General features: G+C 36.3%; 9 protein-coding genes and 1 long non-coding RNA gene across 11 annotated transcripts; 8 read left to right on the top strand and 2 right to left on the bottom strand.

Annotated features, from left to right (window-relative positions):
* The first annotated feature begins 7,424 nt into the window (after positions 1-7,424).
* LOC144432818 (cytochrome P450 1A1-like) lies at positions 7,425-18,908 on the top strand. Its single transcript, XM_078121105.1, has 5 exons — positions 7,425-7,845; positions 9,990-10,265; positions 13,204-13,386; positions 15,614-15,874; positions 16,871-18,908. Exons 1-5 carry the CDS (start codon positions 7,662-7,664, stop codon positions 17,467-17,469), a joined length of 1,503 nt encoding a protein of 500 aa, XP_077977231.1. The 5' UTR covers positions 7,425-7,661; the 3' UTR covers positions 17,470-18,908.
* Positions 18,909-25,774: 6,866 nt separating this feature from the next.
* On the top strand, positions 25,775-37,761 carry LOC144432830 (cytochrome P450 1A1-like). The gene is made up of 5 exons (XM_078121124.1): positions 25,775-26,149; positions 30,420-30,695; positions 31,183-31,365; positions 35,061-35,321; positions 36,358-37,761. Exons 1-5 carry the CDS (start codon positions 25,966-25,968, stop codon positions 36,954-36,956), a joined length of 1,503 nt encoding a protein of 500 aa, XP_077977250.1. The 5' UTR covers positions 25,775-25,965; the 3' UTR covers positions 36,957-37,761.
* A 2,327-nt stretch (positions 37,762-40,088) lies between these two features.
* Positions 40,089-52,320, top strand: LOC144433107 (steroid 17-alpha-hydroxylase/17,20 lyase-like). Its single transcript, XM_078121417.1, has 5 exons — positions 40,089-40,265; positions 42,704-42,979; positions 50,369-50,551; positions 50,736-50,996; positions 51,728-52,320. The coding sequence occupies exons 1-5, from the start codon at positions 40,139-40,141 to the stop codon at positions 52,318-52,320; spliced, it is 1,440 nt and encodes a 479-aa protein (XP_077977543.1). The 5' UTR covers positions 40,089-40,138.
* Positions 52,321-54,814: 2,494 nt separating this feature from the next.
* On the top strand, positions 54,815-60,819 carry LOC144433108 (steroid 17-alpha-hydroxylase/17,20 lyase-like). Its single transcript, XM_078121418.1, has 5 exons — positions 54,815-54,998; positions 56,797-57,072; positions 58,154-58,336; positions 59,496-59,753; positions 60,224-60,819. Exons 1-5 carry the CDS (start codon positions 54,815-54,817, stop codon positions 60,817-60,819), a joined length of 1,497 nt encoding a protein of 498 aa, XP_077977544.1.
* Positions 60,820-63,273: 2,454 nt separating this feature from the next.
* LOC144433109 (steroid 17-alpha-hydroxylase/17,20 lyase-like) lies at positions 63,274-73,359 on the top strand. Its single transcript, XM_078121419.1, has 5 exons — positions 63,274-63,457; positions 69,734-70,009; positions 71,014-71,196; positions 71,890-72,150; positions 72,776-73,359. The coding sequence occupies exons 1-5, from the start codon at positions 63,274-63,276 to the stop codon at positions 73,357-73,359; spliced, it is 1,488 nt and encodes a 495-aa protein (XP_077977545.1).
* Positions 71,812-81,840, bottom strand: LOC144432539 (uncharacterized). Its single transcript, XM_078120768.1, has 5 exons — positions 81,654-81,840; positions 80,144-80,304; positions 78,337-78,430; positions 77,562-77,656; positions 71,812-76,553 (listed from the first exon to the last, which is right to left on the bottom strand). The coding sequence occupies exons 1-5, from the start codon at positions 81,782-81,784 to the stop codon at positions 76,261-76,263; spliced, it is 774 nt and encodes a 257-aa protein (XP_077976894.1). The 5' UTR covers positions 81,785-81,840; the 3' UTR covers positions 71,812-76,260.
* Positions 81,841-86,407: 4,567 nt separating this feature from the next.
* On the top strand, positions 86,408-89,307 carry LOC144432583 (uncharacterized). The gene is made up of 3 exons (XR_013480732.1): positions 86,408-86,422; positions 87,326-87,476; positions 88,112-89,307. It is a non-coding gene; the product is annotated as an uncharacterized LOC144432583 (long non-coding RNA).
* Positions 89,308-89,984: 677 nt separating this feature from the next.
* LOC144454030 (cytochrome P450 20A1-like) lies at positions 89,985-103,078 on the bottom strand. Of its 2 annotated transcripts, XM_078145437.1 has the most exons (11): positions 102,898-103,078; positions 99,540-99,613; positions 98,433-98,602; positions 97,164-97,309; positions 96,189-96,356; positions 95,650-95,713; positions 94,503-94,679; positions 94,077-94,200; positions 93,554-93,668; positions 92,840-92,904; positions 89,986-92,076 (listed from the first exon to the last, which is right to left on the bottom strand). In XM_078145437.1, exons 1-11 carry the CDS (start codon positions 102,982-102,984, stop codon positions 91,827-91,829), a joined length of 1,440 nt encoding a protein of 479 aa, XP_078001563.1. In that variant the 5' UTR covers positions 102,985-103,078; the 3' UTR covers positions 89,986-91,826. The 2 variants fall into 2 exon arrangements, with proteins under 2 accessions (XP_078001564.1, XP_078001563.1); XM_078145438.1 differs by lacking the exon at positions 99,540-99,613 and having other exon boundaries at positions 89,985-92,076; positions 102,898-103,032.
* Positions 103,079-120,494: 17,416 nt separating this feature from the next.
* On the top strand, positions 120,495-122,714 carry LOC144433110 (tripartite motif-containing protein 2-like). Its single transcript, XM_078121420.1, has one exon. It carries the CDS (start codon positions 120,495-120,497, stop codon positions 122,712-122,714), a length of 2,220 nt encoding a protein of 739 aa, XP_077977546.1.
* A 3,333-nt stretch (positions 122,715-126,047) lies between these two features.
* On the top strand, positions 126,048-128,270 carry LOC144433111 (tripartite motif-containing protein 2-like). The gene has a single exon (XM_078121421.1). The coding sequence runs from the start codon at positions 126,048-126,050 to the stop codon at positions 128,268-128,270; it is 2,223 nt and encodes a 740-aa protein (XP_077977547.1).
* Positions 128,271-144,179: the final 15,909 nt, after the last annotated feature.

The following is a 144,179-nucleotide window of genomic DNA, read 5'->3' on the forward strand; positions in this document are numbered from 1 at the left end:
TTTTGAAAGAGCAAGATATTTAGGTAATCAGCAGTTGCAGTTTTGTGTTGTTCAGGCAAGTTGGAGGCACGATGTTGCAAGTTGGTTTTTGCTGATGTGTTCATGGTCACTTTTTGCATAAGATTCGCAAATGTACTTCAGTGTTTTGGTTCCTTGCCATAGTCATTTAAGTCATTCAGCTCATAGAACTTGTTCTCGGATTTCACTATGGCAGTGAAGTGTCCCGGTTTAGCCCTGATGGCTCCTGCAATATTGTATTGTCCTCCGTAGACATACATATTGTCCTGAATGACAATATCTGTGATGTTGTCATCATTCACAAATGGTAACTCGACGAATAGGAATTCGGGAACATCAATATTATTCATTTCAGATGAGACCGAGTTACTGTCACAACGAGGACATGTTGAACTATCTGAACGACTGGTCATTTCATCAACTCTGTCTCTGATAAAGTGACTGATAGTCTTTCCTTTGAATGGCTGTTTGGTGTGGCCAAGGACGACGGGTAATAAATTGATATCTCGCTTTCTTTGATATCCGCATGAATTGCAATTCATGATGGCTGAGTTTTCTGGATGTCGGCATGAAGTCTGTAAATATGTGATAATCCTTCCTCGTACGCTTTGTTCATTAAAGATGCAATTTGCGTCAGGTGTTTCTCTATTATCAGTAACTGTTTGGAAAATGTTTGAATTGTATCAAGGTGTTGAGTTGCACTTACTGTCATTGTAATTGCGTGGTGTGCTCCAGATCGACAAGCCGCACGTAAAAGTCGTCGGCTAGACTTTTCTAAAGTAGCAATGAGCTCTTTTCTTGTGTTCTTCTCGTCTTCAAATTTTATGTTGGATTTGTCTAATACACTTTCTGAGAATTTTGTCGTTGACATGTCGATTTGTGACGAACGAAAGTAGGGCTGGGTTTGTCATGGCAAATAGCTGTCGTGCAAGATTGAAGTCAGTACTCTTCTTTGAAAATAAAGCTGTTGTTTTAGTGCAGAACTTCAGGCTGTCATAAAAATCAATCCTCGCAACCAGTTTTGTATGTAGAGTAGTATCTCGTATCATAATACTTTCGCCCTTGGTGAAGTTGACTTCGTGTATTTCCTTTCGGAATGTAGCCGTCCCTCCAGAATGACTTTGCATACAGCAAGGAATATTGAATTCTAAAAAAAGATACTTCTATTAATTATATGGACAAAGGGTCGATTTCAAACAAATCAAGTGAAGATTATCATTTCAAAGAAAATGAATATTACACAAGTCCAAAACAACATGAAATAGTCTTTACACTTTATAAAAGAATGAAATTTGTTTTTAAAAACTCATAAATTGTTTTAGTGAACTGACTCAGAGATAAAATAGTAATTACAAATCATTGTCAACTACAAGAATTACTATCAGTTTTCCTATATGCGAAATGGCCACAATCGCACATATCCCACAGAAATATATAAGTGTAGTCTAGATGCCAAACTGTGGTTTCTAACCTTTGTGTGAGTGATGGTATAAATAGTAACGATAGGAACTAGACTAGTATAATCATGACTATTTCGCATACAGTAATTATTGTAGATGATAACGATTGGTAATTACTCTATAGTTTGCTGGTTTATTTATTTATTTTGTTTGTTATTTGTTTTCGTAAACATAACTAAGTAAGCCTGAGTGTCCCGTGATACTCGTACGAGTATCACGACGCCACACCGTCAATGAGTCAGGGAAAGGTTAATTTTTTATTATGCGTCTTCAAAGAGACATGGCACTAACAGCGCAGCAATGTCTAGTACATGAGCCCAAATATGGCTTCAAATCAGAACGTAACCCATATGGATAAGAGCTGAAAATAGTCTCCTCCCCATTGAGGATTAATTAACGACGACACTTTCATTATGGGTTATCGGTATGCATGGCAAACTAAACTAGCAAAAATTCATTCAAAGTTTAAAACATTTTATTATCTCTTCAAAACATTCTTTCAACTGGAAATTGTATTTACCAGTCCTCGTGCTTTTTATTGAATCTTCACGTTGTTTCTGTGGTTTTATTCGCCTGTTTCCACATATCGACACTCAGGCACAGCACAAATGACGGCGATGAGCATTGACCTTGACGGCTTTCACGTGTTTTTAGTATCACGTGAAAAAATGTACAAATCTCTCCAAAATAACTAAAACCATTGCTGAATAATTATTTTTGACGACCGGTCTTTTTATTTTCACCTCAATAAACGGATCTAATCATGCTGAACCAGGCTGTCTTCGAGACTTGAGAGTTGACCTAAAATGCGCGACATTGCATCGGTAATTTCCGGATTGTCATTCGTGTAAGTTTCACGATCTAGGGCCTTTCCGAATGTGACATGCAGCGCGGCCTAGCTTTGAACCTGTTTGACAACATCTTTTCCACATAAATTCTGTTAAAATCAATTAGGATGACGACCTTATAAAATGTGGCCGGTATGATCGAACGATCGGCTCTTCCCGTTAACTTTCGTTAACAAGAGTGATCACATGACATGTCGTACAAACAGTGTTGTTTATCTCTCTGTTGTTCGATGTGTCCCAAGAGCGAACGCATCTTGACTTTGGATTCAAATGATCCTAAAAACTGTATCAGATGTCATAAACCCGAGAAATTATAGGTACATGTACCTAATTTAGCAATGTAACAAGTAGAAAGTCGTGCCCGGGCAGTGGGGGTTAAACTTTATCGATGCCCCGCACCAGTTCGTCAAATACTACACGATCATTTCTGGTTGTGACAACTACCGCCAAATGGGAAAGAAGTCTATATCAATTTGAAAAATTTTGCGATCGGCAAAAAGACTTCTTTTTTAGGTGTTGATGAATCCATAATAAAATAAGGTTTTTATGGCAATGAAGTGGTTCTTTTTGTCACTCATTTACTGCTGAACATCCCATACTCAGGCGATGGCATCTTGTGCTGGATAATACTTTACATGCTCCAGTTGTGTTCCAAAGTGAAGGTGCCGCGAGTCCACGTACAGAGCATGTAACTTGCAAAATTTAACCTGGAGGTCATAATTCAAATGGGCAGCTGTGGATAATGGACATTGAACCGATTCAAGATAAATCGGTTCTAAGTCGGTTTTTCCTGTCCTAACTACGACAATAACCGAATCGACCCCCCCCCCCAAGGTAGTTTCGAACCGGTTCAACGAAATCGACCGGTTTAAGGGCATGTGGGGAAAGGAGAACTGAATTAGATTCGAATCGAAACAGGTTCAGAATTTACGTGGGGACAGGGTTATAGTGAAAACTACTGGACCTTATAATTCATAACAATACATCTAATAAAGACTTTGACAAAAAATAACACGTGTGGTGATGGGGGTGGGTTCTTTTTATTTCCCGTTATTCGTACATAAAGTGAAATTACTAGTATTTTCCGTTATTCGTGACTGAAGTATTCCCCATGAACAGTGATTGACTACTTGCTTTCTCATTTCTGACTAGTTGTAATTATATGTAGATAATATAAATGGATGATAATAAGGGTTACATTACCTTCTTTCCATGATCGATCCAATATGGTATTTGCTCCGACGAAAAAACACAGGGAAATGTACACAAAAAACAGTGTCTTCATCTTCATCTTGAAGGATTACCAGAAATACGAGCGTGTAATGCTTGAACAACCGACAGTTCGTGAGATGTGATATGCATGCCAATGAAATCCGTTTTTGTTTAGAATATTCTAACACTTTTGTTGGCGTTTTGGCACATGATAAGTTTGCATTTCCGTTATTTTCTCGTCCCTCTCAATTTTGGCGACGAAGGTATATGATATTCTATAGACCGTCTTTTGTTTTACCAATTACAAACAATAGCATGTGAAGGGCGATATAATGTTGCCTTGTCCGAGAAACGGGGGAAGTACACTAGCTGATTTCACTTTCACTGTGCATACTTACATTGAAGAGCTATGTCGCCAGTAATCTTGGCTAGTGTATATTGTCAAAGAGAATTTTCCCTCAAAATCAACATCACTGTCAGAATATGTGCGAGAAAGGTTTGACACTTTATTCATCCATAGTGACATTAAGTGTACATTCTTTGATCACGGATTTGCGAGTGCAAACCATTATAATAGCACGGGACTGCAATTTTGTGTTCCTTGTCTGTGTAACATGGTCTGAGACTGTGCATATTCACTGTATGCTTAATTTTGTAAACCATATATGCAAGTTTGTAATATTTGTATATTATAAATCTATGATTAATCGATGTATGGGATGTCATTGAAGACAGGTTCTGTCGTCTGTCAGCTTTATATAAGACTTCATACAATCAGAGAGACAGTGCAGTATCCCAGTGTATATGAAAGGAGGCCGTAGTCAGGGCCAATCATTCATTGGAACACATCTCTGTTTATAGTGCTAGTTGTGTGCATTCACTATTAGCCTTTTCAATATAATAATCATATGGACGTTTCATTTTTAAACATCACATTAAACCATTGGCCTCTTTTCATGGTAGCGATTTGACTAACGCCAACTGTTGTGACCTGACGAGGAGGGGGCAAAAAAACACAGTCTGACTTGTGAGAAGGATTTTCAACAAATAACTGTCTATGCAGAGATATTGAGCCTGTACTCCACTGCAAACTTGTGCAAGTGTGTTTGTTTCAAGAACTTTGTTGTGAAAAATCCTCCTCCACCGATAAATAAATAAATAAATAAATAAACAAATAAATATATAACCACGATGACTAGGTAGCAAACTGAAGCATGACCTACAAAACACTCGAGTGTAAGGTCGCGGAGGACAGCGCGACATTGTACATATATGCGTTACCAGATAACATTTCGTCTAATGTCTTATATTATATTAGACTATAACTTAGATGTCACTCATTGCCCGGACCACAATATGTAGTGGTGCTTATTACCAGATAATAACTTAGGCGTCGGTCACGGTCCCGATAAAAGTACCTCTGGGGGTCCGGGCCATGACCAATTCAACGTCTAAGTAGTCTATTATTCTTTAACTTAGATTTATCCGATATTATCCGATAAAATGTATCTCTGGGAGTTCAGGCCATGAGTGATGTCTAATATTAGATAATATCCTCTAAAATATAATATCAGACTCTAATAGTAGACGTCGCTCATGGCCTGAATCCCCAGAAGTACTTTTTTATCGGATGTTATTGGATAAAATCCAAGTTATAGTCTAAAATCGAATTTTAGACTCTAATATTACACTTCGCACGTACAGAGTACTTTTTGTAGGATAATATCATAAAAAGTAAATCAGAGCAAGCATCTAACCTAGAGTCTAACATTAGATTTTATCCGATAATGGATATTTATGTAAAGTCGTGTCTTCATGAGGTCAGGTGTAAAAAAAGACGGGTCAAAGTTCTGGAAATGTGCCCGCAGAGAACTGCGACACAACTGCTGACAGAGTTCTCAAAGCATATTTCAGAGCTAAGGTGGCTATTGTCCTGTGTGTTCGAACATTAACAGTCATTATAAAGCGGCCAAGTTCGCGTCACAATTTGTAAAATAACGGTACGACATTATACTAAACAATAAGGAATACATAAGCCTTTGACGGTTTCTGTGCTCCTACTATAAATACTTGCTATGAATCTGGCCACAGCTACTCATGTCCTAGTCTAGCTGCTAGACCTCGGGTATTATTCCGAATTTACAATACGACAAGGATGGGCGATCGCCATCACAGCGAACTTCGTCGGGAGAAAGCCCGAACGTCTAGCAGCAAGACAACTTTCTATAGTGCATGGAGTGTCCATGCATACAATGAAAAGATGGGCAAAAAGATTATGCAAATACCCGACACTTCTTTATTTCTGTTGATATAAATGATGAGGCAAATTAATTTCTATCAGCTTAGCATATTAACTAACCTCGAAATTTCGAAGTTGGGAAGTTCTCAATGGGTCACACTTTAGCATCGGGAGAATTGTAATAGTAAGCATCCCTGCCATACTCAAGATTGCCAAAATGTGGAAATGTGCACGCAGAGAACTGCGACACAACAGCTGACAGAGTTCTCAAAGCATATTTCAGAGCTAAGGTGGCTATGTTATCGATAATTTATCAAAATAAACCGAGGCTGTAATAATGACTAATAATGTGGTAACTATTGCGAACCGATAGTGTATTAAATACAGATAATCCTGGGGAGGGGGTAGTCCAAATATGTTCATACTTTTCATACACCGAAGTTGAAAACATCTACCCGTGTACGATCCAAAAATATGCTAGGGATTTCCAGTCACAAACAGACCCACAGTTAAGGACTAGATATGCTCCACCCCCACCCCCCCCCCACCCCCACTTTGCATCGTGTCATGCTGTCATGAGAGAAAACTTTGGGAAATCTTCCTGACATTTACCTTTATTCTGTTACTGTGAAGGTTTTTTAAATTATCGGGATTACACGATCGGGTCTACAAATGAGTCTGCTGTTGATACCGTGTACGTACCTGACCTAATGAAACGTTGGTTACCGGCTATCCGTGCAGTTATCGATATATCTGTCACTTGTGACACCTGTGACCTCTCTGGAATAGCAAAACATGACCCGACCCGTACTTCTGTCTCATTAATCAATTTGACCTTACATGTTGTTTTATCCAGATTTAGGATTTGTTTACATAAAACTAAACGTTCACAACTTAACTTGTGACTCGTGACAGTACAGTACCGTACCGTCCTAGACGACTCCGTACGTTGGTGTTATTACATGATCAATCTCCCCCTCCTTGTTCTTTCTAAGATGGGCTAAAATCTCAACTTAAATGCACTGAAAAGTTTACTACATAATCTCTGTTTTTAGAGTTTGACATATTTTTAAGTCTGATGAAATGCATCACCCGACGTTCAATATCCAATCACCTTGTCTAAATTAATACAAAATCATATCTCAAAGTCCATAATATATATATATATATATCTGTGCAATATTTATTCTTTTACAGTATGAATTCATACGATCGAGTTCTAAAATTAACACCACGTCTCGTCACGTCATTTTAAACCTTTGTTCAACACTCCAATCGTACCTGGTACAAACTGTTACCGTACCCATCATCAGCTGTCGTTATGTTTGCCACATTACATTATAGTAAGCATCCCTGCCATACTCAAGATTGCCAAAATATATCAGAATTTAGACCCAATTCCGAAACTACGTGATGTTGAGATGTCAAAGACTTACATATCTATGTTGTTACGTAGCCAGAATATCACTACATTGTATAAAGTGCCAAAACAGACTTCATTTTTAGAGTTCATAACGGAAATTACTACCCAAGTAAACAGAATGGAATGAATTTAGAATCGTAAAGCTAGAATTTGATTCTGATTCTGTTTCTGGTGCTAACGTGCATATTTTGAAAGGCATACGTGTTGATCATCCTTCAAACTATCCTGTAGGCTGACTTGGAATACAGTACATGACGCGGTTTGCGTTTGTACCAGTGGTTTTACCATAAGTTCTGTGCAGGTTTATTGTTTAGCCGTACTTTTGACGTTGGCTTTTTTAGTAGTACGTCATCAAGTGACTGAGTTAACCAAAATCTTTAGTTTCGTGCTATTCTTGACCGTATACTATACATTTGTATCGTCGATGAAACGTACACTCTGGACATTGTCAAAAGAAAAACATGCTAACCGAGGTCGCACTGGTAGCTTGCTCGATCGCTCTCATACTGTTTACTTGGATGTCAAACAGACCTAAATTACCTAAAACCTACCCTAAAGGTCCAGCTGGTTGGCCAGTGATCGGTAACTTACTACAATTCGGACCACAACCACACTTGAAGCTGACTGAATGGAGTCGACAATACGGTAAGGATAATTAACAGTTCAAACATATCATATATACGGCGACATAAACCAAATCACTCGTGAAAATAACTTCTGTATGACCTACCATCCATTGCGAGGCCGTGGGGTTCTGTTATTACTACATATGTAGTCCAAACTGCTCCAAACGTAATAATTTAGAAAAGGACAAATATCGCTGCGTATTTGATTTAGGTCACCCAACATCAGCTGTACATGTAACCCTTTGTTCCTATTGTTATGCACATTTCCGTTTATATATATATTGTAAAAGTAGTCAGTTCGTCGATATTTGTAAGAGAAAAACGGGCATATTTAAGAATTAACTCTCCAAATCCTTTGAAAACCGACTGGAAGTTACTCTTAATAGTCTAGTAAAACCAATACTTTCATTATTTATATAGTTTATTTTCTCAATATATAGCGGTGGCGTTCGCGACCGGTTCGGAGGCAGCTAACATCGACCCAAATGTGTGTTAACTGTGTAAGCTGCAGACGCGTGATGACAGTTGACGATTCTTCGTGGTCGATGTTAGTTTAAAATGACAAACAGTAATGAATTTGCTTTAAAACTGTTTCATAGAAGTGTACAGTTATCCAGTGGAAACATTTAGTATACCTGATACCTTCGATACATTACTAAACATCAAGATCGATAATGTTTACATACGGAAAGTAGTTGAAGTGTTGTTTTCTTGTTTGCAGTGAAAATACCCAACTAATTTGCATAGTTATTTGGTAGGTAAGCGACTAATTTGCATAGTTATTTGATACCTCAGAACTTGCGATGGATGGTCGAGAGAAATAGTGAAATGCTTTATGAACCGACACAAAATTGTTCAAAAAGTGTGTAACAATGGGAAAGACACCTATGTGCATTAAAACAAATGCATTTATTTGCTTATTTTCATCAGGAATTGGTTTCACTTTAGGATCTTCTTTACCTCAATTTATCTCATTTGCATAGCCAGCATTGAAAATACTGGTTTTATTTCTGACTGTAGGTCAACATACACAGTGGTACATATGTAATAATAGTTGTTTACTAATATGTAATATGTTGTGAACTACTTACTTGCCGATGTCTGAGGAGCGAGTTCACAACATATGGATAAAATTAATCTATGGCAACTCGGGTCATGTTGCAGAAATGGCACAAATGTTGACTTTGTTTCAAAGAGATGATATTGGGTAATTTATCATATACTTATGCCAAGGACTTTTAAGAGTAAACACGAAAAATAAAATGAGAGCAGTCTGATATGCACTTCGTGCACTGGCCGTGTCAGCCAAATTTGATGAAATATTTAAATGATCGTCAATTTTAATCAGATTTTTGAGTACATTTTTAATAATTATTTTGAGACACGAACTTGGTAGCAATGTAGATTCTGTAGAAGTTTCCGAAAATGCTTTCATATCTTAATAAAAGAGATGTTTGAGCGCAATTCTAAAATTCTGGAGTAGTAGTAGTAGTAGTAGTAGTATGTTAGTGTGATACAGTGTAGCACATACACACAGTCATGTGGATTACAGTCGCATTAGAGATACCACTGTAAATTGCACGAACCAGTACAGAGAAATGTAATTTGTAATTTAATATAAAATAGTATCATTCGGATACAGATATTTTCCTATTGTGATTGATGCATGAATTTGTGGCCATATGCAATGACATCGATGGAGAAGATCGGCCACCATTTGGCTTGTTTATGTTTGGAATCACCAAGTTTTGTCCAATCAAAAAGGCGTTTTCTCAGAACATATGAACGAATATCATGATGTTTAATGTCTAATATCAGAAGTGATATTTCCCATTAAACGTGCTCAAGGACATTTGACCTCGGCATAGGTATATGATGAAGTTCTTTTTACACTCATCACATAAAGATGCTTGTACACATCATATAAAGATGTGTACACAGTCATCATGCAATTAACGAAGTGGTCAATGTGTTGTTTAGTCATGGACTATTAAAACCAACTATGGCTTTCCATAGATATGGCAAGAGATACGGATAACTATTTATGCACATGAGAATATAACTTAAGTTATATAGTTAGTTAAAAGGTAGGCACCTAGCTTGGAACATGGTAGATGCGGTCATGCTAAAGGGCTCATCTTTCGTATCATTTATTGACTTCAGGGGCCGTGTACAGTTTGAACCTCTTCAAAACACGTGTCGTGGTCTTGAATTCTTACAAGGTGTTATCTGAAGCTATGGTTGAAGAAAAGGCGGACTTTGCTGGTCGTCCACGTGATTTCCAAACCTGGAAGATTTGGACTGAGTGTAAAGAAGTCATCTTTATGGATCACACTGAACTTTGGAATGTTTTGAGGAAGAGTACACACACTGCTTTGCGTGTTGGTGGTAAAGCGAAGTGGAGTGAAGTAATTGCAATGGAAGTAGACAAGCTTATAGGTAAGATATATTTCCTACATAGGGGCTGGAAGGTGTACAGAGCGTGAACGGTGGTAACTTCGATCGTGATCGTGTGGTACGTTGACTATGGTGGCTGCTTAGTATTCACAATCGTAGTTTGGGGTATTTTCAACTCGCTGTAACTTTCACAAATGTTCATCATTTAGATACTATAAAAGCGAAATGTCGACGGATATTTCTTCCTCCGTGCTACTACGTACAATCAATTATTGATAGGAATACTGATTTTTCGGCGAATTCGTGGAGTCACACTTGACCGTCAGGTCATAAATTTCGGCCGGGTTTTTCGCCCATTTGTTGTTCGCCCAAAATTTACAAATTTTACAAAATATATGGATTCTTGTGTACTTTAAAAGGCTTTAGTTAGAAAAAGACAAAGTCCGTTCATGATTTTCGGTAGAAAGTGGGTGATTTGACCCAAGTGGAAGGTGCCCGCGTTAGACAAGCGATGAGACAAGGCAAACTGGCGAGCTTTTCACAACTTGCTCAACTATTAAATCACCGTCCACACCCACTTTCACACCTGTCAGGTTTGAGATATTTTCAAGTAACTTGTAACTTGTAAATTCGATATTACCCTGCAATTGTGTGTAATAGTGACACCAGAATGAAGGCAACTCGCGTAAGCAGGTCGTATTTTGAGTGCATCTTAAGCTAAAATGGTAGATGTTTAAATACGTCTACCTTCGAAAATACAAACATTTGCTCAAATAAAAGTAAATACAACTACAACTAGACTTCGGCTTTTGTATTATCAAGTTATCTATAGCCTCACATTGTGCGAGTCTCTCAGTTTCGCATATTTTAATCCGACATGGTTTTGCTCTTGTCTAGCCACATAACAAAATTTGCTCAGGCTACGTAAATTGAAGTAACGTATGATGGGTGTATTTTGGTTCATATAATGTATTATTGCGAAATATTACAATGTGCGACCTCACTAGGGCATTACTATTTAAGAAATATATTAACAGGGCCAATGTCTTCTGCTACTAAACTAGCCAGAGCTAGAAGTAGATATAATATATGTAAATTCGAGCTGGAATGGTGAGATTTGTAGCTGCCCTCCTATATCATTTTGATATTTCATGTGGCATGTGAAGGGGGAAATATTCACTACATCAATCCGTAATATGAAAATCCCAAAATATAAAGTAGTATCGAGTGTGTTTTCTGAATATCTAAAGCTTATACATAAAATAGGCCCTGGAGGTCTAAATTTTCTTTCATACAAGTTTTGTAGTACACAACTATTGTACGTCAGTACGATCAACAAGATCACAACTCCAAGTCAATTTCATTAACTAGGGATGTAATTCGGACCCATAATTATGATTTGTGAAGTCCTAGTAAAGGTCATGATCAGTTGTTGAACAAAATTATTCAAATGCCTTTTAATATTTCACAAAAGATGAAAACAATCGACAGGAAAACCTCGGAAGTTCTGATTTCGATATTGAGTTGTCGAGTACCAATGTCTATTTTCGTTTTACACTCCCTATAACAACTGGAAGCATATATCATATTGCATGATCATCGTAATGGCCATAACAACAAAAACCGAACATCTAAACGAAATTAATGTCGCAAATGGTAAGAAAACAGAAAAAAAACATGAGTTACTCACCGAAAGGTCATTGAGGCATGCTCTATAGTGGTCGACGGTCACAGAGGTGTCACGTGAGACCCTTACAGCTTCCTCTGTTAGCCAGTTCATTTCTTTAGTATTTGATATACATTTTGATAATTATATTTAATATTTAAAATAATAAATATTTCATATTATTTTTTTGTATTTTAAAACATGTGAAATGTACCATGACCACGAATATTCGTCGAACACATATTTCCTATTGTATTTACGTATAATGAGTAATTTGCATAATTAATCATACTTGGTAATTAGGCTGTAGGTTAAGAATGCAAGCTTCAAATTTCATATAATTTGGCACGTAAATCAACCACAAGAAAGGACATCTTTCCTTTAAAGCTTTTTGGCATAGTTTTTAACTATTACGATGCCCAGATGTCGTAAAAAGCTTATTGACATGGCCTTTAGTTTTAATGAATCATTTGCGTAAATTAAAGATTCGTGGCAATTAGACTATATCTTATGTGTTTTCATAGAATTGATGATAACAAATTACTTGCAATAGTTTTGATAGTAATAAGTATTTTGCGTAATTAATGACTTTTCATATTTACCAATATCCTAGAATGCAACCTTCAAATTTCATATATGGTGGTACATTATACATCAAACATAATAAAGCACACGTGTATTATAACGCTTGTTGATGTAGGTTTTAGTTTCAAGGAGTAATTTCAATCATTAATTTTTCCAGTTATTGCATTTTGAATTTTAGATCAGTGTCTCTCCAAAAATATTCTAATAAAAACACCCATTACCTTCCACATTCATGAATTTTTTTTGAACGTTTACTTCATGTGTTATGGTAAAACAACACCTCTCAGTTATGTGACCTTGAATACGATGGTCAAGGCCAACGGTCAAGTTCGCGTTTGGAACTTCAACATTGATATATACAAAATATAGTCGTCGTTTTGCCATAAACGTCAAGGAAACGAAATTATGTACGTGTATACATACCGTTTAGTGTTTGACATGCGTTCAGGTTTGGTTGAAATTGAGTGATGTTGTCTTGAGGTATTTCTGTCCACTGACGGACGCAGGTATGAAAGAGCGCATAATGGGACATAAGTCATTTCTATATCCACCATTCATCAGGCGTTGCCACTTGGGGCTAATGACTAACAGCCGATATACAAATTCATCAGGAGATTTTCAAAAATTTCAAATTATGTAATTTTAGCTATATGCATACTGTACTACCAGAATTTGCATGATTAGTTGGTGTCATATCTCTGATATTTTTCTGGTACCTTTGACTCACAGAAAAGCTCGTTGAGAGAGGAAGCTCTGCTTTTGATCCCCATTTGCCATTGAGTTTGATTGCATTCAATACGATATCTCAACTAGTTCAAGGGCAGACCTATAACGAAGACGATCACGAATTTCTTGACTTTATAGAGTCAAACGCAGAGTCGATTCGTTATTTTGCAGAAGCCTCGCCCGTAGGTAAGTTATATGTGGTTCTTCCTTTATATGCTACCTAGTTAATAGCAAGTAGTTGATGAAACTGTCACTTAAGGGAAACAAAGACCCTGCTGGTTTTTTTTCTATTTATTTATCTTATTCAAAGATGGTGGTCCTTTCATTCGTATATGGTTGCTCGACAAAAGGAGCCCGCAAAAAGTAAAATACACCAAACAGTACAAAAATAAATACCATTACATATATTAAAAGCATTGAACAAAATTCCCAAAAGCACAGACGAATCTAAAACCTACACACTTAAAGATACAATTACATACCATTACCAGTATATCGATAAATCTTCAACACCAAAACCAAGTTGAAAGGCACGTGGTGTACCGGATATGCATGCACACACTGCTTAATATGTTCTTAATTGTCAAATACCGTTTCATATCTTGCTGGGAGAGGTCATTATACCAGTTAAACCGGGAATAGTTATCAAAATACTATACGTTTATACTGTAGCGCCTAATATCACACGGCCATCTCTCTGATGACTGCTATGCAGTTGTTGACAATTCAGCCGTAACTTTATCATCCAATCTATGGTGCACATTAGTAATCACTTTACGTTTACTATTTGCGTATTACTCAATTTCATCTTTAAATAAATATTGAGTCTGCGTCCTTCTATTGCATACTGTATTTTATTTAATGTACACATACTAGTTATTAATAAGCACCAATGGTAATTTTTGATATCTTATTTACACGGAAATGTAAAAAAGTGACTTCTTTTAAGACCAGTCTCACAACTTACCTTTTTAAACAGGCCCACGACATATAAATAGGTTGGTATTGACTTGTTCATTATTTATCGGACCTTCTTTTGTTTTTAATATGCATTTCTTGCTATTTTAACTTACGAGTTGTTGTTTTTTCCCTAGATAATCAACATGTTTTTACATGTTTTTTTGAAGTGTTTTTTACTTCATTTTAATAGTTCCTGTTACAATTTCTGGATATATGGCGTTCTATAAGTGCCTTTATTATATCTTCACCGAGCGTATGAATTGATGTTTATGACCGCATGCGTCCGTCGTTTCCGCATGTTTTGCCGTTCGAGGATGGAAATCTTTAAAACGTTCTTACAAAGTATACAGCGATGATATTTAGCACGGTCACTGTGATAATACATTTTACATTCAAAATGCTGTGTATTACTGGGTTTTTAGTTGCCTGTGAGATTTATTTACAAGGGGATTGCAATGGCGACATGATACAACAAATGGAAGATATGGCTGTTGTGGAAAATAGCTTTGCATATATGCAAGACTCTCTACCAATCAGAATGCTAGGTTAATGAGTGACTTTGCGTAATGAATGATTTTCAAGATTTAGGCGATATGTTAACATTATACACTTCAAATTCCATGTAATTCAGTGTATTCATCAACCATAACAGCGTGCACGTCTAACAAAGCTTGTTGCTGTAGGTATTAGTTATAGTGTGTCATTTGCATAATTAATGAGTTTCGATAAGTAAGCTATATCTTTAAGAATTTAAGCTTCATATTTAATATACTAGTAATTTGGTATATCAATTAATAATGATAACGTGCAAGTGTGTGATACAGTTTACTGATTTTGCATTTATGTATTGCTTGTAATAATTAGGCTACTCTTTCAGAATGCACACTACAATGTCGTTAAACTTTGGTTCATTCATTTGTGATAATAGTGCACCTGTTTGATATAAATAATTTGCTGATTCAGTTTTGATTTGTAAGCAATTATGTGCATAATAAATTGTTTTATTAATTAGGCAATATCTAAAAAGATTGCAGGTGTACAAAATTCCATATGGTTCATATACAGATAATGACAAAGTAAATGTGTCCTTTGAAGATTGCTGGTGTAGCTGATTTGTAATGAGTAGGCGATGTTTTAAGTTCGCACGCTTCAAATTTCATATAGTTAAATTGGTAAAATTAATTTCCCAATTAAATAATACATTTAGGAACAAAATCCAAATGCTGTGCCCTTACAGAAGGCATCCAATTTATATCTGGTTAGAAAAGTCGAGTGATGCAGGGTGGGAAAAGTGACCTTTCATGACATCAACTAAAGCAGACAGGACACAATAATCCTCACCTTTGCTCACATTTACATGTTATTGTTATTTCCACTCATTCATAGAATGAAGCTGATGGTGTGCTATTATCATTTTTTTCTCTAAATATACACCCCTTCGTTCTTAATTCAGACTATGCCGGATGGCTGAAGCCATTCTTTAAAGTACAACTTGATAGATTGCAGAAAGCAGCATCCCATCGAATCAAGTACATGGAAAGCAGACTGAGGGCACGTAAAGAACAGTTTAACAGTGCGAACCCCCCACGTGATGTGATTGATGTGATGTTACTGACACAAGAAAAGTATCAAAAGAATCCTACAGCTGGTATTTCAGCAAAGGACTTTGATGACAGAGTTGTTTTACAAAATGTGATGGACTTTTTTTCTGCAGGTGAGTTGTATCTTTTTGTGATTACAGGAATGATATGGGATAACACTTTACAAGTATACAAGATTTCGGTCTACTATTTGTATGATTCATATATCTTGTAAGTTCATATGCTCATCAACATTAATTTGGAGTATTTTACCTTACATTATGCGACTACTGAATGAATGGTGAACATGTTAAATAAACTAAAATGCTATACATTACAAAGTTTGGATGAGAATATGTTTCCCATAAATCATGAGAAATACATTTTGCCGTATAAATTATGCCGTCTTGATTTACACATTTTACGGGAACACATTAATCATTTTAATAATCAAACATGACTTTAGGTCAAAGAATAACTTTATCGTCCGTTTTGAAAGATTAATATACACCTAACTCATACCTTAATGTTCCAGCGTCATAGGTTACTACTGAACAGTAGTAGAATTTCGATAAAGAAAGATCCTCAACACGCATGAACGCAGAAAGAATCTACTGTTCTTGATATTCTTTATGTCAGAATCACAGTTCAGAAAGTGGCACACAATATAAATGAAACGAGTGAAAAGGATACATATATTTAATTCACATATTGTTCAAATATTGTCTTCATCCCCTAAGGAGGCCATTATTTGTGTGGACAATATGAAAAATTGTATCTCCACGGTACTACCCATTCATAAACCCACTGATCCACTTAATTCCCCTTTTGTGCTGAATTATTTTGTCATTTTCTTTTGACAAATAACTTCTCTAGAAATAAGTAACTTTACGACCATTCTCTTATGCCTTTTAATACATTTCCACTGAAAGCATTGGTGTCATCCGATTTACAGACATGCGTACCTGAGTCCCACTCTACACTAACCGAATAACTATACCAAGTAGGGATATTTTCATCCAGACAGGCATATCAAAAAACAACTGAACTTCAATAGAATTTATTCTTCTTTGAATAGGCCATGTGACACTATAATATTTCCCTTTTTGAAATTTCTGGAATTTTCACAGGCACTGAAACTATCGAATCAACCTTAAAATGGTTCTTGGTAGATATGATGTTACATCCTGAAATACAGAAGAAAATCCACCAAGAAATCGATGACGTCGTTGGTGTTGATCGTCGTCCAGTGTATGCTGATCACGACAACTTACCTTATCTAAAGGCTGCCATGTATGAAACCATGCGTTTGCACACAATAGCGCCTCTTAGTTTATTACATCGCACTCTGTGCACCACGTCTATCAATGGATGTCAAATTCCTGATGACACCATCATCATCCCAAATCATTGGGCCATAGATCACGACCCAGATGTTTTCAAAGATCCGTATGTTTATAGACCAGAGCGATTTATTGATCCCAACACGGGTAGATGTGTCTCTTTTAATGAGATGAATTTTACACCGTTTGGTATGGGTAGACGTGCATGTCTTGGAGAAATGCTTGCAAGAATGGAGTATTTCCTGATTGCTGCTCGTTTGCTGCATCAATTTGAAGTAAAGGTTTCTCCAAGTCATGGTAAACCTTCCACAGAGGGAATATGTAATGCAACGTACAGCCCCAAACCATTCAAAATGCTAGTAGGAAACAGACATGTTAATATCTAGCATTCATACGATTCTTACACCATATGTTAAGACACCATGATTACTTGAGAATACACTTAATAAATCAAACGTCACAGGATTGTGTTTTGCTTGTTGATTCAGATTGGGTACAACTCTCATCTCGAGCTTGTTGCTAATTTTAAATTGGCAAGCATTGTTTTTTCTACATTCGAAATCATAGTCTTCAATATTATTTTTTAAAACCTAGCCATTTCTAGACATGAGTAAAATGTATGATCAATAATCTATAGGATTCGAAGTACAACCACACTTAATACAGTCAAGCTGTAATATATTGTTGCGGAAAGCTTGTGGGTGCCACGCCCCCGTGCCTGTATTGGGCTCGTCTCAGTACCTTACTGGAGAAAGTCGGGTTTTTCCCTGTATTTCAGGTCTAGATATCCCGTTTTTAAGTTGAAGCACACTTTTCATATGCCAGTCAGTTGCTGAGGGGCGGAGTCTTGGTCACATGGTCAGGTAGCTATAGCAACACTTTTCTCCCATGCTCTCCCTCTCTCTTGCTGGACACTGTGTAGTCAACATCGTGTCAAATACGCTCTTGACAGAATCTCATGGTTTACAGTCACTTTCATTTCTTGTTAAAACCTACTTCTTCCTTTAGGGAAACGTTTTCTTGTATGCCTCTGTGAGGTTGAGGCGTTGGTTTTTCACGAGTTGGTCGTGATATTTCAAATTTCTTGGGTTGTGCCGCGGTCTAGAGACGCTGGCATTTGCGAATGTGTCTGTACTCAATTTTATTGTGTATGTTCTGCTATGCACAATGTCAGTTTTTCGTGTACTTTCCACGGGTTCGTCACAATATTATTAGATCAGCAATGCTGTGTTTATTAAATTTCTTCTTCTCCGATTTGAAGCCATTTCTGAATCATGGAAATTCAAACTTTCCTTGTAAGGTTAAACTCTCTTAGAGTAACTTATATATCATACAATATAAACAATTTCCATTTACTTGACATCCATTTGGTATAATACAATAGTAGATAGATATAAATATGTATAAACGACTCTCTCTGAAATGTTAAGATTCAGAATGATATTTAAAACCTGCAGAGTTGATTAAACTATGTGTTCTTTGAATCATCTATCTAATGTCCTCATTGAATTATTACAAAGAAACACATGTCGACAAAACGATATATAGTAAAGGGTCGAATGTAGAGAACTTCCTTTTCAGTAATTTCAAAAGCTGACTGAGAATTTTTAGAATATTGCTCATGTTTGTCTACTTACACTACCTAATCACAATATGATCTTAATACATTTTAGAGTAAGCCACGACTTTATCATTTACTCCTCAGTTGTACTTACTTCGTGATTATAGTGGATTAAGGTTGAAATGGTTGGAATTTTAACGTGTATTAAAATGAGGAACTCATGTAAGAGGATAATATTTTCTTTGTCAAGAGGAGCAAAAATCAACCAGCATGTGTTTAACTGTATGTATGTATGTATGTATGTATGTATGTATGTATGTATGTATGTATGTATGTATGTATGTATGTATGTATGTATGTATGTATGTGTGCATGCATGCATAAAATCATAAAGACCATGAAACGTACATGAATGTGATTTTATTATGGATTATATTTTCTCATTATTGAAATTGTTTGGTTGATTGTGATTAAACTTTCTTATAGTAGTGTGTGTCACATGGTTTAACAATATATCATTTCATAATATTCCATCATACTTTGGAAATAATTAATACTTTAAGTGATAACTGTATTGGCGGCCAGATTTTGCCTGTAAAGTATCAGTAGGTCTATTAAAAACAACCAAGCGCATTTAACTCAGTGTTTGTTGAACCAGATATTACTTGACTATATGTAGACTCCTGAACCATTTCACATACACTCAACCTATGATGTGATACTTATAGTTGATTGAGGAAATAGTCGTCGGTCAAGGTGTGATTATTTGGTTTATTAAGTCTTGGTTATTACAATCTTCAAATTATGTACACTCACTTGGTAATAATAAAGAACACACTTTATCCATTAATTTCTTGTTGAATTAATGTAGATTTTATTATTATTGATTCGTTTGCATGTTTAATCAACCTATAATGGGCTATGTCATGTATGATAGATCACAATTGTGCATCCCATCAATATATCGTGGGAACAACAGTCTGGAGGGTTGATTTTTTGTCCTTACATTCAATTTATTTTCAGTTTTTAATGCTTCAAATGTCATACATGAAGTTGTGCTATATATTATCAATGATGTTTCAGGTTTCATATAATTTTACACATATGCTGATGACAAATTATATAGCGATCCGTACAGAAGACATTCAATTTTCAGGTGTAATTTAGAATAATTGATACATCATCGGTAAAGTTTTTCATACGTTATTGTTTTGAAAATGTTGCCATATTATCAGCGAGGAGTTAGTACATGTACTCCCATAGGGAGGTTTTCGGGTATGTGCCGTCGAAATGGGCTACTTAATCTCGAAAACAGTCAAGTGTTATACTAAAAGCCATAAAAAGGCACTCTAAAGCAGCTGGAAATGTAAAAGTCCCGAGCCCCCCCCCCCTCCCTCCTACAATGCACAGCGCTCGATAGCTGTGACCGCCTAATTCACTGTAGTAACCATCTATTCCAAATACTATCAACATTCACTGTAACATGGGAAACGTCTCCATGAATTTGAAACACCTTCACAGTAAAAGAAAAAAAGGTAAATGATTTCCCAAAGGTTTTTCTCTTTATGACAATCCGTTATATTATGCATGATGCGATGCAGGGGGGGGGGGCGACGCCATATTTAGTCCTTAGGGACCGGACAGAATTTACGGCAGGGGGGGGGCCTGGGGAGAAATTGGGGGGGCCATGAAAAAAATGGGAGGCTTGAAGGGGGGGCCATGAAAATTCTCATGGTTTGAAAGGGGGGGCCGCAAAATATTTTGTCATTGAAAAAAATTATATGTTAGAAAATTTAGCATTGCATGAGATAGCATTTGATATCGCCTTTAATATTGAATGTCTACACTTTCATTTATGTATTACTATTAACATGGAAGTGTGTACGTTTGTATGTACCTATTTAGTGAAGCATAAAAACACTACTCAAGATTAATTTGATACACCCTGAATCACTCTTATATACTCCAAGCTGTTCACACACACACACACACACACACACACACACACACACACTTACACACACACATATGTATACATACATACATACATACATACATACATACATACATACATACATACATACATACATACATACATACATACATACATACATACATTTTAGCACTGTGGAAACAGGTTCAGTGTATAATTACCATCAAGGATACATATGTATATATATATATATATATATATATATATATATATATATATATATATATATATATATATATATATATATATCACATAAATTACAGGTCCTATGCTATATATATATATATATATATATATATATATATATATATATATATATATATATATATATATATATATATATATATATATATATATATATATATAACTCGGTGAGTATCAATCTGCTATAAGACAGTGCTCTATACCGCAGTGGCAGAGCGTAATAGTTTTGGTAGTACTGGAACTCTTTCTTGGGTGTAACTCGGAGTTTCACGCATATTGCGATCATCAGACACATTAAGTGTCTGATGATCGCAATTAAGTGTCTGATGATCGCAATATGCGTGAAACTCCGAGTTACACCCAAGAAAGAGTTCCAGTACTACCAAAACTATATATATATATATATATATATATATATATATATATATATATATATATATATATATATGGTAATATACTAGCATAGGACCTGTAATTTATGTGATTAAACTACACTACATGGTAGGTATACATCAAGTACTAGTGACAGTGACAGTGACAGTGACAGCGAATCAAATGAGTCTAGCCATCAAAAAGACCAGGATGGCTCCCTTATTGTTCAAACTAGATCAGGTAGACTGGCTGGATCATGGAAACTTGCCTTTATATAAATTCAAGATTATGAATAAAGGGATTGTATTGCAAAGGCTATTCATCATTGACACTGCAGTACCGTAGCCTGCGGGGGGGGGGGGGGGGGCAAGGGGGGCAGCTGCCCCTCCTGAGATTTTGGGGGAAAAAGAAAGAAAAAAAGCTACTTTTTGAATAGAGCTATTAAAATCGTTATTTACGTCGTGGCGATTCCTAGCATGCGCGATTTCAATGGATAGTTCACTAAAGTGACTGTACACTGACTCATGGCTAAAAGGATATTTCTTTATATTTTCTGACTAGTACATGTAACAATATACATTTGAGTCTATTCCAAATTATATAATATCTTATACAGTGGTCTACTTGGCTCTGATGTTGCATACAAGCATGAATTGAGATTAAATATCCAAGGTGCACTAAAAAGAATTGAACAAAAGTTTACGACCATCAAAAGTCTGAAAGTCTTGAAATTCTTTTTCGGGATTTTTTGGAAGGAAATTAAACTTCAGGAGAAGTCATTTACCATGTGCACATCCGCATAATATCTTTCAGCTTTGCCACAACAAAATACACTTCCAGATAATATGTAATACATAGCATAATTGTTTCAATTCTGGTATTTTATTATGTCTATGGTTTGATATTTTATGCCTTTAAATGGCCTCCTACACTGTCTTATTTTCAATTTTTTTTCACCTTTGGAGTTGTCTTCTTCCAATGCATCATTGTACCATATGATTTCATATCTCCACTGTAGTCACGGTGTAGTTGACAGAAGCCTGAGAAGGGGTGGCTAAAATAATGCTTGAGTTTCAATTGGTGGGGCTTAACATTTTTTGAGAAGAGAGGGTGAGAGGAACTACACCATTTGTTTAACCGTAAATTGTGTACATTTCCTAAATGTAGCTATGCAGACAAATTGCATGAGATAGTATCAAGATGACTGAATAAGTTCTATCTAAACTCGACCTGAATTATTTTGCTGTCATTATATATGGTTTGTTTTATCCTTGTCAAGCATTGTGAAAAAATGAAACCGACCTACTTACTCAATGTGATGGGTTAGGTTACCCGTTGACCAGCATTTTTTTCTGACCTTACATATATATAATTGCGTATGCTAAAATATGTATTATGTAAATTACAAGCAAATTTATGTAAATTAGCATTTTTCTAAATTTTAAATGCATGATTGCACCAACACAAAGTTTTGTTCCCCTCGGCAATTTGGTCAGGCTACGGCCCTGCACTGCACTTCAAGCTTAATGTGAAGGTTTAGAAAACTGTGAGTAATACTCATCTGATCACTGTACAGTGTATTGAATACAATTCTGAATTTGCTGTCCCCATCATGAAGTCACAAATGCCTGACACTATAGGTTTAAATATGTATGGTTTTGGAACTGAAAGCATATTGATTACATCTAAGCATTCCACAACATTCTGAATTTCTTTGCACTTTCATGAAGTCACAAATGTCTTACATTTACATGTGTATTGGTAATGCATTTGGTGTAGGAAAGTGAAAGCTATATTTTTCAGACCTAAGTGTGCATAAAATCCTTAGTTTGCTAGCACTTCATGACTACCACAAATGTCTGACATTAGATAGTTATTGTGTTATGAGTATAAATAGATATTTGAATACACTATGTAGGTGATGTGATGTCCTTAGATACTCCCAACAAATGTCCCCACTACAGTTTTTCACAAATCACGCATGTGAATGTGTGTTTACTCTGTGTCTGTGTTTCTGTGTATGTATCAGTGAATGACAGTTAAAACCACCACATCAAATGCCTTGGTATTAAGTGATGACTACTTATGGTGTCTAGTTGGGAAATAAACAAGATTATACCACATGTGTATGATTACATGTATAGTCAAAATGTTTTATTTTGTTTTGTTTTCTAAAAAACTTCCTCTACAACTACTAAGTTGTTTGGGCTGAAATAGTAACATAATAGTAGTACCAAAAGAAATATTACAGTTGTGCTACAGTAACAAAAAAATTTGTACTCTTTTTAGTTATTGTAGGGGGCAGGATATTGTGCACTTTTTTTTTTTTTTTTTTTTTTTGGGGGGGGGGGCCATGAAATTTTTATACTTTTGAAAGGGGGGGGCTGTGAAATTTTGGTCACAGTGGATGGGGGGGCCAGGAAAAAAAACAAGTCAGAGATAATTTCTCCCCAGGCCCCCCCCCCCCTGCCGTAAATTCTGTCCGGTCCCTTAACTATAGCTCTGTTTGTGACTGGAAATCCCTAACAATTGGTCTATATTTGGATTGTATTTGGATAGAACTTCGGCGTATGAAAAGTGTGAAAATATTTTTAACCCCCCCCCCTCCAACCCCCACCGGGATTATCGGTATTTATATACATTGTCGGTTATCAAAAGTTACCACATTTTATTACTCGTTAGTACAGTCTTGGTTTATTTTGATTAATTATCGGCAACTTTTTACGACAATATTAGGCTGATAAATCATCATCATTTGGTTTTTATATGATCATCTGTAACAGACCCTATTTAAAGTTTAAAAACCTGACATACTTTCTCTTGTCATTGTAATATCACTGGAACTAGAACAAATGAGTCTGCTGTTGGCACTGTACCATGTACGTACCTGACCTAGTGAAACGTTCGTGACCGGCTATCCGTGCAGTTATCGATATATATCTGACTGTGTTTACTTAAATGGGAAAGTACTCGCATTGCTGTTCAAATCATCAATTTATTCCATTGAAGAATATAACGTTGAATTAGCCGGCCAGTCCGTTTCTTCTCAACCAGCTCTTCTACGGGGTACTGTTACTCAGCTCTGAACTTGGTACTTGTTGATATTGTCCAGGAATAAGCGTTTTTCTAAGCTGTTGTGTCATCAGACAGTACCGGAATCTTATCTAGGACTCGATCTAAGGGTAAACGGGACTTAAAACAGATACAGGAATTACGTTTTGGTTGGATAAGTTATACGGTTTCCAGCAATAGGAGCGATGCAATCGAAATCCCAAATTTAGTTGCAACCGGGAATTAAAGTTCCTTGGGACGTGTTTGTCTCCGTTAAGTTCTGCTCACGGAGTGCATTCAAGTTAGTGTTCCTCCGTCAAGGCCTCCTAGCAATCTGAAAAGTATTTCTGAAACAAATTCCACTCTGCTTCAACCATATACGTCACCAACATTTTATTTAAACTAATGTTCCTTCCGTAATACAAATACATGTTTAACAAACACACTTTTCTTTTCTTTACCTTATTTAAAAATGTTCATTAATATAGTTAATTCGATTCAGAAACAAACAGTTGAAAATAACTCTGTAGAATATTCTCTAAACAGCTGTCGAAATCATTCGGGGCACAATTTATAACTTGTTGTGACACCTGTGATCTCTATGAAATAGCAAAACGTGACCCGACCCGTAGTCTGTCTTATTAACAATTTGATTTATGATCTGTTTGCATAAAACTAAACTTTCACAACTTGTGACTCGTGACAGCACCGTACCGTCTTGAACGACTTCATTGGTTTTATTACATGATCAATCACCCCTCCATGTTCTCTCTAAGATGGGCTAAATTTCGACTTAAAGTTAAATGCACTGAAAGGTTTACTACATAAATCTCTATTTTTAGAGTTTGACATATTCTTAAGTCTTATGAAAACCATCACCCGACGTTCAATATCTAATCACCTTGTCTTGAGTAGTAATACAAATTTATATCTCAAAGACCATAAAATATATATATTTGTGCAATATTTATACTTTTACAGAACAATAAGATCAACTTCTAAAATTAACACGTCACGTCACGTCACGTCACGTCACGTCACGTCACGTCACGTCATATTAAACTTTTACTCAACACTTCAATCGTACCTGGTATCAACTGTTACCCATCATATATATCTGTTGTTACGTTTGCCCAATTACATTATCGTAAGCATCCATGCCATACTCCAATACCTTTAGCCAAGATTGCCAAAATAGTAGAATTTAGACCCAATTCCGAAAATACGTGATCTTGAGATGTCAAAGACTTATCTATGGTGTTACGTAGTCACAATATCACTACATTGTACAAAGTGCAAAAGCAGACTTCATTTTTATAACGAAAATTAATACCCAAGTATCCAGAATGGAATGAATTTAGAAATCGTAAAGCTTGTTTCGCGTGAATTTGATTCTGATTCTGGTTCTGGTGCTAACGTGCATATTTCGGAAAGGCATAGTGTTGATCATCCGGGTCCTTCAACTATTCTGTAGGCGGACTCGGAATACACTGAAAAAGTATGACGCAATTGTACCAGTGGTTTTAGCATTAGTTCTGTGCAGGTTTTTGTTTAGCCGTGCTCTTGACGTTGCCTTTTTAGTAGTACGTCATCAAGTGACTGAGTTAACCAAAATCATTAGTTTCGTGCTATTCTTGACCGTATACTATACATTTGTATCGTCGATGAAACGTACACTCTGGACATTGTCAAAAGAAAAACATGTTAACCGAGGTCGCACTGGTAGCTTGCTCGATCGCTTTCATACTATTTGCATGGATGTCAAACAGCCGTAAATTACCTAAAACCTACCCTAAAGGTCCAGCTGGTTGGCCAGTGATCGGTAACTTACTACAACTTGGATCACAACCACACTTGAAGCTGACTGAATGGAGTCGACAGTATGGTAAGGACCGAAACAGTTCAAACATATCATAAATTACTGTCCTTCACAGCTACCTCACAGTTCACATGTGTATACACTGTATCTTTTTATTTTAAATTATTATCATATTGTAGACATTCTCCGGATATCAAAATGGATAAACCGTCCGGTACACCACATCACAACTTTAATTTACCTAGACAGAAATCCAGGGTAATGTAATATGACGGCCTCGTGACTCGTGTTTCGTGATTCGGTTTATTCTGATGTATTTTCACGAGCAAAATACGGCGGCAGAATAAACCAAATCACTCGTGAAAATAACTTCTGTATGACCTACCATCCATTGCGAGCGAGGCCGTGGGGTTCTGTTTTTATATTATTATATATGTACTCCAAACGTAATAATATAGAAAATGACAAACATCACTGCGTAATGATTTGGGGTCACCACCCAACATCAGCTGTAACCTTTTGACACTGTTCCTATTGTTGTGCAAATTACGTGTACATTGTAAAGTAGTCAGTTCGTCGATATTTGTAAGAGAATAACGGGGATTTTTATGAATTAACTCTCCAAATCCTTTGAAAACCGACTGGAAAGTGCACTTAATAGTCTAGTACAACTAATAGTTTCATTATGTAGATAATTTATTTTCTAATAACTATCATCATAGCGGTAGCGTTCGCGTCCGGTTCGGAGCGGAGGCAGACAAATCTGTGTAATCTATGTAAAATTGACACAAATCCGTGTAACTGTGTGTACGTGTAAGCTGCAGACGCGTGACGACAGTTGACGATTCTTGGTTTTCGTGGTCGATGTCAGTTTAAAATGACATACAGTAATGAATTTGCTTTAAAACTGTTTCATAGAAGAGTACAGTTATCCAGTGGAAACGTTTAGTATACCTGATACCTTCGATACATTACTAAACATCAAGATCGATAATGTTTACATACGGAAAGTAGTTGAAGTGTTGTTTTCTTGTTTGCAGTGAAAATACCCAACTAATTTGCATAGTTATTTGATAGGTAAGCGACTAATTTGCATAGTTATTTGATACTTCAGAACTTGGCGATGGTCGAGAGAAATAGTGGAATACTTTATGAACCGACAAAAAATTGTTCAAAAAGTGTGTAACAACAGGGAAGACGCGTATGTGCATTAAAACAAATGCATTAATTTGCTTTTTTCATCAGGAATTGGTTTTGCTTTAAGATCTATTTTGTCTCAATTTATCTCATTTGCATAGCCAGCATTGAAAATACCGGTTTTATTTCTGACTGTACATTACTTGAACATACACAGTGGTACATATGTAATAATTATGTAATATGTTGTGAACTACTTACTTGCCTATATGTCTGATGAGCGAGTTCACAACATATGGATAAAATGGATCCAGACCAAATGAACCCAAAGCAAGCAACACCAGGTTAAAATCAAGTAAATCAGAATTAGACTTTATGTTAGAGTGGAAAACTGTCATGAAATTAAATATTGATAGTTCTAATCAGTTTAACGAAAAATGCACACGTCTGGTTTTTGATATAGATACATGGGGTTTATTACTATAAATAGTAATCCTATCATTGTTCACTCATGATACACGATTTTCGGTTTTGGGGCGATATATTAAGTTGGTTCGTATATTGATGATTTCAAAGTGTAAGTGCTAGACAAACCTCTTTGCTTTGTAATTTCAAATTTCATTTGCATAATGAAATTTATGACTAGGCATTATCTTATACAGATAATTAGGTATTCACATCACATAAACCAGATGTATGCTAAACGTCTGCCACAAGCCAATCAGAGTATAGATATTTTGCACATTACCTGATTGAGACATTCTTAGTGATCATACATGTGTGTATCACTTAGTTTGTAAATTTCATTTTTTATAGAATGTTTAATTACCCTAACCAGATATAATTATAAAGGGCATACATACATACATCAGTGTGTGTATACCAGATTAATATAAAATTTTAAACTCATACTTTTCCGTGCCTAATGGTTGAAAATTAATAATAATAAATGTAAATGACTCATTGAAATGAACAGAATGAGGAAGAAACTTTATAAGACACTGTATTTTGTTATCATCAACAAATATTTCAAATTATTTGAAATTTGAAGCTTGTGTTATTAAAATAATGCACATTTACATAAATCATTAATTACACAAAAGTGAATCATTAAATTACAGACAAGTTAGGTTTGTTGTTAATGTTGATTCCAAATCTTTAAATTACGGAGCTTTTATTCTATTGTAGTTATTGTCTAATTAATGACAATTATTAATTCTGCACATTGCTAAGTAGATTAAAAAGCTACATAGAGAAATATTATCAGATACTTTGGCTTTGTTATCATCAATGTATGTACCAAATTATGTAAAAAAAATGTTGGGGCTCGTATAATTACCGAAAATAATTAATAATGCAAATTACCCATGATTAAAAGCTCATCAAAAGGATTTATACATCACATGCACTCTTTTTCTATCAATGTAGGTATGACATTATATGAAATTTGAGGCATGTCCTATTAAGATATTGCCTAATTAGCAAAACATTTCTTTATTCAAAAACAGCATAGTCATGCATGTTTCCTAAAACCTAATATTGTCTATCAAGTACCCTAAAGAAGATGTGCATCAAAATAATTTGAATTGAGCAACCCAATTTTTTAGAAAATGATGACATAGATAGACACATACAGACAGACAGACAGACAGACAGACAGACAGACACTTGCACACAAAGACATCACCATACTCTACCCTTCCCTTACAAAAGGTAAAATGTACACACATCATATCAAGACTTATGCGCTTTATATAGTATGAATATCATACAATGAAGTATATATAAAACACCATCTGCTATATACTACAGTGTTCACATCAAATAAAGCTATATGCACACATCATATAAAGATATCTACACATCACACTAGGTTATTACCCGATATGACCTCTACATGTAACATTCCTTGTATCAATGTGAGTGTTGTTTCTGCACCATGGCGACTCGTGACATGTTGCATAAATGGCACAAATGGTGACATGGTAAACAAAGGGGTGATATCGGATAATAACAAATTTATCATATAGGTATGCCCAGGAATTCTAAGACGGGAAATAAAATGTGAACAGTCTGATATGCACTTCGTGCATTGTGTAACTGTGCTGACTGTGTCACCCTGCTTTGGTGAAATGCTTAAATGATCGTCAATTTTTAACAGATTTTGGAGTAAATTTTCATAATTATTTTGAAATACGACTTTGTTAGCAGTGTAGATTCGCTAAAATTTTCAGAATTTCAAAATGCCTTCATATGTTAATAAAACTAGATGGTCGAGCAATCGTAACTCTCTGTAGTAGTAGTAGTAGTAGTAGTAGTAGTAGTAGTAGTATAGTAGTAGTAGTGGTAGTAGTAGTAGTAGTAGTAGTAGTAGTAGTAGTAGTAGTGGTAGTAGTAGTAGTAGTGGTAGTAGTAGTAGTAGTGGTAGTAGTAGTAGTAGTGGTAGTAGTGGTAGTAGTAGTAGTAGTAGTGGTAGTAGTGGTAGTAGTAGTAGTAGTAGTAGTGGTAGTAGTGGTAGTAGTAGTAGTAGTAGTAGTAGTGGTAGTAGTAGTAGTAGTAGTAGTAGTAGTAGTAGTTCGTTATTGTGGTACAGTGTAGCACACACATGGTCATGGTAGTGGGTGGATTACAGTCGCATTAGAGTACCATTGCAAATTGCACGAACCTGTACAATGCAATATAATTTGTAGTTTAATCTAAAATAACATCATTTGGGTATAGATATTTCATTTATTTTGAATGATGTGTGAATGTGTCACTATAGCCATATGCAATGACATCGACGGAGAAGATCGGCCACCATTTTTCTTGTTTATGTTTATGTTTGTTTATGTTTGGAATCGCCATGTTTTGTCTAATATCAGAAGTGATATTTCACGTTAAACGTCAACAAGGACATTGACCTCGGCATAGGTATATGATAAAGTTCTGTACACACTCGTCACATAAAGTTGCATGTACATATTATATAAAGATGTGTACACATCATACAATTGAACGAAGTGGTCAATGTGTAGTTTAGTCATGGACTATTAAAATCAACTGTGGTGTTCCATAGATATGGTAAGAGATAAGGATAACTATTTCTGGGCATGACAATATAAAGTATATTTAGTTAAAAGGTAAGCACTTAGCTTGGAACATGGTAGATGTGGTCATGCTAAAAGTGATCATTTTTCGCATTATTTATTGATTTTAGGGGCTGTGTACAGTTTGAACCTCTTCAAAACGCGTGTCGTGGTCTTGAATTCTTACAAGGTGTTATCTGAAGCTATGGTTGATGAAAAGTCGGACTTTGCTGGTCGTCCACGTAATTTCCTAACCTGGAAGATGTGGACTGAGTGTAAAGAGGTCACCTTTATGGATCACTGTGAACTTTGGAAAGTTTTGCGGAAGGTTACATACACTGCTTTGCGTGCAGGCGGTAAAGAGAGGTGGAGTGAGGTCATTACAACGGAAGTAGACAAGCTTATAGGTAAGATATATTTCCTACAGAGGGGGCTGGAAGGGGTACAGAGCGTGATCGGTAAAAAAGAAACAACTGTGATAATTACCTTACCTCCATTGTGTACACGTCGATCGTGTGGCTGTTCATATTTTCAACTCGCCGTAACTTTCACAAAAATTCATCATTTTAGATACTATGAAAGCGAAAATCTCGATTGATATTACTTCCTCCTTGCTACAAGAATCAATTGTTGAATTATTGATAGGATTTCTGATTTTTCGGCGATTTTGTGAATAACACTTTACCCTCAGGTCGTAAATATCGGTCATGTTGTTCGCCCATTTCTTTTGTCGCCACTTGGGGCTAATAACTAACAGCCGATATGCAAATTAGTTAGTATATTTTCAAAAGTTTCAAATTATGTAATTTTAGCTATATGCATACTATACTACTAGAAATTGCATGATTAGTTAGTGTCAATCTCTGATATTTGTCTGGTACCCTTGACTCACAGAAAAGCTCGTAGAGAGAGGAAGCTCTGATTTCGATCCCCATTTGCCATTGAGTTTGATTGCATTCAATACGATATCTCAACTAGTTCAAGGGCATACCTATGACGAAGACGATCAAGAATTTCTTGACTTTATAGAGTCGAATGTAGAAACATTTCGTTATTTTGCAGAAGCCTCTCCCGTAGGTAAGTCACCTGTGGTTCTTCCTTTATATGCTACCTTGTTAATAGCAAGTAGTTGATAAAACTTTCACTAAAGTGAAACAAAGAACCTGCTGTTTTTTCTTTGTAGTTAACTTATTCAAAGTTGGTGGTCATTTCAAGCGTATATGGTTGCTCGCCAAAAAGTAAAATACACCAAAACTTCAGTACAGAAATAAATATCATTACATACATTAAAAGCACTGAACAAAATTCCCGAAAACACAGACGAATCTAAAACCTATACACTTAAATATACAATTATATACCATTACCAGTACACTGATAAATCTTCAAAGCCAAAACCAAGTTGAACTGGTGAAAGGCACATGGTTTTAATACTAGATATGCATGCACACAACGATTAATATGTTGTTATTTGTCAAACACCGTTTCATATCTTGCTGGGAGAGGTCATTTTTTCGGTTAAAACGGCGAATCGTTATCAAAATAGTTCATTTGAAAATAAAATCGCATACTATACGCATATACTGTTGAGCCTAATATCACACGGCCATCTCCCTGATGACTGCTATGCAGTTGTTTACAGTTCAGCCTTAACTTTATCATCCAACCAATGGATTTTGATATTTGATATCCGAGTTTAGGAATTGATGTTTACGATCGCATGCGTCCGTCGTCTCCACAATTGTTGCCGTTCCTGGATTGAAATCTTGGTTTAAAACGTTGTTACAAAGTATACAGCGATGGTATTTAGCACGGTGACAGTGACAATAAATTTTAAATTCAGAATGCTGTGTATTGCTGAATTTTTAGTTGCCTGTGAGATTTATTTACAAGGAGATTGCCATGACCACGTGATACAACAAGTGAAATATATGGCCGTTGGTGAAACATAGGTTTGCATATCTGCAAGACTCTCTACCAATCAGAATACGACATTAATTAGTGACTTTGATCAATGATTTTCAAGATTTAGGCGACATGTTAAGATTGTATACTTAAAATTCCATGTAATTCAGTGCATACATAACAAAGCTTGTTGGTGCAGGTATTAGTTGTAGTGTGTAATTTGCATAATTAATGAATTTCAATAATTAGGCTATATCTTAAGAACTTAAGTTTCAAATTTTAGAAAATTTGGTATATCCATTAATAATGATAAAGTGCAAGTGTTTAATGCAGTTTACTGATTTTGTATTCATGAATTTCTCGTATTAAGGGACCAGTCAGTTTCTTTGGCCTGGGGGGGGGGGGCGGTGGATTGGTAGGGGGGTCACCCTGTTTTTGAAATTGGCAGTGGGGGGGATCATGCTGTTTTGAAAATTGTGGATAGGGGGGTCATTGTGTTTTAGATTGTGATGGAAGAAAAAAATCCTTTCTACAATGGCATATAGCCTTGTCTGAAATGTGGTACATGTCAATATTTGTTCTTGTCCCTGTTTCTTACATGAATTCTTTAACATTACTTATTAGTTCAAACCTAACTATACATATTCATATACATGTACCGGTATTACCTACCTAACACACTAGTTACAGAACATGTCATGCAAATGCTTGGCTGTTTCACAATCAATGCTTCGCTTATATTGCAGTTTGGGGCAAAAGTGAACTTGAAAGTTTCGTAATGGTAATTTTCATAGATAGTTTATAAATGAAGTTAATCTAAATTGCTCTACTCGTCATGCTATTGACACTACAAATCACCACATCTCACCAGATTCCAGTTTCTATTACACACTAGGTATTACCACCTAAAGTTCTCTAACATACTGGTGACTTTATCATACATGCAATATTAATGCCCCTATACACTAATATTACGTGTCCATTTTATGTGATATGAGAAACTCATTTAAAAACGTTTTACATTAGCTTTTCGAAGCTTGGAAATATTACCTCAAAGGTTATGAATAACCTTAACATTGCGTTAGTATCTCAAGCAAAAAACTCCAGATCTGCCAGGGGGAAACCCCAAGGACTCCCTCACCCCCAGAGGTCACTCATACATTCAACCAACAATCAGATGCATCAACAACCTTTTTACTGTCATAATGGTATTAAATATTTTCACCCTATTCTAATTTGATATGATATTGTCTTTTCAAGATCTGAAACGTTTGCCAAGATAGTCTAAAATTGCCTTAAACTCAAAATCTCCCCTACCAATGATACTACCATTATAGATGTGCTGACCTTTACTACATGTATATAATGATGCCATTTAAACTTTTTAAGAACATATTTCAACCCTTAGTGTAAGTTATAAAGAATAGTTTCTGATATTTGCTGTCTTGTAAAGCATGGATTAAGTTATTGCTTGAAATGGTCTAAATAGCCTAAATATTGGCTTTAAGAGTAAAAATCCTCCAGGGTTTCTAGAGGGAGACCCCCTCAGACCCCCCCCCCCACATGAGGTGGACATATCCCAGTCTCAAGCTCTTCCCCTCTTACTGTCAAGATGCTATCAAAGTATATTTCAAAAGTATGTAGTTGCTTTTAACATGTTGGTGTTGTCTTGTAAGGCTTTGAAATTATTGTCTGAAAGGGTCTGAATAGTCTCAAAATTGACTTTTCAGAGTTAAAAACCTCCAGGGCTTCTAGGGGAAGACCCCCTAGGACCCCCCCCCCCCCACATGAAGTGTACACATCCTAGTCTCAAGATCTTCCCCCTACCTCTTACTGTCAAGATCCTATCAAACTATATTTCAAAAATATTTCAACCTTATGTAGTTGCAATTTACATGTTGGTGCTGTCTTGTAAAGCTTGGAAATTATTTTCTGAAAATGTCTGAATAGTCTCAAAATTGACTTTTCAGAGTTAAAAACCTCCTGGGCTTCTAGGGGGAGACCTAATACCCTTCTCACGCTTTCCTACCTTTCACTGCCAAGATGCTATTAAACTCCTTTTCGAATATATTTACCCTGTGTAGTCAATAATTATAAATATGATAGTGCTAACCGGGATCTTATAAAGTAGATGCAAGACAGTCAAGCAGTCCACACTGAGTCACGATAAAAAATACCTGTCATGCGAATATTATATATGGGGGGGGGGTCATCATGTTTTAGAATTAAGTGATAGGGGGGGGGGTCAGCCTGTTTTTGGTTTTACAGATAGGGGGGGGGTCAGTGACTTTTTGTCGGCCCGATTTAAGAATCCACCGCCCCCCCCCCCCGGCTGGCGAAACTGACCGGTCCCTAATTAGGCTACATTACAATGTCGTTAAACTTAGGTTCATTCATTGGTGATAACAGTACACCTGTTGATATAATTTACTGCTTAAGTTTTTCTTTGTAATCAATAATTTTCATAATTGTTATTAATTAGGCAATATGTAAAAAGAATGCAAGTGTACAATTGCGTATGGTTCATATACATATAGTAACAAAGTAAACGTGTCCTTTGAAGATTGCTGGTGTAGCTATTTTAATGCTTCATTTACATAATTAATTATATTTAATGATTTTGAGATGTCTTAAGTTCGCACGCTTCAAATTTCATAAAGTTTGGTAAAATTTGCAGGGTATACCATATAATAGCTATGATATGTAGCTCAGGATCGTACACTCCAATTAATATATTTGGAACAAAATCAAAGCTTTGCTCCTATTTATATGTTATCGTTATTTCCACTCATTCAGAGAACCAAGCTGATGAAGTGCTATTATCGTTCTTTTCTCTCTTAATATATACCCATGTGTTCTTAATTCAGACTATGCCGGATGGCTGAAACCATTCTTTAAAGTACAACTTGATAGATTGCAGAAAGCAGCATCCCATCGTATCAAGTATATGGAAAACAGACTGAGGGCACGTAAAGAACAGTTTAACAGTGCGAACCCCCCACGTGATGGAATTGATGTGATGTTACTGACACAAGAAAAGTATCAGAATAATCCTACAGCTGGTATTTCAGCAGACGACTTTGATGACAGAGTTGTTTTACAAAATGTGATGGACCTATTTTCTGGAGGTGAGTTGTATATATTTGAGGATTTCAGGAGTGATATGAGAATTAAAACAGTTTACAATTATGCAAGATTTTGGTCTACTATCCATACGTTTCATTTTTTCTTTTAAGTTCATATACTCATGAACACTTATTTAGAGTATTTTACCTTACAATATACGACTACTGATGAATGGTGAACATGTTAAATAAACTAAAATGCTATACCTTACAAAGTTTGAATAGGAATATGTTTTCCCAAAAATCATGGGAAATAAATGTGTTGGCATATAAATCATACCATTTCGATTTACCCTTTTTACAGGACTACTTTATTTTAATAATGGGAGTTCAGTTCAAACAATAACTTTATCGTCCGTTTTGAAAGATAAATATAAAAGTACCTCATACCTACAAACTCTTCATGAAGGAAACGCTCAAAATTGTTGCAAATCGCGTGTGGTAAAATTACCTTAGGTGGCAACATTAATGTTCTAGAGTCATAGCTTACCGTCACAGTTACTGTAGTAGAATTTCGGTAAAGACTGATGCTGAACACGCAGAAACGCGGAAACAACCTACTGTTCCTGGTATTGTTTATGTAAGAATCACAGTTCAGAAAGTGGCACACAATATAATTCAAACGAATGCAAGAGATACGTATATTTAATTCACAGATTGTGCAAATATTATCTTTGCCCCTAGGAGGGCATTATATTTGTTGTCAATGTGTAAAATTGTATCTCCAGGATACTACCCATTCATAAACACGCAAATGTCCTTAATCCCCTTTGTGCCGAGTTATTTTGTCATTATTCTTTTGACAAATAACTTCTCTAGAAATAAGTAACTTTACGACCATTCTCTTATGCCTTTTAATACATTTCCACTGAAAGCATTGGTGTCATCCGATTTACAGACATGCGTACCTGAGTCCCACTCTACATTAACCGAATAACTATACAAAGTAGGGATATTTTCATCCAGTCAGGCCTATCAAAGGACAACTATAACTGACATTATAATATTTCCCTTTTTTAAATTTCTGGAATTTTCACAGGCACTGAAACTATCGAATCAACCTTAAAATGGTTTTTGATAGATATGATGCTGAATCCTGAAATACAGAAGAAAATCCACCAAGAAATCGATGACGTCGTTGGTGTTGATCGTCGTCCAGTGTATGCTGATCACGACAATTTACCTTATCTAAAGGCTGCCATGTATGAAACGCAGCGGTTACACACAGTATCGCCTCTAAGTGTATTACATCGCACTCTGTGCACAACATCTGTCAATGGATGTCAAATTCCTGATGACACCATCATCATCCCAAATCATTGGGCCATAGATCACGATCCAGATGTTTTCAAAGATCCGTATATTTACAGACCAGAGCGATTTATTGATCCTAACACGGGTAGATGTGTCTCTTTTAGTGAAATGAATTTTACACCATTTGGTATGGGTAGACGAGTATGTCTTGGAGAAATGCTTGCAAGAATGGAGTATTTCCTGATTGCTGCTCGTTTGCTGCATCAATTTGAAGTAAAGGTGTCCCCTAGTCATGGTGAACCTTCCACAGAGGGCATATTCACTGCAGCTTACGGGCCCAAACCATTCAAAATGCTTGTAGAAAATAGAAATGTCAGTATCTAGACTTACTAAACTGAATTTCGTAAGGTATTGAACTAGGACAATATATGATTATTCTCTGTATAATATTGCTACAGAGGCAAGCTGTTTTACAGGCTGTGGATCCCTACATATAGCTTGTAACACATGTACAAAACTGACATTTCAAGTGAGCTTTCAATTAGGATAATTACCCAACATTCATACGATTTTTACACCATATGCTAAGGCACCATAATTACTCGAGAATACACTTAATAACTCAAACGTCACAGGGTTGTGTTTTGCCAACATGCTTCGTTGATTCAGATAGGGTTCATCTCTCATCTCGAGCTTGTTGCTAATTTTATATTGACAAGCATTGTTTGTCTACATTTACAATCATAGTCTTCAATGTTATTTTTAAAAACGTAGCCATTTCTAGACATGTGTAAAATGTATGAACAGTTAATAGACTATAGAATTCGAAGTACGGCCATACTTAATGCAGTCAAGCTTTAATATAGTGTTAGATCAGAAATACCGTGTGTATATTAAATTTCTCCTCGGATTTGAAGATATTACTGAATCATTGAAATTCAAACTCTCCTTGTAAGGTTAATCTCTCATAAAGTAGCGTATATATCATATGGTATATACCATTTCCATTTACTTGAACATCCGCAATTTGGTAATACAACGTTAGGTAGATATACATATGTATAAACGGCTCTCTCTGAAATGTTAAGATTCTGTACGATTTTTAAAGCTGACTGAGAATTAATAGAAAGCTGCTCATGTTGGTCTACTTTCACTATTCACAAACTAATCACAATATGATATGATTACATTGGTGTAAACAATAACTTTTATCATTTATCAAGTTTTACTTCGTGACCTTAGTGGTGTAACGTTCAAATGATTGAAATGTTAAGGTATATTTAAAAATATAAGAGGATAGTCTTTTCTTTGTCAAGAGGAATAAAAAGGAATCAACTAGCACGTGTTTAACTATGTATGTATGTATGTATGTATGTATGTATGTATGTATGTATGTATGTATGTATGTATATATGTATGTATGTATGTATGTATGTGTGTGTATGTATGTATGTATGTATGTATGTATGTATGTATGTATGTATGTATGTATATGTGTATGTATGTATGTATGTATGTATGTATGTATGTATGTATGTATGTGCGTATGTATGTATGTATGTATGTATGTATGTATGTATACATGTATGTATGTATGTATGTATGTATGTATGTATATATGTATATTTGCATGCATGTATTCATATTCATATTCATATTCATATTCATTGTATTGACGAATTCTTCCTTAGAAATTGAGGGAAATATTTACGAAATTCGTCAGTGTATGGATAACAACATGCTTGCACTTAATGATGGCAAGACAGAGGTAATAAAATTCTCCTCGAAGTTTGGAAATGGGGACGGGCCACGGGAGTGCGACATACAAGTTGGGAGTGCCATAGTTCATTCTTCTTCGATTGTTCGAGACCTTGGTGTCACACTTGATGCATCAATGACAATGACATCTCACATTGCTAGTATATGTAAGTCAGCGTCCTTTGCTCTTTGGAAAATAGGAAAAATCCGTAATCTTTTAGATCAACAGTCCACAGAAAAATTAGTGCATGCGTTCGTTACATCTCGACTTGACTACTGTAATTCTCTACTTTATGGCCTGCCAGATTATCAAATCCATAAGCTCCAGTCAATTCAGAATGCTGCTGCACGCCTAGTCATGAAAACACCCAGAAAACACCCATTACACCACACCAGTACTTCGTAATTTACATTGGCTGCCCATACAAAAACGGATAAAGTTCAAAATTCTATGTTTAACATACAAGGTTTTAAGTAACATGTCCCCTAGCCTGTTTATCTCAGAGAACTGTTAGAAATCCGTTCTTCTGGTCGTACCCTTCGTTCCTCTACCGAAGGTGCTCATACACTTCACCAGCCAATTGCCAACACTGTTTTTTTTATGGAGACAGGGCTTTTTCGATGTGTGCTCCGCGTCTCTGGAATCGGCTACCAGTTTCACTCCGTCTTAGCGTAAATATTGATGTTTTTAAATCAAATCTTAAGACACACCTTTTTATTGAATGAATGTATCTTATTGATGGTTTTTTAATTCTTTTTACAAAGTTGTGTGAAGCGCTTTGAGATGTTTTGTTTGTAAAGCGTTTTTAAAGAAATAAATATTATTATTATTATTATTATTATTATTATTATTATTATTATTAAAAGAACATTGCCAAAACAAAGAAACAGAAGTACAGTTAAATAAATACATGATTACACTTCACATGTTACAAACAACCAACAGAAAGTCACATTACTTAAAGCTGAAAGTAATAAAATAAAATACAAAAACAAGGTTTTACAAAAGTTTGGAGACATCTTCTTATACATGTGAAATCCACATCCTTTGTACTCTCGTTTGGGAGACTGTTATTGTACTATATAGTTGGTTATTACTGTAATGTTAATACACCATTGTACCATATAATTCTATATCTCCACTGTAGTGTACGTGACAGAAGGGGTGGCTAAAATAATTCTGGAGTTTCATTTGGCGGGTCGTAACATTTTTTTTGTGAGGAGAGGGTCAGAGAAGGTACACAATTTGTTTAACTGTAAATTGTGTACATTTTCTAACTGTAGAACTGATGGAAATCGATTGCCATACAGACAAATTGCAGGATGAAATCCAAATGACTGAATAAGTTCTATATAAACTCAATATGAAATGTTTTGCCATCAGCTTATCTTTCAATCCTTGTCCAACATTGTAAAGAAAATTTTTTAAAAATCGAGCTACCTATCCAATATGTGATGGGCTGGGTTGCCCGTTGAACAGCTTTTTTATTTTGTATGGCCTAATACTAAAATGTTGAACTATCCCCTTCGTTGTCGTTCATGGTTAGTTGATCTAAGCCATGGGGAAAATGTGCAGTCTACGGCACTAAAGGAACAGGCAGGGAGACACATAGTACATCATAATTTGTGAAATTCACACATGATTTATTCCTGTCCTAGATTTTAGAGGTCACATTGGAAACACGAAACACAACAGTCATCAATGCTGCGCATGCTCCATGGAATGTGCGTGTATGTTTTTGCAGTCCACCATGTTGACCGAAATCTTGGTGGTAGTTATCTCGATCATTGTCATCTTGATTGCCAGGATGTCAAACAGACCTAAATTACCTAAAACCTACCCTAAAGGTCCACCTGGTTGGCCAGTGATCGGTAACTTACTACAACTTGGATCGCAACCACACTTGAAACTCACAGACTGGAGTCGACAATACGGTAAAACACTCTATACATGTATAATGTTTCGGAGTGTCTAGTACCACCCCGGTGTCAGTAGCCCACCCTCACTGGAACGGCTAGTGCCACCACCCGAGATATTTCTCGTCCCTGGACATTTACATATATGTATTGTTGTCATGTACTGTTTTCCTAAATGTAAAATCATTTCTTTAATTTTTAAAAGATGAAACCCAAAAATTTGATAATGAAAACTTGAGGTCTAGTTACCTATATATTCTGGAAGAGTAATAATAGTCAGGTCCATGTCAACTCCAGACATAACCAATCAGGAAAAGACGCATTGACCCTGGATAACCTTTGACCGATGTGTATGACACGTATTCGGATAACTGTAGCATGAATATTGAAGCGTCTAGATTGACAGTTCCGTATGCTAATAAAATCGAAGCCATGTTCGGACGCAAGGACTATACTGCGAGCTACATCATAGACACGTAGTACGAATACACGCCTGCGGTACCGGTACACGCACATTAACAATACACTAACTCAAGTAGTGACGGATCGCCGCTATGGAGGCTTTTTTGACGGTTTGTGCGCAGCTCGAGAAATGAAATAATACGTTGCTATTTGGTGTTTTAAGGTAGAATGGAAGCATTTGTGGAGTTCCGTGTGATTTATTTGTTGGTAAATGTCCAGGGACGAGAAATATCTCGGGTGGTGGCACTAGCCGTTCCTCACTGGAACGGCTACTGCCACCGCGGTTGGCAGTAGCCGTTCCAGTGAGGGCGGGCTACTGACACCGGGGTGGCACTAGACTCGGCCATAATGTTTATATCCATAGTCCAGACTGGCCGTATTACGTACTCAATGTACTCCATTACTATCTCCAGTCTAGCTCAGTTCCCAAGGATCGCACAGATTTTTGTGCTACCTCCTGCAGTGTTCATATAAACATCATGATGTCGTGGAGTCATCCAGACTGGGGAAGGAGTCGTTCTACAAACATGAGAAAGGGCGAAGACGTTTTGTGACCACAGCCTGTCAATTTGTGATGAATTACTTGATATGCGCCATTTGTTCTTCGCTAACCATGGGGGTTCAAACACATTTGACACCTTTTGTTGGGAACTGAGCAAGACTGGAGATAGTAATGGAGTGCATTGAGTACATAATACGGCCAATCTGGACCTAGACTACAATGTAATGTATCCAATGCTGAGTATCTTTACTGATTATTCGGTAATTATATTCAAATACGTTTATTACCCACCCATCCCCAACCCCTGTGAAGCTATTAAAAAGTAGTAAGCCTTTTGTCTTAGTCTAGCAATACGTTATTTATCTTGCATGTATTAATCCAATGTCCAATGTCCAAAGTCAGTCAAACATAGTACATAGCCTAAGGAGACATTTCATATGGGTCATATGCGTGTCACTTTGTTTTGTGGCATATGTAAATTTGACCAACGTGCGGTCGTATGTGTTCCTGAAATAGACTATTTGCTGCATAGTAGTAAGTGCTACTACTACTACTACTACTACTACTACTACTACTACTACTACTACAACTACTACAACTACTACTACTACTACTACTACTACTACTACTACTACAACTACTGCATAACTCAAAAACTTTACATTGAGTCTTCATTTAAGCATCTGCCCTATATTATCAGTGAGATTGACCTCGGATCCTCTCTGGATGCCAACGTGGGCTCCAACGAAACCACGTCTGGCCAAAGTCCGTCAATCAGCACGTGAACCCCAGCTGTTATATAGTGCCGTAAACAGTGCATAAGTAGCATCCTTAGCTACATACTAGTAACTGCCCCAATAAACACTAACTTTGAGGGATTGTGTTATTGGTTAGAATTTTGTGATTGATTAACAAAGACATGATGTTAATGACCGTGTGGGTGGCTATGGATGAATTTTTAATTACATCTAATGCATCTCCGGATTTCTAGAGTAACAACTGTGAGTAGAGGTGAAAATCGTACCTATATCTTATATGAACTAGACTACCTTTGATCTTAACCTTGACCTCCAAGGTCAATTACTTAAGCCAAACCATTTCCGGCACAGTTTTGAATGAAATTGGGTATTGCAAATCAGAGAAACGACGTATTATGCACGGACGGACAAATATACAGTCAACCGAACGGATAACAGATACAGATAAACAGATAGACGTACGGGCACGTCCAATTGTCATTGTCTCGACCCACTTTGAGCGACTAAAAAATAACTTTTTTACAGCATAACTAAAATAAAACTGTAATGCATACATAATGCATTCAAGTATCTACTCCTATATTGTTCCCTAATAAGAGATTATAAAATAAGATCCTGTCATTTAAATTAGTTGACTGACTACATGAGTACATAGGCCAAAGTCTTTGTCATGAAGTGGTATTCGTATATCGTACTTCTTGATATAATGTGTCTTACTTTCATCCCAAATTTAGGCGCCGTCTACAGTTTGAAACTAAGCCAGAAAAACGCGGTGGTATTGAATTCCTACCAAGCACTAACTGAAGCAATGGTTGACCGCAAGTCAGACTTTCTAGGTCGTCCTCGAGACTTTATAACATGGAAGATATGCTCCGAATGTCAAAATATCGGCTTTTTGGACTACAGCGAAGTTTGGACATCGCTGCGTAAAAGTGCACACGCTGCTTTACGAATGCATGGTACAGCGAGATGGAATAAGATTATAACGAGACAGGTAGACAAGCTTATTGGTAAGTACTTATATGTTGTTTCACCACTTGGCATCTCTCAGCTGTTAGATACCTTTCCGAAATTTATTCCCCAGCTGATCTAAGTTTGCAGTCAAAATATGCACAGTGTATACGTACTCTATCGAAATATTCCTACAAAAGTGTAACTGTAGTATGATAGTTACTCTCAATCTTTATTATCTCAACATCAAATTTAGGTTTTAGGCAGAAAATAAGTCACCCTAAAAAGGGGAAGATTCTCTAAAAATCGAGTTATTGTACTTTTTCTACATTTCTACATTCCCACATTTAGAATATATCGAGTATATGGCTTCCAATGGGGAGCGGACGCATCGAGCCCGTGCAATAATTTTCCGATCAACAAGCCCTGACACACTATACCCAAATATGATAACTGGCAAAGGGTGTGAAGTTGGCTCCCGTTTCCTGTTTCCTTATTCATCTCCTTATTCGGATTTTCCTGTCTCCTTATTGGGTTTCCTGTCTCCTTATTGGGTTTTCTGTCTCCTTATTCGGATTTTCCTGTCTCCTTATTGGGTTTTCTGTCTCCTTATTGGGTTTCCTGTCTCCTTATTCGCTACCTGTCTCCTTATTGGGTTTCCTATCTCCTTATTCGCTACCTGTCTCCTTATTGGATTTCCTGTCTCCTTATTCACTACCTGTCTCCTTATTCGCTACCTGTCTCCTTATTCGCCACCTGTCTCCTTATTCGCTACCTGTCTCCTTATTGGATTTCCTGTCTCCTTATTCGCTACCTGTCTCCTTATTCGCTACCTGTCTCCTTATTCGCTACCCGTCTCCTTATTCGCTACCTGTCTCCTTATTCGCTACCTGTCTCCTTATTGGATTTCCTGTCTCCTTATTCGCTACCTGTCTCCTTATTGGGTTTCCTGTCTCCTTATTCGCTACCTGTCTGCTTATTCGCTACCTGTCTCCTTATTGGATTTCCTGTCTCCTTATTCGCTACCTGTCTCCTTATTCGCTACCTGTCTCCTTATTGGATTTCCTGTCTCCTTATTCGCTACCCGTCTCCTTATTCGCTACCTGTCTCCTTATTGGATTTCCTGTCTCCTTATTCGCTACCTATCTCCTTATTGGATTTCCTGTCTCCTTATTCGCTACCTGTCTCCTTATAGGGTTTCCTGTCTCCTTATTTGCTACCTGTCTCCTTTTTGGATTTCCTGTCTCCTTATTCGCTACCTGTCTCCTTATTCGCCACCTGTCTCCTTATTCGCCACCTGTCTCCTTATTCGCTACCTGTCTCCTTATTCGCTACCTGTCTCATTATTGGATTTCCTGTCTCCTTATTCAATACCTGTCTCCTTATTCGCTACCTGTCTCCTTATTCGCTACCAGTCTCCTTATTGGATTTCCTGTCTCCTTATTCTCTACCTGTCTCCTTATTTGCTACCTGTCTCCTTATTGGGTTTCTTGTCTCCTTATTCGCTACCTGTCTCCTTATTGGGTTTCCTGTCTCCTTATTCGCTACCTGTCTCCTTATTGGGTTTCCTGTCTCCTTATTCGCTACCTGTCTCCTTATTGGATTTCCCGTCTCCTTATTCGCTACCTGTCTCCTTATTCGCTACCTGTCTCCTTATTGGATTTCCTGTCTTCTTATTCGCTACCTGTCTCCTTATTGGATTTCCTGTCTCCTTATTCGCTACCTGTCTCCTTATTCGCTACATGTCTCCTTATTGGATATCCTGTCTCCTTATTGGGTTTCCTGTCTCCTTATTCGCCACCTGTCTCCTTATTCGCCACTTGTCTCCTTATTCGCTACCTGTCTCCTTATTCGCTACCTGTCTCCTTATTCGCTACCTGTCTCCTTATTCGCTACCTGTCACCTGTCTCCTTATTGGATTTCTTTTCTCCTTATTCGCTACCTGTCTCCTTATTGGGTTTCCTGTCTCCTTATTCGCTACCTGTCTCCTTATTGGGTTTCTTGTCTCCTTATTCGCTATCTGTCTCCTTATTGGGTTTCCTGTCTCCTTAAGGGCTTATTCGCTACCTGTCTCCTTATTGGGTTTCCTGTCTCCTTATTCGCTACCTGTCTCCTTATTGGATTTCCTGTCTCCCTATTCACTACCTGTCTCCTTATTCGCCACCTGTCTCCTTATTCGCTACCTGTCTCCTTATTCGCTACCAGTCTCCTTATTGGATTTCCTGTCTCCTTTTTCATTTCCTTATTCGATTTCATAGGAAACTACATATTTTCTGTGGATTTATCACATTCTCATATCAAATCTACCTATAATTACCCCCCAATCAATTTATTATAATGATCTATGTACCATTTCCTTCTTCGGTCCCTGTCTCCATATTCATTTCCCTATACGGTTTCATTGAGAAATACATATTTTACAACATTTTGTATTGACCTTGACAGTCAAGGTCAATATGTATTAAAAAAATATAATCTTTCAAAATCATATGGGTATCCATATTCACATTACAATGAACATTAATGTGTCAAAATTTTACATGCCCTGTGGCACTTCGACCATCATGGTTGAATAATAAGTTGGAACACTGATTAAATTTAAAGAAACGTTATCATTTATTGTAAAATTATAACATTATGCAATAAATATGCTTGACCTTACATCATACATGCTTCGGGAATGGCTCTTGGGAGATGGGGAATATATTTCAAAACTATGATGGCCGAAACGGCACTTCAACATTCTAAATTTGGTAATAGTACGTACATACATACATACATACATACATACATACATACACACACACACACACACACACACACACACACACACACACACACACACACACGTACGTACGTACGTACGTACATACATACATGCATGCATGCATACATACACACACACACACACACACATACATACATACATACATACATACATACATACATACATACATACATACATACATACATACATACATACATACATACATACATGTACATATATAACCTTCCGTCCTTTTTTGGGTAAATAAAACGTCAATAGTTCACTTGAGATAAACCTGTAAAGACTTAGATGCTCCCAGAAGCATTTAGAGCATATTATAATATAATGACCCTGACCCGCACACAACCTCACGATACACACAACATTTTTTGAGAACATACTTCTGACGAAAAAGTGACAAGTTTGACTAATGACTATAATAAAATCAGCTATCAATGGTGCTGAATGGGTCATCATTATATTATGTACCCCACAAAAAACAAAACAAGCGACCTATCTGTCAGAATAGCTCCGCTGTTGCTTTTAATTTAATTTTTTTTATTTTGGTAACATGTAGAAGTGGTTCAGTTCTTTAGCTATTCTCTATGCAGTTTTGTTTTAACGATGTAATAAAGTGGTTAGTGGTTTCATATGATGTCACTATAAAACACATTTTACACAGAAGTTGGTAATGCATTGTACTTTTATACCATAGTCACCATTTTATTAAAACAAGCGACCTATCGGTCAGAATAGCTCCGCTGTTTTTTATTTGTTTTATTTTTTATTTTGGTGACATGTAGAAGTGGTTCAGTTCTTCACTATGCAGTTTTGTTTTAGCGATGTAATAAAGTGGTTACTGGTTTCATATGATGTCTCCTATATATAATATAAAATATGTAGTTTCCTATGAAATCGAATAAGGAAATGAAAAAGGAGACAGGAAATCCAATAAGGAGACAGGTAGCGAATAACGAGACAGGTAGCGAATAAGGAGACAGGTGGCGAATAAGGAGACAGGTGGCGAATAAGGAGACAGGTAGCGAATAAGGAGACAGGAAATCCAACAAGGAGACAGGTAGCGAATAAGGAGACAGGAAACCCAATAAGGAGACAGGAAACCCAATAAGGAGACAGGTAGCGAATAAGGAGACAGGTAGCGAATAAGGAGACAGGTGGCGAATAAGAAGACAGGTGGCGAATAAGGAGACAGGTGGCGAATATGGAGACAGGTAGCGATTAAGGAGACAGGAAACCCAATAAGGAGACAGGAAATCCAATAAGGAGACAGGAAACCCAATAAGGAGACAGGTAGCGAATAAGGAGACAGGAAAACCAATAAGGAGACAGGTAGCGAATAAGGAGACAGGAAAACCAATAAGGAGACAGGTAGCGAATAAGGAGACAGGAAATCCAATAAGGAGACAGGTAGCGAATAAGGAGACAGGTGGCGATTAAGGAGACAGGTGGCGAATAAGGAGACAGGTGGCGAATAAGGAGACAGGTAGAGAATAAGGAGACAGGAAATCCAATAAGGAGACAGGTAGCGAATAAGGAGACAGGTAGCGAATAAGGAGACAGGAAACCCAATAAGGAGACAGGAAATCCAATAAGGAGACAGGTAGCGAATAAGGAGACAGGTAGCGAATAAGGAGACAGGAAATCCAATAAGGAGACAGGTAGCGAATAAGGAGACAGGAAATCCAATAAGGAGACAGGTAGCGGATAAGGAGACGGGTAGCGAATAAGGAGACAGGAAATCCAATAATTAAGGAGACAGGTAGCGAATAAAGAGACAGGAAACCCAATAAGGAGACAGGTAGCGAATAAGGAGACAGGAAACCCAATAAGGAGACAGGAAATCCAATAAGGAGACAGAAAACCCAATAAGGAGACAGGAAACCCAATAAGGAGACAGAAAACCCAATAAGGAGACAGGAAACCCAATAAGGAGACAGGAAAAACCGAATAAGGAGATGAATAAGGAAACAGGAAACGGGAGCCAACTTCACACACCCAAGTGGCACGCCACACAGAAGTGTTTCCTGGTGTCGCGTCGCGCATATGGTTTCTGGAGTTTATTTGAGTGTCCTCTTATGGAGTGATATTTTGCAGTCTGAAAGTGTAGCTTGCATTGGTCAATATTGTTAATAATTTTGTACACTTGAATCATGTCACCTATACATCTTCTCTTCATACCGACCACCATTTTTGAAGCTCCTCGTTGTACTTTCTCTAATTGTGAAATGTCTCTCTGTATGTAGCCATGGGGACCATGCCTGAATGGAAAATTCCAGTTGAGGTCTTACAAACTCTTTATATAGCCGTACTATGACTTCCTTTGACCTCACTGTGAAGGACCTTTTAATCATTCCAAGTGTTCGGTTTGCCTTTTTTGCTTTTTAGCACATTGAATGGATGGTTTCAGAGACTCGTGTACAATGACTCCTATGTCCTTTTAATTTGCTACTGTTGTGAGTATAGATCCTCCCATTGTATATTCCATTTTTGTGTTTCTAGTGCCTACATGCATGACCTTGCATTTTGCTATATTAAAACTCATTTGCCATTTATTAGCCCATTAACATAGGTGATTTAAATTAGTCTGAGACTGTAATACTTCATGGTCTTGACTTGTGGCTACTGGTGTGTACACTTTCGTATCGTAGCGAGATAGATAAATGTCCACTACCTGTCCACTAGACGTTTTCACATTCAATATAGTGCCAGAAATTACAAACTCCACGTACGTGTACCAATGCTGGAACATCATCCTTCACAATTTTCCTACAAGTACCACACTCTTGCACTGTTCCATCTACTGACTTTTTTGTCTTTAACTTGCCATGAGTTGAACTTGCCACTTCCACGTCGCGTGCTCGTCCTGGTTGCCGCCATCTTGGTTTCCGTTCCGACTCTACTTTTGTCAGTCGGTAATGATCGTCCACGGACTATACATTTCTCAGAAATGACTTCAGGCACAACATTTGTGAATAATAATAATATTATTATTTATTTCTTATAGAGCGCATTACATTAAATGCGCTGAACAAAAGTATAAAAGTATTTTAAAATGTACATATACACAAGTATAAACATAATATGCAACAGGATAAAATACAAAGACACGGAATGACATTTAAAAGACTGAAATGTAAACAAGTTAAAAGTTCATAATAATGAGATCTAAAAAGATGACATTTCAAGGCAGATTTAAAACTGATCAAAGTATGTGAAGAACGAAGACATGATGGCAGGGCATTCCAAAGGCGTGGGCCGCAATTAGAGAAGGCCCGATCACCATATAGTATGCAGTGTTCCCTATCGGTTTGTGCAAATTCACCACGCTACCGGATTGCGACCGAAGGGAACGACGGGTGGATCTAATCATTAATAAATCGCCTAGAAATGAAGGCCCGCACACATTAAGAACTTTAAAAACAATACAGAGTACTTTGAATTCAATGCGCTTCTGAATAGGTAGCCAGTGTAATGAATGAAGAACTGGGGTAATATGCTCAACTTTTTTCTTTCTAACGACAAGTCTTGCTGCTGAATTCTGAATAATTTGGAGCTTACGAATTTGTTGAAGTGGGAGACCATATAATAAACTGTTGCAATAATCTAAACGTGGTGTAATAAAAGCATGAACTAGTTTTTCAGTACAACTTTGATCAAGAAGAGTGCGAATATAGTGACGGTACTTCGTCAAAAACCTCAAAACCGTTAATTTAGACTGCTACATTTAGCACAACTGACTTCTTTTACGGGAGCTCCTAGAAAGCACGTCCACCCTCTACGAAGCGCTCTCCTGCATCTACATGAGTACATGAGTATATTGGACTGGTATTGGTTTTGCGAACCTCGGTAGGACAGCTTACAGACCCTCCTAAAGTCGAACCCTTCTGCCCTATAACCTCTGGAAGGATTATTACATTCACTGTCTTAGAAATACGATTGGAACTAGTTAGGGATAATCGAATCATGATAAATTAGTAACAATTGCATCAGAAAACTTAATATGTACAGGTAGTCCTGGGGTAAAAACTATACTCTAAGACTAGCTCTTACTCTGGATATGTTGTACATGTTCAATATGCATATGAAGTATATATGAATGACTGTATTTTGGGTGTATGCTAATTTTAATATTAATGGCTGAAATAAAGTTCCAAAAAAAAATAAGCGTGAAACTGGAATTAGGTTCCGAAAAACCACAGGTAATAAAAACAGATTAAAAGTGTACTAAAATGCAACTGAAACAATTTTTATAATTAATATAGTGATTTATTCGCAATATCGTACACCCTGTACAGCATTGAATCACTCAAGGATAAAAGTATTTGTGTAACTGTACACATAATAAAGTACAGTAATTTCATTAATGTCAATTTTTTGCATCCGCACCCTAACATCAGCGCAATCAAAATGTTAACCTGTTTACTTTATCTTTTATATATACGATCGACCGCTAATTATTAAACATTACAGTGTCTAATCTGACATAGACACGATCGCTAGTTGCGACGTAGCTCGACCAGGGTATAAAATCCCACGTTTTTGTTCGGGCCTGGCTTGTGTGTGGCATATTGTTCGTTAGACCTCAAGTTTACAATAGCTGGTATGTAATATGGGTGTGATCGAATGTTCTCAGTTTCGTTTGTTCTGTTATTATTTGCAGAAAAGTTCTCGGCCAAAGAAAGTACACCCTTTGATCCCAACCTACCGTTAAAAATGGTGTCTTTCAACACAATATCTGAACTTACTCAGAGTCGAACCTTCGAAGAGAGTGACCCGGAATTTATCAACTTTGCCAAGATGTCTGAAACGTTCTTTATGTACCTCGGGGAAGCATCGGCCGTGGGTAAGAATGATATAATTACCATCAATACACAATTAGTAGAGGCCTAAATATCAAAGTTTAGAGAAAAAAATCCTTGGCCTTGGAAAGCACAGCTAATCAAAATTATAATACCCGAGGCGGCTGCATCATATAGGCTAAACCACAGGCTGCGGCTAAACTGAAAATTTTGATTCACTTCTTGCAGATTTTGCAGCATGGTTGAAACCGTTGTTCAAATCCAAACTAAATGGACTGCAAGAGGTATCGACAAAAAGATACAAATACATGGAAGATAAGCTGAAAGAACGGATGGAAACACTTGACAGAGCAAAGCCAAATGATGTCGTTGATATGTTGTTACTTGCAAAAGAAGACTTCCACAAGAACATTACTCCCGAACTTGCTACGAAAGAGGTATATGGTGATGCAGTCGTGATTCACACTTTGATGGACTTTCTGTGTGCAGGTAATTATATCTTGGTTAGAGTCATCCCAACATTCACATAATTAAAAAAGACAATGTAATGTGAATAATGCAAGAACAAATATATGATGGGGATGGGGATTGGCACGAAAAAATGTCGGAGTGCGAAGGGGGAGGGCTTCGAAAGTTCTGATGGTCTGAAAGGGGAGTCGATGGTCTAGAAATATTTTGCTCATACATTTGCAAAACGTTGGCCGAAATACTTTCTTCCTAAACTGCCATAAATTATGCTCTTTGCTTTATATGCATACCAGTATATTGACTTGTTTTCACGTTCCCTTTTTACAATAATCAACAATATTACGTGTATATATGTGGCATCTTATCCATCTTTGTGGCAACTGACAATGTATTGGCATATTTGATGATCCCATACTTTTGATTGAATAAGGACTGGCTGCGAGCGTATGTCGTATTACAATCTGAGCATTTGTCTAACAGCATGATATCACATTACTTTTGATATGCCCATAACAACTGTATATCTATATACAATATTTCACTTCTTAAACTCACTCCTTCTGGTGGAACAATCCTACACCCACCCCACCCCACCCTCGCCAAACACACATCCTTCTGATTATGTAGCGTTATATCATAAACAGTGTTCTCCATTGTCTAAAGTTATATTTGAAACTAATTTCACGTCGTGTAACATATACAAAAATGTAGATCCACTGGTAAAATGACTTGATCAATTCCATCTGTTACAGGGTCTGAAACTGTCGTATCTTCCATGAAGTGGTTCTTGGTAGATATGATGTTACATCCTGAAATTCAGAAGAAAATCCACCAAGAAATCGATGACGTCGTTGGTGTTGATTGTCGTCCTGTGTATACTGATCACGACAATTTACCTTATCTAAAGGCTGCAATTTATGAAACGATGCGTTTGCACACAATATTACCTCTTAGTGTGTTCCACCGTACACTGTGCACCACGTCTGTCAATGGATGTCAAATTCCTGCTGACACCATCATCATCCCAAATCATTGGGCCATAGATCACGACCCAGATGTTTTCAAAGATCCGTATGTTTACAGACCAGAGCGATTTATTGATCCAAACACGGGTAGATGTGTCTCTTTTAATGAGATGAATTTTACACCGTTTGGAATGGGTAGACGCGTGTGTCTGGGTGAAATGTTGGCAAAAATGGAGTATTTCCTGATCGCTGCTAACTTACTTCATCAGTTTGAAGTATCAGTGCCTGTAAATCATGGAAAACCTTCCACAGAGGGAATACTGGGTTTGACTTACGACCCAAAACATTTCGAAATTCTTGTGAAAAGAAGAGGTTTCTAAAAGCATTAATTTACGATCATATTAAGCACATTGTGAATACACCTATTTTTAGAAAAAATTGTCACAATACAACCACGGTTTTCTGTATGATTTGAACAAATTTTCATACACTGTCAGACTTTGCTAAATGAGTATGCCAACAAACATTTTGCGACACATAATACCGTCTGGCTGTCCCCTGAGTGGTCAGCAACAACAGGGTTAGAAGTGGATACCACATAGCCAGCTTCCCTTGACTCTCTCGAAACTCACGTTTCTCCTTCCGTTTTTACCCCATGATTGCAGAAGTATTCATTAGATCCAATCTCTACATCATTGTTGAGGCAATATTAACCACATGTGGACCAATTTGTATTCCACGTTCAATTCCTCTCTAGACTGACACAAGGTATAATTCTAGAATTAGTTCGGGCGTTACCAAATCACTCTGGAATTTTGGACAAAGTGTGCATATGTTACGAAAATTGGCTAATACCATACTTGGGGAAATGACGGGTGACATTCGTTCTCTTTCTAGTTTTTCTGCCGTTCACCAAATTATTGGTAGTAGACTATAACATTCTCAACTGAGTTTTCACCTATAGTATTAAAGACAGTCGGCGTCACAGGCTAGGAATCCCATTAGAATGGTTGCAGTCATGCCTGAAGGACAGACACCATCTATATCGGGTAGTATCGCCAAACATCTATAATTCGTCCCCCCCCCCCCCAAACTTAGGCGTACAAAAATTGTGTGGTTCCGATTACATTCAATTTTAAAATAGGTGGGGTAGGTAGATTTTTTATTTTATTTTTTTTTTTTCATATGTGAGTGTCTAGTTCCGGTTTTCCATTGTTTTCCAAGTGGTCTCTGTGTTCTTTATATCTTCATATCAGATGTACAGCCATTACAGTTTGGAAGAATAGTTTTATATTGTCTGTTTAAGTTGATGTCAGTTTCCGCACCCACTATTTCTTGCGAGACTTCACGATTTTCGCGATTTTATTATTATTTTTCTCGAATGCGTAAAAATAAGTTTAGGGTCGACGTGAAAAACTAGATGGGGTCGGGTAACCGGAACCAAACAACTGTTTTTATTTGGCCTTATCTGGCATTATAATCAAAGCTTTCACCGAATGCAGATGACAATCAGTTATGCTAATACTTCTCTGTGCCCGACATCCCCACTGCTATCACAAAGGTAGAAACCTATGGTTAGATTATCAAATCATGGATGACACAAAATCCTCGACTAAGTGGTGGGAAAACTGAAGTACTATTATATTCATCATGCTTGAGTTTATTATAATGGTGCCTTACTTTGGAATTCCCTACCAACAGATCGTAAAACAGTAGTTCCAAAGTTCTTTTTCAAAAAGAATTTGCTACTGTAACAATACATGCATGTTTGCCTAATACACTGATAATGTACTTTTGATTTTTTTAATCAAGTATGCAAGTATTAATTTTCTGATGATTATATTTTGATTGTTATGCAAATAATATTCAGATGTGTAAGTTTATTGATACGTACGTTCTTGCTAAGTGCAGTGTTGTTCACTTAAAACTGTATTGAGGTAATGTATAATCAGATGGTTGGACAAGATAGCTATTTGTCATGTCCTTCGCTATTGTACTTTTAGTGTCTAACTTACGTTTACTTTTCATATATTAGTAAAAGAAAAAGCAATACAATACATTACAATAGATTTATGCAAATAATATTGATGTGTTGGGTTTTTTCGATGCGTTCGTGCTGAGTGTAATTTTGTTCACTTTAAGCTTTATTGAGGTAATAAAAATAGCAAAATGATGTAGTAGCACAAATGTTTCTATGGGTGTGGCCTTGTTGCTATGCATATTTGCATACATTCTTTGAAAATATACACCACCATTTGGCTGTTGCTGTGGGCGTGGTCTTGTTGCTAAGGATATTTCCATACATTTTTTAATGCAAATCACACACAAGATCATTTTGATTTGAACAATTTCCCAACTAGACACCCATGGTAATATACGCACCAAGTATCATGGCAATCGGTTCAGAGGTATTGTCTGTAAGTTGTTTACACACACATACACACACACACACACACACACACACACACACACACTTGTCCATGCCTAAAAACAAGTGGTGTTGCAAGATGTCAGGTTAATAGCAACCCCACCTTGTGTATCAAAAACTCCTACGTTTGTTTTCTTCCCACCGTGCACTGCCCAAGTATACAACTTGGGTAAATATATGTCTGCCAACGTAGGTTTGTCGATTTTTATAACTCAGAAGTTGTTAGATGAATGATTTGTGAATTTCATATGCAATCTCATTGTCTCCTAAGCAGTAGAAATGCACAGGAGCTGGCACTGTTTCTACGTTCAACACTAGAGGGCGACCCGAAATGTAGCAAATCAGGTTTAACTTCAAGTTCCTAACCTTGAAACGACACTTCCCAAGCATGCTCTATACGTACGTGCATACAGCTTACGCCGCCATAGACCATTGGTGAAGTCATCATGTTGACCGAAGTCTTGGTTGTTGCTATCTCAGTCTTTCTCATTTTGGTTTCGTGGATGCGAAATAGACCTAACTTGCCGAAAACTTACCCGAGAGGTCCAACAGGATGGCCGTTATTTGGTAACCTTTTACAACTTGGGCTCCGACCCCATTTGAAACTGACAGCATGGAGTCGACAATATGGTAAGGGTATATTTGTAATCTGACAACATGCATAACTTTGTAAGCTTGTCGTAGACTCATGATAATTTGAAATTACATTATTCTGTAGCCATTTTCTACGGTGTATGTGACTCAGTACCGTTTGTATTGTTTGGAGTCAAGGTAGACGTAGACTGTGGCGTAAAGTTAAATAAAGGTGTGGTAAATATTTCTTAGTTATTATTATTTATGTATGTATTGTTCGGCACATACAGTGCGTATTGGGTTGTCGGTGGCCGAGCGGTTAGCTCGTACGCCTCTTACCTCTGCAGTCTGGGTTCGAAACCGCCTGGTGTCGGCTGGGTTTGATTTAAAAGTTAAACCTGATTTGCTACATTTCGGGTCGCCCTCTAGTGTTGAACGTAGAAACAGTGCCAGCTCCTGTGCATTTCTACTGCTTAGGAGACAATGAGATTTAAAATTTAACCAGGTCTGTATGTATGATGCTCAGTTTGACCCTGCAAACAACGCAGGTTTTCGCCGGGCACTCCGGTTTCCTCGTGCTTTTTCAACACTAGGGCGCTATTGCGGTGACCATTCAACAAATTTCCGAATTTCTTTGGACGAATACAGATTATTATTAGTATTATTATATTGAATAAACGTTATGACAGGAAATTTGCAAGTTGTCAACTTAACGTATATACGGTCCTTGCCAGTGAAAATGGCTAGGTCAAATCAACTAAAAGGTATATTCTACATTCAAGTGACCTTTGCACAGTCCCGTTCAAGGTTTTAAATAATACACTTGTTTATAGTTGAAGGTTATTCCCTGATCTGTACTTGGTGGTAATTAGGCATTATAATCGCTTACCTTAGAGCCACGTTCTTGCGTATGCGTGTGATTGAGGCCATGTCAACATCGTGTGACGATTACACGAAAGTTTCCATGGCGTACAAACCCGCAAATCATGCTCTGTCTAAATTTCCAAGTAAATATTACTTAGTATGTATTGTTCGGCACATACAGTGCGTATTTAATAAACGTTATAACAGGAAATTTACAAGTTGTCAACTTAACGTATATACGGTCACTCGCAAGGTCAAAACAAATAAAAGGTGTATTCTACATTCAAGTGAACTTTGCACAGTCCCATTCAAGGTTTTAAAAAATACACTTGTTTATAGTTGAAGGTTATTCCCCGATCTGCACTATAAAAGATGTGTGGGTGTATTAGAAAACTTACCAATGTTATTCTTGTGCCATCGATCGAGTGCATGAATGAATGAATGAATGAATGAATGAATGAATGAAAACACGTCATATATTGCCTAACTGTGTTAAAGAGAGAACATCCCATATATATTATGTTGTCAACCATTTGACTGTACACGGGTCATTAACTGTCCTACTCTTATCTTTGTAAAATATATAAATATGTACCTTGCAGAATATGTTCGCTTCGTGGCTGGGCTTTGAATAAAGTGATAAATGTATCCACAAATAAACATATTTACCAATACTCTTAAACACAATTTAGACATCCGCCTACCACACTACTTATCAAAGTGTGACTGAACCCTTATAGCCATTTGTACATCAGGTATTTCGCACCTTATCATGCTAGCACCGACACGACGTAGTGAATATCTGTCCCCCTATATCTCAGCACAACTCACACAGTATTATAATATATATGGGATGTTCTCTCTTTAAGCATCACTGAAATAAGAATAGGAAAAATACAGTAATATAAGAACTACATTTGTGTTAGTAAGACTGATTGCATGGTTGCAACAAAGAATCAAATGATCTCTTTTTTCCTGTATTGTATTCTAGGAGCGGTTTACAATTTAAAGTTAGGCCAGAGGCGTGTCGTAGTCTTGAACTCCTACAAGGCATTATTTGAAGCTATGGTTGAACGGAAGTCGGACTTTGCAGGTCGTCCACTAGATTTTGTATCATTCAAAACAGCTACAGGGTGCAAAAACATTGGTTTCATGGATTACACTGAACTGTGTCAACATTTACGTAAAACAGTTCATGCTGGATTGCGAATTCATGGTACAGAAAGATGGGATGAAATAATAACGAAGCACGTTGATATTTTAATGGGTAAGTAATAAATATAAAATATGATTTATTATTTTATTTCATAATTAAGGGAGCCTTGTACAACCGACATTTGTAATAAGTTCTCGGGGGAGGGCCACATTTTAGAATATGGGACAAGGGGAAGATCACATTTTCCTTTAACCCATTATATTGCCATATTTTGCAGAATGTATAGCTCGTCGGTTATAATTAGAGATAGGGGTAGGGTTAGTTAATTAGGTACAGTGATATCCGACCATATAAATCAAATCACTTCTGTAGGGACTTAATTGTTAGATATGATTTGAAAATGGGAACAGTTGAGTATATTATATATATAATATTTTACATATATAGAAGGGAATGTTTTTACTGCTTAAATATTGACCTCGGTCTCGAAAATATCGGATCAGATTCTATTGTTGGGGAAGTTATTGTCCTGGCCTTCAACTCAGACAATGAGATCCAAACACAGAACCTGGTATTGATTAATACAGTGTCGAATTCACAGAAATTCAGTACGCAGGTAGCAGTTGAGAAATAACCGATAAAATTGAAAATTTCAACACGATTGCAGCTGTGGGATGAAGTCCTTTAAACCACTGATTCTTGGACTAGTGTCCTTTCCCATGTCTGACAACATTTAAGTCGTGTTTTGAAAATGTTGTATCTGGCTGAAGTTGAGGGGGAAATTGAGGGAGAGTCATTTTCTAGCACGATGGAATCTGGGGAGGGTCATCATGCGAAGCAACATCCACCCCACCCCCTGGCCCTCTCCCCTTATAACTACTGAAGAGTCAGTGTTTCTACTGTTATAATGCAATGATAAATTTTCATCATGAACACAAATTCTCAAAACCCTCGTGTTAATGATAAGAACATGTCAGACGTATGCAAGAATTTGCTTATATAATATTCAGTTCTATGCAGGTGTCTGGAATAATACAACATTCTGCTTTGGGCATTGGTTTAAATTCGTTTCCACGAATTCCTAACTCTGGGCGTAATGGCTTGTGTATAGACACAGGCTGTTACAACTGCTTACAAACGTCCTCAAAAAAAGAATGGTTGATTAACAGCGCTCTTTTACGTTTTGTTACAGATGCTTTCTCAGAAAGAGAAAATTCAGCTTTTAACCCACATCTACCACTGACAATGGCAGCCTTCAACATGATATCTGAGCTCACTTACAGTCAATGTTACGAAGAAAATGATCCAGAATTCACACGTTTTGCTGAGATGAGTAACAAAACAGTCCGTTATATAGGTGAAACATCTCCTCTTGGTAAGAATGTGTAATTTTTGGGGTCTCATATTTGTCTGGTTCATAAGCCATACACATTTTGCTTATCCACCAACATTTAATACATACATACATCATTCAATTGTCTACCCCACATCATAAATGGTGTATTTTCTAATGAGACCTACACCTTAACCATGACCAGCGAGTTTACCGTTACAAAAACAAAAACATCTCTCTTGCTATGCTCCAAAATGTGTCTTCCTACTCAAAACGTTGAATACTCAGAGAAACCAATCAAGTGCCTACATCAACGTGCACAGAGGTAAGCATTCAAGTCAAACATTAAGCTTTGATCATGCATGACCTTCATCTTCAAGGTCAAATAATAAATTGTTCAATAGCGTCGGAAGTTGTGTGCCTTCGGAAGTTGTGAGATATTGTTCCATGACTGTGTTAATCCCACATTCAATTTGTTATAGATAAGCATTCTATTTCAACAGTAATCTTAGAACGCGACCCTTAATATCTTCAAGGTCAACTTCAAATTTGCTGTATTTCTTTGGAAATTTAGCTCATAGGGTCAATATTCAATTGCCTACACCAGTGCTATCTGGGTTATTCTTTCTGATAAGGTACAAACCTATGACTTTGAACGTTTATATAGATATATATAAATAATATGAATAATATATAATATTTGAGGTCAATTAGCAATTTACTCTACTATGTATTTTAAGTTTTCCATGTACAAAACTGTAAACCTCCATGTTAACAGAAAAAGCTTGTTTCGTCAGATTGACCGTCTCATATTAGACTTCTGTATTAATATCTTGGCCTATAAAGAGAACTTTCTCCTTTGCGAATTGGGGGCAATTCACATCATTTTATATAATACGTATTTAGACATCTCAATATGCTTTTTGTGAACTGATTTAGACACCCTAATATCAGCACATTTGCGTCTGGGTTTCCTCAAATGTAGAAGACATGTTTTCTTCGAAGACAGTCTTTATTTCTAAAAGACAAATGTATTCTATTAAGTTCTCCCTCTATGAATTATTACACATTCAGCTCGTGTCTGCCGTCTTCGTTTGTACCTTGATGTCAAGTTGATATTGCATTTAAATAGACTGCAAAAACTTCCTTTTGAAGATTTTAAAAGAAAACTTAATCTGATGATTTCATATTTTGTTGTCAGATTTTGTCGGATGGTTGAAGCCTTTATTTAAAGCTAAACTTCGTGAATTCAAGAAATTGGCCTTGGAGATATCCAACTTCTTGACAGGAAAGTTGAGAAACCGGATGGACACATTTGATAGAGAGAATCCATTGGATATTCTGGACATGTTAATACTAGCAAAGGAAAATTACAAACCTGCCCAAGGTCATGCCAACATGGTGGATGAATTTGATGACGACGTTGTTGCTCAAACCATGAATGATGTAGTGGCTGCAGGCAAGTTGATGTTTCGTTATGTTATTGTGTTAGTTTGGAACTCAGAATCAAAACTATCATGATACTGAAAGCGACCTATTGGTCAAAATATCTTCTCTGTAAATTGTAGACGTGGTGGGAGAATTGTGAACATTTAATTTGTCCATATAAATTGTAGCTGCCAAATTCCAAACACTATATATCGATCATCAAAGAGAACTATGCTTGGGAAATTCAGATGTGAATTCTTTATGACAACTTTGTGGCGAAATCGCTGGTATTATTACTTTTAAATAAAAATTGTTAAGATATGAAATTGCTTTGTCATAGACTATGCATAAGTCTGAGTTTGATATTTTTGCATCTTCTGAGTATTAAGGTCAGCTTTAATAATAAATTACTCTTTCATTACTAACCAACATTTGAGAGTGTATATAAACAATTCTAAGCCTTCTAAATAGTCCGTGTAACAACATAATTCTTGTTTCCAGGGTCTGAGACAGTGGTGTCTGCTTCAAAATGGCTTTTGATAAATCTGATGTTCAATCCTGGAATACAAAAGAAGATCCACAAAGAAATTGATGAAGTCGTTGGTCGTCATCGTCGACCAGTGTATGCTGATCACGACAAATTACATTATCTAAAAGCTGCTATGTACGAAGCTTTGCGTTTACACACAGTTCTACCTCTCAGTGTATTCCATCGTACTATACGTACAACGTCCGTCAGTGAATGTCAAATTCCTGACGACACCATCATTATTCCGAATATGTGGGGAATAGATCACGACCCAGATATTTTTAAAGACCCGTATGTTTTCAGGCCAGAGCGATTTATTGATCCTGAAACGGGAAAGTTTATCCCTCTCAGTGACATGAATGTCTCACCGTTTAGTATGGGTAAACGTGTATGTCTTGGTGAAACGCTTGCAAAAAGGGAGTATTTCTTGATAGCTGCTAATTTGATGCATAAGTTTGAAGTCAAAATGCCATCAGAAAATGAAAAACCTTCAACAGAAGGTATATTGGGATTGACCTACCACCCAAAACCTTTCAAGGTTTTGGTGAGAAAAAGAGATAGTGATTAGCATTAAGGGTAGAGAGAGCGTTCAAACAAAAAATATTAGCTTCATAACCTAGTTCATTATATTAATAAGCGCATACGAATATAAGTAAGAACTTCCAGTATATATATACATATACATATACACACACACATATATATATATTATATATATATATATATATATATATATATATATATATATATATATATATATATATATATATATATATATATATATGAACAGTTAAAAATTAACAATATATCTTTTGTTAGATTGATCTTATTTAAACTTATTAACCGGAAGGTTGTCGTAACCTACAGGGTTACAGCATGTCTTAGCATAATATTTTATGGGATGAATATTATAATGTTAACATCAAGGAAGGAGTGTTATTTCTCAAACTACCAAAGAGATAGAATGACAATTGGAATGTACTTACGTTTGAAATTTATTGTAGTACAATCTTATATCCAAGTGGTTTTATTGTATTTTGCTATTGTTTGGTTCCGGCTATCCGACTCCACCTATCTTTTCATTCCCGGCCCTAAACTCTTTTTACTTATCTGAGAAAAGAATAATAAAATCGTAAAAATTGTGTGAAGTCTCACGAGAAATAATGGATGCGGAAACTACCATCAACTTAAAAAGACACACTAAAACTGTTCTTCCAATCAGTAATGGCTGGGCATCTAATAGGAAGACATAAACAACACGTACAGAGACCATTGCATTACGAAAACAATGGAAACCTGAACTAGACACTCACATAGAAAAAAATAAAATAAAATAAAATAACAAATCTACCAAGCCCACCTATTCTAATGAGCGTAACTGGAACCAAGCAATTTCTTTTTATCAGGCCTTACCACATATACATAATGTTTTTATTTTTTGACACAGTTGCTGTTTAGTAGATTGATTGCAGCAGTATTGTTGTTGTTGTTGTTGTTGTTGTTGTTGTTGTTGTTGTTGTTGCTGTTGTTGTTGTTGTTGTTGTTGTTGTTGTTGTTGTTGTTGTTGCTGTTGTTGTTGTTGTTGTTGTTGTTTTTGTTTTTGTTGTTGTTGTTTGAACACAGTTGTAATGTAATTGATTTTGGATTATTGTTTATGTTGACTACATACATACGCACGGCCGTTTATTATTTTTGAAAATTATATTTCTTTCCAGTATGACGACGTCGCCATCGTTATTCCATTTGGGTTATAGACCAGTCATATCAAGCTATTGTTATCAGTTACCAAACCAGTTATCAAACAACACTTGTTTGGTGTTATAGGCGTACTTTGTATTTCGAAATTGTACACAACTGCATCGAATAAAACGTGGGGTTGCTGTTTTGTAGTCATTATGGAGTTCATGTGACGTATGTATTTCGGAAAACTTGAAGGCTCGTGGCGCCATGGTTGTCGAATGGATACGAGAGTCTGCGAGTTGCCGGTTCGAGGGTCACTGCTGACTTATTTTCGTTTCTTCGCTGGGCAAGATTTTCATTTCATCCATTTTAAAAGTTTAAGTGTCTGTAATTGGGGCAACCTGTAGGCATCTCAACTAAGTGAATAATTAAAATAAAACTTTGAACCACAATTGGAAGGGAAGTGGAGGATTCAATGCCATGCAGAACCCCCCCCCCCCCCCCGTGTAATGAGATACCACTGACCTAAATATTACAATGCAGGTTTTGTGCTTCCACTGAAGGAGTTCTATTCATGATCCAAGTTACAGACTAGTCTGCCATTCCAGCGAAGGTTGTAAACAACTTGTCAGTCAGAAGCGTCTGCAACAATAATGATTTCAAGCATTAAATCTCCCTTTCGACCTTGTCACAATAGCATGACCTAAAGGTGAGCGGTACGAACATGCAGCTCGTCTTGCCTATCATAAATTACTTTTATAGATTACTGTTAAACTAGCATAGTAGGGTTCTATCACCAGCAGCAGTACACGGAGCCAACAAACCCAGGTAGTTACAGACACACAAACAAAAAACAAACAAACAAACAAACAAACAAACAAATAAATAAATAAATAAATATATAAATGAATAAAAGCAAACACAAACAAACCAACAGACAGACAGACAGACAGACAGACACACACACACACACACACACACACTTACACACACACACACACACACACACACACACACACACACACACACACACACACACACACACACACACACACACACACACACACACATGAATATACCATAAACATATGAATAGCTTTACAGAGTCAGTGCAAAGGTTAAGGTTTCAAGTCAAATGTCACATCGCCACCACTGGCAAAATGGTGATTACTTTCATTTGCAGTTTACATTGCAAAGTGTGATATCAGGTGATATCATTTGGTTACACTTTAGGAGCCAAAGGTAAACTCGATAAAGGCGTCGAAGGTCATTGAACAATCCAACCCCAGCATGCTCTATTCTTGTGGGTGAAATGTCAATGATATTTTAGCACAACTCAACCATGTTGACGGAAATCTTACTCTTAGCTGTTCCCGTCTTCTTCATCCTGTTTGCGTGGTTGAGGAACAAACCAACTCTACCTAAAACCTACCCTAAAGGTCCACCTGGTTGGCCAGTGCTTGGTAACTTACTACAACTTGGGCCTAAACCACACTTGAAGCTGACTGAATGGAGTCGACAATATGGTAAGGTTAACCGATGCCGGCATATACACAAGTCAGTTATATGCAGAAATCGAACAAGCGTGGTCTAGGACAATCCATTATAGACAATAACGTTGTGGTTCATTACTGTACAGAACTACGTCTCAATGTGTTCTTATTGTTATATATAAGTTGTATTATAGTGCCTTATTTAAGGTTACGTACGTACGTATGTAGTTCATTCGCCTGATGACGTTATGATTATTTCAATCTGTTTGCCGTCGTATCGTGATTATGCCTGCAACACTGATCACAACAGATATAGTGTTGGGGTTTTAGTATATACGCTAAAGGAGCACAGGCTGAGTTCAAAAGCTTTATATTCGAGTACACATACTACATAAGGCTGGGGTTAGAATTTACGGCAGGGGACTGGGGAGAAATTGGAGGGTGCATGACAAAATTGAGAGTACTGTGGGAGTGGGAACACCCTCTCCCACCTAGCTATCATGGGGGATGCTGTTTCTGCCAAGCATCAATATTGAAAGAGAAAACCCTGCTCTCTAAGTATTTCCAAGTATATCTTAAAGCCCAATGTGAGACCTTTTTTGCAAAGGCCAAAACAGTTTGTAAAGAAATCTCATTATTATGTATGAACGCTGGAATTAATATCCACCTCTGAAGTTGAGCGGGCGGGGGTTCTATATCATTACACATTTAAATATGTTTGGCCGGGAGGGGGGGGGGGCTACGAAAATTGTTGGGATCATTTCGTGGGGGGGGGGGCATTACATGTTTGAGAGTGCGAGGGGGAGGGGGGTTGCAAAAAATATTTTGACCAAAATAATTTCTCCCCTGCCGTAAATTCTGATCCCAGCCTAATACCTTCATTAAACTATTTTTTTTATAATGTTGATGTTGATGCATGCCTTTTAAGCCAACACAATTATCTGGCATTGTTCGAACAGTTGATTGCATAGTTAGAGATTTCATCATCAGTTTTATACGTACGATAAATTACGTCATCGGATACTTTATTAAGTTACATATCTTAGCACCAGGTTGATTTCATTTTCACTCAATTGTATAAGTGATGGTCAGTATCCTGGTGGGTGGAGGGTCTATGAGTAAGTGGACTACGATATACCACGTGACTAAGTCTGAGTGATGTTATATACATTGCAACAATATGAATAGCCAATCATTGCGATCTGCGAAATAAGCCCCGCCCACGCACTTCACGACTCTTGATAGTAGAAAGAACGAGGGTAAGGCAACAAGCCCCAAGGGAATTACTTCGCAATTGCATACATTATGCAAACTAAAGGAAAGTTAGTCTACCTAGGACCCTTCCCAGACAACCAAATCCCTTAGAGTCTGGTGTTACCTACACTTCTTTTGGAGTCTTTACAGTTGGTTCATTGTATCTTCTCCCTCCACGGTGAACTATTGTTACAGTAACATGTTATTTGACATTGTAGTGCGGGGGCATATGCTTTATATGGTAGATTTTTGGGTTTCGTGTGAAATTCATGTTAATTTTTGCCAACATATATCATTATGTTCCCCATCATCTGAGCATTTAAAAATATATGTTGGCAATTTTTATTTCAATATTAAGGGTAATTTTTGCAGCAATTTCATAAATGATGTAAAATCATGGTTTTTCTGTATATTGATGGCAAATTAAAATATGTGAACTGTACGATTGCTTTATATCTGTATAAATGTACTTATGGGCATCCTGTAGACTATAAACTTGTAGACTGTTGTATAATTTTGCATTTTAAGCACAATATTATAAATTCTGGCTTATTTATTTGCATATCATTTGCATATTATGTATGATGCTTCAGGTTTATTTGATTTCCTGTATTGTTTGATGTTGCTGATTGCTATTCTTTCAAAAATGTACGCCAACCATGAATTATTTCAGTTACTATGAATACTCTGGTTGGTTTAGGGAGCCTTCAGTATTTACAGGGGGCGGAGGAAATCACACATGGTCTGTTAAGAAAAACATGACCCTCCCCCCCCCCCCATTCTCCATTCGTAAAAAGTGACCCTCCCCTTTGTCCCATTTTGTAAAACATGACCCTCCCCATGACAACTGCATATACTGAACGTTAATCAATATTCCCATTATATGTATACATACACATTAAATCATTTTGACGCTGTATATTTGTACATATACTACCATTGCAGGAGTTATATAGAAACGCCTGTGATCAGAACGAAAAAAAGTCTACTTCTTATCACTATCAAACTGACAAGTATTGGTACAAAAACAACACCGGGCGCGCCCCTCTGTTGTAGGTTAATGCACATACGTGTACTTGTCTGGTTCACGCGACTCTTTTATCGGTTTGTCTGTGCCTGTGATCGTTTGATCTGGATCGTTTGTCATGTTGTTACATAACATTTGAGTGTAAGCTTATATAATGCAACGTAATAGTCTGTCTGGTCCTAAAAATAAACTTACAGTGTATAGATTATATGTTGAGTTTTGGGCGAAAAATCGCCAACACACATGACAATATATACAACAAAACATATACTAGTACACGACATTCAAATCTGCAATGAATACTTACAACAGATGTGATCGTGGAGTTTGTAGTTTAGCAACTCCGCTCGTGTACGGTCCTTTTCGAAATCTCTTGAACTGATTTTGAAATCTAAACGACAGAAGTCGCTTGTTATCAAGTGTACATACACACATTAAAAATATTCCTTTACAGATCTGGCATCTGGTTTTAATACGTATCTACACATGTAGTATTGAATCCTGGACACGTACATTCTACACAGGCTATAGAGTCCAAGTTTAGGTCTACACAAAATTGAAATTTTACCTCTCAATATTAGCATACAAGTTACATAAATTGGACCTACTGCAAATATTAGATAGAAAAGAAACATCACTCAGTAAAACACCTTTAGAAACCTTCAGAATGTTTCACCCCCACTTTTGACCAATTGAGATACTTTCTAGAGCAATGGAAAAAGTCAATATGGCAGCTACTTTAGAACGTTTTTGTTATTTGCTCTGTATTCAGTTCTCCCTCTATGTTCTGTAGAAATATCATGTTAAAAAGTAAATGAATCGTTGTTAAAGGCATTTCATGAGTGCTCATTAATTTCCCACTTTGCAATGGTGTCACAATGAGATAGACTTAGTCATCAAGTTGGCATGTGACTACTTATTCCCAGCAATAAAGGTTATTTGTGTATGAGAATTACCAAAAGATGTAGAAGGGTACATTCCATGTTGTTTATGTTGAGGATTATTTGAGTAATAAAACACTGATAGCTAACAATGCAATAAAATTTGATTTAAGATACTATTTTCTGGTGGGTTGGTGGTTGGGGTTGGGTGGTACATTAGAATGTGTCTCTGCTGTTACTTTCAACCTTTATTCATGACTGACCAAGAGGAAGTTCGTTGCGTAAGCGAATGTAAGAGTGCCTTCATGCTGAATAACTAAACTAAATATGTATATATTCATATTGTTCCTTTGAAATATTATCAGATACTGAATTTATCATCTTTATTTTATGCTACATTGTCCTTTATCCTGTTTTATTTTAGAATTTCGATGAAATAACGTAATCAAATGTAACAGCGGAGAACACATCTATTCATGTTGTTACCTTGAATTGACATGTAACTCCAACCAAATAGCTACACTAGTAGAAACGTAGACAATGCATACGACATAATGGCGTGAGTGGGAGACTAGACAGTAGTTTTGAATACAAATAATTGGGTCTATTCACTCGAATACATAACTTTGTATAGTAACGATTCAATTGATGCTATGCTATTGATCAAAACTATGTTTATATCAGATGTAAACTGAATGCCTTCAATAAAGGCAAAACTTTAGATTGCTGTTCCTTCACACCTTGTCGAAAGAAAGATTCTGCGCTACCAGACATGATATTGCATATCCATTAGTTACTACATCAATAAATAAAACGTAGCTTTGGAACTTATTGTTCATATCCTCTTCTGTAAAAATTGAGTTTGGTGTATTTTTAACCCGCTGTAACTTTCACTAGAGTCCACCATTCACTATAAGAAAAGTCATATTTGACCATGTCTTTCCACCGGGATAAATCTTTAGCAGAGGGTGTGTAAATGTGGTGAGTATGAGACGAAGTGACACCTTTGACTTAATTCACCCCCGGTGACCTCTCCCCTGGGGGCTGTGAACAGTCAAAAGTGTCACTTTGTCTCGTACTACCCCTTGACAGAGATGGTAGTTAGGTGGGTCACAGGTATGGTAAAGGTTGGGTAAAGGTGGGTAAATTTGACTTTTCGTATAGTAAACCTCAACTGAATATCTTCTTTCGTGCCAGTAAAATCAATGTAATACTAGACAATAATTTTGAAAACAAAATAATCAGGTCTAACACTCAAGTAGTTGTTTTGACAACTATCTTTGTCCTTGTTACCACGTCTACTCAAATAAAACCTACCTAAGAGTACCCATTCATTCTCATTCAGGCTACCAGCCTACCATCCACAGACACCACCACACGATCTAGGTTAGTGTAATCTGTTCACCTTAAGCTTATGAGATTCGCCAAGTTTTATTACAAAAGGGCGATTGATATATTCACTTGTTTCAAAGATGGTAGACTGTAATTTGCTAGTTAAATTTCAGTAATTGTACGTGTATTAATGGCTTACAGCTCGATGTAGTTTTAGTGGAGATTCGACTAACCCTGGGCTTCGCATCACCGTTTCATAGCTGACCCCCCCCCCCCCCGGCTACCTGTTCCGAATATATGCATGAACCGTTTATTGTTTCGATACTGAGAGGTATGACATGTAAATATATACATGTACAAGTATACAATGATATTTTCTCTATTTTATCGATTAAGTATTATATCTATTGAGATTTGACATTTAGGGTCGTTTGGGTCATGAGAAACAGAATTAAGACTGCCCTTATATATACCTACCAATTACTGTTGTTATCTTTACAATATACATAATGTTCTGACTGTTGCTATGGACATGGTCTTGTTGATAAGCATATTTCATACATGTTTTGATATTTTTTTTGGCCTGACTAACCCAAAATGTTGCTATCTTTGCAAAATATACTGGCATTGTTGGCTGTTGCTAAATCCATATCAATGGAAGTTGACTATAATCACATGGATTCATGGGTTTTCATTGCCTAACCAATGGTTAAGAATAGGGTCTTGGGGCCAAATTTTAGTTTTAGCCCCCTAAGACTAATTTTGAAGAAGAAAATTGCCAACATGTATTTTTTTATATGTGGTCCTATAATGAATGTAAGCATATATGTTTCATAAAATTAACATGCATTTCACACGAAAACCCATATGCCCCTTCACTATTGGTTTTTGTTCGCTTTTTTCCTTAAATTATCCTATCTCGTGATCACACCAAGTTCCACCATCGCCCGTGTTTACAACTATTGAGGCATTCAAATATGCTTGACATTTGGGTGCATATAAATCACTTGTCGCCCCTAGCATTCATCCGACTAATGCACCCATAAATTTACATATACGTGTCTGTCACCTTACTGTTTATCCTTAGGCTAGTGTAATGGTAGTCAGTGATGGTATATGTTTATAAACACGCGAGCACACAATTGCGCTGGACAATTTACAGTTACAATCAGAAGGGGATCCGAATTTTATTTAGAGTTTTGTGCCAACAATCAATGTGGCCATGGGTTTCATTTCAATTCTATGACTAATAATAATTCAAGAAAATCTTATATATGACGGCGACTCCTGATACTAACACTGGTACTGTTCCGTTTCAACCCTGCCGTCTTGCATAATTGTGCGACGAACTCTTACCAACATTGCCGTATTGTTGCTGCTTGAGTTATCAATAATATCTCAATAAATTGGCACAAAATAAATGAACAGAACCCTGGATAAGTGTGTATCTTGTTACACTTTATCTTTGGCAACTTTCTGCTTTTAATAGCGACTTGACTCCGGATCCTCTCCCATTCTCATCGCTAGGGCGTCGCAGATAGGGAGGGGAGTATATAGCCTAGTGCACAATCTGCTAAGATAACTGTACCGCACTCAGTGGAAATGTAGCAATATTTAACATTTTTGTCTTGCCAGGCGATGAAATATAACAATGAGAAAATTGTGTCAGGCCAGACCGTCAGACGATACAATATAGCAATGTTTGTATTAAGATTATGTCACATTCTATGTCAAGTTATCTGGTTGTGCTTGTTGTACAAGTTGTGGTCTTTCAGATATCTTACTTGTATATTATCATTATTTTTATACCCCAAGGAGCGGTCTATAGTCTAAGACTATGTCAGAAAAACGTGGTTGTCTTGAATTCCTACAAAGCACTCTCCGAAGCCATGGTTGACAGACAGGCTGACTTTGCAGGACGGCCTCGGGATTTCACAACATGGAATGTAATTGGAAAGTCCAAAAATATCGGCTTCCAAGATTATAACGAACTTTGGAAACTGCTACGTAAAGTTACACAGACTGCCCTACGCATGCACGGTACTGGAAGGTGGAGTGAGATTATAAACGAACAGATGGACGATCTAATTGGTAGGTAACAGAATTACAAAATTGATCACAGGAGACTCAAACTTTGTTAGTTAAGTTTACAACAAAACAAACAGACAGACAGACAGACAGACAGACAGACAGACAGACAGACAGACAACAACAACAACAACAACAACAACAACAACAACAACAACATATACACCCTGACAAACATTATAAACATGAACGACAGAGAAATTAAATATCAATACCAAGAATGTTTCCGTCCAACAAGAAGTACAAAATGTTTCCCTAGTATATGAAATGGTCAGCAGTGCACAGTGGTATTACCCGTATAACAATATGTTATTATGTTGTTCATGTCTTTCACTGTTTACATGATTTAGTTTGTGTTGTTGTTTGTTTGTCTTATTTATTTATTTATTTATTTATTTATTTATTTATTTATTTATTTATTTATTTATTTATTTATTTATTTATGTGTTTATTTATTTATTTATTTATTTATTTATTAATAAGTTTATGTGCTTCTTTGTTAATTTCTTTTGAAATGATCATAAAAACAGTTACATAGACGTGGTTAGACGAAAAAAGGACAAAAAAGTAACTTTTTAAACATGTTTGTCTGAGTTCAGTGTCGTTAGTTGCAAAGGTTAGACTAAATTATGGTGCAAGCAATCGTTTTACGGATGATTTTTGCTCCCCAAAATAGGGCACTCAATTTTATAAAAACTTTATACATTTTATGCATTAAACATCAGTTAAAAGAGGTTAGCCCAGTTGACAGAAGCCACTGTTCCCTAGTGCCCTCTGAATAAAACTTTACAAACACAAGATATATTATGCAAAGAACTATACTATAAACGCCCGGTATAAACGCAAACAATGAGCAGTAAGAGTGCCTAAATATTCGCCCCAAAAGCGTTGGTGATAGTTTCTACCGAAAATACACACCTAAGGTCTTATTGTCAGTTGAGGTGGTAAGGTATTGCACGTAGAACAAGTTCTTTAATAGCAATCATGACTTTATTTTCTGTTTTCAGACAACTTCACTAAGAAAGGAAGCTTGGCCTTCGATCCACATTTACCCCTGACATTGGTAGGTTTCAACACTGTTTCGGAAATAACACAAAGTGAGACATACGAAGAAAGTGATCCCAAATTCACAGACTACATTGAAAGAAGTAGAGAAATATTTGAATTACTTAGCGAGGCGTCTGCTGTTGGTAAGCATATAACGTTATGTCTTCTCGTGCGTTGTCGGGTCCATCTCGAGTGGATAAACCACTCGTCTCTTATGACTGCAGTCAGGACTCAAACCCTCGACCTGGTTTGATTAAATGTAGCTCGCTGTAAGTAAGGAGAGTGTGATTCAGTTTCATTTGACCGAACAATTGGCCATCTCTTCTCAGAGACAAGCACTAGTATGCTCAACGAACTGTTCAGTTTATATAAACCATTGTCATTATCATTATTACTATAATGAAATTATATTTTATGTAATTCATCAATACTGTTATATCATTCAATATCAAATATGAAACGAGATGAAACTAGACTAAGGATGAACAGATGGGCAGACAGACGGACACACACACACACACACGCACGCACACATACATACATACATACATACATACATACATACATACATACATACATACATACACACACACACACACACACACATACATACATACATACATACATACATACATACATACATACATACATACATACATACATGCATTCATGCACGCGTATATACACACAATGAATAAACATGTAAATGTTTTAATGGAAATATATATATTTCTGCCAGTATCCTTATGTACCTCCTTTTTAATAACTACGTCCACATGTCATAAAACTCAGGGTTATCAAACGCTGAACACATAAATTTGTATGTTGATTTACAGACTATGCCAGCTATCTTAAACCCTTGTTTCAACCACGACTTAACAGAGCGCAAGTATTGATCTCCAAACACATCAGCTTAGCTAAGGGAAAGGTCGAAGAACGAGGGAAGACAACTAATAGACAGAATCCACGTGACATGGTTGACATGCTCCTCTTAGCAAAGGAGGATTTCGAAAAGGACCATAAACCTGGTATTGCAAAGGATTTTGTATTCGATAAGGACGTCATAACTCATACGATGGTTGACTATCTCCTTGCAGGTAAAAGGATTATTTGGTTTTAAACAGTCGTATCCTTTTAACAGATTGATATGTCAAAAATATCTGCTTCTAATATGCTATGATACGTTTCATTTAAACTTGCTACAAAGGTTAAGAAAACAACACTTTACATATGCACCTCAGTTGTGCGACTTTTTAACTTTTAAATGGGTGCAGACTGTTTTGTGATGAAAGTCTGACATCCACTATCTGACTACATTTAGTTGTCTTTCCACGCACATTTTAAGCCTTGGTCAAATTTTAGCAAATTGCATATTTCGTAGCATGCATTGTTTTTTTAAACAAAATTAACCATCACAAATAATTATATCAAACTTAATTCTGAAAGGATATCTAAAAAAAATCACCAAACCCTAAGAAATTTTCCTCATGTTGAATGTGATTTACCTAGATCCTCACAACGGTACTTGTTCCCACTACAGTCATTTTTGTGATGAATATTATTTAACCTATTCACATATATGATATAAAATAACATCTTTGCGGAAGCGCTGACGAGTTTGCAATTATAATTTGCATTTACAGGATAAACCCGCATTAAATGTTCATCTGTAACATTAATAAAACACAATTTAATGATATCAATTTAACTATTGCATTGCAGGTTCTGAAACTGTGATATCCTCCATGAAGTGGCTTCTAGTAGATCTAATGACGTATCCCGAAAAACAGAAGAAAATCCACCAAGAAATCGATGCAGTCGTTGGTCGTGATCGTCGCCCAGTATATGCTGATCACGACAAATTACATTATCTTAAGGCTGCAATGTATGAATCCATTCGTTTGCACACTATTGGTCCTTTCAGCATATTCCATCGCACCATATGCAATTCTTCAATTGACGGATGTGAAATTCCTGAGGACACCATCATAATTCCAAATCACTGGGCTATAGCTCACGACCCTGACAGTTACAAAGATCCATACATTTTTAGACCAGAGCGATTTCTTGATTCCGAAACCGGTGAATGCGTGTCTGCATTTGATCATTTCATGCCATTTGGTATGGGTCGACGTGTGTGCCCCGGCGAAATGCTTGCCAAAATGGAGTATTTCTTGGTCGCTTCTATTTTGCTGCAGCATTTTGAAGTAGCGATACCAATAGGCCATGACAAACCATCAACGGATGGTCTGTTTGGTTTGACGTATGTACCGAGACCTTTCAAGATGACAGTAAAACGGAGATAGATGTGTATATCATATTTCAATATAGATTTAATTATAATAATTACAATAATTATTACAGTTTTGGTGAATCGTACACTTACACAAAGCTATACAAACAATTATTACAATTGATCAAAATACTGTATGTGTGAACCACAAAAATTAAACCATGCCATGGGTTCATGTTGCATTTCAAATCAATTGTAGTCGGCTAAAAGTAGTTCAAACCAGTTCAGCTCAACTCAATTCTATTCAACAAAATTGTTTTAATAGATTGACTTGCATTCAAACCAACAATAATAAATTCCTAGTGCATGGATGTCTTACTTGACTACCCCTATTTATTAAACAGTACACTAACACATCTATACAGACCTGTTGTGTAGACAACAGCTAAATATTATTTTTGGATACTACTAAATAGACAAATCACAAACATATAACACGAGAGCAAAGTCTAAATTAGTTTACTCTAATAAGGCCTATAAAAATTGATTGTTTGGTTCCGGTTACCCGACCCCCACCTAGTTTTCCACTGCCGCCCCTAAACGTTTTTTTTACGTATTCCAGAAACAAATAAAATCGCAAAAAGTGTGAAGTTTCACGAGAAATGGTGGATGTAGAAACTGACATCAAATTAAAAAGACAATATAAAACTGTAATGACTGTATATCTGATAGAAAGAAATAAATAACACAGAGACCTTTTGGAAAACAACGGAAAACCTGAACCAGACACTCACACAGAAAAAAAATACACAATAAATTAAAATAATAAATCTACCAAGCCAACCTATTCTAAAATTGAGCGTAATCAGAACCACACTTTCTTTTTTTATTAGGCCTAAGTAAACAAAAAAATCACACAAGTTCAAAAATCTCATTTAAATATATTTACAGGTTGTTAAAGCTTGCACTAGTTGTAACCGGGGTAATAATTTTTCGATCTGGCAACCAACATTGTATTCACTGGAAATTATTTGAATACAAATAATCACATTGTACATGTTAGTTAGACATGTTACGTGTACTGGTTTGTTTTATCCATAATTAGTATAGTAATAAGTTGAAATCATGAGTGACTAGGGCGGAGATTTTTGGACCCAAAAACCAATTTCATTGCATATATTATACCATTATATAGCATATTAATATGTTTTACCAACAGGTGATTCAATACCACGCAGGTTGTAAAATATATTGATTAAGTCAAAATATCGAACATGTTCAAAAATCATCCCAGTTGCAGCTAGTGCAGCTTTAAGGTCAGGTAATGTCCTTTGTCTTTGATGGCATTGTTGTACATAGTTATCCCTGTTGGTTGAATTAAGACTATATATATCACCAATGCTATGAATATATTATATCTAGTATATCTGAATTTTAATACCACCAGGTTGTAGTCAACTATCTGATCATTTTGAGAAGATACTGAGAAGGTGATTCAATCAACTCGAGTTCGTTGTTGAATTGATGTGGTTGCTAAGAGTAATAAAGAGTAATCAAGCATGAGAAAGTAATCGAAACGAACATCTAAGTGTACTCGGGTTAGGTGTATAGTATTATTTCCTTGAATTGAAATCATATTATTAATTAAAACTTATAGGGCGAAACGACGCATTTTCTTAACCCCCTTTCAATCTGCCTGTCCGTCTGTCTGTCAGACTCTCTCTCTCTGTCTCCCAGTTTGTCTCTCACCTTGTACGTTGTGCTGTGTGTTATTTTACTATCTTATGATATGGATGTCAAAGTGTTGCATATTGTCGTTTGCTTTGTGATGTTTTCATAATATCGAGACTGATTCTATGTTCAATAAAGTTCAAACTAGTCTGTATATTTAGTAAGCGATATTAAGTTTAGGATGCTGTCAATAATATCGAACATGAAAATGTCTTTTTAATTTACCCAAACGTTTATAATTATCATGCATTACAAACTGAGGCTTGTCACAGCATTTGGACACTTGTTTTCGAAACGATTACCATAACATCATTTTTTTTTGTCATTCTCATAGACAGTATTGGGGTTAATGTTTGCTATGAATCGAAATCCTTCTTACATTTCTGATTGGAAAGATTTCTGAGTGGAATATAAAAGGATATTCAATAAGTTATCCATATTTCTTTTTGATGTAAATTGATTAATAAAGCAGAAATATCTCAAATTTAGTACATCGCCCGTATTAAATTTGATTAGAAGTACACAGTACACAATCTATAGATTACATCATGGGCTTGTAAAATTTACTTACTGTTTCTCTGGTCTAGTAAGAAAACATGCCAAATATACATTTAACAAAAGGAGACAGCTGATATATATTTATAACTTGACTTGTTTAAACAGTTTGAAGTTGCTTCACTTGAGTATTTGTGTATCTAAGTGTTCTCAATTATTTCCGTTCTGTTTATACTGAATTAGTGACAGTCACTAAATTCTAAATTCATTGAACTGGGCAATTCTTGATTTGTAAGTCACGATAATAAATAATATCGGTTTGTTTTTCTCGATTACATTAGCATTTACCTAATTGTGGCTTAACAGGTATCCTTGTGATATACATTTAGTTTTAGTACAGCCCGTTTTATGCTACCATTCACTGGATCTGTTTTTGATACAACCACGCAAAAACCGATAAGCTGCACATGCTACACTTTAAGATAGCAAGATTGAACGAAAATAGCTTCTTGCAAAATTTTAATGCAGACGTCAAAACACTGGTGCCCACGTGTCTGCGTTTAGTTGTAGTACGTTTAAATAGTTTATGTCGCAGAAAAAAGCTATCTTGCTATCTTAGTGTATAATAAGCAGTTTATTATTTGTTTCTGTGTGTGCTTTTATCAAACGCATTCTTTGAACGGTAGCAGGAAACGGGTTGAAGTCATATGCCAAGTTCGATAACATAAACGTTCTTAGTCCTCAAAATCTAACTTCCGACTGGCGTCAAATTCCTTTCATTTTCTCGAACTTCCGTGAATGAGGTGACTTCGTTCTTATCGCCCTGTCCTTCGATGGCAGTAGATTTGCCATCTACAGGGTTGACTTGTAACTTGGTCTCAAAATCCGGATTTTCATTTTCTTTAACTTCGTTACCAGTGTCGTTTGTATGTACCTGTACATTGGTTTCTCCTCCAAGTTCCCCTGGGTTGTCAATTGAGTGATTACCTGCATTCTCTCCGTGTGATGTTGAGGCACGTGATGTGTTGTCCGATGAATCTACTGCAAATCAAATTTAATGAGATTACTCTATGGAGCCATTACTCTATTACACTCCATAAACTATTTTAAACTGTCACAAACGATTTAAAACGTTAATATAAACCAGCCCTGGTAATAAGACAATATGTTCACACAAAATTATACCATGCACATGTTGAAAAAAAATATTGAATGTATACCCTGATCGTCTTACGTCACGATAACGCGTGTCTACGTCACTGGTTAGAAATGTGAGTCAAAACGTGCAAAATTGTCATTATTTCCCCCGATATTTTTTTAAATATTATTCACTCTGGTATAATTATGTTATTCTTCATGTATTATATATTTTTCTTCATTCAGCCGGAAAATACTCGTGAACTAATATAAGCGATTTGTCACTACTCATCTAGCGACTCAGAGTGACAAAACCCGACCCCTTAGATCACTTGGCTGAATTAGCATCTAAATATCCACTTAATGTGAATGTTATATAACACTGATCCATAGATTCCTGTCAAAATATTTTCCTTGACGTTTAGTGATCGATAGCATACGATAGCATGGCTTCTATTTGTTTAAAAAATCTGAAGACAAATATTTCACTCATACGAATCGTGACTGCTGTAAAAGGGAACTTGCAAACCCACCATGTTGAATGTTGCATCATGGGAAATGTGATAATAAATACTAATGAATCGGTATTGTAAACAATACTGTTACATTGTTTGCAACCATGAATGATCAATTCATAGTTACCCTGACAATTGTGGGAGGTTTTTTTATTGGTAGCTCCAGATTAGGTATTACGATAACCACAGATAATCCCATAGTCCTTTGCGTCTGAGCATGCTCAGTCTGGATTGCAAGTTCCCTTCCTTGATACCACGTTTCAGCCAGTTAAACGCTCTATCTAGAATTCGAACATCACCCCAATGGATATGGTGTATGGGCTTGATTTCCCTCCCCCCCCCCCCCCCCCACTGTAATTTCTGAAGACTCTCTAAGGTTTGAATATTTGAAGCTTACCGGCAGTTCGTGATTTCTTGATTAATGTGAAATATGGGAATTTTGATTTTTTCGATATATTTATTCTGTATTTTCCGGTTTTTGCGTTCCACAGCCTGTAAGACAGACAATCGGGAAAACCATATCAAACATGGAACTTCACGTATATTGCATAAATACGCATTATACATGGACAAGAACACCAATAGAGATGGACACACGTACGTACGTACGTACATACATACATACATACATACATACATACATACATACATACATACATACGTACATACGTACATACATACGTACATACGCACATACATACATACATACATACATACATACATACATACATACATACGCACATACATACGTACATACGCACATACATACATACATACATACATACATACATACATACATACATACATACATGCATGCATACACACATACATACATACATACATACATACATACATACATACATACATACATACTTTCATACTTTCATACATACATATGTATGCATGCATGCATATGCACGCACGCACACACACACACATACGCACACACATACATACACAAATACACACACACACACATACATACATACATACATACACACATACACACACACATACATACATACATACATACATACATACATACATACATACATACACACACACGCATACATACATACATACATACATACATACATACATACATACATACATACATACATACATACATACATATACATTACTTTACATCTGAAATAATGCAATTTACTTACCAGAGATGTTTATGTCGCATGTATGAAATGCCAACACCAGCAGCACCGCAGCACGCTATGATGACAATAATTGACAACCACCATAAATTTTCACCTTAGGAAAAAGATGATTGTAAATTAATTTGATTACTCCCTCGGATCGATGTTCTTTTGTCAAGTAGTAATGTTTAATACCGTTCCAAAACCTTGTTATCCATATCGCAGTGTTAATTATACAAACAGTTCGAAAAATGTTTTGGGCGAGCTTTTTTCTAAAATATATGTGAACTTCAAACCATTTCTGAACGTCCTCGATATTAAAAATGTTAGAAGCAGTAATGTTCTTTTGCGTGTCTCATATATATATATATGTGTGTGTGTGTGTGTGTGTGTGTGTGTGTGTGTGTGTGTGTGTGTGTGTGTGTGTGTGTGTGTGTAAATGTCATTGTTCAAGTACAAATTCATCCTAAACTATCACAGATTTTGCCATGGGGATTTTATCTCACCATAGAGGGCCTGCTCTCAGTCATGTCACAGTTGCTGAATTCCAGTCGCTGTTTACAACAAAAATGATATCACCAAAACTAAGACATTTTGAATATGTATAGTTACATGCACAATCAAACGTCATGTCTAGTTTCTAACTAATCCCAGGGTTAAAATGTACTTGTAATATATCACCAAACCAGAGTTCCTATAGAGTTTCAATTAGGCCCAAATAAAAAAAAATAGTGTGTTTTCGATAACACCAGGCCGACCCTAGTTTAAGCCGTCGACCGAACCTAGTTTGAGGCGCCAACCATATCGATTAACCTACCTGAAGTCATGTTATCGAAAACAATTTTGTGACAGGCGCCGGCTACGAGCACGACGTATATATATTTTGACTTTCAATTATATATATTCCCTTTAAAAAATTCTGGCTAGACGAAAAATAAAACAATATTCTCAAATAAATGAAAACTTATTTCAATTAAAATAATGTGAACATGGAATAAAAGTACATAAACTGTTAAAAATTAGTTTGTAAGTACGAAAAATATAACATACTACAGCTAAAATAAAAAAATACTTTTGGCCTGAACGGCTTTCCATACCTAAGCGGAATCGTAGGGTCTTTCTGGTTTGATAGTAATAAGTATATAAAAAGTTTAAATAGATTTTTAGTAGCACAATATGGACTTAAAGTGGTCATATGGATGAGGATTGGGTATTTAATTTGGATTTTTAATTTATGAAACAATTTTATCATGGCTTTCTACTTGGAAAATCAATGTGAAACAACACTGACCGAGTCCTTGCTTGTTAACACTGAATAAATTGCAAAAGATTAATAAAAGTGTAAACTGTTTGTTATTGTACATACAATAACAAACTTTTTACATATTGTGTAGCTTTTTCGCAACGTACTGAGTTTCAAACACATACTTTGTCAATGTTGTTTCACTTTGATTTTTCAAGCAGGAAGCCATGGTAAAGTTGTTTTATAATTAAAAATCCAAAATATATACCAAATCCTCATCCAAAATGGCCACTTTAAAAGAAGCGTTCATATAATATTGTTCCAAATGCTTTGGATTAAATGTTTCTTTCCCTGTGTAACTCATAGCTGACTTTAGTACGTTCTCGCTGTTGTTTTTTTCTACTCACTCTGATCAACGGAAATGCCCAAACCAATATCTTTTTGCCACACTTCCACAGTGAGAGAGCATACATGAGTTTATATATGTTATGGCGTTTTTTTAATTATTCTCATCTTTCTTAAAATTGCAAATAGTGATTGACCTGAAGATGTGGAGGGAATTCGAAAATAAAAAGGAATGTTTACCAATATTCCAGGGAATGGCTGGAGGTGGTATCAGATCAAACTTCAAACATGGTTCGTTGAATTGACACTGGAGTATCTTTACTGTTGGTGATGTACATCCAGAGTTCCATTGAAAGTGGTAGTACTCCATTTCCTGTTTCCTGTAGCTGTTCGTGGAATATCTGAATGGAAGTGAATAACATAGTTGCATTGGTTAGATGAATTTGTAAAGAAACATGTTTAATTTTTTTTACCCAAAGTATGCTCGGGATGTTCAGCAAACTGCGTACATATCATGTACACTACATCATTGCATTCATGTTTTGATGGCATAGAAAGGATGGGTGATTGAATTTTTAAAATCCTGAAGTAAATATTTTGGGTATTACGTATTTCGCATGCATAGCATTTTGAGAATAGCGTACACAGTCTGAATAACAGCGAATCGAGGTAACAAATTAACATGAAACTTTTATGGGTGAATACACACATACAGTACATGATAATAGGATTTTGAATAAATCATGAGGCAAATATAATTACGATCGCATTAAGGCCCTAAGGGTGGTGACAGTATTACAGAGGTCACACAATGATGAATAAAGCACTCAGAGTTCACCAGTGTGTATGGCTAATTAGCTATAAGTGTTGCTGAATTTCCTGCAACCATGTCGCATCATGTTACAATGAAATTTACATGACCAGTGTGAAAGGAATAGACACAACCCCTGATTTTCACGATAAACGTAATTAATAAGACCCTTGTATATAAACAATTACACTTTTTGGAAAAGTTCAATTCGAACACTGAATCAACGCCAAGTGTGGTATCTGATAAGGTATATCGGTCAGAAAATAGATGTCTTGTGTTCAGTTTCAATCTAAGATATTGCAGCATTGTCTATAAGAACAGTGTGCTTAGTAACTGTCAGGCTAGATATTGGCATCTTGTATTTTACGACCTCCTGTTACCAGAACACAACACTTGGCCTTGATTATTTGAATCAAACATTCCAAAGAGTGTAATTATTTATATACAGGGGTCTTATCAGTTGTGTTTATCTTGAAAATCACAATTGTGTCTATTGCTTTCACGTTGGTCATGTGAATTTCACTGCATGATATCGACGTCAATGTACAGCATACTTTTAATTTCTGGACAACATGGCGAAACCCATCAAAACAATCGAATTACAAAACGGCGACGGTTTAACATCCGGGTCTTTTATGTGTCTGTCGCCTCTTAGTTAAAACTGGAAACTCATTTTAATCCAACAATTCTCACCGAGTTTAAATCATCTCACTGTGAAATATTAGCAACATGATATTGTTTCCATCACGGTTCGTGTCACTTGACACCTTCATATGACAATGGCGACATACAAGAGTGCTTTTCTTTCCATTGCAATTGTGTTTGTATTCTTTTTAGACACTGTACAAAAATGATATTCTCTTCGTTAGTAAAAAATCTCTTCCAATTTTGCCATAGCGAACAGTGCTACTTTGAGACTGTTCCGTTGGAAATACTCACCTTACTATATAGGAATAAAGGCCAGACGGATCAAATTTCCAAGTCTCGGTGATTACATACACATACAATACAGCTTCCAGTACTAGGATGTCACTCCTATTACGTGCTCGACGCCCAAGAGGCCATTTCATAAGTCAAATATGTTTACAGGATTGTCGAAAACTGAAAACTGTTATTATTTGTCATTCTATTTCCCGGTATGACGTCATAATAATAGTGAAAGTGTCATGCGCAATAAGGTTGATGCTGTCAGCTGGCAAACAGGTCATAGCGAGACATGCATTGTTATCAATACTCAATAGTAATGTGTCACTGACCGATATATACACGCAGTCACATGATCGTTCCAATCCGGTGGCCATGTATTCTAACACTTATACATGTTATATCAGCGACAGCCACCTGCAGAACCAGTAACTAAATATGTAGGTTACGTTGGAACAAGTGTTACAAATAATGTCGGCCAACCATTCGAAAGAGGAGAGAGAAATGAACTAGTTACACTGTATTAAGGTGACCTATTTTTTCTGTTTTTCATTATTCTGATATTCAACCGACCCAAATTCTCAGCAATTGAAATTTAAGAAAAAAGTATTTTCGCCCCCCCCCCCCTAACATTCTCTGGCAAGAAGAAAGCAAGTGTCATTAATGTCTGTCATCTATAGTCATGGCGGCGGCGACGACACTTGTTAATGAACATAGCGTTCATTTCATGACGGAAAAATAGGGTTACCCTTAGTTGCAATTGTAACATTGATTTGAAACTGTGTTGTTAATTAAATATATTGTCTTACTTATAATACCGTACACCAAACTGAACAGTATTAAATCACATGTGAGTAAATATATTTGTATAACTGTACACATATTATGCTACAATAAATCCTATCAAATGGGTGTTGGGTTGACACCTAAAAAACAGCGCCCCCATTTTAATCACGATTTCGACCTGTTACTGTACTAGTGACTGCTCATCTAATTCAACCGCCCAAGGAGTGTGAATTATCTTATTATTTTTTCAAACCTTTCCAATCTGACCTCAACAAACACACTTTGTTTAATTTCCTTGTAGTATTTCGACCATGCTTATCGATCTGTCAAGGAAATATCCATATACATATTATGTACATTTTGTGTGTTGATATCATATGTTTGCCATATCCCTTTTAAGATCTTTAATAACTTTGACTAGTAAGTTGACCACAATCAAAATAGTATCTTAAGTTTCAAGCTTTACCCTATGCTGTATCTTTTCTATATTTTCAGCAATGATACATTTTTTTATCCTTGATTAAAGATTTGCGACCCCACCCCTACCCCCTCACGTCTCTATGCAGCCCATCCTTCCATTATCGTCACAATATGGAATTTGCAGTCAAGAATGCGCATGCTCAGACGCAAAGGACGATGGGATTATTGTAGTTATCGCAATACCTAATCTGTAGCTCTCGATAAAACAAACCTCCTACTAACGATGTTCAGGGTAACCATGACTAATTTATTTGTGGTTATGCAATACTGATTGATTCATATTTATCATCATATTTCCCATGATGCATCATTCAGTATATTCAAGGTGGTGGGTTTGCAAGTTCAACTTTCTTGAAGAATTCCCCATTCAGAAACCCCTAGAAATACCCATGCCAAACGTTAGACTAAGACGTAATAAAAACAATGGTGTGGTTCCGATTACATTCAATTTATAGGTGGGGTAGGTAGGTTTTTTATTTTATTTTATAATATTTTTTTCATGTGTGAGTGCCTAGTTCAGGTTTTCCATTGTTTTCCAAATCATGGGTCTCTGTGTTGTTTATTTCTTCCTATGTACAGCCATTACAGAATGGAAGAACAGTTTTAAACTGTCTTATTAAGTTGATGCCAGTTTCCGCACCCACTATTTCTTGCGAGACTTCACGATTTTCGTTAAAAATATTTTAGGGTCGGCGTGAAAAACTAGGTGGGGTCGGGTAACCGGAACCAACCAGTTTTTTAACTTGGCCTAAGAATCCGGTACTTCTAAATTTACCTCGACAAATATATACATGTATCATGTCTTTTTTAAACTTGATTTTCATAGTGGCGATGAATTTATCCCATCTTGAAGATATCTTCATCTGGACAACACTACAAAATCCTGCACACAAATCAAGATTTTTTTTTGATTTTTTTTTTTAGAATTTCAACCATCAAATATTTTCAAATTGAGAGAAATAAAGTTGTCACAAAAAGTGGAATCGTTCGAGTCTCCTCGAAAGTTAGAAAAAAAGTTTTAATGCAAAACTACTGTAGATGCCGCCTTCTTTTACTTTACATTTTAACCAGTCTCGTTCTCTGGCTACAACCTTGCTATAATGCCATTGGGACCGGTGCTATTTGCAGTGGTTTCCAATTCCGATGGTCTACTCTATTTCTTTTTTAGTGTTCTTTGAACTGGACGTTGAGGGGGCGTTTGGACTCCTCCTATAAGTATACTACTGTTCTGATTACAAGTAATGTGACTATAAGCCCCGTCTACACGGCACTAAAAATCCTACCTGAGGTAGGATTCAGGATAGTTTGAAGCGCGTGTAGACGCAAACGCGTCCTGAACCTGTCCTGAAACCGGCCTGACTTAGGACACCTTTGAGAGGTTTCCTGAAACCCTCCTGACTTCGTCCTATAGTACTGTCAGGACGGAACGCGCGATATCTACGCTGTAACCTTCCTACGTGTAGACACAAATCTACCCTACCTCAGGTAGGACTTGGGACTGCCTCAGGTAGGACGACCTACGTGTAGGTGGGGCTAGTGATACATAATGCCACAGAGATCTTCTGTCTGTGTTCTGACCTTTGGGTGCACTTACAATGTGCGCAGAGTGTTGTTTGGCTGGTGGTACAAGTTGCCGCCAGGTGACGGGAAAAATCTGAATAGTTGGCAAATTTCGAATTCTGACATTAACAGGAGTCCAACGAGATTGAAATACTCGACGTTGAGGGTGTACTTTAAATCGACCCCGATTTACGCCTTTGTACAGTGCGTGTACTAGTATCAATAGACCCAACTAAAACTACTTAGTAACTCACTGAATAAAATGAACATTACCAGAAATAATGAATGTATGAAATCCCAGCACTACAATGGTTTATGAGAATACCACTTTGTATCGACATATTACTGTAACAATTTGTTCTGGTGGTGTATTACGAATCACTGCAAGGACATGTTACTGAACTGTAACACTGTACATGTATGTGCATGGCTTATTAGGTTCTAGAGATCAACGCCAAACATTGAGAACACTTGCAAAATTGTGTCATGACAGGTTCATTCACACAAGGGAAAGTGTATCAGCAGTGCAGTGATATTTCGTCACCATGCGTTTACGAGAAAGGATTTGGAGACAAAATGTTGTTTACAGCTTATGAATAAAATGGGTTCTTTGTATCATCAGACAAGGTGACCCGTACCGGTGACCAGACACGTACATAAAAGTATTTATAACCACAACAAGGCAATTTGAAGTCGGCTTCTAAGTTTTACTTTAGGATACATCCTTGAAAGCTAAATTAACCGCCATTAGCTAGCCAACGAAGATACTTCATATACTGTCGTAAACAACTTTTTCGGTTAATAATTGATAATGACGCCAGTCACTATATCGTGTTACATCGACAGGCACCTTCATTTCAAAAAGTTCAGTATCTGATTATGGTTCACATAATTAAATTTACTGTGGAAGCTTGAACTTGCACTACCTGCAACTGGGACATTTTTTTCACCAATAACCAAATACATATTCACTAACAATTATTCGTCAATTACATTGTATCTGTTATGCAGTGGTCAATATTATATATAGGTAGTGTAGTGGCAAGTTTAAACCGTGAGCTAAAGCTAGGCTTTGAATATGTCACCATGTTAAAACTGTACTAGTTATAACTTGAGTATCATTTCCCGATCATTACAACCAGAATATATTCACTGAAAACTGTTGATATGAGCTATTGAATGGATGTTGGTGTAACTGTATTCAAAGCAGGACGGCGTTTCAGATGACTTCCATGATCTTGCAAGGTACACTTTGGGGACTTCCAGAGTTTAAAACAACCCTTATTACAAGTTGATTATAGAGGCGCCATTATCAGCGACTTTTGTAATCTACCACATAGAAAAACAGAAGTTTTAGATTGTAGTCTAGATCTACATTTTTGTATCTCAGTAAGCTAAATGCCCGGTTTCTAATTCTTCGGTTGTTTATGTAGTGCCTGTCTTTCATTTTTAATGGTCACAATTTCTTAAGATCTCTTTCATGTGTTTGTCAACTAGAAACATGCTGTAAAGTTCATTTTTTTTGGGTGGTGCTCGGTGTCAATAACTGGCTAAGACTCGAACGATTTTGTTGACAGTTTGAATGTTTTATGAGCAACTGCAAAACTGGGCCGACGCTCGATATCTATTACAAACATTTTATTTGCAATAAAGAAGGTGACGGGTCATATATTATGAGTACATTGCATCATACGAAGGATCAGGTGAAGGATATATATTTGCTGCCCTGGTAGGTACGTATACGTATCATGGCAAAGCTAAAATAACGTTCCATGACCCTAGTTTGCCATTTAATGTTCCCTGTATGCATACCTACCGTGTACACAACATACCCCCCCCCCCCCCCCCACTGCATTCACCTCTGACCAACCTTTGAGAGACTGATTATCTAGAACATGTTGTATTTATTTAGGGCAGCTACAGACGAGACATACCAAGGCCGCTACACAACATTGACGGTGAGTTATTCAGGTAGAGATTTATTATTTATTAATTTATCGTATTTAAGTAGTGTAAATACAAACGTACGTTGATTGTCATTGGCGTCGCTTGGCAGATGACATCGGAGTATATGTAAACCATCGCCCGGTCAAAGTAGAAAACTTTACCAGCAACTATTTGATACTTGTGCAGTAACCATAAACTACGCTATGGAATGCTACCACGACCCAACTATGTACTGTGGGATTAAAATGTCACTCACAAATCCAAATTATTTATAAAAGCGTCAATTATTGCATGACTGCAGCTTCTTAGACGGAACGGATCGGATCGGACCTGTGATAAACTTGCTCCTTGTGTGCTTCGCTCCAGCGATAAGGACTACCGCACACCCCTTGATGTACACTAATAATATGGAACAGTCCACTATCTGAACGACGTCACTCTCCCACTCCCGAAAGACATTAAGACTAAATTATAATTTTGTTGCAATGTAATTTTTGAAAACCCCGACAGAGTTACTTGTTAAGCGTCTTTGACGGCTTTTTTGAGTGTTTTGACTGACTGACTGACTGACTGACCGACCGACCGACCGACCGACCGACCGAGTGGTTGGTTGGTTGGTTGGTTGGTTGGTTGGTTGGTTGGACTAATTAGAAGCTATCAGTCAACAATTCACGCTTTGGTACACAACTTACAACAGAAACATGAAATCGTTTATAAAACTAATTATATGGTTTCGACATACATAAGCAGACCTGGTTCTTATAAACATGTAATCGAATCTCACTTTGATTTATATTCAAATGATTCCACCCAGGCAGAGTGTTTAGATTACCACTCCTGACGTGGACTTGTTTTGCTGCATGGTTCAAAGAAAAAATAGTATTTTCTCTCTTCTTCTCGGAAATTGTAACTAGACGAAGAAGGTGTTTCCTGTAAACAAGAGGAGGATATAAAGAAGTACAGAATTAACAGTTTGTTAGTTGCTGTCAAGCAAGTACGCTACAGAGCAGGACTGGCTGTGGACCTCTTCAATTCCCTGTGACAGCTCTCTGATAACCTCGATCGGTAAGTGAGTACTTAACCATTTAAGCTTGAGTCCATTTATTTGACAAAGTTGATACAACCTGCTTTTGACGATGTGACCGATGATGACGAGACCATTAGGAAAAGAAATGTCGGGTGGTTTTATTAACTAAATATGTTACGTGAAGAAACTCTATGGTCTTTCAGCAATTGGTGTGTCTAGCTCTGTTATGTAAAATGTGTGTATCCCTGACATCATGAACCCATATACAGTAAATTCGTATTTGTCGCTGGGTTTAATACGAACTGGTGTATTCTGTAACATTTAAAGGCTAGAGTGTCCGCCAAACGTTCTCGTATTATTAATGTAAGTGGAGCCACCTATATTCAATGGAATCATTTTTTTGTTCTTGACTAATTTTTCATAGCCCTGCCAGACAACATAATTCGGGCGACGTAACGTGCATGGTAGTTCTGGTATGTCTGGTATTGGTAGCATGTAGTCTGAAAGTTCGACCTGTCGTACCCCCCCCCCCCCCCCATCAGTCAGCACTCATTTGTTATGTGAGAAGCCCGATTTAATGGGGCTGAACAACACGACGTAGTATATCTTGCAGTCCAATGTTGGTTATAACGGCTCTTTAGTGTGTGACTCTATTTGTTTTGTTGAATTACAGTGAACACAATGCGGATTTTATTCTTTACCCTTGCGGTGATCTTTCTGGTCTCGAGCGGAGTGTGTCAACATACGAGTTTAGAAACTGGATGTGTACAATGCTGTACGGGTCAATCAACCACAACGGCAAGAAAAGTTGCTTTCTCTGCGGCCAAGACAAGTTCCACGTCGTCAAATCCGAGCGAGAATATCATTGTATATGATCACGTGTTCACCAATGTTGGTAATGGATACAATCCTCTGACGGGCATTTTCACCTGTCCAGTATCAGGCTACTATTTTTTCACCTTTAACGCTCTGAAATATTACAACAAAAACCTACACATTCAACTGACCAAGAACAATGTACAAATCCTCGCAGCTCATTCTGGAATGGGAAGTGGTGCCTCAGGCCCAGCAGAACTCCAACAAACAGGAAATGACGTCATCATTCCTTGTGACGAAGGTGATCAAGTATGGATGAAGCTACCATACTCTGCTAGTTATCCTTATCAGTTCCACAGCCACCCAAGTCACAAGTATACATCGTTTTCTGGATATATGCTTTTTGCAGCTGACTAGACTGGTATAGAATATAATTTCATCACGTGATTGAGTGTGTTATTCAGTGAAAATTGTTATCCAGTGCATTGCCTTATAAGTACCACCTAAAAGCTGTAATTAATACTGTTTGTGATAAACGATAACAGAGTATTGCTTTTCACTATTCCTATGTCGTAATTTGCTGATGGGGCTTTCATGTATACAGAAATGTGTTTATCCCCATATATTAAACCATTGCGTAAATATGAAACTTCTCAATGCGCCTTATGACAGTATCACGAGTTCAAAAGACACTCGCATTAAAATTCCTTTTTAAATGCAAAATTTTCCAGACCAGAGTATACTGAAAATGACATCACTGAGGGATATTCGATAACGATGGAAAACTTTTTAAAAGTTGAAGATTAAAAGGGTGGCTAGTAATTTTGTTATTATAGATCTATGGGGAAGAGATTTATTTTGCCATTGAAAGCTTTTCCAAAGTAGAATGTTTGATGACAACTTGTACTAAGAAAAAATGGGTTATCATAGAAAAACCCAATTATATTACAATATCAAAATTGTCCTAACATGTTAAATGACATATAGGCAATCTTTTTTAATTTTGAATATTAATATAATAAACTAACGGTTCTAAATTTCATTATCTCTATTGTCTATCCTTTCTTCGTCAAATTATGGGAAGAGAGACAGAGACAGAGTGAGACACAGACAGACAGACAGACAGACAGACAGACAGACAGACAGACAGACAGACAGACAGATAGACAGAGAAGAGAGAGGCACAGACAGACAGACAGACAGACAGACAGACAGACAGACAGACAGACAGACAAAGACAGAGAGAGACAGAGAGAGAAAGAGAGATAGATAGAGACATACATACATACATACATACATACATACATACATACAGACAGACAGACAGACAGACAGACAGACAGAGGGAGAGACATACAGACGGACGGACAGACAGACAGACAGACAGACAGACAGACAGACAGATAGATAGACAGAAACAGACAGACAGACAGACAGACAGACAGACAGACAGACAGACAGACAGACAACGTCAGACAGCTGCACTTATGGATTAAAGGGTGGATGTTGATGAAAAAGGAATACACATGCTATAAACTTGTATGATGAGACATGAGAGCAAGACAAGTTTGTTTATGATTTGTTACACGACAATTTACCGCATTCTATTTCTTATTACTGAACGGTGTTAGATTATGACTACAATAAACGACAAAAAGCCCAAGGTAATTTATGTGTACCCTCTGTTAAAACACATTATGGAAAACAATCGATGACTTACACTGGTGCGACCATATGGAATGCAATAAAACACGACACCAAAAAAGAAACTACGAGACGCCATTTTATTACATCACTGCGGAAAGACTTATTTAAAGAGTATGTTGTATAGCATTGGTTATATATATTTTTTTTCTTATGCGTTGCTTTCTTTCTGCAAAGATAGTGTATTTGAGAGAGGGATGGGGTGGGGTCATAAGGGAGAACTATAATTATTAGACTTTCATTTGCATCTAAGACATCTATTATTATCTACTCCTTCCAGGGGTCAGACCCAACTAGCCTTGCTATTTTCTGACTCCTGTTATCCGAATTCATTCTTTTCCCTTTTGATATAATTGTGATGTTAATTAATTAATTTTTGGGGGGGGGATAATAAATGAATTTCAATTTCAATTTCAAAATGTCAATATATGTAGGTGACGTATGTCTTTAATCGTATCATTAATTTTCAGAAGTATTTATCCACTACCAGGAAACATTAACTAGCATATATAGTCAAGTCGAAGGTGAACTTACACACTGTGCACATGAAAAGATATGTGAACAGGGTACTAGAATAATGTTCTAAAAGACGTTGAAATTTGAAAAACTAAACCTTCAATATGAAAACATAAACCCTCAAAAAAGCAGACGATATACATTTAAGTGAGAATTGATAATAATGGAAATAAACTTTGCTTTCAACCTTCGCATTAATTATTGTTTGAGTAGTTCTTGTTATCTACACTGTGATTCTGTTAATACGTTACGTCAAGTTATTTAGTTCAACTGGGTACTCTTACTTATTCTATATATGCCCTTGCCTGGAGCATAACATTGTTAAATTTTGTTACTTTTTATCAGGCCACCTAAGTCGGAGTTTAAAAACAAGATTTAAATCTTGGGTAAACATGATAGCAAAATGCGGAGTATTGTACAATTTCTGAATTCTCCCGTACATAGTGACCGTACATAACGCAGACAAAAGAAGGCGTTTGCTACTCCTTTAAGATAGACGAACATTTTTTTTGTGTTACCTTTAGCGTGGAAATGTGCAAACACATTTCTCCGAAACAGGTGACAAACTGATAACTACAACATTACCCTTCAACAAGTATGTGTTACATAGTTGTTATAAAGTAAATAATATACTGTGCACAAATGAATAACCTATAATTATGGGGATTATTAAAATAACTAATTTAATATCGTATGCCAATATTTATAAATTTAACGTGTTCACTTATGATTACAAATTATCATTTACGATTCAAGCAAAGGGGTCATATTTGTTTACAAAATATTTTTATTTGTTTATTGTTTCCTTTTTTGCCTTTTTAAAAAAATATCTTTTCCCTACAAGCTGTCATGTAATAAAGTAATGATTTGAAAAACTGGTGTGGTGCGGGTTTTTTTTCTATATCAATTTTAACCTCTTCTTTTGCTGGTATTTAATAAACCAACTTTCCTAGGACTACCTTATCAATTATTTATGAGTTATTTTTACTGAGCGCACTTAATTGGTGACCCTTCAAATCTGTGACCCTTCTCGTCACAATAACCATGAGAAGAGAAAACCAGTAAAAGAAGAGGTAATTGATTTCGAAAAAAAACACAGCACCACCTTTTCAAATCATTACTTTATTACACAGAACCTTGTAGGGAAAATATATTTTTTTAAAGAAAAAAAAAACGGAAACAAAAACAACTATTAGTAAGTAGACATTACACACAAAATATTTGTAAACAAATATGGCCAATTACAAGGACCTATGATTCAAATAACCTATGTCACCAATTACGACGAAATAACACAAATTCCTTTTTTTTTAAATTCAACTTCATGCTTATTGTTATCATGCTGATTGTTCTCATTCACGTTTTGTAGCAATCAACCAAATTTCCTCTCTTGGTTGGGTTACCAGACCAAACTTAGGGATAGCAACCTGCCCCTCCACTAGTTGAAATTTGAAGCTACGAAATAAATCAGCAAGGAAGACCGACACCTCAGCGTATGTCATTCGATATCCAGGACACATTCTCTTTCCAATTCCAAATGGTGAGAATGCCATCTTATGACGCTTTGAGACTTTCTCTTTGGTAAAACGGTCTGGGTCAAATCTAGAAAAACGAAAGAAAATAAGCCTATGGTTTATCTTAATAGGTAGGTTTATTATAATAGGTACCTATAGTAGGTAGGTAGGTAGGTAGGTAGGTGGGTGGGTGGGTAGGTAGAACTATGTAGAGGTAGGTAGGTATAGGTAAGTAGTTAGGTAGGTATGTAGGTTCAACTTGGTTGTCTGAAAAGTTGATGGGTAGGTAACTGATGGATGGATGGATGGATGGATGGATGGATGCCTACAAGTACGTACGTACGTGTGTGTGAATGACTTTTATTTCGACTTATATCTAACTCGTCGACTTATAAACAATGACCATAGATTGGAGGTCAATTACTCAATCCAAGTTAATGAAATCAAAGCAGATGGTGTCAATTTGAATAAATGCGTTACTTAGAATGTGAATCGGTAATAAACAGTTTAATATATATTTTCTATCATTTTCTTCACGAAAACTCGAACCCATTCTGTAATAGTTCAAATCAAGGTGAGAAAATGTCAAAAAAGTTTAATGTCAAATTTCAGCCATTTTAGTCTGCAATATGACCGCTCATTGTTTTGTTAACAATGTGGGAAAACATAACAGTGTCTACTAGTTTCAAAACAAAATGGTTTATCTTCAAATTACTTCTATTATTTTTTTATGCGCCAGGAAGAAGCTTTCGTCTTGTGCATAGAGCCAATGACAAGCTTAGTTTGGAGTGATTTTAAAACCCGTGTATCTACAGAACAGTTGCTGTTCAGATGCGCTACAAACCACTTACTTTTCTGGTTCTGGCCATATCTTCGGATCCAAATGTACCACTCCAAGAGCATATATTACGCCGACCTAAGGGTAAAAAATTCGATGAAATATCAGAAGAACTGGAGACATTTTATACCAAATTACGTTGTATATTTAAATTAGACAGCGAACACGGTCCTTCAGCATGGGTTTTGTGTGCAATTTATTTTCAAATTTCCGACTGTGGCTAAGCATTTCATATAATATGCTCTTCCAACGTTGAAATGAAATAAAAATGTGCCTTGATAGCCCTTTGCCTTCTAGACCTACCTCACATCAGTATTATAACCCGGATGTAGATGTTATAAGTAAGTACACGTATGATGTATGATTTAAGTTCTTACTTATACTGCATTATTATTGAAATATAACTGTATCTCTTTATTATAACCTATATGTTCATGCATCACCCTATTTCGTTCATTATAGGAACTATGAAACAATCCGCCTTGACTCTTAAATCATGTTAAAACCATATATACATGGTTACCTCAAGACACCAAATGTGTACTTTCCTGACCAATTCATTGCGACACATTAGCTACTTTCATTCAAAATATACAGTTGTTTCAGACAGTTTACCTTGATCACTATATGAAATATTATCAATTTAAAGGTATTCAATTTTATATTTTAGAAAATGTATGACGACAGTGCATTCAAATCTCGATTCGTACTTTTTTAGATTACTCACCCCTTTTGGAATGGTATAGCCTTGAACTTCGACGTCCTTGCCAAAGTCTGCTCTGGTAGTGAATGGTGTAATAGTCGCAAGCCTAATTGATTCATCAATCACCTGTCTCAGGTACCTTGAAATATAAGAAAAATAGTTTTCACTAACTCAATAGTTCAATAATTTGGGTTTACTGTTTTTACCTTTGAAAGTGTCACTGAGTGACTTTTAAGAGCACATGTATATATTTTTATTTTCTTTCACACAGTATTGGATGGTGCATGTCTTCGACACATGAAACTACGAATTTTCACTTTAGGTGCTGTGTTGTGTTGTGTCGTGTCATGTCGTGTCGTGTCGTGTCTAGCTTGTCGTGTCGTGTAAAGGGAAGAATGTGAAAAACAGTAATATCTCGTATCAATATATAACAAGAGTTTGTGTCATGGTACTTTTGAATTGTTTTACGTATTAGAATTATAACATATGAAGGTTACGGACTTCCTATATGGTGTGGAACAATAACATATAAAATAATTGTACTTACACCAGTTTGGACTGATTGCTGAAGTCTACTTTCGTCTCTTTACCAAGTACAGCAACAATTTCTTTGCACACTCTGTCTTGAAGTTCAGGTTGTTGAGCCATAAAGTACATCACCCATACCACCACTGAAGTATAAACAGAGTAATTAAGTAGAATCTTTGTATGGTCAAATAACATACATACATACATACATACATACATACATACATACATACATACATACATACATACATACATACATACATACATACGTACGTACGGTACGGTACGGTACACACACACACACACATACATACATACATACATACATACATACATACATACATACACACACATATACATACATACATACATACATACATACATACATACATACATACATACATACATACATTAGACAATAGTATTAGGTAGGTAATATTCTTACTAAACACTGTGGTATGGAAACCATCTACCAAGTAGGTTGAAGCCTCGGCCAAAAGATGTTCCTCTGACTCGCAATGCTCTAGTAAGACATCAATGATAGCCCTCTCTGCATCAGGGGGAGGGTTATTTCGACGCAGCTCAATTACATCTCGAATTAAATCCTTCCATTCTTTCAGAGCTGTGAATAAACATGGTGGATTTAATCAATCTTAACAGGTTTCTTTTCTTGATGTATTGCCCTAAAAATGGCCTGAAGAGAATTCAATACCTTAATGAGCAACTTGACAATCATTTGAAATAAAGGACATGCAGGCCGTAACAGCATCAGTATTACACTGCATCTAAATATGGTTGAGCACATGTAGAATTTGGACAGTAAGTAATACCTTGCTTATCATTTGAATGTATGCAGTCCAATAGGGAACTTGCAAACCCGCCATGTTGAATGTTGTATCATGGGAAATGTGATAATAAATACTAATCACTTAGTATATAGTAAACAATGTTGATACATTGTTTCTGACCACAAATAATCAATTCATAGTTATCCTGACAATTGTATCAGTAGCTCCAGATTAAGTATTGCGGTAACCACAGATAATCCCATAGTCCTTTGCGTCTGAACATGCTCAGTCTGGATTGCAAGTTCCCTATTCAGTTGTGAAAAGTGATTGCCATTTCTACAACTATTAAGGAACTTCATTTTGTTTTTTCCCAAAATGTACTCTTGTTTGTTGAGGTGATAAATATATTAATACATAAGCTTAGATGAACAATGTTGTATTCCCCGGCAAATAACATTTCAAAACTGTCTTATTTATTTTGAGGTTTGCTCATTTACTGTGTCGCTATCCAAAATGGAAAAAAAACTTGGGTAAAAGTAATACCCATGATCATAATCTAAACTGAACTTCTCATTGGTGCTTATGTCACTTCCTGCTATGTGGTAGCAGACAGTGGAAGTAGTGTCTATACGCAGTGCAGCGTCTAAGTCCATACGTCACTTCCGTCACTTCCGTCTAAGGGTACAGACGTTTTGATCGACGTCTCCTCCAATACCGATAAGTGAAAGTGAATGAAATCAACACATTATGTTTAACATTCATAGTTTTATTTCAAATCGTTAAATCACAGAGTATTTGATTTACCTCGATTGAATTCCTCATTCTTCTCCACGTCGGCTGCTATGGTCTTATTCAATATATCCCAGGTCTGATAGAATGAGATAACGGTAAAAAAAAATGATAGTTTTTTTCCAGCATATCAAAAAATGACCTGAATAGTCATATACTAGCAGTTGATTCTACCATGTGCTGTACGAATGGTTTATCAGAATGGTGAAATAACATATATTCCTTACTTGATATACTTCTGTCTACCTATCAAATTATTTACTTATTTATATACACCATCTAAAAGGCATTGCCAAATAACAGGAGAAAGGTTCAGTGTTAGTGCAGGAAGAAATCGGAGTACCCGTGGAAAACCTGCGTTATTCGGTAGAGTCAAACTGAAGGACACTCTTCTTACTTACAGCATGGTAAAATTGAATCAAACTCCGACCGCAGTGGTAAGAGGCAATTGATTTAACCACTCGGACACCGACAACCCGTAAAAGATACTACGTATATTAAGACTGTTAGTATGTAAACATGTTTTCAATGAATTTGAAATAAAGGATACTTACGATATCGTAGTTGTGGAGAAAGGTTATCGCTTTCTTTTCGTCGTCAAAGATATCTCCAAATGAAGCCCGGCTAAAGGCCTTCAAAACTGAAATTGACATGTATTCCGTGAAGGGAATGTGTTCTCCAGCTGGCAATGCAGACAACTTAGCTAGCATTTCGTCACTAACCTACAAAGGAAATATATCGAAGAGATTACTATTCACACACATATATATATATATATATATATATATATATATATATATATATATATATATATATATATATATATATATATATATATATATATATATATATATATATATATATAATTCGGTGAGTGTCAATCTGCTATAAGACAGTGCTCTATACCGCAGTGGCAGAGCGTAATAGTTTTGGTAGTACTGGAACTCTAAAGAAAGAGTTCCAGTACTACCAAAACTATATATATATATATATATATATATATATATATATATATATATATATATAATAATATCATGAACCATATATATATATATATATATATAAATATAATATATATATATAAATATTATAAACAGAATATGCAAAACAGAACATAAGAATAGTTACTTTAGTAAGGAAACTATCATCATAATAAAGATATGATCAGAGATGTGTGTATTTCATAACTATATCATAAAACAGGAGTCTTGTATTGAGAAAAAATATGACGTAAATTTTGGCCGATTTAGTTAATCATATATATCAAGCAATAGCCTGGAGAAAACGGCTGCTTCGTGACCGCTGAACTGTTTGCAATAATGTATATCTATTTTCTTGAAACACAATTGCAAATATGCAGCTGATACTGTGCAATTATTGAAAACTTATCATTAAGAAGAAACTGAAGTGGACCAGCCTGTCTAATTTCATATTCAAAGTTCAGTGAAAGTTAACGTTTGGTAGAATAACATGTTTACTTATTAACCAAAGTATTTCTGTTTTGGTAAAACTTGTAATATTTTTAGTACCTTGTGGAAATGACAGTATTTCTTCTTAACAGCTGCATATCCGAAGGGTACATCAAAGTGCTTGCGACGTCTTTTCACGGTCTCTCCGTTAGTTATGGTCACACTGTCTTTACCATAGATGGGTACCATGAAGTCGAAAAGTTCAACTATCGAGTTGTAAGAAGAACACAAAATATCTTTACAAAAGTCTTACAAATACGGTAACAAATTTACCAAATAGAATGTCGAACAATCTTTGCAAGTGTAAATAGAACGTCACTTTTACCAAAATGAAGAAGGGCAATGGGACATTTTATTTATTTTATAGAACCGTGGCTGCAGCAGATAGAACCACTATTTTTAGCTATTGGACATAAATTTTAGCATCTAGAACAAGCAATTTTAACATATAGAACACCAAGTTTAGCATAGATAACAATCATTTCAGCATATAGAACAGCAGTTTTAGCAAATGGACAGCAGTTTTAGTTAATGGACGGCAATTCTTTAGCATACACAACAGCAATTTCAGTAAACAGAACAAGTATTATATAAAAAAAACACAATTCATGTTGTAAATGCGATGGCGCGATACTACACATTATAGTCTTTCTGGTTTGGTAGTAAACTTTAACCAAATTAATTAATCAGCCATTCGAGCAAGTACTAGTTGAATACAAAAAAAATAATAAACCAATGGAGAACCTCTTCCGCAGACATGACATGTTTAATGCACATGGGCTAGATCTTATCGTTCATCTTTGTCAACGTTGTTTTGTTTCATATGAAAATTTACATTTGTGTTATTCAACAAAGTAAATATGTTAATTAATACTAGCAATCGCGATATCTATTGTGTAACATGTACGTACCCTGAATACATGGTTTTGTAGCATAATGTTAGGATGTCTCCAAAAATAGTGATTGCACAGAACAGGAGGGACGTAACTCATTCATTCTTCAGAACAGGAGTTACACCCACTTGGGTCTTGGTGATCGAATTCCCATTGACGTCAAGATCGTAGAGCAAATGCACAGCGCTACAAGTTACATAGTTACATATTTTGAAGCATATTAATATGATTCTAGGTGAGGGTTATGTAAGCATATGTGTTTACGATATATAAGTAGCGTATGAAGTTGACCCATGCACTTTAAGCAAAAAATAAAAGTATTACAGCAAATGTTTCTCAAATTGCGAAATAACTAATTCTTGTTTATTTAGCCTTACTTTGAATTTTCTTAATCTAAATTATTGATAGTGAAAACTGAATGAGGTACACCACTTACGTGGTCTGTCGAACACCTCGATGTGTTCCTTGAAGGCTTCCGGTGACGCAAAACTTACATAATGACGTTTACCGTACCAAAACGAGGCTATACGACCATATTTGGGATGCAGCTTCATCAGGAATTGGTGCAAACTACCAGCTGCGTCTATATCAGGTAGATTTCCTTTCCTAAAATAAGTCATGATCATGTTATCAGTAAGGCCTAATAAAATCCCGGTTACCCTACCCCACCTAGTTTTTCACACCGACCCTAAACATTTTTTACGTATTCGAGAAAAAAATAATAGAATCGCGAAAAATGCGAAGTGGATGCGGAAACTGACATCAACTTAAAAAGAGACAATATGAAACTGTTCTTCCAATCTGTAATGGCTATACACCTGATGAGAAGAAACCCAAAACACATGTACAGATACCACAATTATGGAAAACAACGGAACACATACCTACCCGAACTAGACACTCTCATTTGACAAAATATTAATATATAAAAAAAGTCTACCAACCCCACCCCATTCTAAAATTGAGCGTAATCGGAAACACACCTTTTTTGTTCAATAGGCCTAAGCTGGCTTGCTGATATGTGTTACATTTATGATATATGTTGATTTAAGATGATTTGCATATCACATTCGGAGGAGAGGGGGGGGGGACAACATATTTTGGAATAAAAAAATGAACAGTACTACTTTAAACCATTACAAAATTGAAACACAACTTAAATGTGCACTTCCTGTAAATAAAGTATTGTTGTTGTTTTCAGATCAGACACCAACAATAGATTCACTAAATATTGTTAAAAGTCCTATAATTGGACATTGTACATGTTAATTAAATGTTAAATCATGATTATGCTGTAGCCACTGATTTTAGGGAGCGGACCACCCAAAAACAAATAAATAAACAAAAAAAAAAAAAAAAAAAAAAAAAAAAAAAAAAAAAAACTCAATTTGATTTTATGTACCCTATTGAGTGAGCAAGTACAAAAATATATTTTCGCACAGTTGTTTTAACACTGTTAAAGGTCAGATATACTTAACGAAACATGTTTTTAAAACTCTCCAGTTGCAACATTAAGAACTATATGAATTATATCAAAACTTACACAGGGTCAGATTTTGACATTCCTGGTATTTTAGCGAAAGCTTTACGGTGGACTTCCTCTGCATTGTATGTAACCTGAGATAAATATTGATAAAATATATGTATTATTATAAAAGTCAGTATAATCGATACAAATTCAATTCAGTGGCCATATGGATGTGGATTGGGATAATTATTTGTTATAATTTATATAATTATGACCCCCTCCCGCCCTTCCAACTTTCAACATGTTTGGACAAAATTCACATGAAATTTCATAATATTGGAACACATGGGCACCAAGGGATAGTTCTGTCAGTACATGATTATGTATGATAAATCAACACATTAGGGGTGAGGTCAATAGTTCAATGTAGGACAAAAAGCTAAAAACATTTAGTCCCCCCCCCCCTAACTTAATTGGCCAAAATTTAACATGTCAATCCAATTTCAAATCACTATGTAGTAATACTATGAATACAAATCCAGTATGTAGTGAGGAAAAATAGTTCTTTTGTTGACACTTTATGTTAGTGCTGTGGTATAGTGAAAATTCTTCCATTTCTCAATTTGGGGGATATTTAAATAAAAAATAAATAATTGCATGTTTAGGTGTACAAACAGACCCATTAAAAAGTAAAATAGTTTCTGTAGGTTGACATTTAGTAGGTTGAGAGATGAAATTCTAGCGTTAGACACTGAACGTAGTGTTATATTTTTGATATGGTCGACTCAAACTTTTCTGTTTCGCACGTCAATGGTTTCGCTTGACCGGCAATACAGGGAGTGTGGTTGTTGATACATTTCAACAAGTCTAACATTTATAATACAGTTCCTCTTTAAGTCATGGTAGTAAAGTTAATTTTCTTCGCAAGGACAACTCATACGAAATTACATTCCGTCCACCCTAAATCTCCAATTCATGAGTACGTACAGCGATCGAAAAACATATAACACTTCACTTCACTTCCAAACACGAGTTTGTTTCGCGTTCGAATGTTGACAACAGCGCCCGTTTCAGTCTGCGCCGAAAGTTGCGTCGTTGACGTAATTCGAATTTGACACCTCTCCTACCTTAACGCAACACATTCCAATTCAGTAATTGGTGAGATGAACAAATGTATCAAGAAACGAAGGGCTAGATTATGAGCTTATCTAACATAAGCACGTAGTGTTTCAACAAATGTCTGCCTATTTAATGTCAGCTCTGCGCTAGTCGCTTTACTCGGAAATATTCAGTGAGTCAAAGATTTCGACATCCGCACGTAATTCCTGGCATAGCTACACATACAACATACTTTTCATGCTTAATATGTAAAGGTTTACAACTCTGTTTTCATAGCTTACTTTTAATTTATTATCGGTCTGAAACACTCGTAAATTTGAATGTCAAAAACTGTCTATTTTATAACTATTACGTGACTGCGTGAACTCTTAAGACTTGTTTACCCCAACCACTGTATGAACTTTACTTGACTCTTTACTTTTCAGACTCAGACCATTAACGAATTCATAGTGGTCTGAGCTTTTTACAAGCGCCATGACATGTTATATGTCTGTAGACAGAACCTCAGCTTCGGTGCAACTTTATTTCTTACGCAGTAGTAGAGAGTAGTGGCTATACAAGAAACCCTCAATGACGTGATCTAACACGGCACAGTACATTGAATTACTTCCATGACTTCAGACATTATACCACGCGCAAGCCAAGTTGTACGTGTTTAAGAACCGATCGCGAAAATATGACAGTTATGCCCTAGTTGTTTTGTACCAAATTTAGAGTCGTTATTTTCTCCGTTTTTTCCTAAAGATAAGATTACTCATTTAGGTTACTTTTATCATACAACAAAATATTTCTTCGACCGGCCAGAAAATATGTGTGAGTTTTAGCACTTCTTATCTTTCGACTCGGAGTAACAAGGCCCCTGGGTTACTCATATTTGTAATGGACATTGGTTTGTTTGCCAGTAAGAAGTACAAATGATAAATCTCACTACTAAATAAAACTGTGAAAATATAACAATTTATATAAATGTATTGGTGGTGAGGTGGGGGGTGAGGCATATAAGATCATCAAAGAACTGTTTGTCAGGATATTGATACCGTTACCCTATCCCCATACACGTTGTAATTATTCATCATAAAGGTTAATAGTTACTTTTATGTATGAAAAAAAGGTTATTCTGGATTTAATAGTCACATCACATAGCAAATTCTCTCTCTTTTTATCCATTGTTACCCACCCTCCATCGCACAGTCAACCTGACAGGGACCTTTTATGTGACTGTCTAGTTACTTATATTTCAGTGCCGAAACCAGGAATGTTGAGACAGTAATTAAATGTTAACTTACAAAAGGCGAAAAAATGCAGAGCTCTTAAATTTAGAAATGAAAAGAAGGATGGTAACAAAATGGAATGAAGCGTATATACAAGGATAGACCTCAAAAGCCGGGGTACAAAGGTGATGAAACGTGACATCGCCAAGCATTTCATAGGTCTTTGCACTGCATTCGCTGTTATCCAACAAAGCATTTTTATCATCAAAGGAATTATAGGAGAACGTCATTCGTACATTTCTCTCAACTATAGGTCATTTGACTTGTCTAGAACTGATGTCAGTCACACAGCGTTCAGATAAACAATTAAACAAAGATAAACTTTGCGTTTATCAAAGTGACACTGGCGATCATGAGCGGCGCATAATCGAAGCCGTTTGATGCAAATTGCATTGTGCTGACTCTTACTCTGCCGCGGCACTCCATCCCGGCAACCACCGGCACGTTTCTTTTTGTTCTCGTTAATGAGCTCATTAATAACACGCTCCCGCGGCAGCAGCAATCAGAGCGGACCGACACAAGGGGGCCGGCACCGGCACACTGCGGCACTACGGTCTGTCTGATAGTGATCGCTTCCCTTAAGTCAAAGAGTGTGGGGTCACAAATAAAGACATACACCCGTCAAGAACAACAGCATAGCCCACATGAACATAATTTAGGGTCACAACTTCAGAGAGTTATAAAAATTGAACTCTTACTACGTCATTACTCGTCTCTATTATAGACCCTGCTGTATACAACCATGGATGTATTAGTGAGATACATCCATGATACAACTAATACAAGACTTTTGAAGTTCTATGACATATGGAACAATATATCGATGTTAGCCACGTCACCACATACGTCTCTCTCTCTCTCTTTCTTTCCAGTCTTACCCATCCTCTGCGTCACTGTCTAAGTGTCTTGTAAGGTGCCTAAATACATCTAGAGTGTACGTGCACTCACATACAAACCATCACTTCAGATATACATTTTAGTGCATTCCACACGTGATTGCGATGCAGTTCGTTGTTAACACCAAACCACACAATGATACGTACCTTGTTAGGATCATTTGAACCCTTCATGTGATAGTACGCAATGCAAATAATCACAATCAATATAGCCGCAACAACAAAGTCAGCCATCTTTCCATAACAGTCCTGGAGTACTAGTGTTGTCACTGCTCACTCTGTTACTGATCTGCTAGTAAGTATATGTTCGAAAAGCCGGCAGGTTTTACTGCGAGATCGTAAATGACACTATGGTCACGTGACTAATACATACCTAATATGCAAATATTGCACGTACATCGCCACCACAGGCACTTGTAGCGCGTCCACACTATTTGCAGTGTATTGAAATGCCAAAGTATATGTGGAGTCGTCCTCATTATATGATAACGTATTTTTTTGGTGTGGCACCCTTTTTTCCGAAGACTGTCGAATACTGCTCAAAATGATACTTCGGGGACTTTTTTAGTGTGTAACACGATAAGGTCAAAGATTACTATGCATTTTCTACAAAACTGAAGCGAACGACCTACCGAAACAACAAATTGCAGTAATTTCAGGGGAGTTGTGTTTCTTGTTCTAAACCACCTTTATTTATGACTATGTAATGAGTCAGGGACTTTCACACGGGAATTACTTAATCGGGAGATTTTTGCCATTATTTCCGGTTAGGTCATGAAGTGATCCACCAAACATTTGTTGGTGCGTTGTTGAAATTATTGCTGTGTTTGTTAATTTGCATTTAAATATTTAAAAGATACTGCAGTAGACTGGAGGATAAGAAATAAACAGTACTTTTGAGATCTTTCTCTCACATTATCCATGTTCATCATGGAAAAGCCTTCCTCTCAATCTCCGCCATTCCCAGTCTCAAACATTCTTCCGCCATTCTCTCAAGACTTATCTCTTTAAAAATTAGTCTCAGCCTTCTCCAATTGCCTAGTATCCAGTGTCTTTGCATCCCCTACCATACAGTAATGTTTGTCATTTACTTATTCTGAGCCTCGAGTTGTCCTTGCAAAGATTACAGGTGCCCTATAGATGTTCTTTTGTGTTATCATTTATTAAATTTTGTTATTTGTAAGGGAAGAATTGTTCATTACATGATGATTTCATCATTGATATGCAAAGTAGATCTAAAATATGCCTTTTTGGTCAAAAAACCTTCAATTTCAGAACTACTTGGCAGACTAGGTTGAAGTTTATTGGAGTTATTTCTAAGGATGGACATTATGATTACCATCATTGATGTAATATAAATGTGAATTTTGGCCACAAAGTTATATCTCGAAAACGTTTTCAGTGGGGTGGGGATAAGATTTGGTGGTGCTGTTTTCTATAGGCGTTATTCTGCAGATGTTGTTCAAGACACTGGTCCTAGCAACCATGACCACACCCTTTTGCAACCGCCAAATGCTTGGTATACTCGGCAAGGATACTAACGATTAACCACTAATAAATAATATAATTTATGCATACCCCTAGCAACAAGACCACATCTTTAGCAACCAAATGAGGATACATATTACAAAGATGAAAACTGGGATGATTAGGCAAGTGGATAAACTTCTGAAAAGAAAACACACATATACCTAATAACAAGACCACGCCCATAGCAACAACCAAATGATGGCGTTCAAGGCAAAGCTAACAATAGAGACGAATAAGTTCTGGGATAAACTTGTTAATGACGGACACATAGATTCCTAGTAACAAGACCACGCCAATAGCAACAGTGAAATAAGGAGGCATATTGCAAAGATAAAAAATATTAGGGGTTAGACAAGTGGAAAATCATTCAACACTTTTGAATTGATAAATACTCACCAATCAACTAAGATACCATCTATAGCAACGGTGAAATGGTGATGCAACAACAGCGTGTCAACGTTGTTTGTTTTTTAAATACATGAGCTTTAAATATATGTACTACAATGACATTGGCTCTATATGTTTACAATTTGATTGAAGTGCCTCGCCAAATCAGTGCAAAGTTGATTTAAATTTCATAACATTATAAGGAATTATGGAAGGAATAACCACCAAAGTTATAAATGTTTTAAGAATGCGGGTTACTTGAAAAGCATCCTACAACCCAATTGTATGATGAGGCAATGTTTATGATTGAATAATATCAGACTGTTTGCCTTGGGAAAGTCATGAATTGTAGTAGAAATGTTAGTAAAATGTAATTGCTGTAAAGTACTTGCAAAATGTTTGATGTACTACAAATACCAAAAATATTCTATTTATCGAGGTGTGGGCTCATTGTCATTAAAAACACTGGTCCACTGTTCTCATTGCTTCATTTGAAGAAAAGAACGAGTTAAGAAAGAATGTGTGAAGAACAAAATGGAGTGTGTATTTCACAATGACTAGGATATAGATATACATATTATTATAAAAATGACTACACTGTCAGTGATTAGGGGAACCTTTAGCTCTTAACTTATATAAGCAGAACAAGGTTGAACAGTAAATTTATAATGTCTGTCTGGAAGAGTTCCAAAAAACCCTGGCAACATCCACTCGATCCTATGTATCGTTATCATATGCTTTTTCCCTGACCGCTTGATGAACTTCTTTGACAGGCGTACTTCATCTTTTGTTTCCTGTTTACCACAAAAGCGTAAATCTGGGTTGACGCTCTGTAAAATATAAATGGTTAATTCGCTTTAATAGGCCTGGGGTCAAGGATGTGGCATATATGTTATATATTGTATTGATGGTAAATTAGGTTATGGTATCATTGCAAGTTATACATGTACATGGTCCAGTTTATTCGACGTTTTGAAAAGTACCAGTGCCATCCTTTGATAACGTACTCTATACAAAGGTGATCATATGACGCATTGTGCAAGAGTGCCTTTAAACCTTTGAACCTGCCAAATTAAAGTACCACGACGGAAACCAAGCTATCGGCAAACTATGATAGATTACAAACTGAAACCAAGTCGTCGTTATTTAAGGTCGGTGGGGGCGGGGGGGGGGGGGCACGCAGAGGAATTGCCGTGAAAACCAAAACAAATTAGTAACCGTACCTGCCTTGCTTTAGAAATTTAAAAAAAAAACCGCCCATTTAAAATTTTTCTTACACCTCAGACCTCAAAACAAGTGGTTTGAGGTTACACACAAATTGTGAGTGACACACATGCATGCATGCATGCATGCATGCATGCTCGCACGAATGCGCACAAACACACACACACAGACACACACACATACATACATACATACATACATACATACATACATACATACATACATACATACATACACACACACACACACACACACACACACACACACACACACACACGATATCAAGGCAGACACATTATCACATACCTTCTTGCTTCGATTATGGCTGTCACCTGCCTCATAATTAAATGAAGTGTACATTGTTGCCACAAAGCATTGCAAATTTGTTATTTTATGACCAAGGCATCGTTTTCATCCACTTGTGTTGTCTTCCATATGTAATATTAGTGTGTGTTAATCTAAATTTGCCTATACCTTGATTTCCATAGTCATACGTCGACTGTGGTATGTTGTTTTATAAAAGATGTGGACGCCAGAAAGCACATAAAAAACCTCAAGATTGTTTTGAAATTGCGGACTTGTGACTTGTGTGTGTGTTTTTTTGGTAACTGCATTGCCAAAGTAGAACTCCCAGACACGCTCATTTATCCAATGTTATGAGGAATCGGTTGATAGAAAGTAAACGTATTCCGACACCCGACTTGTTCTGTTATTCACTTATACTCAGTTTGTACCTTACCCTAGAAGGAAGCTATCTACTGTGATCTAATTCGGAATCAAAACAATAATACTAAACAGTTGAATGATTTTAGATCTGTTGCACTTACTTATTCTTGAAAAGTGCATTGCTAGGCAAGTATGCAATCACCTAGTAATATCTTTGATTTATATCATGATATGACAAATAGCTGTTATTTTCAATGTTATTTGATTTTTTTAAAGTCTTTTTCATGTAGCACAAGTCATGCATTTTAATGATTGCAGACTAACAACTTTAAATAATGTCGTGTTTGTATATATGTCGTCTTTTTTATATACAATAAACATATATTTTATTTTCTTCGTTTCTCTTCTCTTCTCTTCTCTTCTCTTCTCTTCTCTTCTCTTCTCTTCTCTTCTCTTCTCTTCTCTTTCCTTCTTTTCTTTTATGATTCTTTTTCTTTGCTTTTCTTTTCTTTCCTTTTTCTTATCTTATCTTTTCTTATCTTATCTTATCTTATCTAATAGCAGAATGGAGTATATTCCAATGTGTTCATTGTTTAGTGATATCTACACAGTAACTTTTGCTATATATGTTTATCACTATATTCTTGTTTGACAGTTTGAATATGTATTGCTATGGCATAAGGTTATTTTTCTCAGAAACTGGCAAGAACTTCAATGATTTATAATATGATATTGATCATCTCAATGGGGTTTTCTACGTCCACATAATTTTTGAAAATATGTACACTCAAATCATTTACACCTAAAGAAACGCAAGGTAAAAACATGTATGCTGTATATTTATCTTTTATTTATAGTTTAGTCAAATTTTAAATTACATATCTATTTGAAATTCTCGTCTGCTGTAATGTTAGAGGCCTAGATAATATGTACAATGTGCTGGGCGTGCTGTGATTGGTTTGTATTACTGCAGCAACCGAGCTTCCAGGTTACAAAGACAGATGACACAAACAAATCTAAAAACTATTATTTTGTGATGCGATTACACAATACAAGCTTTGTTGTGTGGATACAATTCCCATGTCAATCAAGATAGTGTAAATCCTGGAAATCCTCAGAAATATACAATGAAAGTTCATGAACGTCATCAGAAATGCCCCCTACTCTTAGGACGATTAAAACAACATATCTATCGATACCACATCTACATGTCGTAGCAATAGTTTGTAAGTTTAGAAGTTTAATATTTACCAAAAACAAACTTGCTACCGAAAATACTGGGCCACGACTTGAGTGAGGGCGCTATCGCGGTTAAGTACGGTAGATATCTTACAGCTGAAAGCTAGCTTTCTGCTATCATAAATGACATTGGCCTATATACTCTGAATACTGTACACGCTTTATACACGGATAAACTATTTATAATATTAGTTACAGGGGATATCTCCCACTGCCTTATTATTTCACACTAGCCACCATTGTCGGTGTAAAACCAGTGTAGAAATCTAAAAGCAATGGTAGATGTGATATTTCTTGTACGCTCTGATATCAGAATTATTCCAGTACAGGATGATTGTTGGCAGACGAGGCGAGAACGCATCACAGTTCAGCCTCCATATCGTTTCGTTTTGAGAGGTCCTTCAGACGCCAATTGCATGGTTACTTGTCCTTGTCGACCTTAGGAGAAATTTGACATGTGAATTAGTTTAGAAAAACTTCCAAACAAAAATTGTCACAATCAATGAACTTCACCGATCATTAATTCTGCTCGGTGTTCATGAGAATCAAAGACATGTGATATTTGGAATGGTTACGTATATATCATTTATAAAATTTGAAACAAGTTAAAGCTGCAACTGGAACGGTTTTTGTAATGTTTTAAAGTACAATAACTTACTCGTAATATCGTATATTGTCAACTGTATTACATCACCTGTAACTGTAGATACGATAAAAATCAGATAGTTTTGAGTTCGCACCCAATAATCAGCGCCCTCAACGCCGGGCTATCACGATTTCAACTTAACGTGTCTCTGTACTATATCAACTGACGGATAATATCGACCACTGAACTTAACATGTACAATGTTGAATTATTGATATTTTTAACTATTTTCAGTGAATACATTGCCGTTGTTTGTTCGGAAAATTATACTCCAGTTCTACCAGTACAGTTTAAACATGGTGACAGATTAATAACCAAGCATTCGCTCAAGATTTAAACTTATCACTACACCACCTAAAGATAATATTGACCACTATTTAGCAGATACAATGTCGTTTTTAAATAACGTACCCATTTTTAGTGAAAATATCTTTGGTTATTTTGTGAAAAACATTCTCAATTGCAGCCTGTGCAGCCTAAAGGATAATAATGTCGAATATTTTAGGGGTTATTTTTGTTTTTGTTTTTTGTGGTTTTTTGTGGGTTTTTTTCCATTTGTGTGTGTGGGGGGGGGGTGTTGGTTTTTTTCAATCAGTTGTACAGTGTATAGTGATTATTATTAATGTAATGCGCTTTATAAGATTTAAATATTATGATTATTATGATTTCGTACGTTACATATATTCCGGTATTGTTATTATTGAGTCAGTTGATTTCGAAATTAGTAAATAACATGATTGGCTTCAAAGATTGTGTTTTTCTTATAATATATCTTAGTTTGCATATTTGATGTATTTGATAAAACCAATTTACCTCTTCTTGTGGTTTTCTTTCTTTCGTCTCTGCAGTCAAATTAATCAGATTAATGTCATTGGCATCCGCTTTCCCTTTGCTCTCTGAAATAAATATCCAGGAATTTGGCTAATTGGCCGGCCAATCAAAGATCACTTTTACAATATAGATGAAAATAAATTAAACACTTCATGTTGTCTGTTTTGTTTTAACAGTTTAGTAAACGGGTTTTCACAAATTGGTTGAAATTGTTGGTGCAAACATATACTTAGTAATAATATACCACACTTTTCATTTTACAGAAGATAGTTGTATATTCAAGTTACCTTTCAAATTTTCATTCAAGTCATTGTAAGTTCCTTCAGATGAAGGGCCGTCACTCTCCATTCCATCGACATAGGCATATTCTGTATCAGGGATCCTTGGAATAAAATACAGACATTGAATAGCTGTAGACAACTATGATATATTTCTGTACAATCGCATTTATGTAGGGCGCCCTCTGTAGTTGGTGGATGCTAGTCGCAACACTGAGTTGCCATAATTTAACATTCTGATAATGATAATTACTGTTTGTCAACTGCCACAAAATTTTGGCAACGGGAATTTTCTGCTTTTTTTAATCGCAGTGACAACCATAGACTTCCCCCTCCAACAAGGCTGTCAATATAAAACAACAAACATAGCTTATCAAAGAAAACAACAAAACTTTAAAATTCAACCAAAACATAAATCATTGTCAAGGAACATTACATGATATTGTACAAAATATTTATGTTTACGTAACTTTTAACAGGACACAACAAAACTTCAGTATATAAACAAATAATCTAGTTCCTATACGGTGTCGTTACATTTTACACCTCCACTCACAGTATAGTCAAAGTCGTTACGCTAGAAGTCCTGAGATGCATGAGATGCAATTTATCCAAAGCCACCCACGCAGTCATTAACATCATGTCTTTGTTAATCAATTTCAAAATTCTAACCAATAACACAGTCCCTAATAGTTAGTGTTTATTGAGACAGTTGTGTAATGTCCAAATATGGTGTATTTGTCAGCTCAAGATGCTACTTATACACTGTTTAGGTCACTAAAACAGTTGGGGTTCTCTGATTGGATGAACAACTTTTTTATGCTGATTGAGGGACTTTGACCAGACGTACGTGATGTAGTAATAAACTACGTTGTCGTTGTCATTAAAACCACGTTGGCATCCAGACTAGTATGACAACAATACATTTTAATTTTAGTTTCAACTACTTACTCCTTCGTTCCTTGTTCTCCATCACCTGTACATGTAATAAAAATACAAGACGATATTAAACACTCAAACATGTGATACGGAATATCCAAGTCAGGCATTATACCCCCACACAAGCTGAGATCAACGTGTTCGATAAAAAAATACCGGTTTTACATTAAATATATTACAACAACGAGCATGTACGTCGTTAGTACTGCTGTGATGGAAGTGTCAGTTCAAAATCCTCTGCAATATTTCATAACGATGCCTGCACAGGAATAGTCATATTAGTTTTCTCCATTTTTTTTAACATCCAGGCGGAAATATTGGTGACCTAAGCATTTGTCACTACTCATATCTTTGACTAAAATTGACAAGGCCCCTTGCTTATGCCATTCGTATTTTCCTTGGCTGAACGAAAACAAATATTTGGAAATACTGTCTAAAAGAATACATGGACGAGGACCAAACGATGAAGAAAAATGTACTATAAAAAGTTTAGAATTCGTGATTAATGAGGTTAATTTGTTTCAACAACTGTGTGGCACGGTCTGTTTTTAAAATGAGGCGCCCATATTAGCTAAAGTCGGAGCACAAATGCACTAAATTATAATTACACACAGTAAAAGTTTATTTTGAAAATGTCAGTGTTGACAAACCACAATACGGTTGTTTGAGTGGATGTGCGCAACAGCCTGGTAAACAAGACTGGAGCGTTTTTCAATCTACTTACATTGAACCCCCAAAATATGATAAATATCATTTTTTTTATATCATATATGAATACTTGGTCAGAGTATGACCAGTTTCTATACATAAGTCAATATTTATCATAAATCCGAAATATGAATCCAAATTAATCATCAAAATCAATCAGTGCCGGTTATGTGACCCTTTCACATAATAATAACAGACAGATACTAGGTAGGTAGAATGGTTACTAATCGATCCCGGATCAAATCACCAAATATCGATCTGGTTGCATGTACATCTCTAATGTATTACATACCATGAACTCCAACTTTAACATTACATGGTTTACTCCATCTCAAGGCCAATACCATTAACAACGTAATAGAAACAACTACTCCAATAACGATACCAGCAATAGCGCCATCACTTAGACCACTAGCTGAAGCTATAAACAGGAAAAAATACAGAAGACACTATTTGAATCACGATTCTATAATTATGCTATCTACTACTAGGAAATCAATCAATGTCTTTGTCTGTCTGTCTGTCTGTCTGTCTGTCTGTGCATGCATCTATCTATCTATCTATCTATCTATCTATATATATATATATATATATATATATATATATCTACCTACCTACCTACCTACCTACCTACCTATCTATCTATCTATCTATATATCTACCTAGCTATATATATATATATATATATATATATATATATATATTTATATTGTTGATGATGATCGCACAATGCGTGAAACTCCGAGTTACAACCAAGAAAGAAAGAGTTCCAGTACCACCAATATATATATATAATATATATATATATATATATATATATATATATATATATATATATATATATATATATATATATATATATATATATATATATATATATATATATATATATATATATATATATTATATATATATATATATATATATATATATATACGCATGTATGTATGTATGTATGTATGTATGTAGGTAGGTAGGTAGGTAGGTAGGTAGGTAGGTAGGTATGTCTAAATATTCGTGTAAAAATACATTGCGCCCATTCATGTATGCAATATGTGTATTGTAGGACAGAGAGACAGGGGGTATGACAGACAGACAGACAGACAGACAGACAGACAGACAGACAGACAGACGGATGGACGGACATGTATAATAACCAATATTTCAATAGCATGATCAAACATTATTTCTCATCCTCCAATAAATCGATAAGTACTTACATGATACAGTCAGTTGTTGTTTTACTGTCTGTACCACTGCTTCAGTATCGTCAAAGAAACGTGATGTTGCTTCACAGAAGTAGCTACCCCTTCTTGAGCGATCAATGCCGATGATATCGTGAACGAGGTGTGTGACTCCATTACTGTCATCCTCGACGTTTGCAATCGTATATTCTCCCGTGGTATTGACATGAATTAGTAGTAATCTATATGGGTTTGGTACACCCCCTGTCACCAAGCATTGTATCGTCACATAGCTGTCTTCGTCTACAGTGTCGCTAGGCAACGTAATGACAACAGCAGGCTCATCTAGTAAAATGGCCAAAAAAGGCGGAATAATGAGAATTGGGTATTTATTTTGGATTTTTAATTTAATACGCAACAATTTTATCATGGCTTCCTTCTTGAAAAATCAGTGTGAAACAACATTGACTATTAATCTGTGTTTGTAACTCAATACATTGCAAAGATCTAAAGAATGTGTAAAAAGTTTATTTACATACAATAACAAACATTTTACACATTATTAATCTATTGCAATTTATTGAGTTACAAATTTGTTTCACGTTAATTTTTCAAGTAGGAAACGATGATAAAAAAATTTCATGAATCCAAAATCCAAAATAAATACCCAACCCTCATCCATATGGCCACTTTAATGTGCTAATGCTTATGCGTGGTCTTTATACTGGAAATCTGAGACCGTACACATAAATTTCGTATAATAAATACTGCCACTTATGCCCTTTATCTGTCATAATGTTGACACATTGTTTGACATGTACGGGATTAGCAGTCCTCTACCGGAGCTAATATTAAAGTTTGTGTAGCGGGTTATAACCACCTCCTTGTCTGAGTTGCCGCTGAAGTCTTATCAGTATTGGATAGTGTAAGACAAAGGGGGACTTAGAAGGTGTGAATTGGGTTGACCTTTGTAGTTCAAGTAAAACCAGCCCGGCAAAGTCAGAAACCATATGCCTGCACATGGAAGTATAGAAGGGGAGCCTCCATGGTCTCAAGAATGAAATGCAAGAGTACGACCCGGACCAAAATAATTTGCCAAAATTACGAGGAGAACTTAATTACGGAGAAAAATAGTTGTGGCGAGTAGTTTTAAAAAATAAGTCATACTACTGTACCATGAATGGAGTAGTGACTGCACAGTAAGGGTTTAAGGATGAAGGGCACAACTGTTACCATTCAAAAGAAACGGTAAACATTTAAAAAACGAATTTTACACAGATCTTCAGATGAGCTACACTATAATATTAGACACGTCTCGTTGTTCAGTCATATCAGGGCTTGTGAATGTTGTATGGCTCATTTCTTCGCCGTGAACACTGCATGCTGTGTGTGTCCTCACCCGAATGTGTACACTTTTATCTCAGTTATTATCATCACCTAGCGTGGCAAGGGGTAAGACAGTGTGTACCTTATCTTAATCTAGTCTAGCAAGGGTGAGATGGACTAATCCTGCCATCCTGTGAACTTGTCGGGCATAAGTACAATAGACACCGGTGGAAAGATAAACAACGCGGCTCCGCCTTGTTGTTTATCTTTCCACCGGTGTCTATTGTATACTTTAACAAACAGGTAAATTCAAATAAAAACGTCATTAAAAACACAAAATAACTGTTTTTGCTTACATTGAACATCTAAGATGAATGAGTCAGAACCACTCATTGCTGTCTCATCCCATAAAATATTGTTAGCAAAGCATTGATACTGTCCTGCTTGGTACCGAGTTATATTCCTCACTTCAAGATAATCTCCCATCGTTACCTGTCCATTTGGATTCTCCCAGTAAATGCTAGCGATAGGATTGGCTATTACGTCACAATATTGTGTGTACGTTCTGCCTTCTACTGTGACGTTGTTCCCTTTGTCAGTAATTTGGACCTCTGGTGGGTCTTAAGAGGAAAGATCAAGGGAATTAGTTACGTGTTTTGTTGTAGTATCTCAGTTTGAATGGAAAGACGACACCAAGTTAGGATGCATTACAAAATAATTCCAAACAAAACTCGTGCAATCAACATAATTTCAAACCACTCGATTGATGATTCAATCAGTCAGTCAGTCAGTCAGTCAGTCGGTTAGCTAGTTCGTCAATCAATCAATCAATCAATCAATCAATCATTAAAAATATCAATCGTTTCACAATATATAAGAGCTTCGATTGATTGATTGATTGATTGATTGATTGATTGATTGATTGATTGATTGATTGATTGATTGATTGATTGATTGATTGATTGATTGATTGATTGATTGATTGATTGATCGATCGATCGATCGATTGGTCGATCGATCGATCGATCGATCGATATATAGATCGATTAAAAATTATACTCACACTGAACATCCACATAAGTGGTTGCAATTCCTTGTCCTAAAGTGTCATCGTAATATATATTTACTACCACACACATGTAGAAGCCTGCCATACTTCTATTTAAAGTATGGATAAATAACACACTGCCATTATAAATAATATCTCCCGTGGGATCAGTCCAGTAAATGGCTGATATCTCCAAGGGATTGCCATACTCGACGATCTCACAAACTGCTGTCAGAGAGTCATCCTCAGTGACATGAACATTTGTGCCATTGGTGACTGCTACGACCGGTGCATCTGTAAAATATGAATGGATCAAATATAACTAGTAGAATCATCATCATCCTCATCATCTTCATCATCACCATCATCATGATCATGATCATGATCATCATCATCATCATCATCATCATCATCATCATCATCTTCATCACCATCATCGTCATCGTAATCATCATCATCATCATCGTCATCATCATACTTACACTGGACGTTGAATGACACTTGTTCGTCACAGGTCAACGAGGACGACTCTTCTTCAGACAACGTGTGATGTTCAAATCTACAATCATACACGGATCCTAAATCGTGTTTACTTATCACTATTGATACAATGCTCCTCGTTGTAGTTTCTCGTGAGATCTCGTTGCCATCTTTCAACCAGACGAGATCACAAGGTGCACTTTCGTTGAGATTCATGGAGCAGGTAAGATTGACATAGGTATTTTCGATGACTGTTGATGAATTTGCACTACAACTTGGCCCAGATTCTAGGACAAAGAAAAAATATAGGTGTCGCTACATATCAAATATTGATTTAAACATTGTGAATAATCAGTTTCGATACTTCTTTATCTATGTTTTCCATCATAGGTTTTAGAACTTACGTAATAATAGTTGGTAGGTTTATGTGCATGATGTGACCATATCCGTCCATTATTAATATTATCGTTGTCGCCTTCACCGAATACATTTCAAATCACTACGCCATCTCCTGAAAATTGAAAGCTTTCGTCGCGAACATGAATTTATTGGGAATGGAACTAAAAATAAGTTATTTTGTCGATGAATATATGTTAACGGTATCGTAAGGATATCTAGATAAAGTCGTTTTACATAAACTGTTGCATTACCTACCAATAACGTATAAAATCACCAAGGCTCCATTCGATTTATCGAAAAAATCGCCACAAAGATACTCCGTACCATCGTCCATTATTGCATTAGTAATCCTTAGATCATACTGTGGCAGGAAACCGACTATATCAAATCGTTCGTCATATTCTCTATTCACAACACCATTTGCCACCAACCCTACAGTTCCTTTATTCCAGATCGGTACTACTGGTAAAGGGTCAGCAAATGTGCAGTTCAGCTGAGTTGTGCCATTGAGAAGAACAAACGTGTCATCTGGAGTGATAAAAAACCCTCCTTTTTCACCCGTAATGGCTACTCCTATAATAACATGAGAACCATTATAAGACTTAGTACAAAAACAAGAATACAGGGCAAAAAAACGAAACAAAATCAAACCAAAAAAGTCTAAATTAAATCAATATAACTGAACTAAATTAAACTGAAATTTAACTAAACAAATCGAAAGAAAAACAAAACAAGGGTGTAACAATGCTAGACATTTAGTGAGCAATAAATATGGTCCTCCTACGAAAACAGATTTGTAAAAGTTGACCCATACCCCATCCCTCGCCCCCTTATAATTTCAGAAGACTCTCTTACAGTAATCCAGTAACAAGCATATTATTGTACATCGCAAACTTAGTTATACACAATTTGCAACTGAATCCATAAAGCTATCACAGGGCCATATATTTGACACACTATATACATAACAAATAGTCTCCTGGTAAAATATACAAGATTGCGTTGATAAATGGTTTCATGGGTTGTATCAAAACTCTCGATACCATCGCAAGAAACTGTCTTTATGTGTAGAGTTTCTTGAGATCCCAGGCTTGAAATAATATAGTAATAGTCTAGTTCCTATTAGAGACCACGTTAGCATCCAGACTATTACTATAGCAACACGTAACACCACTGAAGACAGTCCGGGGCTAGGGCTTCTTGCGATATAAATATAATACCATGGCAAGTCTTTGGACTATCTAGTCAGTGGTTGTCATGGCCAGAGTATATTGAAATGAGACACGGTAACCTCGAACATTAGTACTGAACTGCTAATTTTTGAAATTCAATAGGCAATCTTTTCAGCTGCGATGCATGATTATGGACTCTACGTTTATAGCCGCATTTGACGTTTTGTACAGATGTTGACAAGACAAGACGAGACAAGGCAAGGCAAGACAAAACTAGGACACTTCACACTACGAATGACTGAACTATGGAGTACCTGGGAAAGCCTCGATAGTTCCATAGCGACGTGATTGCGAGTGTACAACAATGTAAAGCTTACAACTTGAACACAACTCAGTGTACAATCAGTATGTACATGTATAAAGGATATGATGTCGATGTCGTGATGACATGCCAGACAAATAGATAAAACAATATCCGTATGAAGAAATGACGTAGAAAGATTTTGTAGTGTTTTTAGTAATAACAAATTAATGATCATTGTCAATGTACGTCACAGGTGGTCACGTTTTACAGTGGTTCAATGTGCATGGGGGGGGGGGGGTTAAACGATATAATATACTATCTAGTATAAATTCGTATGAAAACAGACAGTGTTTTCATCCAAACAATAATGTTTACACAACAAATTTTGCAACGTGATGGAATGACGATTTCCCTATTAAACATATCGAAGTGGAACTGAGTTTAAATCATTTGGATGTGATTCTCAAATGCTCTCAACCAAGTGATCAATAACTATTTTCCTGGGGAGTGAAATGTCAACCTTACCTTCAAACCACAACACAGACAGTAGCATGTACAGTAGACGTTTCACCATATTGGATTGGAATGATTTACTGTTTCCATCAAGACTGCATTAGGTCAGTTCTCGCCAGGACTTCACAACCAAATAATTGTCTGGCCTGTAACTGATAGTCATATCAAGGCTAATACGGGGTATCACTGTGACATTAAATTGGCAAGTCCATGGTGTGTGTACTTAGTTACTGATTAGTGTCTCTCTCTATATATCCCTCATAAAATGCTTACATAATGGACAAGATGTCGTTGACCTTACTGTGTCTTGTATTATGTGTTACTTGAGACTTGTGTGAAGGTAACATATCATGAGCTGACTCAGCCCTAAAAGTTGTCATGTAGGTGAGAAACACGCATTTATTCTGGATTGTGGGTCAACAACATAGACTGTGACATTCTTCGTATCGTTCCGCCCCCTCACGGCGTACCTTACAGACTTGGGTCGACAAAATAACTTTACCATATTGTTTTTCAACTTTAACGAACAATGTACAACAACATGGGTAAAGTCCGGTGTATAACTCAGTAAATTGTAATAAAAAAATAAAAACTTAACAGAAATTGTTTATTACTGTACACACATGTGAAGTGATTTGTAGACAAAGATGGGTAAATGCAAGTGAATACAAATAATCCAATTATTTACGTAAGGCCTAAAAAAAATTCTTCGGTTCCGATTACCCGACCCCCCACCTAGTTTTCACTGCCGACGCTGAACGGTTTTTTTTTTAGGAATACAACAAAGAACGGTACAATAAAGAAACCAATAATACACTCAGAGACCATGATGGAAAAAAACAAAAACATAACTACCTGACACTCACATTTATAAAAAACAATTTCTTTAAAAAAATCTACCTACCCCATTTATTCTAAAATTGAGCGTAATTGGAACCACATAATTCGTATAGGCATTATGTGATATACGATGTTGAATTGAAAGATGTACATAATTATGCAGACTTTACCTAACAGCATGACTACTTCAAGTTGACGGAGTACCCAGCAGTTAGTTTGCATATCATTCATTCATTCATTCATTCATTCATTCGTTAGTTTGTTAGTTCGTTCGTTCGTTCGTTCGTTCGTTCGTTCATTCATTCATTCATTCATTTTATTGCCAATTTGAAAGTAAATATGTACATGTCTATAATGACCATGCACATAAGACAAAAAAGGAGAAACAAAATGGCAATTTGGAGTCCCAAAACTAGCTTTCCACTAATCGAGTTTGGCTCCACCGCTAATGGCAATAATAAGTTATCATTACGGGCTTAATTAAACGAACGTTTAGATTATAAACATAACACAGACACAGAACCCGAATTATAGATAAAGAACCATAGTGGAAAATTCACACATCAGAAATGACATTCTTTAAGCGCTTTCCTAAATTCATATTGTGACATCAGATTTTTCATTTGTATTGGAAGATTATTCCACAGTTTAGCACCTGCACATGAGATTGACGATCACTTCCTTATGTACAATATACAGACCTTTTTACCACAGACAACGAAGTCTGTGATTTTACGGATATGTTTTGGCAACTTACTGAGTTACAAACACCACCTACACTTTCACTGCCGACCCTGAACTTTTTTTTACGTATACCAGAAAAAAAAAGTAAAATCGCGAAAATTGTGAAGTCTCACTTGAAATGATGCGGAAAGTGACATCAACTTCAAAAATTGTTCTTCCAATCTGTAATGGCTGTACATCTGGTGGGAAGAAACCAATAACATAGAGACCATACCGAAAACAATGGAGAACATAACTACCTGAACTAGACACTCATAAATGAAAGCAAATTTTTTTTTTAGAAATTTAAAAAAATAAAACAAAAATCTACCCACCGCACCTATTCTAAATTTGAGCGTTATCTGAACCGCACAATTTTGTTTATTTAGATAGGTCTTAGCTTTGTGTTGATCTGTGGAACATTTAGAAGTGATCGATTTAGATTTACATCAAAAACTAAAAGCTGTGACTTGATATTACACAATTTGTTTTAAATATAAACCAAATAAATCTGCCGAGTTAAAGGTCACAAGGTAACATTTCAATATCGCAATGTCAAGATATCAAAATAATTCTTAATTGGTGTATTCTTTGACTTATTGTTGCATCTATATTATCTGTAAATATATAATCAGCTAAACCACTAGCAGATATCACAGCTGAGTGGAGGGGTTGCAGCCCTCAAAACCTACCTGGGAAGGGGTATGTATTCAAAACCTAAAACTTGAGCTGATACGAAAACTACGGCCGTATAGGTCATCAACCTTTAAAACAGAGTGTGAATTACACTGACAGATCAGCCGTTGTGGGCGGAGTCTAATAACCCTTTCTCCAAATAGGGCAGGCTGATAAGCCTGGACCGATGACGTCATTAGAGTCTTAGGGTGAATCAGCTAAATCAACAATTTTTTTAAATTTCGCTATGATTTGTATGAAGCGTATTTTTGATCACATGACTTTATGAAAAATCTTAGTTCTGTTATTCACAGCATGATTGCGACTAAACGATATAATATATGTAGCAATCTATACATGTAATAAGCTAAATGGCAAACCAGGATGAATAAAGGTAAATATGTCAACACTCTTCTTGTTTTGCAAACTGGGAATGTGAGTTCGAAGAAAAGGGGGAAATTCCTGGAATTGATGTCGCCCTCTATGCCGGGAAATGGAAATTGTGAGCATATACTGGCACCAACCAGAATTGAAAGAATGGACAATGTGTCATTGATATCAGTGATTTATAAAGTAACCCTTGACATGACGTTGTTGACAACAGACATAACACTACACTACAACATATAAAGATGGCTGCCAGTGACGAGTACAAGTTTTTGGAAGAATTTGACGAAAGGTTCCTCGTTTGCAGTATTTGTTCTGAGCGATACAAGAAAGCGAAATGTCTACCATGTCTACACAACTTTTGTACTGATTGTCTGGATACACTTATTCAAACAACTGGTAAGTTATGCTGTCCAAATTGTAGAAGATCACACACGATACCTCAGGACGGGGTCGACGGTCTTTCTAATAACTTCTTTGTCAACGAAATGGTAGAACACGTCAAGGAACGAGATGCTAAATCTATCAAGTCAAACCTATGTGGTGGGTGTGAGAAGAACAAGTCTGTCAAACATTGTATTGAATGTGGGTTTGATATATGTGAAGATTGTGCAATGGTACATGGGAAATTCCCCTCCACTCGATCACACCACGTCATCCCACTAGACGAGTATCGTAGCAAACAGTCCAAAGATCCTGCTTCAGTCCAACCACCAGTCCACTGTCATAAACATCCAATTCATCCAGTCACATTCTACTGTGATACATGTGACGGACCAATCTGTCTAGAATGTACGGCTCTAGAACACCCACGTCCTGAACATAAATACAGATATCTGAATGACGCAGCTTCAGAGTACAAAAAGGAGTTGACAGTAATGGTGTCAAAGATTGATGAAAAGAGTCGAGTAACAACTGACACTAAGTCAGCCGTTCAGAAAGTTTCAAAGTCACTGGATAGAAATTTCCAGAGTGAAGAAAAGAAAGTCAAACAACATGCTGATAAGATCGTCAAAGAAGTGACCCAGAGAATAAGAGACAACGAACAACAGCTGGTGAAAGAAATGAAAGAGGTGTATGCTGGGAGAAAAGAAAACTTGAACGCTCAGCTAAAAGAACTCCAAAATACGGAGGACAATCTCCTCCATGCACGTGACTTTGCAGACAAACTAATGCATTATGGGAATGCTCCTCAGTTGATGTCTGCCAAGAAAGGAATAACGTATCAGATACAAGAACTACTGACCAATCAAACACAGCGTGAACCAACTGAAGATGATTACCTGGAGTTCCAAAGTGTTGAAGACTTCTGTAAGGCTAAGACACTCGGAACAATTCTTACATCGTCTGATAACTTTCAAATAACTGAAAGCCCAAAGTACCCTCGAGTCGGTGAAGAGATACGTGTCACTATGACCAATAAAGACAACACTGGAAGACATGGCGTCAAAGAAGACGGCATAACGACCACTTTGACGGTTAATAAGAATGAGAAACAAGGGGTGAAAGTGACGGGAAATAAAGATGGTACGTTCTCACTTACAAGTCAAGCAAAGACAGAAGGTGAACATGAACTATTAGTATCAGTACGTAAGAAAACAGTTATGGGTTCACCAGTTAGAATGAAAGTTATTCCAAAGAGTGGGTTGGTCTGTAAATTTGGAATTAGCGGGTCTGGAAATGGGCAATTGTTAAAACCATGGGGTTCGATTATGACAACGAAAGGTAATTTGTTAGTGTGTGATAAGGGTAATAATAGATTTCAATCATTTACGATAAATGGGAATCACAAACAAGTGATACAGGTTAGTGATAGTAATTCTGGTAATACCTATCAGCCATACCATGTCACACAATCAGTAGATGGTAATATATTCTTTACCAATGATAGCAAGCTAGTGATTGTATGTGATGAGAATGGAAAATTTGTGAGATGTTTTGGAGAGAATGAGTTACTACAAGGAAGGGGTATTGCATTGAATCCAACTAATGGGAGGGTTTATGTTGCTGACTACTCTTCAGACTGTGTTCGAATTTACTCTCAAGACGGTCACTCCTTCAATTCATTTGGAAGTAAGGGAAATGGGAAAGGTCAGCTAAAGTCCCCATGGGGTCTGGATATTAACAGCCTAGGTAATGTATTAGTCTCTGATAAAGATAATAATCGAGTGCAGGTTTTCAATGAAGACGGTCAACACTTATTCTTCATTGGAGACACTGGTAATAAGGTATCTAAGCCATCAGGTGTAGTCACAGACAAAGATGACAATGTGTATGTGTGTAATTACACTTATCCTGGTAAGGTACACAAGTTTGATTCTCATGGAAAGTTCATTACCCGTATAGATAGTGATGTAGATGGGTTGAATTATCCTATCGGTGTCTACGTCACTGATGACGAACCATTTGGTAAGATTGTAGTTGTTGACTGGATAAATAATTGTATTAAGGTTTTCGCTCAGTAAGTGTGTAAACATACTGATAATATGCAAATGCAGTGTTGGGTTCAAATCAACCAACACGTGACTAGAAATGATGACATGTGGTGTATTATATGTATACATACGTATACGTTTAAACTTGAAGTTCTTACTTAATTCATAGTTACATTTGTAGTAAACAGAGACGTCTTTCAAAAAGGGAGTTGAAAGATTATTGAAATTCAACACACAATATATAATGCGATTGACTAGTTATTGAAAATAATACAAATCGTTGAAAACACAGCACGAGATTAGACCTGTAGTTTAATATATGCGAGATAGTGGTACTTACAGGAGAGAAAGGTCAAATAATGTGGTTTCTGTATAGATATATTCTTATGCAAAAGAAAATATCAGGTTTTAAGAGTGAATGAAATTTTTTTAAACGATTTTATTGTCTTGTTTTTGATTATTGAAACTTTCATTGGTACGACTATATGTTATGTGTTATTTGTACATTATTATAGACTATGTTAGTAACTCAAAGACTGGTGATTTATGTATGAGTGTAATGGTGTGAACTCTGACCTTAATATAAAACAATGAGACGTTCACAAGAGAGAAATGTAACATGGTCTGGTTACTCTACTCAGAGCTACTCCTACTACTAATGTCATTCTGTAATTCACTCACACCTATTAATTTCCATTTTATAAACCAAAGTTCAAATAATCTTCTGCTAATTTCTATAATTGCATCGGTCAGATTAGTTTGTGTGTTTTCTGATGACACATTATTTTTTTTCTTGTATTTTTATCTTTTCATGCATTATTGGGATTTACAGACTACATAATATAAGTAATATAAAATATATACAAATCAGTTGTGACGTCATAGGGGAGAAAGTGAATACATAACTTTATTTTAATGTACTGAACATGTAATATTTCATATGTCTACTTTAAAGGCAGTATAATATTACCAACTGTATACAGGCCATGTGGTGAACTGATTAAAATCTTATCAATATTCACAATATTTTCACACTGACTGTGTTTTATCTATTACATTTGTATAGATTGTTTGTATTTACTAAGGTGACCTTATTGAGGAGGTCAGTAAATCAATTTACTATCATGTGATAGGTGTTTGACAATGGTTATCACGTGTACAATCTGATACGTGTAACGATGTACTTAATTAGGTGAATACGATAAAAAAAAGATGGTATAAGGGGTCGGTGAAAGGGTGGGTGATTTATTGACGTTTTGGAGAATAAAGGGGTATTTTTTGAGATGGACTAAAATGAAATGAGTGTGTAAGTTTGCCGGGGAATCGAATTCATCGAAAATGGCAACAATCCTCCCATTGCAATATTTAAACCAGAGAGTTGCTGTCACTATCACCCATTCTCGCAAACCAGAGTACATATTTCTGCTGAAAAACGAAAGATGGTGTGTCTTGGACGGTGCCGTAAAAAAGGCTGTGGTTTACGACGGTGCGTCATGGACGGTGCCGTAATATAGGCTATGGTTTACGAGTATGTTAGTCTGGTTCCTATACAGTATCGTTACCATTTCAGCCATTTACACCTCCGGCCACTCACAGTATAGTCAAAGCAGTTACTCTAGAAGTCCCTAGATGCATGAGATGAAATTTAAAATTCATCCACAGCTACACACACAGTCATTAACATCACGTCTTTGTTAATCAATCACAAAATTCAAACCAATAACAGTCCCTCATACAGTTAGTGTTTATTGGGGCAGTTATGTAATGTCCACATATGGTATATTTGTCAGCTCAGGATGCTACTTATACACTATTTACGTCACTATAGCAGTTGTGGCTCACTGATTTTATGAACAACTTTTTTGTGCTGATTTTGGGACTTTGACTATAGACTGTCGTGTGTTTGCAAAGTCGGATCCACTGAACCTTCTACTCGGCGCACATATCCAGTAGAGACCGTAGTAGGGCGCCCACTCTGAAGTGCTGTATAAAAACGTTATATGTATATAACGTGAATGTTACATAGCTTTCTCTGAACGTAATAGTATAGTTCGTACTATAGGTGTAAACAAATTGTAAATTAAATGATAGTAAAGAAGTTGGTTTAAAAGAATGGAACAATATCCACGTCTGGATACCACATATATTGATGGCGGGAACCACTGGACGACAAGACAGTCACTTGTATATGTTTATAGTGTCGGTTCTGTTGTATGAATCGAACATTCGTGTAAGAAAAGTGATTTGCGGTAGCTTTCTAATATGAACACAATGTTAATACCAAAAATGTTTTCTTCCACTTATTGTTGTATGTGTACCTTTCAAATTACCAGATAAACTTCTAGTGGATATCACAGCTTGGAAGGGGAAGGGGGTACACTCAAAACCTAGCTAAGTTAGGGCACGGCTTATGCCCTTAAAACTTGAAGCTGTATAGACAATGAATTGATATATATGACGTATAGGCAATAAATTATCAAAGTAGGAAATAAAGATGCCAAATCAATTACATTCTCCAGTGAAGAAATTAATATGCATAATTGTATTCCTTTTATTCGACATACATTTCGCTGTGTATAAACCTCTTTTGCTAGGTTATTTAATTATATATTTTTATCCTAGTAGAATATAATAAAAATTATACCAGTATCAAAATAGCTGCAAATAATCAATATATCTAAATATATATGTATATGTACGTGGTTTTTTTTTACTTTTTGATCAATTGTGAGCTTTGTATATCACATTTATTTCAAGATTTGTACCATACCACACTCTCTGGTAGTGTGATTGATTGATTGATTGATTGATTGATTGATTGATTGATTGATTGATTGATTGATTGATTGATTGATTGATTGATTGACTGAGTGAGTGAGTGAGTGAGTGAGTGAGTGAGTGAGTGAGTGAGTGAGTGAGTGAGTGAGTGAGTGAGTGAGTGAGTGAGTGAGTGAGTGAGTGAGTGAGTGAATGAATGGTTGATTGGTTGATTGGTTGACTCATGACTGACTGACTGACTGACAGACAGACTGACAGACTGACTGACTGACTGACTGGCTGACTGTCTGACTGGCTGGCTGGCTGGCTGGCTGGCTGGCTGACTGACTGACTGACTGACTGACTGACTGACTGATCGATCGATCGATCGATCGATCGATTGATTGATCGAGCGACCGATGATAGATCGACCGGTCGATTGATTTCATCCTGTATGGCGGAAAACGACATGCTGTACATAGACATACACATTCAGTGCTGGCACAATGTGTCATTGATATCAGTGATTGATAATGTAACCCTTGATACGAAAAGGTAGACAACGCGGTTGACGTCACACATAACACTACACTACAACATATAAAGATGTCTGCCAGTGACGAGTACAAGTTTCTGGAAGAATTTGACGAAAGGTTCCTCGTTTGCAGTATTTGTTCAGAGCGATACAAGAAAGCGAAATGTCTACCATGTCTACACAACTTTTGTACAGATTGTCTGGATACACTTATTCAAACAACTGGTAAGTTATGCTGTCCGAATTGTAGAAGATCACACACGATACCTCAGGACGGAGTCAACGGTCTTTCTAATCACGAAATGGTAGAATACGTCAAGGAACGAGATGCTAAATCTGTCAAGTCAAATCTATGTGGTGGCTGTGAGAAGAACAAGTCTGTCAAACATTGTATTGAATGTGGGTTTGATATATGTGACGATTGTGCAATGGTACATGGGAAATTCCCCTCCACTCGATCACATCACGTCATCCCACTAGACGAATATCGTAGCAAACAGTCCAAAGATCCTGCTTCAGTCCAACCACCAGTCCACTGTGATAAACATCCGATTCATCCAGTCACATTCTACTGTGATACATGTGACGGACCAATCTGTCTAGAATGTACGGCTCTGGAACATCCACGTCCTGAACATAAATACAGATATCTGAATGACGCAGCTTCAGAGTACAAAAAGGAGCTGACAGTAATGGTGTCAAAGATTGATGAAAAGAGTCGAGAAACAACTGGCACTAAGTCAGCCGTTCAGAAAGTTTCAAAGTCACTGGATAGAAATTTCCAGAGTGAAGAAAAGAAAGTCAAACAACATGCTGATAAGATCGTCAAAGAAGTGACCCAGAAAATAAGAGACAACGAACAACAGCTACTGAAAGAAATGAAAGCGGTGTATGCTGGGAGAAAAGAAAACTTGAACGCTCAGGTAAAAGAACTCCAAAATACGGAGGACGATCTCCTCCATGCACGTGACTTTGCAGACAAACTGATGCATTATGGGAATGCCACTCAGTTGATGTCTGCCAAGAAAGGAATGACGTATCAGATACAAGAACTTCTGACCAATCAAACACAGTGTGAACCAACTGAAGATGATTACCTGGAGTTCCAAAGTGTTGAAGACTTCTGTAAGGCTAAGACACTTGGAACAATTCTTACATCGTCTGATAACTTTCAAATAACTGAAACCCCAAAGTACCCTCGGGTCGGTGAAGAGATACATGTCAACATGACCAATAATAAAGACAACACTGGAAGACATGACATCAAAGAAGACGACATAGCGACCACTTTGACGGTTAATAAGAATGAGAAACAAGACGTGAAAGTGACGGACAATAAAGATGGTACGTTCTCACTTACAAGTCAAGCAAAGACAGAAGGTGAACATGAACTATCAGTATCAGTACGTAAGAAAACAGTTATGGGTTCACCAGTTAGAATGAAAGTTATTCCAAAGAGTGGGTTGGTATGTAAATTTGGAGGTAAGGGGTCAGGGAATGCGCAACTGAATAGTCCACACGGTGTAATTATGACAAAGCTAAAGAAAGGTATACGTAACTTGTTTGTGTGTGATTATGGCAATAGACGATTGCAATCATTTACGATAAATGGGAATCACAAACAAGTATTACAGGTTAGTGATAGTAAGTCTGGTAATACTTATACACCACACAAAGTCACACAATCAGTAGATGGTAACATATTCTTTACAAATGCTAGCAGGCTAGTGATTGTATGCGATGAGAATGGAAAGTTTGTGAGATGTTTTGGAGAGAATGAGTTACTGGGAGGAAGGGGTATTGCAGTGAGTCCAACTAATGGGAGGGTTTATGTTGCTGACTACTCTTCACACTGTGTTCGAATTTACTCTCAAGATGGTCACTACTTCAACTCATTTGGAAGTAAGGGAAATGGTAAAGGTCAGCTAAATTCCCCCTGGGGTCTGGATATTAACAGCCTAGGAAATGTATTAGTCTCCGAATACCATAATAATCGAGTGCAGGCTTTCAATGAAGACGGTCAACACTTATTCTTCATTGGAGACACTGATGATAAGGTATCTAACCCATCAGGTGTAGTCACAGATAAGGATGACAATGTGTATGTGTGTAATTACACTTATCCTGGTAAGGTACACAAGTTTGATTCTCATGGAAAGTTTATTGCCCGTATAGATAGTGATCTAGATGGGTTGATTTATCTCATCGGTGTCTACGTCACTGATGACGAACCATTTGGTAAGGTTGTAGTTGTTGACTGTTGGAATAATTGTATCAAAGTATTCACTCAGTAAGTGTATACACATACTGACAATATGCAAATACAGTATTGGGTTCAAATCAACCAACATGTGACTAGAAATAGTGACACGTAGTATACTATAGATTGTTTATACATACGTTCAACCTCTTTATTCCGATTTGTATTTTATGACAATTAATTCATAATTACGTTTATAGCAAACAGAAGTATTTCAAAAAGGGAATTGAAAGATCAAATTAAACATAATTATAATGCGAGTAACTAGATATTGAAAATAATACAAATCGTTGGAAACACTGCACGAGATTTGGGCTGTAGTCAATATGCAACAAAGTGGCACCTACAAGAGAGACAGGACAAATCTTTTATAATGTAGTTTCTATACAGGGAGACTCTCATGTTTAGAAAACGATCTGAAGTAAGTATCTGTAATTTCCTGTCAGATATGTTACTAATTTTTATATACCACAATATGTTCTAATTTCTAATCACATGTCACATTTTCTCATTTGCAGTTACTGTATTACGTTAAGTTACAAATCACATATTAGAAACTGTCATGTTTTGAGCGTGAATAACATTTTTTTTTAAATCATTAATACGATCTTTTTTGTCTTGTAATCATTATTTGGACTTTCATTAGTACGTTGTGTTGTGTAAAATCTGTACACTATTGTAGACTATGTTAGTAGCTCATGATCAAAGACTAATTATTTATGTTTGATTGTCATGGTATGACCTCTGACCTTGATATGAGAGATAATGAGACGTTCACAAGAGAGAGAAATGTAACATAATTTGGTTACTCTACTCAGAGCTATTCCTACAAAAATGACCTGACGTCATTCTATAATTCATGTCACAGCTATTTTTTAGTTTATTAACCATAGTCTGTACAATCACATGCTAACTTCTTTAATTGTATGTGTTACTGTTCATAGTAAGCTGACAAACATTGGCATGTTAGATTTCTTTTCTTTTGTTGTTGATGATTTTCTTTTCATACATTATTGGGACTGACAGAATAGATAATACATGATATAAGTAATATACAATATGTACAGCTCATTTGTGACGTCACAGGGGCGAAAAGTGAATGCACAACTTTATCACTGTACTCAGCAGGTAATATTTTGTATATCTACTTTGAAGGCAGTATAATATTATCAACTGTAAAGTCAATTTCAAATTGGTGTTCTGATTAAAATCTTAGCAATATTCACAATATTTTGACTAGTACTCTTTGTTTTATGTATTACATTTGTATAGATTATATGTATATACCAGTCTGAGAGTGTCTTTATTAAGAAGCTCAGCAAATCAATCTACTGTCTCGTGATCAGTGTGTGAAAATGGTCACCATGTGTGCAATTTGATAAATGTAACGATGTACTTGATTATACGGTGAATACGATAAAAATGTTGACATGAGGTTCCCGCCGCGGGATGGGTGGGGAGGAGGTTACTCTATGTAAATAATGATTTATTCAATAATGGTATGTATTATGGTTGTTGGTCTAATAAACTTGTAGTGTAGATTTGGGAACATGAATTGGTATAAAAATGCACCAATCATATAATACCTTTATAAAATCTAAGTCAAGTTTCTACTAGGTACGCCGTTGGTGGCGATGTTACACCCGTCGGTGAAACTGACCAATTCATGAAATGTGCCGGCAATTTTGCCTACTAGCTCGGTCATGAAGTGGTCAATCTTATGCAAATTAGATGAAACATTAATTACTATCTAAAAGGGACGACATTAATGTTTTTTATAAGGGCGGGGGGAGGAGGAGCAGAGTCAGAGGTTTGAAAAGTGGTAGAGGCTTGCACATTTCCACTGTCCTTCACTTGCTCACACATTCTACCCAGCTTTTAACCTTACCACATATCTTCGTGTAATGCATGCGTAATTTCTTTCATCAGATTACTTAGTTTGTCATTCTAGATCTACCTCGGCCAGGATTCCAACCCGGGACCCTGTAGTCAGGAGATTTACCTTTTTGCATTTCTCCATAGAGTAACTTTAGCATAGAAGTCAAACAAAGTCAAACTTTCGAGGCAAACAAATGTTTGATTCAACTCTTCTATTTTTTCATTTGCCTGTTATGTGCTATGTTCGCTTTATGGTTGCCCCTGACAACCGACATCATATCCCAAGGATACCAAACGAGTGGCTTCGAATGCTGACTCGGTGCTAACAGCCACTACCCAGTGTATACGTAAGCCAGCAGTAATAACAGGGGGGGGAGGGCTGGGGAATTGGGTCTTATTTTACTAATAGGCTATATTTTAGAAAAGGGATGAGGTGAGAGTTACATTTTAATTTGACTCATATTACTACCTAACTTTGCACTATTTTATGATTTAGCATCTCTTCCATGTCGGATCATGCTTTAGAGAAAGAAAGGGAAAAGAATGATACTTTTTTTAGAAAATGGAATGGGGTGGGGGGGGGGGAGGTCAGATTGTATGCAATAGTGTAAAACTGGGTTTGATTTAATTCCCCGGTCTTCTCCATTGTAATTACTGAAGACCTCTCAAAACCTGTCATCTACAATAACTCATCCGAGCTCGGAGATGAAAAAAACTTACCTTAGAATAAATTTAGTCTTTCCATATTGACTTTCACCTTTGCTAATGATACTTCAAAGCTAAAATTGTCTTTATTGGCGTCGACTAAGTATCGTTAACGTTACCATAACCCTAAAAGTCATAGTACTTTAGCTTGATTACGGGTTAGAGTTAGCCATCTATGGTGTAATAAAATCTACTCGCTGCGTTTCTAATTCTAAATATAAATAGTTAGTCTTTTATGGTATTGGAAACTCAACTCACTTCGCTCACTGGGTTTCTTTTATCATAAATGGCCAACCCCAACCCGTCTCAAAGAAATCTCTTATCATCTTTCATGCCACTAGCTAGTACCTGGACTTAGATCTTCATGCCATTAGCTAGTACCTGGACTTAGATCTTCATGCCACTAGCTAGTACCTGGATTTGGAGGCTTTCATTAACGTACCATCAAGAGCAGGTATCAAAGTGACAGTGAATCAATGGTGACACGCGAATCTAAATTCCTTTGTTACGTTCTCGGGGTGCGTAGTGTTATGTTTCGGTGTCTAAGTTTTGAATGTAGTCGTAGGTAGATCGACAGAACGTAAGCGATTATCCACTCTAACTAATATACATCTTTCTAGGGTACCAGGATCTATCGATCTTGTTAGGAATTAGACACACATATATATTGTCACTCACAAGTACGCTCTTACACTCAGGCAGAGCGAATCACCACACACCAACAGTTGTGTTGCAAATCAAAATCTAAAAGTAACTTTATTTCTCCATATCCCTAATATATAAGTTCTAGTTGTCACCTTGAAATTGTGGGATGTCATTATTCTAAAATTAATATAATTTGCTATACATAAATTGTCTCTCACCTAAATTCATCGTTCTTGAAGGGACGTGAACTTTCCATCAAAATATTTAAAGATTGAGATTTTAAGATCATGTCATGTGTAAAATTTTCCACGTGTAAGACAAGTGTTGATCACACCATTGGAAAATTAGGTACTAATCTGAATCCAAAAATAAACATGCTATCTTGTTTATAAGTACGATCTATGTTCAACTTAATCAAAACACTTGACATTTGTTAGCTACTAGAGATAAATGTAATTAGTGTAGAATTAGTCGATAAATCAACATATTTGTAGATTATACTGTTGTTAGTTCCTGTGTGTAATTAAGTAGCACAATGGTAAATTATACGTTAAATTTGATTAAATATGCCAAAATTCCAAATATCACATTTCTGAATCGTAACACTACTTCCCTCTTTCAACTGAACGTAGTGTCCCATTACTTCGAAGTACTAACAGGATGAAACATCGACATTTGAAAATGTGAGTATATATAGTTGAAACACATCTAGAAAAAAAATAACATCAGAAGTTATTGAAAATTATCAAAGATACAATTAAAGAACACTGTAAACTCGGAATTTCAGAAATAAAACATGCGTAAATTATTGAAATGTAATATTTGAATGATAAGAAGATTTATATCAATATACTCAATATCCAATATAGTGCACACAAACCAATAATCCAAGTTTTAAAAGAAATTACATTATATTATTTTTTTTAAAATTAAAAACCGCTAGTCTCAACAAAAAGTAAAATAAGTAAATACAAAATGATATATGGTCAACTAAATTTCAATGCATAACATCATCAAAAAGAAATCTTGAATGAATGTAACCGAGTAAAATTTAAATTTCTGAAATTACATTTCCGGATCGTAACACCTCTAGGGATTCACTGTTTATAAACATTTAGTGACGAAATTTATTTGCAATAATGTCGCGGAGTTAAGTGACTTATATTAAGACTGATATTATGGTAACTGATATTGATAGTAGTCGGTCGTATTAATAATTACCGGGATCTCCTCGAGTTAGTACCCAGAAAATGATCTAGGAACAGTGACGTTCGAGATCTACACAAATTTAAGTCTGCTTAACTTAGTTTATTTATGAACTTAGAAGTAAAAGTGTTAACAAGTGGACAGTCCGGAGGCATCGATGCAAGACTAGGTCCCCTCCACTAACACTAAATACTAGTACCACATCTGTTCCTCCGGATGCATGTAACAAAAGAAAGTTTTGTGAATAAAAGATGTATTTCAAGATAATTACTTTGTTTACCTAACGAATTGCCTCTATCGTCTTTTACAACCCTCATGGCAAATCACACAATTAATTTTTATCTCAAACACGCCGCCGTTTACCTTCATCATTTTAGATTCGGTTCTTACCACTACACATTCGGTTTCTTATCACTACACAAACTTGTAGTAATTTGAGTTTATCGAGGATGACACTGGTCGATACAACGGCTTGATATAACAGGTAATTATAAACAACAGCGAGGTATTCACAAAAAACTTCGATTAATAATGTCAACCGTTTTACCGAGCAATTATACCATAGCAACGCCAAGGTGGATATTTTATCAAGTGTCAACCACAGTTTATCGTCATCAAATACCAAAGCTCAATATATCAAACTCGAATGACATTCTCGATGTTATTCGTAAAGTTCATCTCTGGGTCAACATTCAGTGTCATCCTTAACATACTCCCCTTCTGTAAAACTGCGTCCTGTATATGTCACGGGTGGATAGATACAGATAAGAGATTCGACAAATACAAACATGTATAGAATTATCGTAAGAGTAAAATACATCACAAAATTTCACGACTATACCATTAAAGTCCCAAACGTTCTCTGTTGAAAAAAAATTGTATTGTTTTAAACCCGACTACACCTTTACAACCCTTTAGAAAAAAGACGCTGAAAAAAACAATATTGAAATTCATTATACCTTTAAAAACATTAAATTGTCCCCTCTATCACCAACGTTAAGATATTAAAATTTGAATTTATAAAAGCTACACTACGCAATATATACCCATATTCAAATGAAACTTATGGAAATCTCGTGAATAAAAAATTACAAACTTGACATATCAAGATTATGATTAATCGGGAATGACGTCACATTACCATATCAAAAGAAAATGCTCGTTCAATGTCACCCATATCACTTGGCTAATTTCAATCTCTTTCGAATTTGTAAAATTTAAATACGCATAATGCAGTTTTAGAAACATTGTAAAATATGAATATGACGTCACTCTCAGAGCTATATAGCATTTTAGAATTGTATAAATAGAATTGGAGAGTGGAGAAAAAGACAGTGGGGAAGCTTACAAGTCATTGATTACAATTAGATGTTATTCCCCAATATTTCAAAAGTTCCTTTGTTAAGTCAAGTAAAACACGAGTGACTCAATGGGTTTTTGTCAGTGCGAGTCGCTGAAGAAAAATACTGGGGAATAACGTAATTATACCAGTGTCAGTACTGTTATGAATTCGGGAAAGTAATGGCAAATTTTGAACGTTTCGTCTCATATTTCGAACATAGCAGAACCAGCGACGTAGACATGCATTGTTGAATTGAATTGGATTGAATTGGATTTATTTTCACCAGAAACATAAGATAATAATAATACAAAAGAAGATATCACTAAATAAAAAACTGTTCCGGTGAGGACCATGGAAATAGTTCACTGCCAACTAATCTAGTCCATGGTCGTGACCTCGTCGCGTTGTCATGACGTATAATGACCAGAGCATGCGCAAATATACCATTTTTTTAATTGGCTCGTGCATGGTATAAACGATTTTATAGCACAGCTCTGTGAGAAATATTTTCAGTTTTCCCTGATATTGCACAACACTACACAGAGTTACGAAAATTAATTGAAGGGGTAAAAAATACCCAACAATACAACATTCTGAAAGAGAATTATCCCGCCCACCCCCACCCCGAAGATAAGAAACGTATACTCTCTAAGTAAGTGAATGAATTAGTTACTTTTCATTTTTCATTTCGATAGTATACGTTTCTTATCTTCGGGGTGGGGGTGGGCGGGATAATTCTGAAAGAGAATTATCCCGCCCACCCCCACCCCGAAGATAAGAAACGTATACTCTCTAAGTAAGTGAATGAATTAGTTACTTTTCATTTTTCATTTCGATAGTGTCCGTTTTTTTCACAAGGGGAACTTGTCGGTATTTCTGTCGCATGGGAGTCATCTCCAGAGGTGTCGAGGTCGATTTAGATTTGTTTTCTTCCTTTCCTAAACACGACCATCCAAACTTTCGTCCATACATTGCTAAGACACGTTTGTTCAAGACGAAGGCGACAAAGACGTAAACTCCCTGTAGACTGATCAGAACGGTTGAAATGTATCCCATAATTTTAGACGCGGGGCCGTCTAGGGCACCACCCACATAAACAAGCAGCCATGTGAAACCAAGGAGGGTCGTCATCTTAACAACCAATCGAAATTGATTCTTAGACCATGAATTCTTAGCAGAATTACTTTTTGCCATTTTTGTATTTTTGGAAAGTGCCCGGATATTTGTCAAAGTCCACACAAACAAGATAATGTTCACCAATAGCAGTACTGAAACAGGGACGATGAATGCAGCAAGGAGAGCTGTGGCATTCGAAATCCAGCAAACATCATTTGTACGTCCATATCCAATGTTAATGTCGGTCATAAAGTCTAAAATAGTTGTAATGCCGACAATGAGACTAGGAACCAACCATGCAAACAGATTGTAACGAATGTAATCTATTTTTCTCTGATCTTGAGATAAGACAGTAACTCGACGTCTGAATGTCTTCAAGAGATCAAGGGCCATAACGCTGTTCCAGCAAAATGACGCCAGCCAGATATAATGAAACAAAATCGCAAGTAATTGACACATTATTTTCGTTTTCGACGGAATTTGTTGGAGTAAAAATAACAATATGAACATGAAAAGAGTTATACATAGACACATAATACATTTCCCTGGAATCGTTCGGAATTTCGGAAAGATGACATAGGTGGTGATGGTAAGAAACAGCGCCACCAACGATAAACATGAACAAATAACGATCAAAATACCAACAACAATCTCAAAGATATTCTCATCCAAAGAAACAGTTAAAGGATTTAAAGCACAAATCAAGATACTTTGATCAAAAATATTGACGTGATAAACTCTAATCGGATATTTATCATTTCTATATGTGCTATAAATTTCGGAGTCATTGCCAAGGTAATATTCTGATCGATTTAGTTTAATGACAAGGTCGTTCTCATTACAGTCCAAATCAGGATAAACATAGCATACCTCGATTTGATTCTCCATACTGGTGTTGTTGCCTAGCAACATGATGAACATTTCTCGTTTATAATGATATCTGTCAACTTCCAACTCAGCTGTATCGCTTTTGAAAACAAGACTGCCATTCAAGGACGAACGTATTTGAAATTCTGAGTATGGTTCTGTGTAAATGGTGACGAGGTCTCCATTCTGACAAAATGTTGTGTTCTTTGAAAACTCTTCATCTAATGATACTTTTCTCAAAATGAAATCGCCTGGTGTCTCGCTCCCCGCTCCTATTTCATCCACAAGCCTGCCTGATTTTAGAGTTGACGAAATATCATCCCATGTTGTATTGTCATTCACGAACTTGACAATCACGCGCAGGCCGTTCATTGCTCCATTATCCATACTTCGCTTTCTCTGTTGGGTCTGGCTTTGTGTGTGGTGCTCTAATGAAATTTCTTCGTAGTGCACGCTCGTGACGCTATCGAAAATATTCCGAATATCATCTCTAACCATTGCTATAAAGAACATAAGGTTGTCTTCGCTAATGATCCCTAACACTTCAAACTCAAGAGACAGTTTGCGATATTTCGAATTCTCTTCATCATGAACTGTGCGGGTTTCATTGGTGTGCTTATTGCATTCTGGTATCTTGCTATCTCTCAAACAATATATCTCACGGCAGCTTTGAGAGTATGGATCGTAGCGGTATCCTACCTCGCAGAGAACTGGAAGTGAAAGTGTTTCAATTAGTCCAATACTATATCGATCTCGTTCAAGTGGTTTCACGGTGATTACTTTTGGTTTCGGGAGCACTTCGATAAAGGTATCAATCATTATAAATGCACCAAATTCTAAATCATCGTATGATGAGAAACCACATTTTAATTCAGCAACACGTACGTCATTACAGAGTGCACAGTGTGCGTTCCTATAGTTTTGGTTCCCGTCGTTAATGACAGCTACATATGATCTACAAAGTTGATCCATTCGTTCAAAATCTTCGAAGTCATTGTATCTACATCTGTCTACGTCAATAGAAGATAAGCAAGGTCTTGTTTTAGTCGTTGGTGGCGCTAAAAACGACACTTCACATTCCTCACTTGGGTTTTCAGTATTTGCACATTTAACCTGCACTCTCCAGAATTGAACATTGACTTGTGTAATTCCATGGCAGATGGCACAGAATATATTACGAAATATCACGTGATTATCAGACGCATGGGTAACTGGTGTCAACCGTAATGTATCTATATGGAAAAATACAGGAAGTGTACCATTATATAAGAAAACTGTGTGTTTTATTAGAACAGGTATGATGATGGTTGCGATGGCAGTAGTAGATGGTAGTAGTTCATGCGATCTCTCTCTCTCTCTCTCTCTCTCTCTCTCTCTCTCTCTCTCTCTCTCTCTCTCTCTCTCTCTCTCTCTCTCTTTAATTACGAGGCAGTATATAAGCAAGCGAAGGTCTGTGTCTCCCATATAATATTTCTTTATATTTGGTTTAAAAGTAGTCAGTATAGCCATATAATGATATAGCTACAGTAAAAGTGAAGACCATATACAGGTACTCTATGGTTTGAAATTATGCCTCTAAATGGCCTCCTTATTTTCTTACAAATGCTCACCGTGGTCCGATCACGGTGAAGCTTTTTTCTGCCCAAAATCACGATTAAAGGGGAACCCTGCTGGTTAAAGTATCTCCATGTACAGGTCATAACCCAATTTGAGACCTCTGCTTGCAAAGTTCACATGCAAATAAATCTCTTATCTATGGACGCTTAAGTCGAGTGCCACTGTTATTTCAGTAAAATGGGAACAAGGTCGTCAGGAACTAGACTAATGGTACTTAGAATACGGGAAATGGGTGATGGGTACCGTATAATTACACATATAACCAGATTTAAACTGAATACCTCCCGTAAGGGAATCACTTATTATGCAAATAACTCATTAAACTAAAACAAATATGGTGACAGGCTTTTTTGGAGAAGCGTGCTTTCTTATAGGTTAATATATGTGCCAAATTATACGGAATTTGAAGAGTGCATGATACTGCTTAATTACTGAATATTGTTCATTATACTCATTTAAGGTAAATGACGTAGCAACAAACTTCATAGTATTATTATGGTAGCAACAAACTTCATAGTATTATTATGGTGTACCATATTATACGAAATTTGAAGCTTGTGTTACGAGTCACACATTGCAAACAATTGTGTCAAGTAAATATTATCTTGCAATGACAATGTGCGTTGAGATTAATATCCACAAAAGCCTAATTCAGCGTCGTAACACTTGCATTTTTTAAGCTACTGCCTAGTTACCTAAATCATTAATCATGCAAATATTTCATGAGAACTGCAAGCTATATCCACAAATTTTATAGGACATATCCGCTTTGTTATGGTTAACGTATGTACTAAATGATATTGAAATTCAAGTATGCATTCTTATGATATATCTTAATTACCGAAAATCATTAATCATGCAAATTATTCATTAACACTGTAAGGTACATCAACGAACTTTATAGGACATACACAACTTGTTATGAATGATGTGTGTACTGAACTGTATTGAAATTGAAGCATGCAGTCGTCAGATATAGCCTTATTACCAAGAATCATTAGTCATTATGCAAATTATTTATTAACACTGAAAGGTACATCAACAAGCTTTACATGACATATGCGATTGTTATGGTTAACGTGTACTGAATTATATTGAAATTGAAGTATGTATTAAGATATAGCCTAATTATCGAAAATCATTAATTAAGCAAATTATTCATTAACACTGTAAGGTACATCAACAAACTTGATAGGACATATGTGTTTTCTTATGGTTAACATATGTACTAAATTATATTGATATGCATTCTTAAGATATAGCCTAATTACCAAAAATAATTAATTATGCAAATTATTCCTTAACGCTGTAAGGTCCATCGTATTATATTCGCAATTATGGACGACTGAGAGTCACTTTTCATTGCAAGGACCAACTTGAAGATGATCGATCGACTTTGGCTGCTCGAATAAAAATCCTGTTTTCAGCTTATCTACTTTGTTTTATCTTTGAATGTCCTTTTTGTCGTGATGTCACTTTTTTTTAAAACCCAGGACCAGAGGATGTCCGGCTTTAGCTACTCGGAATCAAAATCCTGCTTTCAGATTATCGTTTTGTTTTATTTAGGAATGTCATTCTAAAGATAGTGTATTATTTTTGCAGTGACAACTTCGGTTTTATGTATGAGTGGATGTCTTGGAGTGATTTTATTTTCAAACCGAGGACCAGGATATTCGGATTTGGCTACCCAGAATCAAAAATCCTGCTTTCAGCTCATATTTTTGTTTTACTTTAGAATGTCTTTTTATTGGATAGTGTATTAGTTTCGCAATGACAACTTCATATCTAGAAGGAGACGATTTGGAGTCCTTTTTTCAATACGTGGAACTCCTAGGATGTCCGAAGTATGGCTACACTAATCAAAATCATGTTTTCAGCGGACTACGTGAGAGATGAAAGTGATAGATACTTTCAAGGTTGCTTTTAATCGACATATTCCAATTCTTTTGATTCACTACGTAACACTTAAGGTGAACTCGTATCGTTAGTTGTATCTCAAGCACCAGCAGTGAGTCTACACCGCCTATTATCGGAGTAAATGACGGGTCAACCGAAGGTGAAAACAGCGGGGATACTATATATGACTGATGCCGCATACATCACGGCAATTCCCATCCCTGGGCCATTACATAGTAAATTGCCAATCACCTGGGATCATGCTGTCTGACGATCGAGACACTGTCTTGAATCAAACATTGACACAATTTCTCAAAGTTCGAGCATTTGGAAAAGGTGTTCTAGACACGTTTAGTTTGTGATCGATGCACTTCGATACACAAAAAAGACAGCTCTTTCTTGTTTCAAATCTATCAAGTTTCTTCGGTTGGAAAGCCATAAGCGATCTATCAGCACTTTGTACACAATTACGAAAAGTAAACACTCCCATAGAGACACTCTATAAATGTAAACTTCACTGAAAGTAGATGCTAACAATTTAGATTCGTCTGATGAAGGTGATGAAAACATAACGATCTACATGGAAGAAATGTGAGTTTAGACCATATTGTACCAACTCCAAAGACTAACTTAGGTCACGGTGCTCTCAGACTTCAAGTTTGGTAATGCAGTTCGCCAGAATAGCCGTTAACGTTCAAGTTGAAACGACATCATGATCGCGAACGACAACAATTTAGTCTTTCAATATCACGTATCAAAAACTTGTTGACTTTGTCGAGGAAAAGTTGTCAAATCTTCTTTTTTTTAATCATTTTTGTTACGAATTTGATAATTTCACATTCAATCACATTAAGTGTACGGTTGCCATGGTGAGGGTTACTAAGTCTATTAGTTTTTTTGAAGTTCTATAGCAGGATAAATAAAGACTAGTGTAAAATCGCCTTTTGAAAAAAAATGTATTGACTGTACTGTGCAGGGTGTACGAAAACTGGCACATTGTCAACTTCTCCGATCCGTCTTTCGTTGTGAGGTTGTCCATCATTGCACGGTTTTAACTTCTTTAAGTGCCGGAGACTCAAATTGTCAGATTGTTATATTTTATTTGCAATCCGTTGGTATACCGATTGTGATTATGTAGCGGTTTGGTAGTATGACGCCACCAACGTTCGTCTTGGTTTGTGCTTTTTGATAGTCATGTGATGAGTTTTGTTGTTAACGAATGGCGGAAACCGAGTTGCATCTCACTGTGCACACTCATCTAAATTTCATGGATCCGGCCGTTTATCGTTCATGACATTCACAAGCCATTAACGGTCCAAGTGCAACAAACCCGTGGGCTTGCCTGACGAAAACGGGTGTCATAAAAGTTGTTTGCATCTCTAAAGCTGTTTGTAGTGTTACTTATAATAGCCTAATAAATTGATAACAACTGATATAAGACGGAGATAAGGTTTGCCTCAATTGACCCACTCCTTAGAAATGATCTTACGCTGTGAACTACACTGTTTACTTGTGTTATGTAAGAGCCCATCATCACATGTGTAAATATTGGTACTCTTTGATAACAAGTGGACTTGCTTCTTTAATGGCTTGTCCCAGTAATGTGATGAACAAACTGAATATTGTTCCTGCTACTGAATTTAGGACCAAGGAAGCTGATGTTCGAAAGCAAAACGAGCTGATCGACATAGTTGATGCCTTTGGGTCGAAGATAATTCATGTAGTCAGCGAAGCCAGTGAACTTGATGTTGCGTCAAGTACCAATGCCTATGGTCTTATACTTATACTTGATTTAGTATCGTATGGTCAGTATAACGACAAACCCTTAATTTCTTTATCTCGGTGTGTACCAGTCATCGCCGGAACACCAGATTACCAGATTGTTTAATCAGAGAGTTCTACAAGAAGTTTGACTTGCTGATACTTTTGATTTCTTGGTCAACTATTCTGTATCCTCGAAGAGACCATGTGCGTTATGCAAATGAGGCAGTCTTTCGTCATTGTCGCATATAGATATAGTGAACCAAGTTCTGTACATGTGTTATGTTCGCCGTTTACCGTTGAACATTTCCTGTAAGTATCAACGACTGTGAACGCTATCCTGTGTGATTACCTTCATTGATTGATATTTCCTAACATCGAACGCTTTCCTGATACCTAATTCTACAATTGCTGTATACTAATACGGGTTGAGTTGCTGTAGTTGTGTGTGTGTCATCAGATTGCCGAACGAGCCGTTGCCATTACCAGCTGTTGAAACCCTACATCTAGTAATCATCGTTTAGAGTTGTGTGGAATACTTTAAAGCTGGGTATCCTTTATTAAGCAATAGACACTTTGTGAACATTTATAGTAACTTTGTAACTGTAATAACTTTTGTACTAGCATTGTAAGAACTTTTGTAGAATACTTTTGTATATATCTTTTACTGTAATATTTCCAGAGAGCCTTACTTACTGAACTTTGTAAATACTTTCCAGAAACTCTTAAACTATTTGTATTGACTACGGTCAAGACTCTATCATCAATCCTGAAATCATTGTGAACAATAATAACGTTGGTTACTGTTATATCTGTGTCCAGTGATATTATTTATGTTTGTGAGCAACACTAATACGACTAAAAGCCCCCACGATCATGCACTAGTCAATGTTTATACACAGTCCCTTTCTAAATGTAATTATAGTGATCCCTGTATTGTTTGAACTGAGTACATACAGCTTACAATTAGTTAGACGGTTATGGCTAATTACGGCACTCAATAGAGGTCAAAGGTTATGCCATGATGTCATACTCATGACAGCATACGAAAAATATGTAAGAACAAGTGTTACAAAGTATATAACTGTATTATAAACACATGTTTGTATCTAGGTTACCCGACCGTGTGAGGTCTAATTGATTAATGAGATAGTAATACGAGCTGGACCATGTTATTACTTGTAATTAAGTGAATGTTGCAAGTGTCACTACAAGTGATAAATCACAACTTTTAATGAATTCAGCCTTAGTAGAAAAGGGTATTTTCAAAATAGATTATCTCTGAATTAAATTAACTGTAGTTCATAAACACTTCCTATATAAGGAAAAGAATTGAAGTTTACTGTAAACATGTTATTTACTAACCATATTTGTATTACGGAATGAAGATTTAGATTTGAATAAAATGTGAATGTTGGGTGTATGCTAATAAGCTACTTTACACAGGGAGAGATCTTGTGGGGCGAAAGAGAGCAACACGTCTGGATTTACGGTGTCTGATCTGCATCGTAGTAGAAATACTACGGGAAACTAATTGTTTCTATCTAGTTTGAACTGCCGTAAGTGAAGGAAAACGAATCCAAAGATCTCGTATTGTTGGTTAAAGCATACACCTACTTCACCAAAAGTAATATTCTGTTTGCTTGTGAGTTTATCCCCTGAATACGTGTCCTGAGATTCTGGTACCTCTGAGATTGACTGTGTGTGTCTGAAGTTACAACTTGAATTTGGTCAATAAATATCAACACCAAAGACAAGTCTGTAGCACAAGTATTGGAGGAGATTCTTATAGAGCACACCTGCATTAAAAGTACAAGCTAAAGTAAATAAACCGGAAATACAGTATGCTCTGGCGGACATAATTTCTGACTTAATGGATCAAATAGAAAAGGGTCAGACAACTATTGGTATTTTTGTTGATCTGAAAAAGGCATTTGACACAATAGATCATACTATCCTTCTACAGAAGCTTGAATTTTATGGGATAAGAGGCCAACCATTACAATGGTTTCACAGTTATTTTCAATCTCGTAAACAAGTTGTTGTTATTGATGGTAAATCTTCTGAGCCACAACAAATTAAATGTGGAGTGCCACAAGGTTCAATTTTAGGCCCAACTCTATTTCTTATCTATATTAACGATATTGCTAACTCAACTAACTACTTTAATTTTCGATTATTCGCTGATGACACTAATGTATTCAAATCGTTTAACTCCACCACCATCAACCTCGATAATGTCAATACTGAATTTAATAAAATCAATACTTGGTGTGATGCTAACAAACTTACTATTAATGTCAACAAAACTAACTTCATGATTATTAAAACACCTCAAAAGAAAATTAATTTACAAGGCAATTTGTTTTTATCACATCATATGATCGAGGAAGTCACTTCGGCAAGTTATCTTGGCATATCCATTGACTCATCTCTTACTTGGAATTCACACGTGAAAAATGTTATTTCAAAAATTAGCCCCAAAATTGGTGTCCTTTCTCGTATCAGACATTTTGTACCAAAGTCAATTCTTATCATGATCTATAACACCTTCATCTTACCGCATCTAACATACTGTTTAGAAATCTGGGGTAACACTTACACTACATTATTAAATCCCATTCTCCGCCTACAGAAAAAAACAGTTCGACTTATTACATTTTCTGATTACACTGCACACTCTGATCCTTTATTTCGCCAACTAAATATATTACCACTTCCGAAACTCAGTAAATATTCCTCCTGTCTATTTATCTTTGACTCATTAAATAATAATTTCCCTACAAATATTACTACCTATTTTGAAGTCCCTACCCATACTTATTCTACACGATCATCTGATAGTGGTAATCTCCGAATACCGAAGGCCAGACTCAGTATTACTCAACACAACATTGTATTTGCTGCAGT

Source organism: Glandiceps talaboti, chromosome 3, assembly GCF_964340395.1.
Source record: "Glandiceps talaboti chromosome 3, keGlaTala1.1, whole genome shotgun sequence".
NCBI classification, from domain to species: domain Eukaryota; kingdom Metazoa; phylum Hemichordata; class Enteropneusta; family Spengelidae; genus Glandiceps; species Glandiceps talaboti.

Coding starts and splice junctions, on each gene's coding strand:
- LOC144432818 (XM_078121105.1), top strand. CDS start 7,662: ATGCTAACCGAGGTCGCACTGGTAGCTTGCTCGATCGCTCTCATACTG. Junction 7,846..9,989: donor TGAATGGAGTCGACAATACG/GTAAGGATAATT, acceptor TATTGACTTCAG/GGGCCGTGTACAGTTTGAAC. Junction 15,875..16,870: donor GATGGACTTTTTTTCTGCAG/GTGAGTTGTATC, acceptor GAATTTTCACAG/GCACTGAAACTATCGAATCA.
- LOC144432830 (XM_078121124.1), top strand. CDS start 25,966: ATGTTAACCGAGGTCGCACTGGTAGCTTGCTCGATCGCTTTCATACTA. Junction 26,150..30,419: donor TGAATGGAGTCGACAGTATG/GTAAGGACCGAA, acceptor TATTGATTTTAG/GGGCTGTGTACAGTTTGAAC. Junction 30,696..31,182: donor GGAAGTAGACAAGCTTATAG/GTAAGATATATT, acceptor CTTGACTCACAG/AAAAGCTCGTAGAGAGAGGA.
- LOC144433107 (XM_078121417.1), top strand. CDS start 40,139: ATGTCAAACAGACCTAAATTACCTAAAACCTACCCTAAAGGTCCACCT. Junction 40,266..42,703: donor AGACTGGAGTCGACAATACG/GTAAAACACTCT, acceptor TCCCAAATTTAG/GCGCCGTCTACAGTTTGAAA. Junction 42,980..50,368: donor ACAGGTAGACAAGCTTATTG/GTAAGTACTTAT, acceptor TATTATTTGCAG/AAAAGTTCTCGGCCAAAGAA.
- LOC144433108 (XM_078121418.1), top strand. CDS start 54,815: ATGTTGACCGAAGTCTTGGTTGTTGCTATCTCAGTCTTTCTCATTTTG. Junction 54,999..56,796: donor AGCATGGAGTCGACAATATG/GTAAGGGTATAT, acceptor ATTGTATTCTAG/GAGCGGTTTACAATTTAAAG. Junction 58,337..59,495: donor AGGTGAAACATCTCCTCTTG/GTAAGAATGTGT, acceptor TTTTGTTGTCAG/ATTTTGTCGGATGGTTGAAG.
- LOC144433109 (XM_078121419.1), top strand. CDS start 63,274: ATGTTGACGGAAATCTTACTCTTAGCTGTTCCCGTCTTCTTCATCCTG. Junction 70,010..71,013: donor ACAGATGGACGATCTAATTG/GTAGGTAACAGA, acceptor TTCTGTTTTCAG/ACAACTTCACTAAGAAAGGA. Junction 71,197..71,889: donor TAGCGAGGCGTCTGCTGTTG/GTAAGCATATAA, acceptor GTTGATTTACAG/ACTATGCCAGCTATCTTAAA.
- LOC144432539 (XM_078120768.1), bottom strand. CDS start 81,784: ATGAAATGGCCTCTTGGGCGTCGAGCACGTAATAGGAGTGACATCCTA. Junction 80,305..81,653: donor CTTTATTCCTATATAGTAAG/GTGAGTATTTCC, acceptor ACTTCCATTCAG/ATATTCCACGAACAGCTACA. Junction 77,657..78,336: donor ATGCGACATAAACATCTCTG/GTAAGTAAATTG, acceptor TCTGTCTTACAG/GCTGTGGAACGCAAAAACCG.
- LOC144454030 (XM_078145437.1), bottom strand. CDS start 102,984: ATGGCTGACTTTGTTGTTGCGGCTATATTGATTGTGATTATTTGCATT. Junction 96,357..97,163: donor AATACTGTCATTTCCACAAG/GTACTAAAAATA, acceptor TTTCCTTTGTAG/GTTAGTGACGAAATGCTAGC. Junction 94,201..94,502: donor TTTCCATACCACAGTGTTTA/GTAAGAATATTA, acceptor TTTATACTTCAG/TGGTGGTATGGGTGATGTAC.
- LOC144433110 (XM_078121420.1), top strand. CDS start 120,495: ATGGCTGCCAGTGACGAGTACAAGTTTTTGGAAGAATTTGACGAAAGG.
- LOC144433111 (XM_078121421.1), top strand. CDS start 126,048: ATGTCTGCCAGTGACGAGTACAAGTTTCTGGAAGAATTTGACGAAAGG.